The sequence below is a fragment of the Pelodiscus sinensis genome, chromosome 3 (genome assembly GCF_052426305.1).
Source record: "Pelodiscus sinensis isolate ZL-2025 chromosome 3, ASM5242630v1, whole genome shotgun sequence".
Taxonomy (NCBI): Eukaryota; Metazoa; Chordata; order Testudines; family Trionychidae; genus Pelodiscus; species Pelodiscus sinensis.
The window spans coordinates 75,322,734-75,466,912 of record NC_143054.1 but is presented as its reverse complement, the minus strand read 5'-3'; the positions used below and the strand labels follow the sequence as shown (position 1 = coordinate 75,466,912).

Sequence of the window (144,179 nt, the reverse complement as noted above, 5' to 3'; positions counted from 1 at the left end):
AAAAATACAGCATAAAACAGGAGGGGGGATTAAAAAAATCTAATAACTTCTGTGAATATAGTGGAATTAAGAGCTAAGATTTGTATATGGTATGCAGTGTTGTTGTAGCTTTGTTGATCCCAGAGATATTAGAGAGACAAGGGGAGATAGGGCTATTTCATATTTGAAATGAGTCTTTTGAAAAAGATATTATTTAAAAATATTTCACATAAAAAGTAACTAAGGTAAAATACTTGTCAATAGAGTTCAGTGGGGCCTATATTTTAGCTGAGAGAGAGAGAGAAAATTATTGTTGTTCATTCTCTTGGAAAAATGTGCATGGCCATCTTCTACTTTAGGAAGGACATTGTCCTGCCTAAGCACAGGGATTGAAATAGATGACTTCTTGTGATGTTTTCCAGGCCTAAATTTCTGTGAGTCTGTGTTTTACACCCAAATGCTTTCAGAACCCTTAAATATGTCCATTAATTAATGAAAATTCTATTATCTTTGTTTATATAGCACTGATAGGTTTGGCAGCATCATTTCTGGTAATGCTGCTACCTTACAGCTATTGATGCAGTCCTGGCATCTAGACAATCTCCTGTAATACTTCACCTCCAATACCATGTAAAGATGCTCATTTTTTCTTCCCCTTGTTCTGCCAACCCCCAGATGTGTTAAGCTTTTTCATGTGCTACAGGTCCTCTTTATTTGGTGGGGGTGTATTTGCTATGTACAGAAGACTATGGATTAAGAGTTTGGGGGCTTGACTGAAGATTTTGCTTTCGAAATACAGTAAAACTCCAGTTGTTCGGCATCCACTGGTCCGGCACTCCCAATAGTCCGGCACCAACTGGAACCCGGAAGTGCTCTGACCTGCCAGACAATTGGAGCTACTCGGCCCCCGGCTTCTCCAAGTCCGCCGCTGGTCAGTTTCAGCAGCGGCGGACTTGGGAAAGCCATGGGGCAGAGTACCCCAGCTGCTCTGCCCGAGGCTTCCCCAAGTCCGGCGCTGCTGAAACTGAGCAGCGGCGGACTTGGGGAAACCAGGGGCAGAGCAACTGGGTTGCTGCCAGGTTGGTCCCGCAGCGCCGCCCTCAACTGAGCGGTGTTGCGGGACCAACCCGGCAGCACCCCAGCTGCTCTGACCCTTGCTTTCCGAAGTTCGCCGCTGGTCAGTTTCAGTAGCGGCGGACTTGGGGAAGCCGGGGGCAGAGCAGCTGGAGTGCTGCCCACGCTGCGCAGTTGCCCGCCGACCCCCCGACCCTTCATAGCCCCCCTTCCCGTACTCTGGCATATCCAATAATCCGGTACCCCCTGGGTCTCAAAGGTGCCAGATTATCAGAAGTTTACTGTATTATTTTTGCATCTTTTATTCTGTTAGTAAGCTTTAATTAATGTAACAGTTTCCCTTGCAATGTGATGGGAGGTCTGGAATAAATAAACTGGAATAAACATGCAGGGAGGACATAGGCTTTATAATATATTTGTGAACTAGTCTTTCAGAGTGTAAGACCTGATTTCTGTTTTTATCTGAGGTCAACGAAAAAGTTAGTTTGGTAGATTCATCCTAGTCCTCTACCAAATCAGAAACCTCTGGTAGAGATTAACATGTTTGGCAGTCTAGATCCTGATTTTAGTTCAAAGCCTTTCTTGAGCCTAAAGCCTGTGGGCCCAAAAGAAGATGGCATGTTGACATAGTTTGCATGGAGTAACCTTCATTAGCTGCCATTCCCAACACTTGCATGCACGCTTTTCATACAGTTTGTCACCATTCAACATATTTTAGTTACAGTAATTTTTAAACATTGAATTTGTTATTCTGAATATGGAAAAAAACAGAATGATGGTGGTTCAAGGGAGAAATGGAAAATAGAGTTTCATAGTTTCTTGTTCAAAAACATTTCTATCTGATCAAGTTAATCCTTTACTTTTATGCAATTTAAAGAACATATATATATTCAAGATGAGAGGAAATACATTTGAACAACTGGGTGATTTTTTTCTGTTGCATGCAAATTTCAGTTCTAATGCTATAAGCTTGATAATATAATCTTTTTTCTCTCTAATCTGTATGAGTAATTTCTTAAATGTTGATTTCACACTAATCTGGAAAGTTTTGGTGGGAAAAAAATCAAAGGGTTTCCAAGACCATTAAAATGTGTTTTGTTCTCTGTTCGCAGTAGGAGAAATTTGAGTTTTCTAAGGCTAAAGAGCTTGAAAAGATTCCCCCGGAAGCTGATAAAACTTTGTGTAACCTTTCTTTTACTCCTTTTACTACCTCCATTTCTCATTTAGTGTTCCCTTATTAGCTGTGCACTAGAACTAATCCTGCTATCAGTTGCATTCTATCTTTTGGCATTGTAACAATGGTCCGCACTGTTGCTCTGCATGAAAACAAGGGCCTCCATTTGTAAGAGGTGGGTTTGTACAAAAGTGTGCATTGGGAGAACTGGGCTTGTACTTAAAAAATATTTCACACATTAGGGAGAAATGTTTCACTTTAAGTTTTAGAGCTGTGTATATGTGTGTATTGCCACTTACCCATCGCTCACTTCAGCTGTGTATCTTTCAAAATCATCAGTATTTCCTCTCATGATGAACAAAAGGTACCATCTTTGTTGTGCCAGCTAAGAGTTACCTCTATTCCATTTGAAGCTATTATAGGTAAAACATGTACAGAAATGTGAAAGTCTTTACGTAAACCAGAAAAAAATCTAAATAATGAGAGGGATATGAATGTCTAGAGGCAAGTTAAGAAGTTGTTTCTAACAAAGAACCACTCAAATTTGGGGACAGACTCTACAAGAATGGCCTGCTGAAGTCAGTGGAAGAGCTGTGCATGACCTCTATCAAATGGGACAGAGGTAACTCTTAGCTGGCACAACAAAGATGGTACCTTTTGTTCATCATGAGAGGAAATACTGATGATTTTGAAAGATATACAGCTGAAGTGAGCGATGGGTAAGTGGCAATACACACATATACACAGCTCTAAAACTTAAAGTGAAAAATTTGTAACTGACTTCATTGGGTTCATTATCACGCTCTTAAAGTGGAATCTAGAGCGTTTCCCAAACTGTTGGCCACAGCCCGGTACCGGGCCACAGGGAAAAAATACTGGGCCTCAGTGTGGCTTCCGGGAGGGGAGCAAAGTAGGGTGGGCTGGGAGGAGGGGTGCATGGAGGGGGGGAACCGGCCACTGGGAAGCAGAGTTGAGGGCAGCATGGCTGTCCCGTGGAGCTGGGGGGAGGTGGGTGGTGGAAGCAGGGTTGGGGATAGCGGGGCTGTCCCACGGAGATCTGGGAGGGTGGGTGGTAGAAGCAGGGTTCGGGGTAGCACGGCTGTCCCATGGAGATAGGGGCAGGCGAGCGGCGGAAGCAGGGTTGGGGGCAGCGGGGCTGTCCCATGGAGATCCGAGTGGGTGGGCGGGTGACAGAAGCAGTGTTGGGGGCAGCGGGGCTCTTCTGCGGAGATCAGGGCAGGTGGGTGGGCGGCAGAAGCAGGGTTAGGGCCAGCGGGGCTTTCCGGTGGAGATCAGGGAGGGCAGGAGGTGGAACCAGGGCTGGATGGGGGACGGAGGGGCTGGCCAGGGGAGATCAGGAGGAGGAGGATGGGAGAACCAGCTGCCAGAAGCAGGACTGGATGGGAGCAGCGGGGCTGACTGGGGGATATTGGTGGGAGGCGGGGGGAACCGGCCCCTGGAAGTAGGGCTGAATGGAGGCAGCAGAGCTGGACTGGGGAGGTCGGGAGGAAAAGTGGGGGGGGGAGTGGGACTGACCCGGGCACATGCAGACCCTGCAGACCCTGGCAGATGAGTGAGTCTGGCCGGGGATTCCATTTTGCCCCCCCCCTCCACACACACACATACCCTCCCTCAAGTAGTTGCGAACTGCCTGGCAGGTAGACACACTCAGGCAGCGTGAGCACATCTACCAGCCAGGCAGTTCATAGCTAAGGACTGATACACCTAATTATAATAAAACTTATCTAATTAGAAAATACCAGGCATTTTATATGTCTGATAATTTCTCAATTTGTTTCCTGGACAAAACGCTCACATACTGGACTGTCCGGTACAAAACCGGACACCTTGCACCCTCCCTCCTAGCCAGATACCCTACCCCCAATCTGCTCCTGCTTCCGCCTCCTGGGCTGTGTCTACACTGGCATGAATTTCCGGAACTGCTTAAAACGGAATACTATTCCGTTTTCAGTTTTTCCGGAAAAGGACCATCTACATTGGCAGGCTGCTTTTCCGGAAAAGCCCTTTTTCCGGAAAAGCGTCTGTGGCCAATGTAGACATGCTTTTCCGGAAAAGAGCCATTTTCGCGATCGGGGCTTTTTTCCGGAAAAGACTACTGGGCTGTCTACACTGGCCCTTTTCCGGAACACTGTTCTGGAATAAGGACTTATGCCCGAGCAGGAGCAGAATAGTTTTTCCGGAATAGCGGCTGATTTTGTACAGTAGAGCATTGTTGCTTTTCTGGAAAGTCAAGGGCCAGTTTAGACAGCTCGTAGCTTATTTCGGAAAAGCGGCTGATTTTCCAGAATAAGTGGCCCAGTGTAGACACAGCCCTGGAGTTCCCATGCAGCGTTGGGTCCCCCAAGCCCTGGCCCAAGCTGGGCGGAGGATGCAGTTGGGTGAAACACTGAACATTTATTCAGTTTTCATTTTTTTTATATGCATTTATATTTTTGGGCTGCAAAAAACAGTACTGAAAAAAATGGGTTCCAACTAAAGTAAAAAGTTTGGGAAACCCTGGTCTAGCCAGCTTTCTATCCATCTTACAGTCCATTTATCCAATCCATAGTCCCTTAACTTGCTGGCAAGAATATTGTGGGTGATTGTATCAAAAGCTTTGCTAACACTGGCATTGGGGACTTTGGGAGGACCAAAAACACCTTATTTGAATATTCATTATTTGCTTAATGAATACGCAAATATGCAAATTAATGTTACTGGACCTCCAAAAACTCGTAAATGGTCAAAAAGTTTGGGAACCCCTGATCTAGAGTATTTGGCTTGTGAAACATTGGAATTTAATTTCTTTTCAATGCTTTTACTCTCCCAAACATAATGCAAGCTTTTCATAAATGTTTGTTTAGTGCACAATATGTAGATAAGATGTAAGGAAAGTCTTGTTCATCTTAAACTCACTCATTTATCAGAAAGGCAAATTGGATTCAACTTTCATTATATTTCATACTCTGGTCATATATGGTATGAACAATAGAACAAATTTTATTTTATCTCTATTATAATTATAAACAATTTTCATTAGTTCTTTATTTTTACTTTCTCTATGTTTTCATTCCACTTACAGACTAATGGGGGAGCTTTCCTGTAGCTAACTTAATACCTCTAAATTCCCATAAAGTATATTGATAGCTCTGTGCCTGCTGTATACTATGAAATGGATTTGTTCATATTATGTTATTGTTATTCCTTTATTAAATATCTATTAGGTTTTTTCATTAAAGCAATTATAAACTGATTAATTTTCTTACCACTTCTATAAAGAACCAGACATATACATTAGACTAGTAGAATACATAAGAAAATTAAGGAGGGGACATAACATTGTGAAAACACAGAGGAGAAAAGGGAAAGACAGAGACAAAGAGAAATTATTACGAAATGTTAGGGTATGTCTATACTAGGAAATTATTGTGAAATTTATTTTGAAATAATAACTCCCAAAGTAATAATTTTGAAATAGCATGGACATACTACAAGGAAGCCTCAAAATTAGTCCGAGGCAGCCTCCATTAATGTGGACATGTCACCTTGACTTAGAGACCCATGATGTACTGGGGAGTAATTAGTTTGAATTACTCTGGAGAGTAGGTATTTTAAAATAGCGGCACTGGAGCAGCCATGCTACCGCTACTTATTCCCCAAAGGAAAGCAGGAGTTATTATTTTGAAATAATCAACCTATGATTTTGAAATAACACGTTTGGTAGTGTGGACGCTCCGCTTGTTATTTTGAAATAACTCCCTAGTGCAGACCAGGGCTCTTAGAAACATAGATTGAAGAAAAAGAGAAAAAAATGTGTAACGAAAAAAGAATGATAAAAGAAAAACACAAATATATTGCTATTTTTAGACTTTAGAAAGCTAAATCATGACTGTTATGGGAGACGTTAATAAGGAAAAGTTATTTACTTATTCCAACAATATAAGAACTAGGGGTTACCAAATGAAATTAATAGGCAGCAGGTTTAAAATAAGCAAAAGGAAGTTTTTTCTTCCCTCAGCGCACAGTCAACTTGTGGAACTCCTTGCCAGACGATGTTCTGAAGACTAGGACTTTAAAAGGGTTAAAAAAAGAACTAGATAGTTTCATAGAGGTTGGGTCCATCAATGGCTATTAGCCAGGATGGGTAGAAACAGTTTCCTTTGCCTCTATTCGTCTGGAAATGGATGACAAGAGAGGGATCACATGACAGTTACCTGTTGTGTTCACTCCCCAGGTGCATCTGGCATTGGCCACTGTTGGCAAACAGGATACTGGGCTGGATGGACCTTTAAACTGACCCAGTATGGCCATTCTTATGATTTTATGTACATATACGATAAGTTTTAAAATGTCACACATTTGACTTTAGTGGGGGAAAAGTGGCTTTTTAGAAAACAATAGTTTACTTGTTTCTTCCTTGATTTCCTCACTCTCAGTGGAATTATTCTGTGCTACAAATGATTTTGCTTATCAGAGTAGCTACTTCTAGTGACAGAGTTGACTGTTTTTCTGGATGGAGCCCATATAGTAGGATGCAGTGACCAAACTGGAGCTATACACTCATCCCAGTTGGCTGGCTGTGGGAAGATCTACACATAGGGTTCTCTGAGTACATAAATCTAAAGGGTTTGATGTGAACAGAAGGCAAACAGTATGCTATTATTTCAAAAGGGAAAAAAATAAGATAGGCTATCTTAGGCTATTGCAGTGAAAACAATCTGCTGTAAATATTCTTCATTTGTTTTCATCTGGGAAAACAGGCATGAACCCCAGCCACGATAAATGGATACTAATTGTATTGTCAGTAGGAACAGAGGTTCTCATTATTTAGATAAATGCACTTCTGTGTGGTATGTGTAATTCAGAGATGTCATGAACCTAAAATGATGAAAAGGTGGAACCCCTTCAAAACAGTAAAAATAACATCATAAAAGACATACAGCACTTCTACCTAAGGAGTCTACTAATGGCTTCTAGATTAAATGGGAGCAAATTGACTATGCAGAAGCTGGGTTAAAAGTCTAGAAATTCATAAACTTGCAAATGAGGACAGAACTGTGAATTAATGGGGGGAGAATGAACAGCCTATTCTAATTATCACCTCTCTATCCTAATCCTCTCTGGCTGCTTCATTTTAATCACTCTGTATTTTAAAATATATATCTTTTGATAATCTAAGTAATGCTTTTGCCCTCTGATTAGCTCTTCCTGCCCCACCTCTTCTACATGTAATCTGATCATTTCAGCAACTAGGAAGCTATATTTTTTTCATGAATTATCTTGTTCCCCCTTTCATTTCTTTCTCTGTATTGGCTCTTCATTTTTTCCCTTCTCAAGCTAACACTTTTTCTATTTCTTCCATAGCCGGAGGCAAGCCTCATAGTCAAAATGTCACCTTTAATCTGCTTCTTCTGTCTCTTGCTCTTATTTGATTAGTCAACTTGTTTTTATTTTGCAATCTGTACACTGACACAGCACAAATGTGTTTTAGTTTCATCCTCACCACCTTAAAATCTGAACATCGCTGAAATACTGTAGGTACAACGTAGAATCATGAACAAAGTCAAAATGCAATAAAGGAAGACTGTTTCTTCCATACAAATCCATGCATAATAATCCTTTTCCATGTACTGTGTATATCTAGCATCATAACCCATGTCCAAAGCTCAATTGCATTTAAGGATAGAAGTAGAGGCATCTCTGGAAATGTTTTCACAGCCCTTGATCAGCTGATTCAGGCTCAAGGGTTCAGGCTTCCATGCTGTAAAACTGTACTGTGGACGTTTAGACTAGGGCTAGAGCATGAACTCTGGGACTCTGCAAAGAGAGGTGGGGGGGGGGGGGCAGAGCTAGGGTCTACCTCAAGCCCCAACATCTACCTAGGAATTTTAATACCTGCAGTCCAAGCCCAAAAGGCTGACTTGGGCCATTTGTGGTCTTGCCATGCATCTTTTATTTCATTGTTGATGTACCCAATGTTGCAAATTGCTCACATTTAGAAGAAGCCTTTAGTTGCCTTTATTAGCCATCTGCACATAAAAGGGACAAGAAAGGTAACCCTCCAAGTGAGCAAAGGGTTTTTGGAAAAGGATTCTATTAAAAATAGCAGGCACTCAACACTTCAGAGTACATAATCCCTTTCATGGCCATGATATGCTAATATGGATAGAATTATGCATGTAAATCCTCTTACATCAAGATTAGGTGCTACCCTTTAGAGATTAAATTCAATGTTTCCTTGATATGCCATATGCACAGAAAAGTAGTTTCCCTGTACATGGCAAACAGCAAAGCATTCCTGAGTCTGTTTATGTTGCTGTGGAGCATTTTACAGTTTTTCTTAACAATAAAGAGAGAATCACCATTTAGTCTTGTGGTTTGTGAGGAGCACTACATATTTGACTGGTACTGACTGGTATATTTAATGTCATGCTGAGAGATTTATTTTGACCACATGAAAATAGGCTTGTGACTTCATGAAAACTCTTGGATTTTGGGCTTTCCTCATTATTCAGTTTGGGGCTTTTCTTATTATTGATATGTTAGAATGCAACATGACACAGGCATGCCAATCAGGGGGACAAAAGGGGTCAATTGCTCCAAGGTTCAGTGATTCAAAAACATCTGGGACCTCCTGCTGCCACTGCCACTACTGTCGTCAGTGGTAGCTGGAGCCCCGGGCTCTTATATATCCACTGGAGCCCTGTGTGATGCACTCCGCATGGCACGAAGAGGGGGGGGCATGACATTGTAGTGAGGGATAGTTGCCCCAGCCTCCCCACTTCTGGAAGTATAGAGAAGGTCGCCCCTCTCAACTTGCCCAGGGACCTTCTCCATGCTTCCAGAAGCATCTGTATTCTACATCATAATTTTAAAACCTTTTTTAATATGAGTTCAATCAGTATAAAAGTTAGTCCTGACCAGTCCTTAACATAGTGTTGCTAACCCTCCAGGTTTTCCTGGCATCACCAGGAATTAAAGCAAAATGCAGGACAATGTAGCACTTTAAAGACTAACAAGATGGTTTATTAGATGATGAGCTTTTGTGGGCCAGACCCACTTCCTCAGATCAAATAGTGGAAGAAAATAGTCACAACCATATATACCAAAGGATACAATTAAAAAAAATGAACAAATATGAAAAGGACAAATCACATTGCAGAACAGGAGGGAGATGCGGGGGGGGGGGGGGGGGAGGAAGGAAGGTGTCTGTGAATTGATGATATTAGAGGTAGGGAGAGTGGGATGTTTGTGAGTTAATGGTATTAGAGGTGATAATTGGGGAAACTATCTTGGTAATGGGTGAGATAGTTCAAATGTTTGTTGAGTCCTTTTTGGAAAGTGTCGAATTTTAACATGAATGACAGTTCATCATCAGTTAAAATGAGACAGCCATAGTGAAAAGAAAAAGAAGACATGTAGGAGGACTAAATTGATGATGAACATTTCCACAGTTAGCACAGAATAGCAAGAAACTTAAGTTCGCATCTTAGAACTTGCTCAGCTATCACTGTGGAGTTGGTATCGTTTGGTTTCCTTACCTCATGCTTTTTCCTCATCTGCTCAGGGAACCTTTCAAGATCAAGAGAAAGAAAGTCCAGTCATGTGATGGCAAATACTTGGGTCTCTGAACATGCAGTTAGATATAATGGTTTGCATTTAAAACAGTGTTATTATAGAATCTCTCCAAAAGCTTTCTGGAGGTTAGTGGAAATACTAGCTGATGGGACTGGGTTTGTAAGAGCATATATGGGAATAGAGATCTGTCATGACTTTGTGTCTGAAAACCTCTTAACATCTCTGATCAATTTTCCCATGTGTAAACTGGAAGAAATGAGACCTTTTTTCTATCAAAGGCTATCAGATACCTGTGAAATATACAGAATATGGTATGATGATTAACATCCCAATGCAAACACACACACAATACATGTGAAAAGTCTGGTGACTCTCACCCTTTCTTCACCCCATTTAAAAGGCTCAAAATTCCATAAAAGGGACCTAAATTCCCAAAATGCAGCTGGGGATTATTCCTAAATGCAGGGAAAGCAGAAGGCAGCCATAAGGACCTTCCCAAGAGCTCAGTCCCAAGTCCTGGCATAGGGGACAAGTGACAGTGTGCCAGGTATGGGATGACATAGGTATATTAGGAGCCAGGGCCAGAGCCCACAGTGCTGCAACGATTTTGGTCACAGGGTAGTTGGGGAGGCTGTTGTAAATTATAAGTCCTCAACGCTGCATAAAATTTACCAGAGGCCTCTCTAACCCTAGAACAGCCCTCTGTTGAGACGGGGCAAATCTATTTTACAGGTACACTTAGAAGCAAAGGACATATCCCCTATCTCTTTTGTACTGAGTTATATGGAGGCTGCAGTCAAAGCAATAAAAATCTGCCCTTAATAAAGAAATAAAACTGCTTCAGGGTTAAACTTACAGCCAAACTACTGGTTTAAGTGTGCTCCATTGCAAAATTAAATATGTACACTGTCCTTTTCAGTTTGTTGCAAAAAGGCATGCACAACTATCATGCTTCCCTTGACAAAAAAACTGATGTAAATAGCTCTCTGGCACTATTATTCATAAGCGAGCACTGGAGAAAATGTGTGACTTGCTTTTTTACTATCTATCTATCTATCTATCTATCTATCTATCTATCTATCTATCTATCTATCTATCTATCTATCTATCTATCTATCTATCTATCTATCCCTGTAATATCAGCGGTCTAAAGCACAAATCTCCTTTTATTTTTTTCTTGAAATGTAATAGTCTATTACATGAGATTTATGAAATTATAATCACTCAGAAGAAATGTTCATTTAAAAAAAATCCATGCTTCTTTCTTCTGTTGCAGCTGAAGAAAGACTAATGTTTTAAATGAAAAGAAATAATCCATCTATAATGCATTCCTGCACTGAATTTCTATGCTTTTACCATTATTCTTACTCAAGCATGGAGATAATTAGCAATGGGCCAAATTGTTCAAAAATAATTTGAATGTAGATTAAAAAGGGGGATAGTAGCAAAGTAATTTTTTTTATTTGTAATTTGATATGTCAGGTCACTTTAGGAGGTGATGGAATATAAATGCAGCTTTTTTCCTTCCCCCTTCAAGTCAAGAAGTGAAAGTTAATTTAAAGAGAGACTGAAGTGATCTGAATGACTGTTTTCAAAACAATCTCCAGCCTGATGATTCTTCTTGCCTGCTCTCTTTCGTAGCAAGAACAAAATGAAGGGGGAAGACAGCAAATCAGTTTATTTTCTCTGGAATCTAATTACACTTTTTTATTTGACTCAGATATAGAACATTATAGTAATGTCCTATAATATTAATAAATGGTGATAAATTAAGTCCCAGTATCAATAAGTATAATTCTAAGATCAATGGAATCCATTTACACCAAGGAGGTAATTTGCCCCTTGATTTTGTGTAATTATTTTTATTTTGAATAATCCCAAGTGATTTGCAAATAAAACCTTACAGGAATAGCATCGCTTCTACTTAAGTGCAATGACTGGGAAGATGCCAGTGATTCTGATAGTGTAAGAGAGGATTTGAAGACTAACAATATCCAGCTGAAATGGGAAAGGAAATTAAATTACCCAGCCAACTGGGAATTCAGGCAGAACAGGGGAATTAGCAGCCCTACACAAGGAAAAAGAACCACAAGATGTTTAATTATTGTAACTGGTCTGAACACTAGTATTTCATCAAATAGAAAGGTAGCAGCTCCAGAGATAGAGCGGGTAGCCCTAATACCCAAATGATAATGTTGGTTCATTCCTAACAGAGAAGAAAGAGTGACACTGACATACAAATGTATCTTCCGTAGATCTGTTATTAACTGCAACCTGTGGTCACACAATAAAAGTAGATAAGGCAAAGTTCTAATCTGTCCTTAAAATCATTTTTGTCTAATGAAGGGCAATAAGTACTATCATGCATTAATTATATGCTTAATTATAGCATGGAAGTTAAGATTGCTTGAGTGCCTTAGTTGTGTATTTCCCTATATTCATATATTTGAATTTCTTCTAAATTTGACATGAACTGTAGATTTTGTTTGTAATGCTTTTTTTCTTATGATAACTGCAATATAATTTTGTAATATTTTTAAATTTAAATTGTTCATACATACTTAGTCTTAACTCCAATTTATCACAGTTTTATCTGAGAAGAATTAGATAGCTTGATTTCCTTGCATTTTCTGTAATACATTTTTATTTCAGGCATATTTCTTCCTTTTGTTCCAAGCAAGTCTGACTCCTACTTTGGAGATATGGCTTATCCTCACACACAGACAGCCTCCATATTGCTGCCTAGAATTTTGTCAGTGTCAGCTAGTCAGATGCCTAGAGCAGTGTCAGGTTAGGTTATATTTTGTCTAGTTACTGTTAGTGGAAACCAAAGGACTTGAGATATCTATTCTAATAATATAGTCAGTGGGCTCAGAAGTGAAAATCTGTGGCATCAAGAATTAAAGCTAACTTCTAGTATAGTTTCTATTAATTTTGTCTAAGTTTCTCAGGATTTGCACCTGTTTTGAACTTTAAATAGTGTAACAGAAATAACAGTGAACTAATCCCTATCAATATTTTGAAGTAGAGCAAAGGAATTTGTAAACTTTCAATTACCCTGTTTTATGTTACTGACTTGACTCTGAATATCTTTTGATATTATTACACTTGTTTAATTAATAATATGGGTAAATATCTAATACTAATGGTAGCTGTGAGATTTGCCAGATTTGATTTACCTAGTACATGAAGTAAGAGATAGGAATTTACACAGTATATATTGAAATAATGAGTGTTGCCCACAAATTACTTGCTTTAGAAATTTACTTTTACTGAAATTATAACTGATGTAATTAGTTAATATTACAATACACTGAGACATCTTTGATTTTGGTGAACTTAAACTGCTAATTCTCCTCTGCATAAACATGTCAACTTTGATTGAAACCGAGCTGGCCAATTTGTCAGTTGGCTTAAATTGGCATTGTGCTACTGAAATCAATTTATACCACTTGAAGATATGGACAATAACTTTTATTTTTTTATATATATTTTCTTAAATAAGGTCATTATTTGTATCTCCATATTATTTTATTATATTTATTTAAATATTTTTACCTCTCCTGTCTATTTAAAATATTTGAGGTAGCTTACAAATTTTTTTAAACACAATACAAATATATATAAAAATTTTAAATAGGACACCCCAGAGGAACATAAAACCTTCTAAAAAACATATTGAAAAGAGGAACATACAGAGTAAAACATTAATAAAAGTAAAAAAAGTAAAAAAGGTGGCTTTAGCCTGATGCCGAAACAATGTTAGCATTGGTACCATGTGAATATCTCGAGGAAGAGAATTCCACAGCCTGGGAGCAAAAGCTGAGAAGGCCCTGTTCCGCATTGATGTTAATCTTATCACCACAAGTGGGGGAACACGAAGCAGAGCCACTGGGTGCTTGGGAGTGGGAGTAGGAAGAGAACAATTTATACTTATATATTTTTTAAAATATATTTACTGTCAACAGTTTGCTTGTTGCTAAATTTTCCCCTTTCTTGGGTTTGTCAAGGGATACGTTCTATACTGAACCGCCTTCAGTGCAGCCCTGAACAGAATTCTAAGCTAACCTCCTCTCCAACATCTACAATGTGTCTTTCTTGTTCTGCCTTTGGCACTTCTGCAGCTTCAGAGTTTAGCTCTGTGTGTTAGGTATTGTCTTCAGATTATTTGAACTCTTTGACATCACAATTGTTGTTTTTCACTGTATTGATTCAGGCAACTTCAATTAAACATTTTTTCTTCATGCAAGAACACCCTCAAGGAAATCCTGTCAAGGAGTAAATTGTGTCTTTCCAACTGTCACTAATGAGAATATCAGCTTCTCTGGCTTATTGGAAGTGTTGTGTGGTTGTTGTTGGGCTTTTTACAGACATTTTCAGTTTAACCTCTTTTGATTTTGTGTATTTTTACTACAGGGCTTTTGAGATAATCTTTATTGTCAAACATACTAATCTTGCCTATTATTCTTTTTTTATCGTGGTGGAGTTTCAACATTACACTAATTATTACCTTTCAAGAATGGGTAGACAAAAGTCACATTTCTGCATACACTTAAGTATACATATGAAACAACTGAATATATTTAATTTGTGTGCACAAAAGGTATGTTTGCTATGCAGTTGTCACATGTATGCTTGAAATTACAAAAGTACTAAGGGTATGTCTACACAGCAAAGTTACTTCGAAATAACATCTGTTATTTTGAATGAACTTTAATAGCGGCTACACAGGCAAACCGCTATTTCAAAATAAATTCCAAATAGTGGAGCGCTTATTTTGAATTTGGTAAACCTCATTCTATGAGAAATAACGCCAAATTCTAAATAGCTAAATCAAAATAAGTGCTGTGTAGATGCTTATTTCGAAAAAGAGGGCCTCCAGCCCTTCCCAGGGTGCCCTGGTGGCCATTCTGGGCCAAACCAGGAAAACTCTTCTACCCCCCCCCCCAACCCCAGAGCACTTAAAGGGGTAAAGTCTGTTTGGCCACAGGGCCTGTGCCAGCTCCAGGTCTGCCAGCCCAGAGCGTGCAGGTGCTGCCCCTGACCCACTTGCCAGCATGAGCAAGTCAGCAGTGCCAGACATCCCTCCACCACTCACCCAGGAGCAGGGGGACAGCTCCCAGGAGCCTGTCAGGGGCTGGAAAAGGCAGGCGACTTCCTGGTCCAGTGTGGAGATCATGGACCTCATTAAGGTGTGGGGGGAATCTTCCAATGTCCATGATCTCCACACTAGATGCAGGAATGTGGCCATCTACGGATGGATGGCTGACAGCCTGGCCACCAAAGGCCAAATGCGCACCCAGGAGCAGGTGCGCATGAAGATAAAAGAGCTGAGGCAGGCCTATGCCAGGGCCACAGGGGGCATCTCCCAACCAGGGGCAGGCTCAGACCCCCTCCCCTACTTTGTGGCCCTGGACTGCATATTGGGGGGCTGGATGGTCCATGCCTCTCAGGTGGTCATTGACCCTGGGGCAGAGGGCCCTGACTAGGGCACAGAGCAGGAGGAGGAGGAGGAGGATGACAGCCAGGAGTTGCAGGAGCTTGGAAGGAGCATGACACTCCCTCTGGACCCCTGAGGCATACAAGCAGCAATTTCACTGCTGTCTTCTAAGGCTGGGGAGGCCTCGACATGTGAGTACCATCACTGTCCCCTTATGTGGAGTGGGAGCCCAGGGACTGCGTGTGAAATGAGGTTTACAGGAGTGATCAACAAAGTCTTCCCTTGTCGACCAATCCACGTCTTGACTCACACACTGTGCCGATGAATAGCTGAGCCGGCACTGCATGGCAGCCATTTTTATTTTAATGAGGCCGGGGATATTTAAATCCTCACTTCATTGACTATGTCAAATAGCCTATTTTACATACCTCTGTCGGCAGAGGCATATAATCTAGACATACCCTGGGTGTAACAGTTAAGGATACTGGAAGCCAAAGTGTGGTTGATGTTTGCTAACAGGCTGGTGGTGTCAGAGATGTTGGACCAGAGCTGGGGCTATGTATGCCATTTGGCTGTTTGTTATGAGTCCAGTTTTGTAGTTATAGGAGCAAAGCATTATGAGGCACCCCACGTTGCAGGACAGGGCAGATATAGCTTCTTAATGGTTTGGATCACACACTGGAATATTATACCACATAACTCCTTTCTTCAGTTCCCTCCTCTGGGACTTTCTGCCTCAATATGTTTGGCCTGTGATATACAGAAAATCAGTCTAGATCAGGGCTGCTCAACACGTGGCCCATGGCCTGTTTGTGGACGCACTGCAGTTTGAGTTTACACAGGCCTCAACACTCAGCCTATGGGTGGGAGTCAAAACAAAAAGTAGTCAATATAGTTGTCTTCTGTTGATATGCGTTTTAGTAGTTAAGTTCCTGGACTGTCATTGCTCATTAAAAGTGTTGTTGTAGGGGTGGAAATCAGGTAACTATTGCATTTTATTAATATCAGCAGAATTGACTTAAACAGGTCCTGTGTGTTGTATAGTCTTGCCTTAATCTTTGCATTCATGTCCGTCGGTATGAAAGAAGCTATTTGTATACATTTGCATGTATATTCAACCACACTTAAGTTGAGACCTTCGGCATCTGCTGTGAGTATCGTGACCCCTGGGGCTTCCAAAGTTGAGTAGCCTTGGTCTAGATTATCATAATGATGCTTTCTGCCCTCAAAATACAGTAAAGTCCATACTTACTGTCTGTTCCTTTAAAGCACTGCACAATTTCAATTTAACTTGCATTCTGGGTTCTGCATTTTTTTTTACCATGTTCACTCCACAATGCATCCCGTAAGTCCCCTTTATATATTTCTCCAAAACCAACCTTTCTGCCATGCTGCCCCCATGAATGGAAGAGTCTCCCAGTCTTATTTACCTGGCCTTCTCTGTCATCTAATTCAAATGCATACTAAGGGCTCACTTTTTCTCCAATGTCTAAAAACAATAACATTAATCAATTAAATGCTTTTTGCACCCCAAGAAGGAGGAAAATAATAAGTGAAGAATTTAAAAATGACTACAAAGGATTTACCATTGTAAATCTAAATAATAAAGTAAATTTATTGTTTTAACTTTCTTGTATAAGGACCCGTCACACAATCCTTGCCTTGAACAAGAGGAGAAAGTTTTCTGATACAGAAGAAAAACTCATCCCACAATGCTTCTTCAAAGGTTCTCAGTTCTTCTTCACACAGCGTGTAGTCAACCTGTGGAACTCCTTGCCAGAGGAGGCTGTGAACGCTAGGACTATAACAGAGTTTAAAGAGAAGCTAGATAATTTCATGGAGGTTAGGTCCATAAAAGGCTATTAGCCAGGGGATAGAATTGGTGTCTCTGGCCTGTTTGTCAGAGGCTGGAGAGGATGACAGGAGACAAATCGCTTGATCATTGTCTTCAGTCCGCCCTCTATGAGGCACCTGGTGCTGGCCACTGTTGGAAGACAGGATACTGGGCTAGATGGACCTTTGGTCTGACCCAGTATGGCCATTCTTATGTTCTTATGTAGTTCTTCAGACTGCTCATTCAAAATTAAGACTACAATAGAAAATGAATTAAAATATGTCTGGACTGATTCATAGAGTGAAAACTGATTTTCCCTGCAAACTTTTAAAAATTGAGTGCAACTGTCTGCCCTTTTTTTCTTGAACACTCCTTAGAACTCCTCACATCTCAATTTACCACCACTGGACAAATGTCGCATTTCTTCACTAAAGCTGAGAATGTGGGGAACCAAAAAAACAAGGCTTCCAGTAATGGTTATGAATGGTCTGTGCCACCTGTCACATCTTGTTTTCCTTTGTGGTGCCTCCTTAGCATCCTTTCTGTTTATTCTTACCCATTATATCTAAAAATAGATTATAATATCTTTTGTCTTTGTTCCCCACCCACACCTCCAGTCTTTTGTTCATTCTGTGAGGTGACTTTAGCCTAAGTATCAATAATACTGCTAATCAGGTATGGTACATCTAAAACATAAATTTATTCTGGTTCAGATATTAGTGCAGTAGCATACTAATGCAAAGCTATTACACTTTTTATGCCTTGAGGACATAGGATTTCTTTTTTAATCAGGGGCATGCCATGCACCCTGAATCACTTCGGTAAGAAGACTGGGTTATTACTTAAGTGAATAGACACATTGATTCCTAAGACATTAATTCTATAAGAAAAGCAAGTAAAGTATGGTCATTAATAGTTAATGTTTCAGGTTTCCTCTGTTTTCCAGCCTGCTTGTGAACCAAACTTTTATTTTCAAAGAGAGTTTAATTTCCCCAATGTTTATACATATTAGAAAAGAAAAAAAAAGTGCAGCCCTTAAAGCTCCCATGATGAGGAGCCTTTCGGATACAATGAGGTAGACAAGGACTTTATATTTATGCCAGATTCTCTGTGTGTCTATCAGCATGTCACATACAGTCATGGTTTAATCAGTCATACTATCACCCTCACTAAAACTCTAAGTCAATAGTCAGTCCTACACCAACTGTTTTCCTGCAGTGCTATCCTTAGGTGTACAGTGAAACTGCAATTAAGTAAAATGATTTGGCTCAGAGTCCCTGTGAAGATAGGCTAAGAATAAGAGAGGGAATTCCCAGAAACAGAAGCAGATCATTATGTAATTGAAAAGTTTGATTTAATCAGAACTAATAAAAGATTCTCAAAGGGATTATGGTGCAAGAGGTGTTTTTTTTTAAAAACAAACAAACAAACAAACCTTACAGACATTAGAACTTTTTGAATTTTCACATGCTTGCTTTGAACATTCTTACGTGCTGATCATCTTCTTTTTATAACAAGGGAAAGCCTGGAGGAGAAAGAAATCATATAAAGTTAGAAGTAGTCATTAACCATTATAGTATTAAGAGAAAAGAGACTTAAAGGCAATTATGACACCATATAAAAAGATAAACATCAGTGTTAATCTTTAATTTATATTAGTGTTAACTTTATTTCCCCCTTCATGGACCCTTGGAGAACATCTTCACTCGCTGTACTAGATATCAACATTATGGCATTCGATTTAGTGGGTCTAGTATAAAACTGTAAATCAAAAGTTGAAGGCAACTCCAGTAGTTGTGAGGTGTAAGGAAAGCCTACAGGAGTGTTTGATCGTTTCAGCCTGTGTGGATGACACCAAGCTTAGCTTAAGATAAACTGGCACCAGCTACCTATTCTACATAAGCTGTGTACCTTAAGCTGACCTTACAGATCTATTGTAGACCTGGCTTGGTTTTCTTATAACTTCAGTGGAATAATAAAACCTATTTTATAAATCTGCACAATACATAAGCTCGCCAATCAATAAATACACACAGACAGATGTAATACTTGTTGTAGGGAGTTTTTCAAAAACAACCTTAGGAGGAGCTGTCAGAGAGCTATCGTAAGACAATATTTCTGAATGAAAAGGCTCCGTCTCTCTGAAAAACAAACTATTTTAGTTAGATGCCTAAATATTTGAAAACATAGCCATGAGTTTAAAAGTGTAAGATTCAGAGTGGTGTATCTTGTCAGGTTTTAAATCTACAAAACATGTCACCTGCGTCTAGACTGGCATGATTTTGCGGAAATACTTTTAACGGAAAAGTTTTTCCATTAAAAGTATTTCCGCAAAAGAGCATCTAGATTGGCATGGATGCTTTTGCGCAAAAAGTGCTTTTGCGCAAAAGCATCTGTGCCCAGTATAGATGCGCTTTTGTTCAAGAAAGCTCCGATGGCCATTTTAGCCACCGGGCTTTCTTGTGCAAAAAATTAAGGTGCCTGTCTACACTGGCCCTCTTGCGCAAGTATTCTTATCCCTGAGTGGGAGAGTCAAAGTATTTGTGCAAGAAGCACTGAATTCTTACATTAGAACGTCAGTGTTCTTGCACAAATTCAAGCGGCCAGTGTAAACAGCTGGCAAGTTTTTGCGCAAAAGCGGCCACTTTTGTGCAAAATCTTGCCAGTCTAGACACATCCGTCTAGTATAGAATTGCAGCGTAATAAATCTTTCTCTTATTATGTCGAGTTTGCCGAGGTAATAATATCTTTCTGCAGTACAGGAGTACAAACCACATATGTAACATCTATTGTATATCATCAAGTGATCAGTTCAGATTCTTTTTGTTTTTACAAGAAATAAGACACAGGTAAGTTGTTGCCATGTGGGTACTTTCCAAATAATTTCCTCTAAAGCAGATAGAAAGCAGAGGGGACACCAAACATCAGCATTGGTGAAGACTGACATGAAAAGTAGAGGTGCCAGAAAAGACATTCAACCAACATTTAGTACAACTTAAGAATATTTCTAAGAGAGCTGCTTTTGGAAAAAATTAACTGAGGCCAATATTTTTGAAATATGTTTTTGCATGCAGCACCAACTTACTGACATTTTGTATATTTTCAAATCAAATATGTCAAACACTTGAACCTGAAAATGCAAGTAATTCATCCTCAGTATTTAATATTAGAGAACACTTGGATAAAAATGGACATTATCCAACAAACTATGAGAAAGAAATTGATTTTTAGCAGGAGTATTTTTCCCTTATCATCCATTTCTCAGTATCTTGTCTCTACTGTGTCACTCTCCTCTCATTTCTTATGGAAGCAACAGCAGCTTTCACAATGACTTATTAGGGTATATCTAGACTGCAGAGTTTTTCTGGGATACTGGAGGTAAACCGGAAAAGGTCAGCTGCGTCCAAAAAATTTCCGAAAAGCAGACGTGTTTTTTCGGCATTCCTGTAAACCTCGTTCTATGAAGAAGAAGGATTGTTCCGAAAGAGGTTTTTTCCCCAATATTTGGCCCAGTATAGATGGGCCAAATGTCAGAAAAGCCTCTTTCAGAAGAAAAGTGGAAAAATATCTTTTTCTGACTTTTCTTTGTACTCTAGACACAGCCTAACAGATTGACACTGATCTAGAGTTACATCACTTTTGTATATATTTTTTATTTACCTTTTAATTAGCACTGAATGTACTAGTGAATACCATTAATGTATGAGCTTTAATTTGTGCAAATAAGAATGTTTGTTTGATCATTAGAATATAATATGTATGAACATATTTATGGTACAAGTGCTAATTAACCAATCAGCATGCTGAAATGTAAATGTAAAAAGAAGATAGCCCATAAATCTGGCTTATGCTTTTTCCCTCACCAGGAAGAAATTGGACTGTTTTTGAATCTGGGTCCATGAATGTAGCCAAATATTATTTTCTTTCTTGTGCTGAAGAGGCAAGAAAAAATTTCAAATGTCCTAAAAGGTCCCTGTTCTGCTTATCTACTGTCATTTTCTTTCTCTCTCTCTCATTCACCTTACAAGGGATTCGATAACTTCTTTAAGCACTAATCCTGTATATGAAAATTTTGAAAAACTTTAAAAAATGAATAGTCTAGTAGCACCTTAAAGACTAACAAAACATGTAGATGGTATTATGAACTTTTGTGGGCAAAACCCACTTCTTCAGATGGTGTGATTTTAGGGGAACAAATCACACATTTGAACAATGAATTCTGAGTACTCAAAGGACCATCCAGAATGTATAATTGTAAACATTGTTGCACAATTAATAAATAACATGCATAAAATTCATGATCTGTTTACTCTATCTTGTCTTTGCAAAATACATGCAAATTGTCAGTAGTTTATTTCACACTGATTGTACATAGCCATGGGCCTCCAGTATCAACCCCAGATGTTCCAAGGTATTGAACTATAGTAGTAACGCTCTGTTCCATCTCCTGTGACAGATTCCATATTTTACACTACTTAGCAATATAAAAATAATTACATAACTTTGTTTTAATTTTAGACTTAATAAGAAGTAAAAAGCAATGGTCTCAGTGTTGTCATCCTCCACTGAAAGATCAAAAGCCACAACAAGAAGTAATCCTAAGGGAACACAAAGAGAGATCCCAGCTATGGAGAGAGTTTAAATGATTAAAATCTAAACAGAAGCAGATAGCCAGATAAAAAGAAAAACTATAAAGAGACACCAAAACTATGACAGCAGTGATACATAGGAAGACATAGGCAGAGATTAAATGAAAATGAAGGTCTTTTACAGTAAAGGGGATGAGAGCAAAAGTACAAAGAAAAAAGTCAACAAAGAAAAAAAGAATGATCAAAGGAAATGATATTAAGTATACAAGGGTATGTCTACACTACAAAGTTAGTTCGAACTAACGGACGTTAGTTCGAACTAACTTTAATAGGCGCTACACTAGCGCTCCGCTAGTTCGAATTTGAATCGAACTAGCGGAGCGCTTAGTTCGAACTAGGAAAACCTCATTTTACGAGGACTAACGCCTAGTTCGAACTAGCTAGTTCGAACTAAGGGCTGTGTAGCCCTTTAGTTCGAACTAGTGGGAGGCTAGCCCTCCCCAGGTTTCCCTGGTGGCCACTCTGGCCAACACCAGGGAAACTCTATGCCCCCCTCCCGGCCCCGGACCCCTTAAAGGGGCACGGGCTGGCTACGGTGCCCGTGCCAGGTGCAAGCCTGCCAGCACCCAGCTAGCAGACCCTGCACCTGGCACGGCACAGAGCCACCCACCCGATGCCCCCCAGCCCACCCCCTCTTGCCGGGACCAGGCTGGCGGCTCCCGGGAGCTTGCCCTGGACCGCAAGAGGCGGGCACCTTCCTGGGCTAGTGCGGACATCGTGGACCTCGTCCACGATCTCCTCACTAGGCACAGGAAAGTGGCCGTCTAGGGCAGGAGAGCTGCCAGCCTGGCCACCCAGGACCAGGTGTGCATGAAAATCAAGGGGGTCCACTGAGACCCCCGACCCTGAGCCCTGAGCTTACAATGGCCGTACTGGGTCAGACCAAAGGTCCATCTAGCCCAGTAGCCTGTCTGCCAACAGCGGCCAACCCTAGGGACCCTGGAGGGGATGGACCGAAGACAATGACCAAGCCATTTGTCTCGTGCCATCCCTCTCCAGCCTTCCACAAACTTTGGGCAGGGACACCACTCCTACCCTCTGGCTAATAGGACTCCATGGACCCAACCTCCATCACTTTATCTCACTTCCCTTTAAACTCTGTTCTAGTTGTAGCCTTCACAGCCTCCTGCAGCAAGGAGTTCCACAGGTTAACTATTTGCTTTGGGAAGAAGAACAACTTTCTCTTACTAGTTTCAAGCCTGCTACCCATTCCTTTCCTTTGGTGTCCTCTAGTCCTTCTTTATGGGAACTCAGGAAGAACTTTTCTGTATGCACCCTCTCCACCCAACTCCTGCTTTTAGAGCCCTCTATCCTGTCCCCCCTCCGTCTCCTCTTTTCTAAGCTGAGAAGTCCCAGTCTCTGTAGCCTCTCTTCATATGGGACCTGTTCCCAACCCCTGATCATGTTAGTTGCCCTCCCCTCTCCCAGCCTTTCTCTTCCCCTCTCCCACCTCCTTTTCCCAGTCTCCCCCAGTTTTTTTTCAATAAAGACAGAGTCAATGTTGGAAGAAACGTTATCTTTATTTTGTACATCAATAAGAAGGGGGGCTAAGGAAGGGTAAGTGGAAGGAGGTGAGGGAGGAATGGGGTACGAGCCCCCGATGGGGAGGACTGGGCTGGCTCTGCGGGCTTCTGGGGGTGGAAGCTCTCCTGCAGCCCCCCAATTACTCCCTCTCCGCAGATGGCAGCCTGCGGCAAGTGCAGCCGGGCTGATGGCCGAGTGGTGTGATGTGCCCAGTGTGGGCACTCAGGGCACTCCAAGCCAGAACTTCTTTGCAAGCGGGGCACCCCTTAGAACTGTGTGTCCGGGGTGGGGGTCGGGACCCTTTAAGCGCAGCCCTCGGCTAGCCTGAGACAGCATCTCCATGCTCTAAGTCCTCCTTTTATGCCCTGCCGGCACTGCTTCCGGCCATCATTAAGCCCTGTTCAGAGTCCACTCAATGTGGACTTACTAGTTCGAACTAGCAAAACGCTAGTTCGAACTAGTTTTTAGTTCTAGATGCGTTAGTTCGAACTAGCTTAGTTCGAATTAACTAATTCGAACTAAGTTAGTTCGAACTAGCGCTGTAGTGTAGACGTACCCCTAGACATAAAAGAGAAAAGTCACATCTCAAATCCAATCAAAACAGGAACATCAGGTTCAGGAGAATATATTGGATTATATATGCAAGTTATCAAACAAACACAAAACTCCTTTCTCCAACTAGAAAGCATACTGGGAAAATAGTCTATTTTTAATGGAATTTGTAGTGCAAATTACTGTTCCCACAACAGATGTTACTTAGGAGATGATGATAATGTGTATAGTGAATTGCTAGACCACACTTTAGTTTGTTGTGAAATATACTTAATAGACCGAATAAGCATATTTGTCAGGGTTATTGTTATAAGCCAATAAGAAAAAAAAATAATAAAAATGTTCTAGAAGATACCAGATTTGGGGAAACTGTCTAATTTAATGACATTATATTCACCTTATAAAGAAGGTATGCTCCCAAAGTTGCGTGTTTTATCTGGTATTATTTATATGAAGATTTTACAAGTTAAACATATCTTTACATGTGGCTAAAATGCAGCCTGTCAGTTTGTACCATTTCCCTATCTTGTTTTTCTGTCCCTTCCTTATCTTCATTTTGAATAATAACACTCCAGGTATTAAGCCGTAAAGGTGCTTCTCTAGCTTATGTTAAGACATGGAACAAATGTTATGTTGTTTTTGACAAATTTTCTGTGTACTTATGCCAAAGCTTACTTGAGCTATTACAAAGTGTTATGGGATATATAACATAAGGGAACAGGATTATTATAAAGTTATAAACCCAGTTTAGCCTCCATGCTATTGCCCTATCTGTGCTTAATTCTATTTGTGCTTAATGCATACAATCTGTACATAGTGTGGATAATACATATTCATATTACATGCTAGCCATTAAATGTACAACAATTAAATGTACTGTAAGCATTTCAAGAATTAAAAATCTAAACTGTCTTTATATTATGATTTGCTCGACACAGTAATAATTAAATACTAAATTTAGCAAGAAGTAAAAACTCACACAGCTCAGCATCAAGCCACTTTTTTATTAAAAGAAGAGTTAAGTTTATTCATTAACACATTCCGATGAAACTTTCTATATTTATAAACAGCGCATATACTAGAGTATGCATTAGTGAAAGAGAAAGAGAGAGAAAGATCCATCTTGTAGCAGCCCAGAAATTAGGGCATTTACTTTGAATGTTGGAGGCTCAAATTCTTGCTCTATCTAAACTGTAGCACAGAACTGAATCTAAATCTCAGACATCTTAATCACATGCCTTAAACAAAAGACTCTTGGTTATTCGGGAATGGAGCTCTCTGATCAAAAATTCCAACCTGGGGAAAAAAGCGTTATTGAAATGAAAAAGTGTCCATAAAACACTGAAATTTTCATTGAAACAATTTTTTTTACTAGAATACAAATCTGTTGAAAAATGTTGACCATTTTTAAAAAAAGATGTAATAGTGCTGCTATGTAGACTAGTCAAATAATGAAAACTTCTTGTGAATAAATATTTGGAAATAGATCAAAATATTATTTATAAAAAAAATCAATCATCTTGACTATAAAGTTGAGCTCTCCTTTATTATTTGTTAGTCTCTCAAGGGGTCCCAGGACTGAATTGGATTGTATATACTATGTAAGAATTTCAAATGCAATATTACTTCCCACTTCAATCTTATTTTCAAAGATCCTTTCAGACCTTGACTAATGGTTAATACAGTACAAAAAACTGAGAAAGTAATCAGGGATTGTGCTAGGGCACTGTAGGGAAAGCTCTAATTAGCTCCTGCTCCTCCAGCCCCAATCAGGGGAAATGTGTTAGGGCAGGGCAATTATCTTGGACTGGCCTGGAATTTGACCACACCTGCCAATCTAGTTATCAGGAGTTAAAACTCTGGGGTGAGGAAGAATAGGCTCAGAAAAACTAGGAGCCTGCTGCTCCTTTGCCACTGAGACCTGTGCTAGGCCAAACCTCTACATCTGTAAATAGTTGGAACTTAGTGGTGGAAACCAGACACAGGTATTCTACTGGAGACCAGTCTCAACCCCTCTTGGCCTTTCCTGGTCCTGGAATCTATCAATCAATCCAATAATAGCTTTCTGAAGGCATAATAGAGCAGACTCTGGTGAACTTTTTGGGATTAATTGGGAAGACATTCCAAGCATGAGGGGTGCATACAAAGGCACAACACTGTTACATGGAAGAAGTAGATGAATTGACAGAAAAGTCTGGTATGATTGGTGGAACAGAGGCTGTGTCCAGACTCAGGGGTTTTTTCGAAAAAAGTAGCCTTTTTTCGAAAAAACTTCACCTGCGTCTAGACTGCAGCCGCGTTCTTTCGAAATTAAATCGAAAAAATGCGGCTTTTCTTTCGACGGTGGTAAACCTAATTCCACGAGGAAGAACGCCTTCTTTCAAAAGTGCTCTTTTGAAAGAAGGCGTTCTTGAAAGCAAACAGGCTTTTTAGAAAGAGAGCATCCAGACTCACTGGGTGCTTTCTTTGGAAAAAGCGGCTTGCTTTTTCGAAAGTTCCGCATGCAATCTAGATGCTCTCTTTTGAAAGAGGCTCTTTCGAAAGTATCTTTCAAAAGAGGCTCTTTCAAAAGAGGCTTGCAGTCTAGACATAGCCAGAAAGGTATGTTTGGGGGGAGGCAACTAGACAAGATATAACAGTAGATAAGAAGAACAGGACAGAAATATGAAGGAGCTTTAAGGTGAAGACAAGAAATTTGAATTGCTGTTAAACAGGGAATCAGTGCAGGGATTCACAAAAAATAGATCAATGGGTAGGGATGATTGTGATCAGTTGCACTGTGGAGAAAGCCATTGAGGGGAGTGAAAATGGGGTTGTGGTTATCAAAGCAGGAGATGGTAAGGTCTGGATGAGGGTGTCGTGTGGATGGAGTCGAGGCTGGACATTGGCAATACTAAGGAGGAAGCAGCAGTAAGATCTGAACATCGTGTGAATGTGTATGGTGAGAATCAGAGGATGACACTGGGATTATGTATCATGCAGTATGGTTATTGGAGCTGATTTAAGAAGCTGAGGCTTCAGGTGGTTTTTAGTGAAATTACCAAGGCATGGGTAATCAAGTCTCATTGTCATAACAGGAATCAAGCCTTGTGGACAGAGCCACAGATCATCCCTAAAGACAGCATCAGGTACCCAACCAAAGGTCAGAACCAGAAAGTATGTTAAGTCCCATGCCAAAGGTAAGAGTCAGAGACTGTGCTGGAATGAGGCAGGGGAGCAGAGGTCTGGAGGAAGGCAGGAAATGGTAGTAGATGGGTCTGAGATAAGGAGAACAGGAACCAGAAGGGGCAGGGATGGGGTGCTCAGAAGACAGGCGCGGCAGACCCATAGCAGCAGTGAGCTAGAGATTCTTTCAATTGCTCAGACTTCATTTTGGTTTATATATATTCCCTCAGCCAATGGGGGATTCTAGATTTCCCCCCTTTCCCCATAATAGCTTTGGGGGATGGGGACTTCTACAAGCTAGCAGTTGGCAGATTATTTTCTGTAATTGTTCAGCTCAGTTGCTAGGTGGTGGTTGTGGCCTGACCACTATGTGGGAATTGTTAGCCCTAGGGTTGAAGACCACTGGTTACCTCTTGATTGATTTGACACCAAGGAGCTCAGGATTGCAATCGAATTTAGACTGCTAGCTCTAGAACCTCAGTATGTGAAGCTTGCTTCTCAGCCTACTTAACCAAAATCTGTTTTCCATTGCCTTATCCAAAATAACTTCCTAAATTGTTGCTTAGGAAATGGTGGGATCTAATCCTATACCCTGGAAGAAAAAAAGAGGCCAGAAAGGGAAGATTCAGTCACAAGGATAGAGAGATGGTAGAGTATGGTAAGAAAGAGTTAAGTTTGTAGATAGTGAACTTTAGCTGATGTCAGGGCATTCAGAAGCAGATGTCAAAGAAGAGCTAAAATGTTGGATAAGATGGAACGAGGTAAATCAGTATGTAAATTTAATTTTGTGTCATCTGGGCAAACATAGTTAAAACCATCTGAGGAATATTACCTAAGGAGAGGATATGGAGAGAGAAAACATGGTCCAGAGATGTGACTCTGGAACCATCACAAAAGCATGTGAAGGAAGGAGGAGGGGAACACTGAAGGAATAATGAACTATGACAAGAACCAGAGGAAGACAAAGATATGAAACCAAGGGTATGTCTACACTACAGCGCTAGTTCGAACTAACTTAGTTCGAATTAGTTAATTCGAACTAAGCTAGTTCGAACTAACGCATCTAGAACTAAAAACTAGTTCGAACTAGCGTTTTGCTAGTTCGAACTAGCAAGTCCACATTGAGTGGACTCTGAACAGGGCTTAAGGATGGCCGGAAGCAGTGCCGGCAGGGCATAAAAGGAGGACTTAGAGCATGGAGATGCTGTCTCAGGCTAGCCGAGGGCTGCGCTTAAAGGGTCCCGACCCCCACCCCGGACACACAGTTCTAAGGGGTGCCCCGCTTGCAACGAAGTTCTGGCTTGGAGTGCCCTGAGTGCCCACACTGGGCACATCACACCACTCGGCCATCAGCACGGCTGCACTTGCCGCAGGCTGCCATCTGGGGAGAGGGAGTAATTGGGGGGCTGCAGGAGAGCTTCCACCCCCAGAAGCCCGCAGAGCCAGCCCAGTCCTCCCCATCGGGGGCTCGTACCCCATTCCTCCCTCACCTCCTTCCACTTACCCTTCCTTAGCCCCCCTTCTTATTGATGTACAAAATAAAGATAACGTTTCTTCCAACATTGACTCTGTCTTTATTGAAAAAAAACTGGGGGAGACTGGGAAAAGGAGGTGGGAGAGGGGAAGAGAAAGGCTGGGAGAGGGGAGGGCAACTAACATGATCAGGGGTTGGGAACAGGTCCCAGATGAAGAGAGGCTACAGAGACTGGGACTGTTCAGCTTAGAAAAGAGGAGACGGAGGGGGGACAGGATAGAGGTCTCTAAAAGCAGGGGTTGGGTGGAGAGGGTGCATTCAGAAAAGTTCTTCCTGAGTTCCCATAAAGAAGGACTAGAGGACACCAAAGGAAAGGAATGGGTAGCAGGCTTGAAACTAGTAAGAGAAAGTTGTTCTTCTTCCCAAAGCAAATAGTTAACCTGTGGAACTCCTTGCTGCAGGAAGCTGTGAAGGCTAGAACTAGAACAGAGTTTAAAGGGAAGTGAGATCAAGTCATGGAGGTTGGGTCCATGGAGTGGTATTAGCCAGAGGGTAGGAGTGGTGTCCCTGCCCAAAGTTTGTGGAAGGCTGGAGAGGGATGGCACGAGACAAATGGCTTGGTCATTGTCTTCGGTCCATCCCCTCCAGGGTCCCTAGGGTTGGCCGCTGTTGGCAGACAGGCTACTGGGCTAGATGGACCTTTGGTCTGACCCAGTACGGCCATTGTAAGCTCAGGGCTCAGTGTCGGGGGTCTCAGTGGACCCCCTTGATTTTCATGCACACTTGGTCCTGGGTGGCCAGGCTGGCAGCTCTCCTGCCCTAGACGGCCACTTTCCTGTGCCTAGTGCGGAGATCGTGGACGAGGTCCACGATGTCCGCACTAGCCCAGGAAGGTGCCCGCCTCTTGCGGTCCAGGGCAAGCTCCCGGGAGCTGCCAGCCTGGTCCCGGGAAAAGGGGGTGGGCTTGGGGGCATCGGGTGGGTGGCTCTGTGCCGTGCCAGGTGCAGGGTCTGCTAGCTGGGTGCTGGCAGGCTTGCACCTGGCACAGGCACCGTAGCCAGCCCGTGCCCCTTTAAGGGGTCCGGGGCCGGGAGGGGGGCATAGAGTTTCCCTGGTGTTGGCCAGAGTGGCCACCAGGGAAACCTGGGGAGGGCTAGCCTCCCACTAGTTCGAACTAAAGGGCTACACAGCCCTTAGTTCGAACTAGCTAGTTCGAACTAGGCGTTAGTCCTCGTAAAATGAGGTTTACCTAGTTCGAACTAAGCGCTCCGCTAGTTCGATTCAAATTCGAACTAGCGGAGCGCTAGTGTAGCACCTATTAAAGTTAGTTCGAACTAACGTCCGTTAGTTCGAACTAACTTTGTAGTGTAGACATACCCCAAGGGAGCACAATGGCATAAAGTACCTCATTTAGCGTAGAAAAAAACTCCAGGAACATAAAGGTGAAGATTTTGATAGGAAGATATAGAGTCTCTCAGCCAATGGGGGAGGGAGGTGCTAGATTCTCTCCCCTCCCCCCCCCATAGGAATTGTGGGGATGGGGACTTCCACAAGCAAAAAATAAGTCATTTGAGACCTCGGTGAGAACAGTTCACTGAAGTGGGTACAGATTCGAAAGGATCCAGGAAGAGAGATTTAAAACAGTGGATGTAAACTGAACATTCGTATGACTGTCAATTGACTGACAATTAGGAACATTCACACTTATTCGTGAACAAATCTGATTTGTGCTTCATTATGTACATTATGAAAAGAACTTATATAAACACCTCCAATGATATTTTTACACATTTCACTGTAAATTACTGAAATGAATTTTTACTTGCTAATAGCTTATATTAGAAAAATCTTCCTCTTCTTCAAGAGCTGTCAAAACGTTTTGTTAATATGAAATGGAGAAAGCAATATCTTTTCCATACTACTTGTATGGTTATACCTAATAACTCCACTTAATATCATACATGATCATTTATTGTTTCTAGGGAAAAATCAAGCACTCTTGTTATGCATTTGTTTTCAATGTCAATTTCATTAAAAGACAAGTCCATGTGACAAGAATATCATCATAATAAAACATAGAAATAGTTTCACATTGCTTAGATTGTGATAAATAATTTCAGCAAAACTATCAATTTTCCTGGCAAACTGAATATGTTAGCCATACATTCTTTTGAATAAGAGTCCCAGCTATGAAAAACAGACCAGATGCTCAACTGGTGCTAATCAGAGTAGCTCCTCTGTAGTAAATGGAATTTTATAGCTTACACCAGTTGAAGATTTGGATCAAAGAAAGCAAGGAGAAAATATTCTGCTGGTAGGAATGGTTCCTTGTAGGGTATTATTTATTTTAATAACAAATATAAATACTTGTTCTTGTCCAATTTCATTTCTTTTCTTTATGTAAACTTTAAAAACTTGTTAATTTAACCAATAAAATATTCCTCTGAGCTTGGTATATCATTTACTGAAGTAAATATACACGACCTGTGGACTTCACAAAAATATTTTGAAGAAATCAAGAATTCTCTGTCAATAATAAGATTACTTTAGAAAAGAAAGTCTCTAGATTTGAGCACACAGAAGCTCTGTTCTCATGTAGCACAGCCATTATATGTAAGGGCTAGTGTAGATATATTGTTTCATAGTTCAAATGAACTACTCATAGTTATACTGGTTTAAATTTCTGATGGAGAAAAGCTTTGGTGGGTAACTGAAGCCATAAAATTTCTATATGAACTATGTGTGTTGCACAGAGAAAAGACCTAAGGAAATATAACAGGTTCTTAGAGACGTGGAGTTGTTTTGTGTGAATTCTTCACTCCCTACCAGCTCTGGGAACCACTTTGCATGCACAACTTAGAATCAATCATGTAAACTCTATTTTTTTTTAGCTTAATGTTTGGGTTAATTTTGGTGTGAATATGTAGTCTATTTCCCTTTACTTAGCCCCGTGTAGAGAATGTTTTGCTTTCATGTAGCACGTTGTAGGTTCATTATCTAAATAGTTAAACTTTGTCCAAATGTGGAATTTCATGTTTACCAAGAGGCTGCCTTACACCTCTAAATTTGTTAATACAATATCATGTTAAATATCCAAGAGCGAAATACTAAAAGCTAATTGCTTAAAAATATAAGCACTTGTATTTTTAACAACCCAATCCATGAATGAAGTACATGCAATGTCAAGTTATTTTTCATCTAAGTTACACAAAGAAATCTAAAGATGTCTCCCTACTGTATAACAGGGAAACAGTGTGTTTATTAACACCAGTTTCTGTGAGTTTATTGGGACATCTGTCTATAGCACAAGCTGCAAATATGAACCAAGTAAGAGCGAAGAGACTGGGGAAGACAAGCTGGCTCCTGAACAAACAAACGAAAATCAGAGGGAAAAAAAGTGTTTTTTCAACATTATGTAAATAAAGCTGACTGTGTAAGAACCAAGAACTCAAACAGGAATAAGTCTGTATGCTGGGTGTAATCTTTGTTTAATGACAGTTTGTGTTTGAGCTGACTACGTAGCAGCTAGAAACCATGATGTAAAAACAGAAACACTATAACAAATGAGAAACAACATAAAAATAGAATTGTTAATAATAGTGCCTAGTGGTGTCCAGATTATGCTATGTGCCAATCATATGTGTATTCACACAAAAGCACGCACACACACACACACACACACACACATACACACAGAGCCCCTGCTCTGAACAAATTACTATTTAGGAAGACAAGCAGCATATGACTGGTTGAGGAAGAATCCAAAAAAACATAATCAGTTTTTCATATATTACATGATCTTCGTCATTACTGTAGAAAATTCCAAAGAGATGCAGTCTCCTTACAGGATGAGTATTACACATGGGAACTCCACTTATAAGCTATGTCTAGACTGCCCCCTCTTGTGCAAGAGAATATGCAAATGAGGCGAAGTGGTGAATATCAGTGTGCCTCATTTGCATACTTAATGAGCCACCATTTTTGTGTAAGGGGCTTTTGCGCAAGAGCCATTCTGCTACTTTTTTCAGGAAAAATGGCTCTTGTGCATGAGGGGATTTTTTTTTGCAAAAATGGTGGCTCATTAAGTATGCAAATGAGGCGTGGTGATATTCACCACTTTGCCTCATTTGCATATCTCTTGTTCAAGAGGGGGCAATCTAGATGTAGCCATAGTGTGAGAGCAGTCCAGCACAGTAGCTCATAACATTTTTATTAGGAGTGTCTAATAGGAATCATGCACAAGCACTTCCTGTCCTCATACTTCTCTTCCAAGGGTGTAAAGAGAGCAGTGACCATCTTCCACAACTCAGATCTTTTGGAACACCCTATGTGGAACAGCTAGAACACCAGTGACATTATTATATTTACTTGGTAGGACAGTAGTATTTTCATTATTGTAGCTTTAGTGTTCAGAAATGTTACTATTACCTCTTAAAAGAAAAGGGCTGTGTCTAGACTGGCCAATTTTTCTGGAAAATCAGCTGCTTTTCCGGAAAAACTTGCCAGCTGTCTACACTGGCTGCTTGAATTTCCACAAGAACAATGACTTCCTACTGTCTGAAATCAGTGCTTTTTGCGGAAATACTATGCTGCTCCCATTCGGGCAAAAGTCCCTTTTGCGCAAAACTTTTGTGCAAAAGGGCCAGTGTAGACAGCTGAGATTTGTTTTCCACAAAAAAGCCCCAATCGCAAAAATGGCGATCGAGGCTTCTTTACGGAAAAGCATGTCTAGATTGGCATGGACATTTTTCCGCAAAAAGTGCTTTTGCGGAAAAGTGTCCATGCCAATCTAGACACTCTGTTCCGAAAATGCTTTTAACGGAAAAGTTTTCCATTAAAAGCATTTCTGGAAAATCATGGCAGTCTAGACGTAGCCAAGGGGACTTACATTTCAACTTCTGTTTTTTCTATTTTTAATTAGTATATTAGAATTTTAGTTATTAAATGGCAGATCAGAGGTACATAGATTTTACATTATGCTTCTTTTTGTGGCAGTGAGGAAAGACACTACTCCTCTAACATATGCTTACTATGTGTCCTTACTACTGTGGCAGGGTTAGGCTACAGGGCTACTATAGAGGGGGGAAAAGGCATCCCAAAAAGGGTAAAAGACCTGTAAATAGAAGCAGAAGGCTGCAGGACAATTAGATGCAGCTGGGAGGGAGCTGGTTCAGGCAGATTGGTACCAGCTGACTCCACTGTTGGCAGGCTGAAGGCCTTTAAAAAGCCTCAGCAATTGGAAGCTGGGGAGAAGAGTGAGAGGATGGGAGGAAAGACGGGGAGTGAAAGGTTAGAAAGCAATTCATAACAGCATTAGAACAGAAACAGCTGAGGAAGGGAATTCCAGAAAGAGTGGCTGGGCTCCCTACCACAGAGACCTGCTGCAAACCCCAACTCCTGGGGTTGGGAGCAAGAGGCTGGCCCCAGAAGTGGCCTGGGTAAGAGGGACCCTTGCCACGCTGGCCATCTGAAAAAACAAGCTGTCACTCATTTGCAAATCTTCTTAAGTTAATTTAAGAAGTTCACACAGAGAGGCAGTCTACATTAAAGTTTTTCTCATGGGAAAATCCAAGAGGGCATTGGCATGTTCTGAGCAAAGACAAAACTCAGGAATCTCCTCTTTATTCACTCATCCCTTTGGCATCCTAATCACCATGAATATGTCTGTGAACAGAAAAGTAAGCCCTAAAGCTAGGACATAAACACTTTTGAAGCATCTCTAGATTCCCATTATCTAAAAGTGAGAGTCTAAATCTGTTATTCAGCACTAATTTCTAAATCCTGTGCTTGGCAAGAGAATGTCTCCCTTAAAGTAATTGATTAAGTTGAAAACAATGCATTCAGTGCCAGAATCCTCAATGACACATTAACATAGAGGGTACTCACAGCTGTGGGTGCGCTGAGAAGGAGATACTAAAACTGTGGCTCTAGGCTTACCTTCTGTACCCCTTTCCTCCTGCCAGTGTGTTAATTTAGTCTGTCTCAGCATCAGTTTTAGTGGAATCATAGCATCTTTCTTGGCACTAGTAGTTTTGGTGTCTGCAGAGCCTTCACAGTAAAATAATAAACAGATTTCTTCAATTTTGATGTCTTATAAAGGGGCTTCTCTAGATTTTATAATGATTCCAAAACCTGGTTTGCCATTGTTAGAGGCTTCTCCTATTTCTACTCAATTTAAATTTCCTCTGTATGAAGGATCTAGGGAAGTTGTGATGAAGATTGAGAAAACAATATTCTATGCAAAATTTTAAAATCCCCCAGATTTGTTCCATCAATAGAAACATTCTGTCTTCTGACCCTGATTTCTACTTCAGACTCTAACAGGAACTATCTTTCTAAGAAGGAAGCAAATCATGAAAAAAGAGAAAGATACAAAAGCTACAGAATTTAGGGCAAGATTCCCCATAATGCCCGGGATAGACAGGTAAACTTTATTAAAAATTCTCTGGTGTCCCTCAATTTAGATTATGGAATAGAAGAACAAAAGAATTGCAGTAATGAAGAAGAGGTACCAGTCCATCAGGAAAATTAATCTGAACCTCCATACTGATAATCTTCTTTACTTGATAAGATAGTTTCATCCCTTGTTCCTTTGACTACTGATAATTTAAAAACCTTTCAGTAATTATTGAAGAACATAGTGGAAATACATGAAAAGGAATTCATTTATCTAATATGTTACAAACAACAACTCAATGAAGGTTTCTTTCAATAGATGAAGTTATTTTGGGGCAGGGGAAAGATCTTTGGGCTACTCTTGCTTCAGTTTCAAAACTTCAAAATAAGCTGATAGTAGATACAACATCAAGTTCTTTCTAAAAGTTTGAGTATTCTGATATTCATACATATCTCTCTTCTCTGGTCATGATTACTGTAAATAAGGAAAAAAAGGAAAGTTAATTCCCAAAGAAATAGAAATAAAAATTAGAAATGTTTGGAAGAAAAACTGTGGTTTTGAGAGGTGAACGAAAGATATGAGCCCCAGCATCTCCAGGGTTGCTGCACCAGTTAAAGTAAAAACTGCTTAAGCCCCAGAATCCAATTGCTTGAACCCTGGCACCTCTTCCTTTGCAAATTAAGTGGTATTGTGGAGTGATAACAGAATCATTTCAGTCTCTGCTTTTCATTTTCTGGGGAGAAAAAAAAAACAATTCAGTAGACTAAGTAGAAAAGAAACCTTATTGCACAAATGGGATTTAAAATATTTATTGCTGTACTGAAACTTTCAAAAGATTGTGGGAGTGAAGGAATGTAGTGTTTTTATTGCCATTAGGAAAAGACGCCTGGTGACATGAAAGCCATGAGTTCAATCCCTACTGGACTCTTCTGAAAATATTCCAGGTTACTGAATTAAAGTGCTTCCATACCATGAGTAGGTTCCACATATCTTGAAGGATCATAATTACTATAGGTATGCAACCAACTATAAGTATGCTATCATAAAATAAAAATGTATAACTGTGGTTCTATAGATCAGCTGCTCCACATAAAGCTTCATGTCACAACATGAACACAAGAACTAGGTTCACCAAATGAAATTAATAGATAGAAGATTTAAAACAAACAAAAGGAACCAAGTATCAGAGGGGTAGCCGTGTTAGTCTGAATCTGCAAAAGCGACGAGGAGTCCTGTGGCACCTTATAGACTAACTGAAGTGTAGTAGCATAAGCTTTCGTGGGCAAAGACCCACTTCGTCAGATGCATGTAGTGGAAATTTCCAGAGGCAGGAATAAATATGCAGGCCAGGATCAGGCTGGAGATGAGGAGGTGATCCAATCAAGGAGGATGAGGCCCACTTCTAGCAGCTGATCTGGAGGTGTGAATTCCAAGGGAACAGAAGCTGCTTTTGTAGTTAGCAAGCCTAACAAAAGGTTAGCAAACCTCTCCAACGCATCATTAGTGATCTTCAACCCATCCTGGACAATGATCCCTCGCTTTCACAGGCCTTGGGAGGTAGGCCGGTCCTTGCCCACAGACAACCTGCCAACCTAAAGCATATTCTCACCAGCAACTACACACCGCACCATAATAACTCGAACTCAGGAACCAATCCTTGCAACAAACCTCGGTGCCAACTCTGCCCACATATTTACACCAGCAACACCATCACAGGACCTAACCAGATCAGCCATACTGTCACTGGTACATTCTCCTGCACATCCACCAACGTAATATATGCCATCATGTGCCAACAATGCCCCACTGCTATATACATTGGCCAAACAGGACAGTCCCTACGTAAAAGAATCAATGGACACAAATCTGATATTAGGAATGGCAACATACAAAAACCTGTAGGGGAACACTTCAATCTTCCTGGACACACAATTGCAGATCTAAAAGTAGCCATCCTGCAGCAAAAAAACTTCAGGACCAGACTTCAAAGAGAAACTGCTGAGCTACAGTTCATCTTTAAGTTTGACACAATCAACTCTGGATTAAACAAAAACTGTGAATGGCTTGCTAACTACAAAAGCAGCTTCTGTTCCCTTGGAATTCACACCTCCAGATCAGCTGCTAGAAGTGGGCCTCATCCTCCTTGATTGGATCACCTCCTCATCTCCAGCCTGATCCTGGCCTGCATATTTATTCCTGCCTCTGGAAATTTCCAAACAAAAGGAAGTATGTCATCACACAACACACACAACCTATGGAACTCCTTGCCAGAGGATGTTGTGAAGACCAGGACTTTAATGGGTTCAAAAAAGAACTAGATACATTCATTCATGGAGAATAGGTCATAATGGCTATTAGTCAGGATGGATAGGAATGGTGTCCCTACCTTCTGTTTGTCAGAAGCTAGGAAATGGGTGAGGGGGAGGGATCACTTAATGATGTACTGTTATGTTCATTCTCTCTGAGGCACCTGGCTTTGTCCACAGTTGGAAGACAAAATATTGAACTGGATGGACCTTTGATCTAACCTAGTACAGCCATTCTTATGTTCTTATCCCCAGAGAAGCCACAAAAGAGCTAAAAACATGACTGCAGTTGCTGTCATATGAGTGTCCATATCTTTCAAGCATCCTCCAGAGCTGTCTCTGACACTGGCTCAAAAGCTATGTCTACACTACAGAGTTTTTTCAGAAAAACGGCTTTTTCCCGAAAAAACTTCACTTACATCCAAACTACAATCGTGTTCTTTCAAAAAAAAAATTGAGAGAACAGAGGGTTTTTTCTGACATTGGTAAACCTCTTTCTATGAGAAAGAAGCCTTTTTCCGAAAGAGCTCTTCTGGAAAAAGGCATGTGTGGATGATGAAGAGGGAGTTATTTCGAAAGAAGAGTGAAGAGGAAAAAGCACAGGTGCCCTGGTGGCCACTCCGTCCATAGTAATCACAGCTTAAATGCTAGATAGCATCCATTCAGTGTGGATGCTATCTTTCAAAAAAGCAGTTCGCTTTTTTGATGTGCTTTGTCAGTGTGAATGCTCGCTTTCAGAAGAAGTTTTGTCGGAAGATCTCGTCCGGAAAAGCTTCTTCTGAAAGAAGCTTGCAGTCTAGACAAATATTCGACAGTTGACACCTGCTCAATGTCCTTCCTGGACAGCTTAACACTGAGCTGGTTGCATTCTGGAGCAGGATGTCTCACCCATTCAGTTTTTTTCCATTTGCTCTCGACAAACATGAAATTGAAGATTCAAGTTATAGCCTGACTTTTTTTCTTCTCTCTGGCAACAGTAAGCATCTCCTTTCTGATCCGTGGCTGTTTGTACGGCTGTGGCCCCTGCACTTAGCTGACAGCAGTCAGAACCAATGACTTGAAATAATGCTATCCTCCTCAGATGACAGAAAGGGTTAGATTTCAGTTTCTAATGCTTTGTTGTCTTAAACAGAACAGAAACCCCTTTGATAGGTTGGCTATAATACAAGCTTTTGGTTATCTGGACCAATTTTTGCTCATAAACTGGCTTTCTTCAAAGTTTTTGTCAGCAGAGACAGATGATCAGTGTCAAATTCAGCTTTTTCTGAGAACTCACTGTCATGATTATGAGGGTTAGCCAGCAGCCTGGGGATTAAGAGGTTAACTACACCTAGCCAGGTGTAGTGACCAATAGGAATGTAGGTGGGACTTTTCAAACTGGGACAAAGGAATTTGATTTTTTTTTCTTTCTCCCTTTTGTCTCTCTGAGGGAGTTCTCTGCAGCTACAGAAAGGGACAAGCATGTCTCTCTCTCTCTCCAAGACACCATTCTTCATTTTCTGTAAGTAGGGTAAAGTTTAGGTAGTTTCGTTAGGTTTTATTGTTTTAAGGATTGAGTATGGGATCTGAGATCTGGCACTGCTTAAAAGATGTTTTGGCTGTTCTTTGTAACTAAGTTCTAGGCCCATGGAGTTTCTCCATGAATATATTTTGTTACCTCCCTATCTAGTCATTATGTTTGCAACAGGAATATTGTTGTAGTAATAAAAGTTCTTTCTTTTCTTTTTATTAACCTGGCAGTGGTTAATTGTGTGCCTTGATTTTTATCTTAGGGGTGAGATTTCCCAAATGATCTTCCCCCTGATTTCTTTATCAGCATTTGGGTGGTGGCAGCGGAAGTTATTCCCAAGATCTAGGTTTTTAAGATTTTGGGGGAAGTTTTATACCAAAGCCTGGTATATAAGGCTTTGGGGTACACTTGCTGGCCCCCACTTCTGCATTTATCATGCCAGAGTGGGGAAGGAGCCATGACACTCACCACCAATGATTGAGGATAGTACTAGTGAAATGATCTGGCTGTTCTATGTTATCTTGTGAAACTTTGCATGATGGAAAAGTAAGTCAGCAGTCACTGTGTCACTAGGAGGTGAAAATTCCACCAGTTACTATTTATTCCTGTTCTTCTGCCTGATAACAAACCTCAAAGTGTATTTGCCTTTCCTCCTGTGCATTGAAGTTACTCTTGGCCATGATGACTTCTCTTTTTCAAGTTTCATTAGGGATTAGCTGCAGTTGCTGGAAAATATATATTGTCTACTGTGACTCTAGCTTTACTTTTCTTATTCTTGCCAAATGATATTTTGCTAAGGTGTTTTTTTTTTGTGATGTTCTCTTTGACACGACATTTTACTATTAACATTTACATACATAGAGTAAGTGACCAGGGAGGCAGTCATTTTAGAGTTTATTCTGACAAATAGAAAGGACATGGTTGCAGATCTGAAGAGACAATTTGTGGGAGACAATTTGTGTGAAAGTGATCAAGAAATGTTAGATTTCATGATTCTAAGGGAAGAGAGCGATGGGAACAGCAGAGTAAGGATGATGAAAATCAATAAAGGCAACTTTATACCTTTCAGAGAATCTCTAGGTAACATCCCATGAAAATAAAATCAACAAGTTCAGGGAAAACAAGTTTAGTTTCTCAGGGACAATACTAAGGAAGCAACAGCAAAGAAAAGATCGTTTGAACAGTAAGAAGCCAATATGGCTCCTCTAGGACCTGAAAATCAACAAGGAATCACACAAAAATTGGAAACACTGATTGATTGCCAAGAATGGCTACAGAAGTGCAGCAAAAACACATAAGAACAAAAACAAAAAAAGAGAGAGCAGCAGAGCTCCTGGGTCAGAATAGTCAGAGAAAGGATCACTCCACAACACTCTGGCCACTCAGGCTGTATTGTCAATGTTTGTGTGATTCCCTGTGCAAAAGGGAACAAGTTCCCTGAATCCTCCCATTCAACTCTTTGGCTCTGGCCCCCAGCCTCTCCTCGGAGCTGCGCTGTACAGGCTCCTAAACAGCCTGCACTACAAAGGCAAGCCAGTGGGAGCCAGCCCCAAGCTTCCCAGCAGCCTCTTAGAGATCCCTTAACTTGCCTTCTGAAGTCGAGTGGGAGCAGGGTTGAGGGCACCCCAGGGCATGCTGCAGCACACTGCACCCCATGCACTCTGGGGAAGCTCTTCACCCCACCACAGCTTGCCACAGTCAGGCTGGTGACTGTGTTTTCCCTCTAAAACCTATGTTTTATGTCAAATTCCAAAGCAAACAGACAAACAAAAACATCTTCACTATAGAGCACATTTTAAAAACTAAGAATTTCAACGTTTCATTTCACTAGTTTGAAAGCCCTTGGGACAGGTGTCCTGAATATCCTCAGAACAAGTGCACAGGGGAATTTTCCTGCTAATGTGACTTAGCCTGGAGGCAGAGAGCCCAATTTTTTACTCTTTACTCCAGTCTCTTTCCCCATCCAGTCCGAGGTCTGCATCCTCCACACCAAATCTGTGTCAGCTCCACATCACGTATATAGATCCTTGTCTAATCTCATTGTTCACCCTTCCCAGCCAACTGGCTCCCACTCTTGCCTCATCACCCCTTCCTTCCATGAACCCCATTGCCAATATCCTTTCTGTAGCTAGACAGGAACCCCCTTGTAACATCTATTTTTGCTTGCCTGGAGCATACAGGGCACACAGAGCAGAAGGCCCAGGCTGTGTGACCGTGAATGGCTGTAAACAGAGATACGCTAATTGCTGACCAAGAGGCTGCCAAGGAGTGCCCTTGACTCGAACCCATATTGATACGAACACACATCCATCCGCGGGGGGAGGAATCTCTCGCCCAGTAAAAAAATGTCTAGTGCTCACAATTTAGTTATCTCTCTTGCAAGTGTAAATTAACTTGAAACTTGCTTGTAAGAACTGGCGCCACAAAACTGACCAGTAGAATTCGGCATCTTAGATAAGAAAGAGAATACGGGCCCCCAGGGGTATAAAGATAGGTCCAGCAGCGCATTTTCTCTGAGTGTCAATCTACCATCTATCTGCTGGTCGGGTTTGGTGTTTGATCTCCCGAGGTTCCAAGGGGACGCCCACCTCGTATTCGTCTTTCCTAGGAATTGAGAGACCGGCCCTGGCCTGACACGCTGGAGTCGAGAGGCACAGAAAGGGGTAAAAATTGTACCTGGATGTGGTCCTTTGTTTAAGTATATATATACATAGACTTAGAGCTCTTTAAAGATTAAGCTGTCACTTGGTACCATTATTTCTATTTTCTATCTTTATTTTCTTTGTAACCATTTTTAAAATCTGTATTTGTTAGCATTTAAGAAATAGAGCAATAGCCATTGTAACCATATGCTTTTATAAGTCTTTTAATAAACCTGTAACTGTTTAAGCTTTAACCTGACTCCTTCAGTTGCTGTAACAGAACCAAGCACAATTTAAAAGAACTTCAGCCGGTCATAAAGGGACAGACATAAGGAGAGCTTGGGCGTTTGGATCTGTGTCACTCCCAGGTGACAAGATCCGTTGGGGCACCTTTCCAGCCTTTCCCAGGCTGCCCGCTGCGAAGGAACCCCTGTGTTCTAGCAGTTAAAATCTAAAGTGTAATAAGCTCTTTCTATATAACGGGGCGTCTGTTGGCCTGCTGGCCACCCTCTGCGACGGGACCCCGGTCCTAGCAGTAAAGACACGGACGTTAAACCTTTTCTCGGAAGCATACACACACACACTGCCCTGACCGTCGGCTCACACTTTCCCAGCTAGTCTCAGACTCTCGTCTGCTCTGCTAGGAATCCAACTCTCTGCTCAATCTGTCTCAATTTTTCATCTCCCCCCCCCCCAACTGCTTCCAATACCTCCGCTCCCCTCACAGCTATAATTTGCTCTTTTTACTCCAGTGCTCACCAGAATGGTTAATCCAATCTACTCCTCTCCCTTCCTTTCTGGTTTAGCTTTTTGTCAGATTACTTCTTCTGCATTGCCTGAATGCCAACCAGTGTGTTTGTTAGAGAGAAGGTATCACTGTGAGCACAGAAAACAGAGGCTTCCTAGTCTCAGTTCTGGTGCTCAGCCATACACCACTCTACAGTAGCTGGGAGCAGTCATTACAAACAAAATTTGTCTTAATCCCTGTTGCTTTGGGCCTTCTATTGCTCTGCAGGGATGGTGCTCATGTAGTATAGTCAAATGAAGGAGCTATGAAGAGAAGGAATATGTTTAGTTTCGCTGTGGGAATGGCACTTGTGCCATCTGTTCAGCACTAGGAGATTCAAGCATGCTCAGTGAAGTTAGAATCTTCTAAGATTTTTTAAGATAAAACTAAACAAAGTCTCTATTGATATATGTGCATACAGTGATTATTCAAAGTCTCCTAACTTGGCTGAATTTGGGGTAGATTTTCAGAGAGGTATCAAATACCATGTCCCTGACACAAAATCTCTCTCTTTGTCAAATCTCAATCCCTTGCTCCAAAGAAAAGGGTTCTAGAGCTGCTGAAAGGTCACCAGACTATTTTAAAAGGGGAAGAACAGTATATTTTTCTTACCCTCATGTTCTTATGTATAGGGCCTTACCAAATTCATAATCATGAAAAACACATCCTGGACAGTAAAATCTGCTCTCCCAGCATGTAATTGAGTTTTTTGTGTGTTTTTACTCTGCGCTACACAGATTTCACAGGGAGGACCAGCATTGCTCAAATTGGGGTTCTGACACAAAAGGGAGTTGCAGGGGCACTGCAAGGTTATTTTAGGAGGAGTTGCGCTATTGCCTCCCTTATATCTGTGCTGCCTTTTGAGCGGGGAGACTGGAGAGCAGAGGCTGTCAGCCATGCGCCCAGCTCTGAAGGCAATGTCTCACAATCAGCTGCACAGAAGTAAGAGAGACAATACTACACTACACCCTTAGTACTGAAATGCTACTCTCAGAATTGGGGGAGAGGGGAGGCAGAGAGTGACAACTGATGAATGAGGGCCCAGCTCTTCAGGCAGCAGGAACACAGAAGTCAGGGTGGCAATACCATACAGTGCCATCTTTATTTCTGCACTGCTGTTGGAAGCAACTTTGCTTTGAAAGGTGGGCTTCTGGCCAGCAATCACCAATCTCCTAATGCACCCTAATATGCCATTAGCCTTCTTAGTTACAAGGGCACACTGTTGACTCATATCCAGCTTCTCATCCACTGTAATCCCCAGGTCCCTTTTGGCTGAACTGCTGCTTAGCTAGTCGGTCCCTAGCCTGTAAGAGTGCTTGGGATTCTTTCATCACAAGTGCAGGATTCTGCACACGTCCTTGTTGAACTTCATCAGATTTCTTCTGGTCTGATCCTCCAATCTGCCTAGGTCACTCTGGACCCTATCCCTGCCCTCCAATGTATCTACCTCTCCCTCTAACTTTGTGTCATCTGCGAACTTGTTAAGGGTGCAATTCATTCCCTCAGCCAGGTCATTAATAAAGATGTTGAAGAAAACCAGCCTTAGAACCAACCCTTGGTGCACTCCATTTGATAGCGGCTGCTAACCAGTCATTGAGTCGTTGATCACTACCCACTGAGCCCAACCATCTAGCCAGCTTTCTATCCATCTTAGAGTCTATGTATCCAATCCATACTTCCTGAACTTGCTTGCAAAAATTCTGTGAGAGACTGTATCAAAAGCTTTGCTACAGTCAAGGCAGATCACAACCACTGATTTCACCATGTCCATAGCGTCAGTTACCTTGTCGTAGAAAGCAATCAGGTTGGTCAGCCGTGACTTGCCCTTGGTGAATACATATTGACTATTCCTGATCACATTCCCCTCTTCCAAGTGCTTCAGAATGGATTCCTTGAGGATCCCCTCCATGATTTTTCTGAGGACTGAGGTGAGGCTGAGCAGTCTGTAGTTCCCTGGATTGTCCTTCTTCCCTTTTTAAAGATGGGCACTACATTTGCCTTTTTACAGTCATCTGGGACCTCCTCCGATCTCCACAAGTTTTCAAAGATAATGGCCAAAGGCTCTGCAATGATGTTTGTCAACTCCCTCAGTACTCTCGGATGCATTACATCCAGCCCTTAAGATTTGTGTACGTCTAACTTTTCTGAATACTTCTTAATCTATTATTTTTCCACCAACGGCTGCCCACCTCCTTCCCATACTGTGTTGCCTAATACAGTAGTTTAGGAGCTGGCCATGTCATCCGTCACTAGGTTACCTCCTTCATCCAGTAAGGGTCCCACACCTTGCTTGATCACCCTGTTATGGTTAGCACGCCTTCACATCCCTTGCTAACGGCAATTTAAATTGTGCTTTGACCTTCCTGATTAAACCCCTGCATGCTTGAGCAATATATTCATGCTTTTTCCTAATTGTCTGTCCAAGTTTCCACTTCTTGCATGCTTCCATTTTCTATTTAGGCTCGCCAAGGATTTCACCGTAAAGCCAAGCTGGTCACCTAACATATTCTTCTCAGCTTTAGCTCCATGTTCATATTTTTAAAGTCAATCCAAATCCCAACCTCCAAATGAGCCTTGTACTTGTCCCTAAATATCAAGAAATTGGACTCTGATGGAATATAAAGGGGTAGTTCCAGAGAAAGGGCGCTTTATTGAATATCAAATAATAGAAATGTACATTTGGAAGAGATTTAAAGAGGTCATCCAGCTCAGCCTTCTGCACTGAGGAAGTATAAAGTACACCTAGCCCAACCCTGGCAGGTGTTTGTCTAACTGTCCTTAAAAACCTGGGAATTTTTACAACATTCTGGGGATTATAAAACATCCTTTAAAGATTTATTCCAATTATCTTTATACCTAGAAAGCTTTTCATAATAGCTAATCTAAATCTTCCTGGCTGCAGATTTAGTTCATTATGTCTGGTCTTATCTTCATTGGGCATGGAAAACATCAGAGCATTGTCCTCTTTATAACAGTCCTTCACATATTTGGAAAACTGTTATTAGGACCTCTGTTGGTCTTCTTTTCTCAAGACTAAGCATGCCCAGTTATTTAAAACTTTCCTCAGAGGTCAGGTGTGCCAAAACTTTTATCATGTTTGCCACTCTTCCCTGGACACTTTTATCATGTTTGTTCACTCCTTTCGTAGTGTATGGAACCCAGAAGTGGATACAGTTCTCCAGCAGAGACCACACTCATGCTGAGTATCTGGGCTGCATGCATTATCAGGGCAGTACGGGTGAGTCCGCACCAAACTCTATCCATTATACTAAGCCTGGGTGTCCCTGAACATGCAGCCCCCTGGGGAACAGGGGAAGGGCAGTGCAAGGGCTTAGAGAGTGGAATGGAATCAAGATGGCCACCCTGAATAGAGGAGGGTGGTTCCCAGCTCATCACAGCAGGAGGAGGGATGACCTCCAAATTCCTGTGACTGGGAACCACCTCCTTGTCAGTGTTGCTTCCTAGTCTGGGTGAGCTCTGCTGAACAGCAAGGAGGAGCTGAATCAGGAGTTGCAACTGTTGCAAGAGGATCCAGAAAGGCCAGTGCTCTCAGCCAGGCAGTAATGGCACTTCTGGCCTCTGCACAGGCTGCTGGCAGTTCTGCTTCTCTCTTTCAGCTCTGCAGAGACCAGCAGCCAGACAAGCAGAGAATTATCCCAGTGCCAGCTACCTAGAGCCAGCCAAGGCCTCTACAGGATTCCCGACTAAGTAGCTAGGAAACTGAATGAAATCCTTATTTGTTTTTTTCTGAACATTTCAACATTTGCAGCATGGTTACTCATCAGTCTGGCTGATCCTAGATATTCTGTATGCCCAGAAAGATGTCAGGGAGGGAACAGGGAGCTGTGGCACACTGTGAATGGTGCAAGGTGACAAATTGGATGGTCTACTAATGTTTAAGTATGCATTAGTGAATCTTAATCTCTACCTCCTGTAGAACCAGTTTTCTGTCCCAATAAAGTGCCCCCTCCCCATTTTTACACTGTTGTTTTTGGGAATAGAACATAATTTGTTGGAATTTGTATGAATGTATTTTGTTTCTTCTGCACTGGCTCAAACTTGCAGTATTAGTTATTTTTCCTGTCAGGAATTGCAGTTAGTTGTTTTTCCAAGGCAGCCCCCACATCTTTGTGTCCATGCACAAAGTGGATGGAGGAAGAAACATCATAGGAAAGAAGTCAGGACCCAAGCCATGTGGAAGAAAGAAGAAGCCACTCCAATTAGCAAAGAGTAGGCTAGAGCCACACATCGTGGAAGGGTTACAAATGTATTCCTTCAGTCACTTTCACATTGTCTCCTATTCCTTCTTAGCTAATCTAATCTATAGGAGGACAAATTCCTCTTTACTGTCAGTATAACTGTCTTCACTCTGGCTGATGTTCTAGATCCATATATACATTGCCTATTTGCATAGTGTTTGGCCTGTGTGTTGAGTCAAACTGTTCCCACTTCAGGCTAGCTACAAGTTTATGAAATGCTTGGTTAATCTATAATTCATTATTGCTTGAAAAATGAAACAGTATTTATTAGGAAGGCAAAATGTATTAGACAGTGTGTGTTCTGAGATTTGGAAAGAATTAAAAGAAAAATCCTTTCTATTTAATCTATTCAGAAACAGTTTTTGTTCTAATATGTTATTAAAATTCCCTTTTCTGTCTTAGAATGTAAGCCACTAGGGGTATGTACAGCACAACTACAGTATAAATGGATACTAATAAATTATGTGCTTTCCAAATTCAGTTCTGAGGGTAAAAATAACAGACCGCCTACTGTAATGTCCTTACTGTTGCAACAGAAGCATATGAATTTATGCAGCTACTTAAGAAATCTAAATCAGGGCAGTCTATCTCTCTTCCTCTGCTAATCAAAAGAAGCTTATATCATTTCAAACAAAGGCTTGAAAAAAAAAAGGTAACGGTCTTGTCTCCATCGCTAAAGGAATCCAATCTTGTAGGAACAATAACATTTCAATATAATGAAATGCCTGCTACACTAAATGAAGAATTATCCATGACCTAAAATGGGGTGTAGATGAAATGTCCCTTCATGTACCGTTGTTACTGATCTATGTCTCCCTCTTATTCTATAATATCTGATCTTTTCTCTGTGAGATAGGGTGCATTTATACTGCACCCTTAGCTTGAAATGAGCTACACAATTTGAGCTATGCAAATTGCATAGCTTATTTCGAGTTAATTTTAAAATAGCTTATTTTGCAATTTGGTACTGTCTACACAGCACCAAAATTTGAAATAAACTGCTATTACAAAACATCCCTTAATCCTTGCAGAATGAGTTTTACTGGGATGTTGAAATAGCATACCCATTATTTTGAAAGGTATTTTGAAATAACAAGTGCACTGTTAAGATGCAGAATAGGTATTTTGGGATACTGGAAGTATCTTGAAATAGCACCACAGTGTAGCTGTGCCCATACACAAAACCAGGATCTTAGGCTAACTTAATCCAATTTACAAGAGTACAATATTATGACTGGTTTGATTTGATGTCACTGTATTTGTTTATATTTAAAAGGGTTTGCATCACCGAAAGATGCTTGTATCCACAATTACAGTGAGTTATATGTCTGCTGAGGATCTTAAACTGTGACTGCAACACATGAGGTGGATTGCCAATCTTTGGCTGGAGTGGGAATGGGGTTTGGAAAATGTGGTCTGAAAAAAGGGATCACTAATAAATTTCTGAATGATTGTGCATGTGCAGAAGTCAGCATTGCATGCGCAGCTCTGGTCTCTATATATTTTTACACTATGGTCATTACTATACTATCATGTGCCGAAAGTCTTCGTCTGCTATGTACATTGGACAAACATCTCAGACACTTCGCCAAAGGATTAATGCCCACAAAACAGATATCAGACAAGATCACAAAGAGAAAACAGTTTCTTGCCACTTTAACCAGAAAGGACACGCTCTAAATGACTTAGCCACCTGCATTCTGCTACAAAGACCTTTTACATCTGCACTTGAAAGGGAATCCTCTGAACTGTCATTCATGTTAAAATTCGACACTTGCCAACAAGGACTTAACAAGAATTTGAACTATCTCACCCATTACCAAGACAGTTTCCCTAATTATCACCTCTAATACCATTAACTCACAAACATCCCACTCTCCCTACCTTTAATATCAGCAATTCACAGACACTTACCTTCCTTCCTCCCCCTCCCCCCCCCCGCATTCCCCTTCTGTTCTGCAATGTGATTTGTCCTTTTCATATTTGTTCATTTTTTTAATTGTATCCTTTGGTATATATGGTTGTGACTACTTTCTTCCACTATTTGATCTGAGGAAGTGGGTCTGGCCCACGAAAGCTCATCATCTAATAAACCATCTTGTTAGTCTTTAAAGTGCTACATTGTCCTGCATTTTGCTTCTACTATACTATCTGGTTTTCACCCTACCAATCTTCTGCCAGCTCTGGTAAAAGGGCAGGATTCCTCCTGATGCAGAAGCAGCACAGATGTGATGTAAGTGGGCCTCTGCTACTTTCCCCCTCACAGTCTACTCTACCCTACATGTCAGCCTGGACAGACAAAAACTATGTAGTTAAAAATTACCAAAATACCCCTTCATCTTTCTTTTGGACTGTACCTTCTATACTGAACATCTTGGAATACGCAGCATTGAATTTATCCCTCAAAATAAAATTTCTCTCTAAAAAAGTGCAGATGGCTTTTCTGCCTCTGGGATCCTCCTTTTCATGAGTCCGTGTAACCGAATTAGAGCAGTGGAGATGGGTCAATAAGGCCTTCCTAGTTACTTTATAGAAGACACAAGTGGTATGGATGGGTACTCTAATGAGGTAATTGGATGAGCTTTTCTTTTGCCTATTCTGCAGAGAATGGTGTTTCTTACAGATTATAATGAGGACATCTTGTATGCCTGTTGGGATGAGAAGTGCAATTTGTCCCCGAGTTATCCAAAACAATGGCTGATTAAGCATACTTGGGCAGAGGTGCATGTGTGACATTGCTACAGGCAAGCAGAGACTTTTGTACAATTACCATAAGATAACTAGTGATGTTAAGAGCTTTTCCTACCAAAAGAACAGGTTTGTACTGTAACTCTTGTCTCTAGTTATGTTGCTGTCTGAAGGTTGTTACTGCTATTGGATGATAATAATAAAAATGCATGTGAAAGGTTGGTATTTGTTAGCTGTAGTCTCTTTGGATTATGCTAGAAATGCTGTGCTGTTTCACTGTATCTTATCGCCTGTAAGCATAAGACAATAAATTATGTAGAGGACATTTCCTATAATGGCAGAGAATAGCCAGCATATTTATGTTTGAGACAGAGCACTGCTTTCAGCAGGTATAGAATCCCCTATTTTTGTATCCTAAATGGACTTTCCTCAAGTAGTAGTGCCACTGTGGAACAGAAAGCAATCAATAGCTTTTCCTTATGCTTGAGTTACACAGTTACTCAAAAAAATAAAGGACTGTGTGTAGCAGCTACTGCCACATATTGTGTATCTACTGTTTTTTCACAAAGTAGATTCTAAAGTTAGAAGGGACTATTTTCATCTACTCTTACTACCACTATACCACAGCCCATAGAACTTCATTGAAATGCTTTCAAGATATAATGTTACAAAAAAAAATCAAATGTAATTAAATGTCTGTGGTGCATTCTCCATCACTAACAACTCTTGGTAAATTGTTCCAGTGGTTGGTTATTCTTACCAATAAAAAAGGTGCTTTAATTCTAATCTGAATTTCTATAACTTCAGCTTCTAGCTAGTAGATCCAGCTATACCTTTCCTTGTTAGATTGAGAGTCCATTATGTGTGGAATACAGGACTATGTAGCACTTTAAACTAGTAGATAATGTGTCTGATAGTGATTGAATCCTTTGAGTCTATCTATTTATCTTAAAACAAGATTAAGGGATTACTTGATCATAGTCTATATATAACCCACACATAATGATAGAAATGTAGCCGTGTTAGTCTGGTGTAGCTGAAGCAAAATACAGGACTATGTAGCACTTAAAAGACTAACAAGATGGTTTATTAGATGATGAGCTTTCGTGGGCCAGACCCACTTCCTCAGATCAAATAGTGTGCCTATTTTCTTCCACTATTTGATCTGAGGAAGTGGGTCTGGCCCACGAAAGTTCATCATCTAATAAACCATCTTGTTAGTCTTTTAAGTGCTACATAGTCCTGTATTTTGCTACAGCTACTTTTCTATCATTATGTGTGGGTTATATATAGACTATGATCAAGTAATCCCTTAATCTTGTTTTAAGATAAATAGATAGACTCAAAGGATTCAATCACTATAAGACACATTATCTACTAGTTCAATCATTATTGTGGATCGTCTCTGAACCCGCTCCAATTTTTCCAATATTCTTCTTGAATTATGGGCATGAGAACTGGACATAGTATTCCAGCTCTTGTTCAGCTAATTATCCACCATAACCTCAATATCTTTTTATTTCAGAGACACTACTTCCCAGAATAGAATCTTCCATTCTGTAAATATAGCCCACAATATTGTTTTGATGTATACTTGTATAGTTAGTGGTGTTAAATAATGTATAGATTGTTTGCACTCAGTTTAGCAAATATCTAGATTTCTCTGAATCACTGACCTCTCCACTTCATTATTTACCAATCCTCCAACTTCTGAATCATATGCAAACAGTGATAATTTTGTTTTCTTCCAGATCACTGCTAAAAATGTTACAGAGCTTAGTGCCAGAGCTTCCTGGCCTCACTGGAAACACACAAGGTTGGTGATTATTCTTTGTTTGCATTTTCAGATTTATTAGTTAGTCAGTATTTAATCCATTTAATTAGTATTGTATCACACATTAATTTTACATGGTTCTATTTTTATTATAAAAATGGCTTGTGGTATCAAGTCAAATGCCTTAGAGAAACCTTAGTATAGGACATCAATACTATTACCTTTATCAACCAAATTTGTAATCTTATAAAAAAAAGTCACGCTAATTTCACAGTATCTATTTTCCATAAAAGTTTATTGATTTATATTAAATACTTTATCCTTCTCTAATTCTTTATTGAGTCCTATACCAGCAGCTCCATTATCTTACCAGGGATCAATGTCAGGCTGACAGGCCTATCTATGAAACAAAATACAGGACTATGTAGCACTTTAAAAACTAACAAGATGGTTTATTAGATGATGAGCTCTCTATATCATCCTATTTGTCCTTTTTTACAAATATATATGCACATTAACTTTTTTTTCCCCACTGCTCCAAGACTTACTGAAAATCAACATTAACAGGCCAATAAGCTCCTTTAGCCCACTCTCTTTAAACTCTTGAATGCAAGTTATCTAGAACTGCTGATTTTAAAATGTCTAACATTAGTAACTTCTACTTAATGTTCTCCAGAGATACTAACAGAATGGGAATAGTGTTATCAACATATGATAAAAATATATTGCCTGTTTCACTCCGAATACATAACAAATATTTATTAAATATTTATGCCTAATTACTGATAATCAGGCCCACTAACAGAGGAGGGGGTGGGCAAAGAAAGCAATTGCCCCAGAGCCTGGATAGTCAAAGAGGCCCAGAGGTCCTGGACCTCTTTGAATTGCCATGGGAGTATTGGAGTGCCAATCCGTCTGGCTCTGAGGGCTGTGTGTGTGGTGGGGAGGGCATTGTGATCTGGGAAGCACTAAGGGCTGACTGTCCTTTTTGATGGCACAGAGCGAGGCACCCCTCTCCTCCACTACCATGCACCCCGGAGCCTGTGGTGGCTATCTGCTCTCTGCTGCTAATTCTACCACTTCCAATGTAATGAAAGTGGCAATGGATCAGTACTATTGTCAGGATTCTTTTTATTGCTACTATTTTTTTTTTAAAGAAAGCCCTCCTTCTTATTGTTCTAAATTCCCTTTTGTTTGTTTCTGCTCCTTCCCCCCCCCCTCCCCCACACATCTGTCTTTGCTTCCCATAGAACCCAGGTCAGTTTTTAAATAGTATAATATTCTTCCTCAGTTTTAGGATTATGGTTTTTAGATATCTAATCTTGTGTTTGTAAATTATTCTCAGCTGATTATTCTTTTAAGATTATTTTTTTAAATTGGTTCTATTGACACACCAAGCATATATAGTTACTCTGCTTGCGCATTATAAATGTGATCAAGTCATGATCACTTGTACCTAAATTTAACAAAGACTCTTTGAAAACAGCCATGAAGTAAGACTGAGGGGAAAAAATTGTCCTTGGCACTTACAAACTTGCAAACTCCACTTCTCTTATGATGAAAAGATGTTTATATTCACTAAGCTGTTGTATGCATCTATAGAGCAGAAACACAGTAACATGAGAGATAAGTACTAAATGTTTTGATACTAAAAATCTATTTTAAGTACTTCTACAACCCTCTCCATGGGTGTCATACAATATTTAATGTATTTACCGTCATATTAGTAAGGACATGAACCTAGGTCTTTTATGTTTATAGTACAAAACAGACTATCCTTCTATTCTGGCCAACAAGACAGGTGAAACAGTCTCTGTGCATTAGTGGTTGTGTATACTTTACAGTAAAACTGGGATAAATCTGTTGAAACAAGAGGATTTCTTTCAGATATACTGGGGTTCCACATTTCCTGTGAGATGTGCACATTTCCACATCTGGACCTGTTCTTGTTGCATCTGCTTCATAAAGAAATAGAATGACATAATGATCAAAATCCCCTGCACTGCTTATAAACAGATGCCAGGAGCTATGCTATTTGATTCACAGTTGTCACTTGAAAACATACATCTTATGTATGATGTCATACAAATGATGTCACAGCTCTTGTTTGTCACAAATTCCTTTGAAGGCCCATGCCACTCACTGGTGGTAAAGAACAGTCACATCTTAGCCTATATTATATAGGGTTAGAAAAACACACACAAGCAAGTGTTGAGTCAAACTTGCAGAAGATGTATGATACCAGAAGGTACTTCACTTGATGGAGTACTGAGAAGCTTTTCATTGTTGTCTGATGATACAGAACTTATGTTTCAGCACTCGTCCCAGCTAAGTCACCTTTGGATTTGTCTTCCTCCAGTCAGAGGCTGTTAAATAAGTACAGCTCTCTCAAATCCACATGCTGTCTCAAACAGTGCTACTAGGATTCTGTGTAAGGCTGGGTTTTAAGCAGTTCCTGTGTGTGTGGTCTTTGGGGTATATATTTTCTCCTGCCTGCACATAGGAGGTTATGGGCCAGAATCTCTTTTAGAAAGCTAAACAACTGAGGGCAGAGGGATTGTGATATCATGGAATCAGTTGTGCCTGTTTGATTATTGGTCCTGCCTTCAGACAAATTCCCACTTTTTAAAATCCCTTATGGCTATCTTAACAAAAATAAAAACAACACTTTACGAGCAGATTTTAGCATTGCACACTTCTCTTAAGATGCAGTTTGGAATTTCTGAAATTTAAGCTTTGATATTTGCAAACCTGGAATACCTCAACAGTAAGGTACATGATTTGTGATATGTGTTTTTAGTCTTGGGCTTCATGATAGGCCCAGTAAAAAAGTATCCTTTGATTGATAGTAAAGGGTGTACACTCATCAGTGCTGTGGTAAAAAAGGGCAAATGGCTTGCTATAGTTCAAATTGGGATCCTTATCAAATAAAAGTCTGACTTAGTGCTATAAAGTAGGCCGTAAGATATAGGCTAATGAAAAATTTATTAAAGGAATCAAAAGAAGATGAAATGATGTGTTTATTATTTTCCCTTACTATTCACTCCCTTAAGGTAATGATTATTTATAGAATATGAAAGTTTCAAACTAGCAATAAAAATAACTTATTATCTAAGTAAGCCATAAGCATAAATGATAAGCAAATATAGTTTTTAATCACTTCAGTGTCTTTATATTAGAAATAATTTATGATTCCTGAAATAAAGTTATCCTAAGAAGGAAAAGATATTGAACCTGACTATGCCTAACTTGTCTCCTCAAGGCATTTTTACTTAAAAGTGCTTCTACTGAATGCACTTAAACATACAACTTTAATAAACGGAAACGCAACACTTATTTAAAATGCAGTTACTAAGGATAAATAGCCACCAGACTTACAGAAAATTATACATTCAGGGTCAAATACAAATGTGATATAGAACCATATAATTTATATGCAATGGGATTAGTAAAATCATAAGCAGAAATTAACAGTAAGGAGCAAAATTCACATACACCCCTCAACCAACAACACACACAATTCCTTTTATACCTTCTTCATTGCTTTTTCCTATCTGCTAATTTCTGCCACTCTGTCGCTTCAAGGATTCCAGAGATATCCTGGAAAAACTCTTCCACATCCAGGGATGCATTTGTTCTTCTGTTTTTTTAGTGGAAGAGCAAACATACTCTTTTGGTAACCCCTGTATTCCTCATTCCACATGGAATAAGGGGGCTTCCAAAAGAAGGGTTTTTTCTGACAATTGGTCCAGTCTAGACAGGCCAAATGTTGGAAAAACCTCTTCCTACAGAAGAATTGGGGGGGGGGGGGGAGTGGCAGTTTAGAGTGTATAAGGGCTGGGGATAGCAAGGGATGGAGAGGAGGAGAATAGAGAGGGCAGGGCTTCAAGGAAGGGGTGGGATCTTGGGGGACGGGTGGGGTGGTAGATCTTTGCTTGTTCTGAGATTTAAAAAGTGATCTTGGGTGTAAAAAGGTTGGAAACCACTGGGGTAGAGCAAGGTGCCAGATCTCTCCTGCTCCTGCCATTCATGTGGTGAATAGGAAGGAGAGGAGCAATCCCTACTGTCACTGCACCAGCCCCATAATCCCCCAGACTGCATTACTCAAGGGAGGGGGCAACGGGTGAGTAAGGATTGAGCAGGAATTGGAGGCTAGAGGAAGAGGTGAGGCGTGAGCAGGACCTATAGCAGGGAGGTTGCCCTGGGGCAGGGGGGTATCCTTAGGACCCACATCCACCTAAAGCTGGCCCTGCTTGTACTATTAGCTACCTATCAAAAAGTGCTTTGGATAAAAGTGCTATATAAAAAATAAACATTTTTGGTTTACAAATAAAATCACACAACACACATTTTAATATCAGTAGTTTTACTTTTATAATGTTATCAATTTGTCTGTTTTTATGAGTAAAGTTGGGTGCAATGTTTTTCAGCTTTAGCCATATATCAGGGTCAGCCATCATCTTGCTTCTGTATTTGGACTTGAGGGCAGTAAGTGAGGATAATCCTGTCTTGCAGAGGAACATAATAACAAACGGCATCAGAAAAGGCACTGCTTTGAATTAAGGTGCATCTTTTAAATTCTGACCATAATATTTCATCACAAGAAAGCTTCAACAAGCATTTTTGTGTTTTATTGGATTAACCAGAGGGTTTCAATTACTAAAAATTACATATCCAGTTGTTTGGTTCAACTTCTGCTATAAAGTAATCTGCCAACTCTTGCTTAAAAACAACAAGATGTTCTCCAATATCACTCTTTATTGTCTTATCAAGAGACATTTCATTTTCAGACAGATGTTTGGAATGCACTGATATCATCCTTTTTTACATGATGAGCAAACTAGTCAACTTTATTGATCATTGTATTGATTTTGTCTCAGGGTATGTCTACACTACCCTGCTAGTTCGAACTAGCGGGGGTAATGTAGTCATCCACAGTTGCAAATGAAGCCCGGGATTTGAATTTCCCGGGCTTCATTTGCATGAAGCCGGCCGGCGCCATTTTTAAATGCCGGCTAGTTCGAACCCCGTGCCGCGCGGCTACACGTGGCACGGAGTAGCTAGTTCGGATTAGGCTTCCTAATCTGAACTAGTTGTACTCCTCGTTCCACCCCACGAAGCCTAATCCGAACTAGCTACACTGTGCCACGTGTAGCCACGCGGCACGGGGTTCGAACTAGCCGGCATTTAAAAATGGCGCCGGCCGGCTTCATGCAAATGAAGCCCAGGAAATTCAAATCCCGGGCTTCATTTGCAACTGTGGATGACTACATTACCCCCGCTAGTTCGAACTAGCGGGGTAGTGTAGACATACCCTCACACATCCAATATAGTCACTCCCTGCAGCCCAATATTAACTCATTTAGGCATGTGAATACAGCAGAGAGGTTCTTATGTTCCTAAGTAAGCCAAACATTAGAGATGGGATGAACCTTCTAAACAACTTGTGAATTGGAATGGATGGTCTGTTAGAGAGAACTTTACTTCTGAACATAGCTCGAACAGAAGAGTAAGTTGTTTGCCTCTTGACAACCACCATATATCTGTATGAAGAAGTTTTACATGATCACTAATATTTCATTGCACAGTATACTAAAAGTTTGAGAATTCTTAGGTCTAGCTTTTCTGAAATTAAGTTTTCACATCTTTTCATTTCCAAAACACTTTTCATTTCCATGCCATTTTCTTGGCATCTAGCACCTCTCAATACAGTGCACCCATGGGGGATTAGGTCCCACTTAGTGGACAAGAGCCATTACCTCACTGTGTCTTCCTGTCATTACTCTTGTACTGTCAATACATATTCCCACTCAGTGTTGCCAATCAATTCTAAGCCCCTTCACAAACTCATCTAGTACCTGGAAAAGTTGTTTAGAGGTTGTTCTTCTTGGCATTGAATGACAAAACAAAATATCTTCCAGTTTTCTCCCTTCCAAGATGTATGCAAAGAACTTCTCAATATCAGCATTATTATTTGTCTCAATCAATTGCACTGCAAAATACCTACTGTTGTTCCCACATTTCACAAGAATGTGATTAGCAGTATGTGGTGTTTAATTGCTGCTTGTAATTATTAGAACTGGGAGCACTGGCTGTTGGGAATCTGGAAGCACAGGAAACAGGAAAGAGGGGGGAGGAGATGGGCCAGGCCTGGGTGAGAGCTACAGAGGGGAGCAGCAGCAGCAGCTTTGTAAAGAGGTTTCACCTTTGGCAAATAAAGGCCTGTTGAAGTTTGTTACTACCTTGCTTGCATGGTACAATACAGTAGCTGCCATATCTTGAGCTCTCACAATATTGGAGTATTGTGTTCAGTTCTGGGCACCGCATTTCAAGAAAGATGTGGAAACATTGGAGAGGGTCCAGAGAAGAGCAACGAGAATGATTAAAGGTCTAGAGAACATGACCTATGAGGGAAGACTGAAGGAACTGGGTTTGTTTAGTTTAGAAAAGAGAAGATTGGAGGGGAGGGGGGCACATGATAGCAGTTTTCAGATATCTAAAAGGGTGTCATAGGGAGGAGGGAGAAAACTTGTTCATCTTGGCCTCTGAGGATAGAACAAGAAGCAATGGGCTTAAACTGCAGCAAGGGAGGTTTAGATTGGACATTAGGAAAAAGTTCCTAACTGTCAGGGTAGTCAAACACTGGAATAAATTGCCCAGGGAGGTTGTGGAATCTCCATCTGTGGAGATATCTAAGAGTAGGTTAGATAAATGTCTATCAGGGATGGTCTAGACAGTATTTGGTCCTGCCATGAGGGCAGGGAACTGGACTCGATGACCTCTCGAGGTCCCTTCCAGTCCTAGCATTCTATGATTCTCTGGGACACAATGACATTTGAAAGAGGCACATGATCTAACAGCTTTGCCATCTTTTCTCCACACACTATAAACACAAGTCCTTTAGATTCAGGTGCTATAAGTTCTTCACTAACCGTGTCAGGCTTTCCCAATTTGGCAATCAAAAACTTGTATGAAATGACACTTTCAAGGCCTTTACATTTACTGTTGCCTGAGCAAACATAGTTACTTTCCCCTTTTCAACTCATTCAAGTTGAAAGTGGAATGATTTATTTCCAAATGACTCTGGAGGTTTGCAGGCTTCAGGGTTTTGTTAGCCTGCACTATGTAGCATAACACACACTGTGGCTTTAGTTCATCTTATTCACCTGTCCATATGAAGCCCAAATTAATATAGCTTGGGTGGCATTGTCTTACTGGTTTTTGGCAGTTCAGTGTATTTTTATTACTGGTGCTTGTACTGGTTCCTGGTAAACGGGGGCCTGCACTCAAAATTTCCATTGCAGGAATGTGTTTGTTTGGTGAACTCTTACGTTTGAATCTGAACTTTTTCACTGATCTCACCATCATTGGTTTGATTATTTATTGTTTTTTTTTAATTTTTTAAATATCCTGCTTTAAACCACAAATTAATTTCTGGGGTTTGACCATTCTCCTACTTGCTGGAGAGATAACTGTTACATTTTTGAATTGTGTCTACTGGAAACCACACAACACATCTGAAAAATGAAACCATGTAGGAAGTAGAGCAGCATACTAATTTAAAGAAACATAAATTTTATTTCTTGATTAAATGTGAACTAAAATAAAACAGCACCAGAGGCCCAATTAAATAACCTACTCTGTCAGTCACAGATCGGGGCTAGTAAGGAAGAGTGTGTCTCTTTCACACAACTGGGCTAGTAGACTGGGGCAGCAGATGGGATGCTGGGTGTGGGCAAGGCAAAGAACATTTGGTACATGGGGCCATTAACCAGGACCCTGGCACACAGGGCCAACAGCAAAGTGCTCAGCACATGGGGCAACATCTGCGACCCCAGTTGTGGGAGGCAGAAGAGTTCCTGGCATGTAGGGCTGGCAGCTGGGAAACTGGCATCCCCACATCCCTAGTACCCCTGCCTATGGTGGGGTTTCCCTCCCCTACCATGGAATGTACCATGCTGGGAGGGAGGTCTCTCCCTCTCTCCCCCACCACTGCAGCCGGAACTGAGGCTGGGAAGGAGGAGGGTCTCACCCCTGCTCTTGTAGCTCTTGAGCTGGGGCTAGAAAGCAAAACAAACTTTCCCCAGCTTCTGCAGCCAAGCACCTGGGGGAAATCTCTGCCCCTGTAGCCTTCCACATCCCAAAATTGCCCCACCCCATCTTTTCACCCTGATGCCCACTCATCTACTTTCTATTTTCCTCACCTTACCCCACTGCCCTCTCCCACCGATCCCTTGGTCTCCCCAAGGACACCACCTCACATGCCTCTTCTCCAGGGTCCAGAATCCATGGTACTAATTAGTAGCATCATAACAGCACAGCACCAATGGGGAACAATCCACGGACCACATGACTGGAGCTCGCTGACCACAGTTTGAAAACCTCTGTTCTAGGTCATTCCTCATTTACCATTAGGCTACTAGAAATAAGAACTCAATAATGCCAGGGAGTTTTGTTTTTTTAATTGTTCTACGGTGTATCAAAAGCCAGTGAAAGATACTCTTTAATAAAGGTCTCTTCTCTTTTTTGAGATGGCAAATGGAAGATTCTAATCTTTCAGACAAACCAAAAACTGTCAGTAGTCTCTGAAAATGTATAAGGTCAGTTTTAATACCTACTATCAGAGTCTGTAGAAAAGGAGGTACAATGTCAGACGCTCTCAGCAGGTAGCATGTCCTTAAGGAAAATAACTGATTTATTCAGAATTGAAATGTAAAATTGCTGCCTTACAGTGCTTACAGGGAAAAGATATTAAAATATGCCCTACCAAGTTTTATCTTTTGACACTGATGAAAGGTAGCTTCATGGTCATAACTTCTCATTGCTGAATTTTAACATCTAATGACTTGTTCCCCACCAGCTGAGTAGATAATTGAGGCCTGGAAAGGTGAGGAGTAGGTGGCCCAAGTTCACTGACCCTTTTTCCCAGTCCTCTACTGCACCAGCTGTGTGAACACACTCCTGTTAACATTCTTTTAAAATCAGTGAAATGTTAAAATATATCTGATCACGGGTAGTAGAGGTTTTTTACTTGAACACTCTTGAAAATTTTGGAACATTAGCTCTTCTTATAATAGAGTGGTGATGAACTGTCGATTCTACACTTCTTTTGCTTTTTGAAAGGGTTAATGCAGATTGAGATCAATTAACCCAACATGCCACATCTGAGGGGAATTAAGCAATCCCCTGACTGAATGCAGGAGCCCAGATGAGGAGAAATGAGCTGGGGTAATGGTACAAAGGCAGGAAACGGGCAGCAGTTGGGGGAATGGAGAATATCTGCAGTCATTCCATGGGAGAAGGGAGGTGGGTTTATGCTAACTCACCCAGGGGAAGAGGGAAGCAGAAAAGGACTCAGAAAAAAAAGAATATGTTCTAGAATGGGACCAGGCTTTTATGCTGACTAGAGGGTCCCTGAGCTGGAAGCTGGAGTAGTCGGGGGGCTTGGACTCCCCTGCTTGCCATGGAGGGGAGTCACTCTGCAAAGATGTGAATGAAAAGACTGCCTAGGACAGCTGAAGGAAGACTTTGGTACCAGAAGAGGAAAATGTGTGTGACCTGGTCAGAGGACTGAATCTTGAAGAGGCAGCAGCTCCTCATGGAGCAAGAAAAAAGTTTTTGACCAGGTGAGGGCAATAAGCATTGCATGGTCCAGATGCAGTTCACCAGGATTAGCCTCTGGCAGGTGGCCGGATGCTTTACTTACCTGTGTGTCCAAAGGTACTTTAGCCATGCAGCTTAAATATAGTTTTAAGCCAATTAATGTGCATCAGTGTACTCTTCCAGCCACCCTTTCTGAAAGGACCTTTACCTTTACCTTACCACTGGTAAAGGTTTACCAGACAGACTATTGTGTCTAAAGCTGATTCCAAAGTAAGAATAGTTTCTTATAATGTTGTTGTTAAGTTTTAAAATTAGTGTTGTAAAATAAGTAAAAGGGTATGATGATTGTTTATTTTATTTTAATTGTAACTTGATGTCCTTGTTTCAATGTGCATATTGCAATATTTGTCACAAAGAGGCTTCTCCGTAACAAAGAAATTAACCCTGTTTTGTGTGAATGAGGATCGTGTGTTAAGATATACATGTGAAGACCACCACCACATATTCTAGAGAAGAACCAGGGGCAGTTGTAAAGGTTCCGAAGACTGCTGTATATGCCCATCGACATGCAAGCAGTGGGCAGATTGATGGCTCTGAAGGGAGGAAAACACCTATCAATTGAGATAAGATATATTCATGATTGAAGCCATCTTAGCATGATAGAAAAAAGAAGATAAGCAGCAAGAGAAACAACTGAACATAACAATCATCAGTCAGAAAAACAGCATGATGATGCAAAACGTACTGATTTCAATGAAGGAAAACTACTATAAAAAAGGAACAGCTTTGCCACAAGTTTTTTTGGGACATCCTGCCAAGACTAGAGCATTGGTCTGGACTGAGAACCCCCGCTCCTCCTCCCATGACCAATCTGGTTGGCCACAGGCCATGGACTGGTAAATATATCATTGATTGGTGGGACTCGTGTGTGTCTCATGTGTGTATGTGCCTGTCTGTCTATGTAAGCATATGCTCATTGCTTTGCCATTATAGTTTCAATAAATGCAGTGTATTGCATTTTCTCCATAAATATCCCATGTGCTTCTTATAAGCATATCAGTATTAACACTTACAGCTCCCAGAGTGGATCACTGTTTCCAGCTAATAGGAGCTGCAAGAAACAGTGTCCTCATCTGTACAGCTTTCCACAGCTGCCATTTGCTGGGAACAGCAATCTTCAGCCAACGGGAGCTGTGAGTGTCTGTACCTATGGACATGCGGATAGATAAAGTGTCTGGCCCAGCCTGGCCCACCCCTGACCTAGACCCAGAGAGAGAGAGACAAAAAATGGCATGCAACCATGGAAAAGGACACTGATCTTATGAGCTACTCCCTAAGGCAACCAGAAGGAGGCACAATTCTAGTGATGAGTGTAGTGTTCCATCACATAGTATAGATTCAGATTATATGTGAACTTTGTATGAGAGATTATGAGAATAGAAGAATACTCCTCTGCTTCTTGAGTCCCCACAAATAAATATAAATGGAAATTTCAACTCATTACATTCTGAATTCAGGTGTTTTTCGTTGCTAGCATCTGCAAGAGCACCAAGAAGCCTTAGGGATAACATGTTGCACACCCCTATAGGGTGAGGCTGTACTTCAGAGAGCTCCAGAGGGAAGCTCTGGAGGGGCTATTGTACCAATTCTCATACCTAAAGGTGTAATGTGATCCATAATATGCCACAGGACAGGGTGATTTTAACCACAGACTTTTTAATGCAGCAGCTATAAGCTTGTGAGCAAATTAACATTTATTATCAATGCTCCTTGAAATAAATAGAGCAATCATCATTTGCACCCACTAATGCTCTAGCCACAGTTTCCTGACAGAGCAACACCATCCCTGCTGCAACTGTACTGAAAATCTTTATCCATTCTGCCTATTCCCAATAATCAAAGAAATGGAGAACTTCATGAAGAACAATGGTTTCTAAATAGTTCTTGGCAGACCTGCACTTTCCTTAAAGGCACTTAAACATTTTCCCATATTTGTTGCTTTTGTTTCTCTTCATTATAGACTCTAGTATAATAAATACATACCGTAACATTTTGGCCTTATACACTAAGGTGCAGATTGTTAAGGTATTAGATCCTTCTGTACTATCAGTTAAAATACCTAATCTACATCTCTCTGTCAACAGAGAGGTCTAGTCTAGACACAGCCAAAGGGTATGTCTACACTACCCCGCTAGTTCGAACTAGGAGGGTAATGTAGGCATACCGCACTTGCAAATGAAGCCTGGGATTTGAATTTCGCGGGCTTCATTTGCATAAAGCGGGTGCCGCCATTTTTAAATCCCGGCTAGTTCGAACCCCGTGCCACGCGGCTACACGCGGCACGGAGTAGCTAGTTCGGATTAGGCTTCCTAATCCAAACTAGCTGTACTCCTCATTCCACGAAGAGTACAGCTAGTTCGGATTAGGAAGACTAATCCGAACTAGCTACTCCATGCTGTGTGTAGCCTCGCGGCACGGGGTTCGAACTAGCCGGGATTTAAAAATGGCGGCGCCCGCCTTATGCAAATGAAGCCCGCAAAATTCAAATTCCGGGCTTCATTTGCAAGTGCGGTATGCCTACATTACCCTCCTAGTTCGAATTAGGAGGGTAGTGTAGACATACCCTAACTGATTTACAAAATTAAATCTCACTTTCAAAAGGGATTTAGAACCAAAATTCCATTGATGATCATTGAGATATGATCACTGAGATTAAATATAAGTGCCTAAATCCCATTTGAAAATTAATTCAACTCAAGCACAGTAAAGCCTAAGTAACAATCTGGGATTAATTATGTTAACCTTAATTTCTGTAAGTACTACAGATTCATCATACTTCCGCAAAAATGTTCCTTCTTAGATATCTGTTTTTGTTATTCATTTTGTAATTTACACAATTTTTCCAGATGAATTGAGCACTTATGAGAGCCATCACTGCATAGTTTCAGACCCCAGAAAAGGAGGAGGCAACAGTGCAAACTTTTTCAAACTGACCTACTGTTAATGTCAACCTTGACCAGAAAGGACCTCCTAGAAGAGCATTCAAACTATATGACCATTTGGTCTCTTAGATTGCTGATGAAGGTGCTGTTGCTGAGAGCATTCCATGTGAATACTGAACCCACTAACAAATTTTATATTGGACACAGGACATTCTTCAGCCAACTGACTTGAAGTCACTTGATATTTGAACCAATGACCTAGAAGATACAATTGTGGATTAATGTTATTTTCCTTCTGGCTACACTTTAAAATGATACAGTCATTGATCATATCTTGTGTATTTTTGCTAGATAGTCATTCTGCATGCATCTGATTTCTAAGCTGCTGCTTTAAAATTCACTGTGCAGCTGACAATCTCTACAGCTTGAGACCTTTTAATCAGAATTGCAACACAGACAATAATATGTAAATCAGAATATCATTTGCCATTAGGCTTTAATCATGTAACCAATCAGCTGATATAGCTCGTCTTTCTTTTAACCCTGCTTCTATGTTCAATGCTGTTAACCTTATGCTCCAGCTATTTGTGAGCATAGTGTATCCAGCAGATATGCATCCCTGATTGCTTTCTTTATTAGTCTCAGTGGGTATGGCTTGCTTGGTTTTCCCAATTTCAAATAGTCTCTTAATCAGAGGTATGGGTTTTTTGGTTTTTTTTGGCAAAGGGACAGCTGGGGCCCTGGCCACATCTTTCTACATTAGTATTCTCCTACAAGGAGGGGCTAGGGAAATGGGTAGCATAGAGCTCCTATGCTAGCTCTGTGCTATTTGGGATCAGAACAAGGAGAATTTCAAGGCAGTTAGGTGCCTAAATATCTTCATGAATCTGGCAGTGTCCCAGTTTTAGGCACCAGTGGCATCTCCTAAAGTCCTTTTCAACTGTGGCATAACCCTGCAGAGGCTTAGCTTCACTGGACACTGATTTCCTTTGTAAAAGCTCCTTTTGTGCCAAAGTTTCTTTCTTTGGGCCTGCTCATTATAGCCTCATTCTAGACGTCTAGATGCCTATCTCTCACTGGAGGTTGTGTGATTCATGAACCAGAGGAAGACAAGCTAAGGAGTTCCTATGTCACCTATTGGTACTTATCTGGTAGGGTTACCCAGAACCCATCACACAGACCAGTTTCCATTCAAAACCTGGCAGGAAGAGATAACAGTCACCACTTTGGCTGTAATCGTTTTGGATACTTAATTTAAATAGTAACTGATTTGGGACACTAAGTCACCCACCTTCTGGGACTATATATTCATATTTATATCTCACTCACTGTCCCAATGATGAGAGCCCTGAAAATCTGTAGCTATATACTTTATATCCATGGGTATCCGCAGCCACAGCTGTGACTATCCTTGGCTCCATCCATTTTTGTGGATATAGATGTGGACACAAACTTTGTATCCACACAGGGCTCTAATGATGACTCTAAGGGTATGTCTAGAATACATTCCTCTGCCGACATAGTCAATGAAGTGGGGATTTAAATGTCCCCCACTTCATTAGAATAAAAATGGCCACCACGTTGTGCCGGATCAGCTGTTTGTCGGCACAAACCGGCAGTCAAGACGGGGATCGGTTGACAAGGAAAGCCTTTGTCGATCGATCCCTTATGCCTCATGAAACTTGGGCTGACAAACAGCTGAACCAGCACAACGTGGTGGCCATTTTTATTCTTATGAAGCAGGGGATATTTAAATCCCTGCTTCACTGACTATGTCGATATGTCTAATTTACATTCCTCTGTTGGCAGAGGCATGTAGTCTAGACATACCTTAAGTATTTGAACACAGTGAAACAGCTTCTAAAGGAGAGCTTATATCCCTATGAAAACATTCTATGGCTTAGTGCCTTTTCCTGAGAGGGGTGAAAGCCATGTTCAAATTCTTCTGTACCAACAGGAAAAGGGAGGAATGAAATACACATTTCCCACATCCCAAGTGAGTGCTGTACTCACTGGGATAAATATTGTAAGGTGGCCATTTCTACCTCATCTGGCCATTTTTTGTGGTGCAAAGCAGCCACCTAGTTCATAAGAATCAGCTTAGGCACTTGTGTCCAGGAGAGGGGTTCCTGGGTGGTGGCTCTATAGCAGAGATTGGTACCTAAATGCAGCTTGGACTCAGGTACCTATCTCCATGAGGCATAGGACACAGCTATCTGGCAGGCATCTCCCGTCACCTCAATTTATTTTTTAGTATGTTATCTTTGTGGACCCTATTCTGAAGTGCCTATTTTCCCCCATTCATTGTGCAGGGAGCTGAGGCACATAATTCAGGTTTTATGGGTTATATTATCCCTGTGGGTTTTTTTTCCTTTAAAGGCACCAAAAGAAAGCTTACGCCCTTTGGTGTATCTCAGCCTTAGTTAAAATGACTTTCTGGCTATGCTGTGCTGCCGTATCAACTGACTGAACATCAGCTTTATAACAGTTATCCCAACTCTGGAAGACTGAATTTCCAAAGTCTCATATTGAACTTCGCCACACAATTGCCATTAAAAGTAATTGGAATTTAGTAAAATCCCCTGTTTAGATTTAAAACCTTTGTCTATGATCTCTTAATAATATAAGTTAATGTATTATCTGACATAGGTAAAATTCTACACACTGCAGTGATGAGCACTTACTGTAAAATCTTATGGTAACAATGTACACTTGTTTAGAAAAGTTTCTAGATGACTTTCAATGGTGCAATTGAGATATTATCTCTTGCTGAGCAGGTAAATCTCTAGTTTAGATGCTGTGTGTACAATAGTTGAATACACCTCTTTAAAATTGTCAATATGTTTCAGGTAAGAGAGAAAGAATAGCATTTTAGATATCAACTTTTAAAAAAATCTAAACCAAAATTTCAACACATTATATGTAGCCATAGCCAGTATCCAAAATAAAAGTCTTCCCCAATCTAAAGTCAATTGTGTTGCTAAACAGGAAATAAGAAAAGATGTACAGGAACAGTTTGTACTTTGTACTATCAAACAGTCCCATCACAAGATCATGCTGTTAGCTGCAGACTGCCTGAAGTGCCCTCCAGCATAACACAAAAAGACAAGAAGAATAGAAAATATAACTTGGTCCAGTATTGAACTTAATGGGAAGTCTGCCTCTTTCGTGCTTAGAGGAAAAAATGAAGCTGAAAGGAGCAGACACACAAAATAAGTATTTAAGAAGAACGGTGACTAGAAAAGGTCCTGCAGTGCTAAAGAAACTTAATCCAACTTCTTAATGTCTCTAGAGGACATTGTTCTGAATAAGCAACTGTGAGGGGAAGGAGGGAAAAGAACCTCAGATGTGATATCAGGGTGATATCATGCTAGGAGTCTACTACAGGCCACCTAGCCAGGTGGAAGAGGTGGATGAGGCCTTTTTTAAACAATTAACAAAACTATCCAAAGCCCAAGATTTGGTGGTGATGGGGGACTTCAACTATCCAGACATATGTTGGGAAACTAACACAGCGAGGCACAGGCTATCCAATAAGTTTCTGGACTGCATTGGAGACAACTTTCTGTTTCAGAAGGTTGAAAAAGCTACCAGAGGAGAAGCTGTTCTGGATTTGGTTTTAACAAATAGGGAGGAACTAGTTGAGAACTTGAAAGTGGAAGACAGTATAGGGGACAGTGATCACGAAATAATAGAGTTCATGATCTTAAGGAAAGGTAGAAGGGAGACCAGCACAATTGAGGTAATGGATTTCAGGAAGGCAGATTTTGATAAGCTCAGAGAACTTGTAGGTAAGGTCCCATGGGAAGCAAGACTGAAGGGAAAAACAACTGAGGAGAGTTGGAAGTATTTCAAAGGGACGTTGTTAAGGGCCCAAAAGCAAACAATTCCGCTGTGTAGGAAAGATAGAAAATATGGCAAAAGACCAGCTTGGCTTAACAAGGAGATCTTGCACGATCTCAAAATAAAAAAGGAGTCATATAAAAAATGGAAACTAGGACAACTAACACAGGAGGAATATAGGCAAGCAACACGGGAATGCAGGGGCAAGATTAGAAAGGCAAAGGCACAAAATGAGATCAATCTAGCTACAGGTATAAAGGGAAACAAGAAGACCTTTTATAAATACATTAAAAGCAAGAGGAAGACCAAGGACAGGGTAGGCCCACTGCTTAGTGAGGAGGGAGAAGCAGTAACAGGGAACTTGGAAATGGCGGAGATGCTCAATGACTTCTTTGTTTCGGTCTTCACCGAGAAGTCTGGAGGTGTGCCTAACGTAGTGAATACAACCAGAGAGAGGGTAAGTTTAGAAGATAGGATACACAAAGAACAAGTTAAAAATCACGTAGGAAAGTTAGATGTCAGCAAGTCACCAGGTCCTGATGAAATGCATCCCAGGATACTCAAGGAGCTGATAGAGGAGGTATCTGAGCCTTTAGCTATGATCTTTGAAAAATCATGGCAGACAGGGGAGATTCCAGAAGACTGGAAAAGGGCAAATATTGTGCCCATCTATAAAAAGGGGAATAAGAACAACCCAGGAAACTACAGACCGGTCAGTTTAACGTCTGTCCCAGGGAAGATAATGGAGCAGGTAATTAAGGAAATCATATGCAAACACTTGGAAGGTAATAAAGTGATAGGGAATAGCCAGCATGGGTTTGTGAAGAACAAGTCATGCCAAACTAATCTGATAGCTTCCTTTGATAGGATAACGAGCCTTGTGGATAAGGGAGAAGCGGTGGATGTCATATACCTAGACTTTAGTAAGGCATTTGATACGGTCTCGCATGATATTCTTATTGATAAACTAGGCAAATATAACTTAGATAGGGCCACGATAAGGTGGGTGCATAATTGGCTGGATAACCGTAGTCAGAGAATTGTTGTTAATGGTTCTAAATCCTGCTGGAAAGGGATAACAAGTGGAGTTCCTCAAGGGTCTGTTTTGGGACCCATACTGTTCAATATCTTCATCAATGATGTAGATATTGGGATAGAGAGTACGCTTATTAAGTTTGCAGATGATACCAAACTGGGTGGGGTTGCAACTTCTTTGGAGGATAGGGACATAATTCAAAATGACCTTAGCAAGTTAGAGAAATGGTCAGAGGTAAACAGGATGAGGTTTAATAAAGAGAAATGCAAAGTGCTCCACTTAGGAAGGAACAATCAGTTCCATACATACAAGATGGGAAGCGACTGTCTAGGAAGGAGCATGGCGGAAAGGGATCTAGGGGTCATAGTGGACCACAAGTTGAATATGAGCCAACAGTGTGATGCTGTTGCAAAAAAAGCAAATATGATTCTAGGTTGTATCAACAGGTGTGTTGTAAGCAAAACTCGTGAAGTCATTCTGCCGCTCTACTCTGCACTAGTTAGGCCTCAGCTGGAGTACTGTGTCCAGTTCTGGGCGCCACATTTCAAGAAAGATGTGGAGAAATTGGAAAGGGTACAGAGAAGAGTGACAAGAATGATTAAAGGTTTAGAGAACATGACCTATGAAGCCAGGCTTCATGAACTGGGCTTGTTTAGTTTGGAAAAAAGAAGATTAAGGGGGGACATGATAGCGGTTTTCAAATATCTAAAAGGGTGTCACAAGGAGGAAGGAGAAAATTTGTTCCTCTTGGTTTTTGAGGACAGGACAAGGAGTAATGGGCTTAAAGTGCAGCAGGGGAGGTTTAGATTGGACATTAGGAAAAAAATCCTAACTGTCAGGGTGGTCAAATATTGGAATAAATTGCCAAGGGAGGTGGTGGAATCTCCCTCTCTGGAGATATTTAAGAACAGGTTAGATAGACATCTGTCAGGGATGGTGTAGACGGAGCTTGATCCTGCCTTGAGGGCGGGGGGCTGGACTCGATGACCTCTCGAGGTCCCTTCCAGTCCTATTATTCTATGATTCTATGATTCTATGTCAAGAGACTGACAATATGTTCCCCAAAACGGATGTTTTCTTTTGGATAAGAGTGTCCCATCCATGTCATCAGAATTTTTTTTAGATGCTGAATTGCAAAGTACATGCGCCACTTACTTGCAATTCATAATGTAAAATGTGATACCCACCCTCCTGGGATTAAACAGAGAGAAAAGCATGAGGGGCTACAAGGGGAGTAGACAGGCTAGCTGAGCCCCTGGGCAAGGTGGGGAAGGCAGCTCTGCACTCCTGAAAGGGGCAGGGCCTTGATGGCCAGCCCTCAGTGCCACCCAGACCATGGTGTCACCCTCTCCAGCCCTCAATACTGCCAGGAGTGTTTGGCGCAGTGCTCTACCGGCAATGTGAAAGGTCCAGCTCTGGGCACAGTAGCAGCAGCAGCCAGGAGCTCTGAGCCCTTTTAAATCTCCAGTCCCTTTGGAAGCTGCTCTCTTTGCCCCCACATAAGCAGGCCTAGTGGCTACAAATTGAGGTAGAGAACCAAGGCTTTGTAGCAGGGAAATGAAATAACTCATAATCTCTGTGGATAAGCTTGGGAGAGCTCTTGAGGGAGGAATTACACAGACTCTTCAATGGGTTACATAAACTCTGTGTGAGTTTGTCTTCAGTTTTGAAAAGTGTGCATATGAACATGGAGCCTAGTTTGAGACCCTTTTGATAATTCAGCACTAATTCGCTGCAAAAAAAATGCATTTATAAAATATCTCTCTCTCTTTCTCTCTCTCTCTCTTCTTTACAATGTAGATGAAGGGGATAAAATATCTTCAGGAGGCCTGATCCAGTATTTGACATTGTTCTGATGGATGCAAGGCCAGCTTCTAGGTGCTGTCAGAAAAGCAACATGCAATTCAGACATAAAACCCAATCTTCAGTCTCTTTGGTTTTCCTGGGTTTTCTATTCTGCATGGAATGTTGTAAAAACTACACAAGTCTGTTTCTATTATAACAGACAAGCATTTCTTTACTCATCGTAAACAATTCGTTGCCTTGATTTAAAAGTCCTAATAAGTTAACCTTCTCTGATAATCGCAAACATAAAAATGGTGCTTGAGTCTTTTTTCATTGGCTACTTGCACTGTTTTGCAAGCCCAACTAAGTTCCTGCTGTACCTGTGCATTCTTGGATGTGTGTATATAAGCAAGTATTTTTAAACATGGTTAAATATATAACTGCTAGTCCATGTGTCCACGCAAGCACTTTACTTCCACATGTACATCCAGCATTAAGTATGAAAAGGGATTTCAATTTTTTCCATGCCTAAAGCCATGATTTGATACATCATGAATTGTGGAATAGGTGGTTGATTGACATGCACATACTTCTGTGTGATAACCATGGTAATTGCTTCTGTGGAAATGTAATGCAAGGAAATTATTTAGGCTGAGATTTTCAATGATACTAGAATATGGAAGCGCAATCTCCATTAAAATTGCTGCAGATTAAGCATTCAAATATATTACTCATCTTTGAAAATCTTGGGATATCCCAGATTCTTTTGATGCAATTTTGCAGCTGAAAACGAGGAGGAGGAGGAGCAGCCAATACCATGCAGTTTATTCGTTTCCTTCAAACTATTGCAGCTGCTTTACAGATCTCAGTTTAAGAACGTTTGGTAATGCAAATTGAGAGACATGCACATGGAGTATTCTGAATTTTAGCCCTGAAAGTTATATTGGATTATAAAAAAATAAAATTCTGGATAATTTCTTCATTGATGAAAACTAAATGATTTATATTTTAAAAATGTTATTTAACATTTTGAATGGAAAATATTTGCACTCCATGGAATTAACCATTTCCAGGAACTAGGGACATCTAGGGTACATCTAGACTGCAAACTTCTTTCAAAAGAAGCTTTTTCGAAAGAGCTCATCCACACCTCAAAACCGGATAGAAAAAGCAGATTGCAAAAAAAGCAAACTGCCTTTTCAAAAGAGAGTGTCCAGACTGCACGGATGCTCTCTCGAAAGAAAGCCCTGATTGCTATTCACAGAATGGCCACCAGGGCACCTCTGCTTTTTTCGATTTCCTCTTCTTTCAAAAAATGACTCTGTTCTGCATCCACACATGCCTTTTTTTGAAAGAACTTTGTCAAAAAAAGGCTTTCTTCCTCATAATTCGAGGTTTACCAATGTCAGAAAAACTCCTGCGTTCTTTCAATTTAATTTTGAATGAATGTGCTTGCAGTGTGGACATAAGTGAATTTTTTTTTTAAGGGCAGGGTTTTTTTGAAAAAACAATGTAGTCTAGACGTATCCATAGGCAGAATCTTTTTGTGTTTACGAATCAGTGGGAAAAACTGGGAAATTTGTATGCTACATTTAGGCTCTAATATGCCATTTAGACTTCTCATGTGGTGGAGGTAAATGTAGTTTTGTTTATAACTTGCTTACTTTATGTGTGATTTGGGAATTGTATATTCAATTAGATAATCTGCATGTGCTGGAAACGTGCTTCTCTGTCCTTGAATGCTTCACTCTGGATTCAATGATAGCTTTGCTGTGAGTGTTGTAGAGGTTGGTGAAATATTCCTTATAGTGTCAAACCTTGATAGCACTCTCAATGAGCCTTCACATTTAATTAATTTAGTTCTTTTGGAATGTTAAGTTTGAAAATTGCTTTGTGTACCCACATTATGTAATACCATTACACAAACTAGTTAAAAATAAAACTAGAAATTAGGGAAAGATCAGTTGTGGCTAACTGCAATGTTCAGCCCAATCTTCAGATACCTATGCATAGAAAACTTTGTCTGCAAATTCAATGGAATCTTAATTCTGGCCTTTGTAATGATGCCAAATTTCAATCTTCACATCTTTGTTCTTTTGTTATGAGTGATCATGACACTTTTTACCCTGCATATTAATATATGCTACTGTAAAATGTCTCTTCTGAATCACTCTCTTTGAATTCATACTTGCATGATTTTGTTGTTGTTGAATCACTGAGCATATGCATTTTTGGATGAACCCGCATAAAGCATGTATGGCTAAATACATATCTACATATAAACTTTCAACTAGAACAGGATGAAAATGTTTAATTGTAACATTTTTAGAGCTACAAGAAGCTCAGATTAGAGCAATGCATATTTTGTGTTGATGAATGCTGCTGACATTTTGACAACATCATAGTCATCCTTCAGTCTTTCCTTCAATGTTTTGTTGAACAATATATTTAAGAAGCTTGCAAACAGTGGCAGTGTCTAGACTACAGGGTTTTTTCGAAAAAAAGTGGCCTTTTTTCGAAAAAACTATACCTCCGTCTAGACTACGATGCATTCTGTCGACAGCAAATTGAAAGAACACAGCAGTTTTGTCGACAGCGGTAAACCTTGTTTTATGAGGAAGAATGCCTTTTTCAACAGAGATCTGTGGACGCAGGGAGCCAGTCCTTTAAAAAAAAAGCTTCCAGGAAGAAGCCCTGGTGGACAATCCAGCCTTTACATGTTGAGCACTTCTATGATTCCTGTCTGCAGCCTCTTAAAGGCACAGACACCAAGACAGGCATTGCTGTTAGGAAGCCAGCCTGCACACCTGTGCCAGCCATGCTAGCCATGTCCCAGCCTTATGGCCCCGCTGGCCCTTCACAGAACAGTGAGGAGAACCCACCCAGGGGCACCAAAAGGTGGGCACCAGCCTGGTCTGCCCCAGAAATAAAAGACCTCCTGGAGCTCTGGTCCCAAGAAGAGGCCCTGCAGTTGTGCCGCAGGAATGTAGACATATACAATCGCATGGCCCAGGGACTGGTTACCCCACCACATCATGGACCAACCCCTGAGGGAGGATGACCAGGCAAGAGAGGCAGGAGAGCTGCACCCAGAGGAGGAGGACGAGGAGGAAGAGGAGGCAGCAGGGACCAGACACTAGAGGCCTCCCAGGCTTCCATGGACAACGGGAAGGGATCATCAGGTGAGTGCTTTGAGGGGTCGCCACACATGTGTGGGTTGGCAGTGTGGGGGGTCATCTAGTCCCATTGCCACTGTGGGGCCCCTGTGATGCTTTCAGTCCTCTGCCCAACTCACACGTGGAGTCACGTATAACTCCCCTGAGTATCCTATCCAAAGGAGAGCCCCTGACAGTCACGGCATGCCCTCAGGGACAGCGGGGTTCCACACAGACATTGATTGTCTCCTCTTCTTTTCCTCTACAGCGAGATCCTCTACCCAACAGAGGAGCACCACACCCACTCCACCACCATCCCGGACCCGTGGCACTCGCAGGCACTGGCATGTCTACACAGACCTGCTGAAGGAGCATGTAGTGGCCCTGCAGGACCTCAACAGGACCCTTCAGCAGAGGACAGAGGCAGAGACCGAGTAGTGCAACAGACTTCTGGATGAGCTGGTCCAGCAGGGCACTTCCATCTGTGCCACTATGCAGGAGGTCCTAGCCTTTCCTGACCCTGCCATGGGCACCACTCCTCCTGCACGCCAGGCCCCTGCTCCCCCAGCCACTCCAGCCTCCCTTCTCCCCCAACCACTCCAGTCCCCCCAGTCCCTCCTGCTCCTGAGCCCTCGTAGGCCCAACAGCTGTACCCCCACTCCTGCGCAGGCTAGGACTGACTCTTGCTCCACCCGAGCCCAAAGCCGTGGCGGTGCCAGGACACAGGAAGGTGACAGGACCCTGTGATCAGGGAAGCAGCGGCCTACTTGAGCCTCCCGATGTTCAGTGCCCCTTTCCCCCTCCCGGTGTTCAGCCCCCTACCACCGCAGTGAAAGGACAATTCAGTTATGGAACAAATTATTTATTTTTGAGTGACAGATTTAATTTGTTTATAAACAGTTGAACAGTACCAAGAGAAAGGGTCAACATTTTCTGTATTGCTACTGATTCTAATAAAAAAAAAATTCTGTTTCTGTTTCAAAACCAGGTGTGTGTGTATTTATGGGAAGAGAGTGAGGGTTGTGGAGGGATAGCTAGGGGTGAGCCAGGCCAACCACCCCATGGGGGAGGCCCTGGGGAGAGTCAGTGGGCTTCTTCTGACAATCTCTCCCTCAGGGCCTCATGGATTCAGACACCAGCCTGGTGAGCCTGGTGGATGGCAGCCCTCCAGGGCTGCTCAATTGGCCTGTCCTCACCATCAGCACCTGTCCCCCACCCCGGGAGAAAGGCCTCACCTTTCCTGTCCACCAGGTCATGGAGGGCGCAACATGCAGCCACCACCTCCAGGATATCACGTTTGCCCATCTCCAGGCGTGTGAGAAGGCAACGGAACCTCCCTTTCAAACAGCTAAAGGCGCATTCCACCTGGATGCGAGCCTGGCCAAGATGCATAATGAAAAGCTCCTTGCTTGCATCCAGGTGGCTAGTGTAAGGCTTCATGAGCCACGGCATCAGGGGGTAGGCTGCGTCGGCCACTATGCATACTGGCATCTGCACGTCCCTGAGTGTGAGGTGCCGCTGGGGGAAAAAAGTTCCTGCCTGCAACCTGTGGTACAGGTAGGAGTTGCAGAATATGCGGGCATCATATGCCCGCCCCGACCACAAATGTCCCTAAAATGTCCCCAGTGGTCGACCAGAGTCTGCAGCACCATCGAATAGTAGCCTTTACGGTTTATACATTGGGCTGCTCGATGGGGCGGTGTGCGGATTGGGATGTATGTCCCATCGAGGGCTCCTCTGCAGTTTGGGAAGCCAAGGGCAGCAAACCCAATAATGATGTTGTCCAGGTCTCTGAGACGGACGAGCCTCTTCAGCAGCTCCACATTGATGGCCTTCACCACCTGCAGCATGAGACAAATAGACAGACAGAAACCAGGGAGTTAGACAGGTTACCTAAGTGCTTGGGAGGAGAACCCTCCCCCCTCCCAACACACTCCTCCTCTTGTCAGGACACCCCTCTCCCCTGCATCGGTTCAGGGGTGGCAGAGAAGCAGCCTCTGAGTGCCACTCCATCCCCCACTCCCTCTTGCCCTTGCCTGGCAGTCCCCTTTTTTCAACTCCCCAACTCAGCAGGGCCTGTCCCCCGAAAGTGACTTACCTCCATCAAAACAGCCCTGATGGTAGACCTTCCCACGCCAAACTGGTGTCCCACCTGCTTCTGCAGGGGGATGATGGGCTTCAGGCGGGTGTCCTGGTGTTCCAGGGCAGGGGCAAGCCAGGCACACAGCTCTAGTAATGTGGCCTTCCACATCCGGAAGTTGCGGAGCCAGTGGTTCTCATCCCAGAGCTGCATGATGAGCCGGTCCCACCAGTCTGAACTCATCTCGTGCCTCCAAATCTGCCTGTCCCCAAAAAAGTTTGGGATCAAGGACAGAGCTCCTGCATCCATGAGGAGGGTCTTCTCGGTGCAGTCCGGGTCCCTATGGGGCAGGAGATTCGTGACAGAGTCATGAAGATGCAGCAGAAGCTGCAGTATGGCAGCATGGGTCCATCGCCTGCCCAGCGGCAGCTCAGACTCTATGAACAAAAACAATGAAAAGTAGGAAAAAAAAACCCTGCAAATAAACTGCTGTGGTGTCCGAGGAAGCAGGGCAACCAGTGCAAGCACTGCAGTAGCTTTGCTTTCCTTCTACGAGGTAGGCAAGCCAGAAGCAGGAGCAGAGCAATGGCTGTCCAGGGGGATCACTTTAAGCACGCGTCTCTGCAAAGGGCATGCAGCAGCACCTGGAAATAAAGGCTGCCCCCATGCCCTGCAGAAGCACTTCCGAGTGCCTTTTTTTCCCCGAAAGAGCGACTGGCAGTCTGGATGCTCTTTTTTGAAAAAGCAGATCAATTTTTCGATCCGCATAGTGCAGTCTAGACGCTATTTTTCGACAGAGGCATGCAGTCCAGATGTAGCCAGTGGGTACACAATCCTTACATTTGGAGAAGCCACTGCATTTATGTGGCTAGGTGTAATAGGCTTCATGCATATGTTTTGTCAGAACATTAACAATAGTGATACATGTCAAAGTTACAATTGAATAGTGTGGGACTAAGAGGCTTTAATACATTAGATCTTAATATTTAGGATCACATCTATTAGATCAACAATTACAGTGATAAATGACTTTTAAAACACCAGGACAACTGAACACGTGTTGTCTTAATAAAAAAATGGAGAAATATCATCTTGTGTATGTGGATTTTTCATAGTATAAGTATTTCTGGACTTGGTATAGCAACTGAACTACATGGAGGAGGGCACTCTATTAATGTTGGCAATGATAAAATAAGAATGTTATAGAAATAATCATAATGAGTCAGGCAAATGATCCATCCAGGGGTCTCAAACTCCTGGCCTATGGGCCATTCCCAGCTGAAGCATTTATGCAGTCCATACCAGGAGTCCTGGTGGGTGGGTGGGTGGGGTTCTTCTCATCCCCATTCTTCAAGTTCCAATCTTCCCACCACTCCTCCCCTCTCTTTCCCATTGATGCTCTTTCCCCTGAGTATGCAGCTTAATGGATTACCAAAGGAACTTGGCATGGGGCAGAAGTAGCAGTCAGGAAGTGGGGAGGAATGATTCCTGCAACAGTGAGAGCCACAGTGAAGCAGAGTGCTGCCCCAGGAAGTATGGTGGGGAGTTGACTGCTGCTGCCACCCACACCAAACCCTTTCCCCAATAATCCCCAAAGTCACATCCTTGGTGACAATGTGTCATGGGAGGACTGGGAAGGGCAGGTAGGAGCGGAGCTTGTGTAATGAAAAAGCCCTGCCGTCCCACTGTGATTCCAGAGCCAACCTGTGCAATTGCTCTGACCAGGAATGGTCCACAATCTAGGAGTTTCAGAACCTTAAGTCCCTTACCCTACTTCTGACAGGGATCCATAGCAGCTGTGACAGAAAATGAAACCTTACAGTCAGCAGTTACAAGATTTTATACGAGGAGAGGCTGAGAGAGTTAGGTCTATTTAGTCTGCAGAAGTGTAGAGTGAGGGGGGATTTGATAGCAGCCTTCAACTTCCTGAAGGGAGGTTCCAAAGAGGCTGGAGAAAGGCTGTTCTCAGTAGTGACAGATGGCAGAACAAGGAACAATGGTCTCAAGTTGCGGTGTGAGAGGTCCAGGTTGGATATTAGGAAAAACTATTTCACTAGGAGAGTGGTGAAGCACTGGAATGGGTTACCTAGGAAAGTAGTGGAGTCTCCATCCCTAGAGATTTTTAAATCTCAGCTTGACAAAGCCCTGGATGGGTTGATTTAGTTGGGATTGGTCCTGCCTAGGGAAGGGAGGTGGACTTGATGACCTTCTGAGGTCTCTTCCAGCTCTGTGGTTCTACGATGCTATGATTTTCTACTCACAGTTTACTTCAAACTGCCAATAACTGGAATTTGTTTTGAGTTTAATAAATTGAAGGTTATGTACCTTCCAAAGCTTTTGTGTTTTTTTAATATTGTCTAATATAACACTGAAAGTTCTTATAATCTAGATCTGTTTCTGAATCCCCTTAAAGCTCTTGACCTGAATGATTGATGGTGATCCGTGATGATGATTTTCGTATGCTCTAATGAAATGAGATGAAGCACATTTATTGATAGATGAAATTGCTGTACTTCTTTTTCTTTCTCTTTCTCTCTCTGCTTTAAATATTTGACAAAAACCTCCAAAAAACTCCTTGAAGTTTGAGGTCTTGTCTAAGGTGGTGGTGAAAATTGTTTTTAACCATAGCCAGCCAATGTAGAACTCAAACTTTTGAATGTCTGTTAGTGTAAATGTTGTCTACTTTTTTAAGGTGAGAACTAGATGGAATGTCAGGACTCTATTTTCCATTGTCCTATCTCTCTAAGGTGTAGACCTCTACTGAGGAGGATTAAGGGTCACACCTGTAGTATTCTGAGTGTGCTTGCAGCAAACTGAGATTCTCCCAGGAGGTGTTCAACTTGTTGGTATTTTCAAACCATGCTTGTTTAGATTCTGTCAATCTCTCTTTCTATATATCATGTTAGCTAACGTACCTTTTTAATACAAAGCTTTTCCCATTATATCCAGGACCTTGTAGCATATGCAGCCTGATTATACTCCTTTCCTGCAGTAATAAAAACAAGAGAGTTTTCTGTTGCTACAAACGCTTGACCGGTGCTGGTCTAAGGCTTCAGGCAGTCCAGGGTTCACTAAGCACAATAACTAGGAAAACACTGTATTTTCCCTAGATCCTGCTCAAGACTTCAGAGAAGCAGCTAGTAGAATATTTCCCTGAGCTGCATGCAGGGAAGATGGAGATGCAGAAGTTTAAACCTCTAACTTCAAAATAGAATATGTTGGGAAATATTTTGATTTTTCAAATAGCAAAAATATGTATGTTCATTAACTCTACTAAAGAGTTTAGCACTACAAAAATAAGGGGGAACTGGAAAACAACTTGATGTAGTCAGTCTATATAACCCTATATAACTGTGATCCCCTACTTAGGGCAAACAGATATAGTAACGTTCAAAACTTCAGAGGGGTAGCCGAGTTAATCTAACTGGAAAAACTTAAAAAGAATGAATAGTCTTGCAGCACCTTAAAGACTAACAAAACATATAGATGGTATCATGAGCTTTTGTGAGCACAACCCATTTCATCAGACTAGAGATTGTAATGTGACACAGATGTCTTATGAAGCAAATTGCTCTTGTCTTTTGTCTTTAGGGATTGTTTACAAAATTCCTTGCTGCCAAATGATTTCAAAGCTCTGAGTTCTGTACCCTGAGCTTCTAGATTAAAAATAAAAGGACTTAATTTTCAGATGCCATGTCTGAAAATGTAAGCTTGAATCATTAAGTTGCTTTTGGTGTAGTACTGTTTACCCTTTTGCCAAATTTGGGGCTTTGTGAAAACTCACTTTTCAGCTGCCAAAGAAACTAGTGACAGATTCAAGCTATTTTCTTGTTTAAAAAGATTAAAAGATGGACTCAAATTTTGACCAGATATATAACACATCATCAATCCCACTAAGCTCCAATAAAGATAACTTTGTCCAGTACCTTTTGTTAGGAAGCAGTTCCCTTTCTGGTTTTTGGTCTCTGTTCTACCTAACCATTTCTGTGTCCTGAGAAAACATAAATCTCACAGGGTATGTCTACACTACAGCGTTATTTCGAAATATCTTACAGACATTTAGACAGAAACTGCATTTCGAAATAGAGATTTTCTATTTCAAAATAGTGTGTCCACACTGATTGGACACTGAATCACATTTAAGACGGGCCAGAACTGGTTCTGGCAGGGCATCAGGTCAAGAGTTACCTTGTGTGGCTGCTGCCTGAGGCTATCTGAGACCTGTGCTTAAAGGGACCCAGCCGGACAGCCGGTTCTACGGTTTCTCTGCTTGCTTGCCTACCTTGCTGAGGGACAGCAAAGCATTTTTTTCTCTGCGTGCTCTGGTTGTCTTCACTCAGGACACCACAGCACTCTGCAGCATGGAGCCGGAGCTGCCCCTGGGCACTCTGGTGCTTCTCCTGAATGTGTTGCTGCAAGACTGGCAGCACGTTCAGGAGGCAGTAACAGTCTCCCTGGTGTGCCCCACTGGGGGCTCGTGCCTCATTCCTCCCTCAAGTCCTCCACTTACCCCTCCCTAACCCTCCTTCCTGCTGTACAATAAAAGACACCTGTTTATTACAACAAAGCATCTTTATTGAACAAAACTGGGGTGGGGGTGGGGGGAATGAAACTGAGGTGAGACTGGGGAAAGAAGGTGGGAGGGGGAGGAGGGAGCTGGCAAGGGAAGAGAGAGGGAGGAGAAACTCAGGGCTCTGGTTTGGGGATGTCGCCAGCCCAATTGTCTCCCAGCACCGTGGGTGCGGAGGCCTCTGCATCTCTGGGGGTATGGGGAAGGTGAGAAAGAAAAAAAAACAGGATGGGGAGGGGGAGAAGGAATAGGAGTAGGAGTAGGAGCGGTAGCTGGGGAGGCAGCAGGGGCTGGAACAGCAGGAGGCAGCAAGCTCTGCCCCAGGGTCGATGACCACCTTGGGTGTACGGACTGTCCTACCCCCCATGATGTGGTCCATGACAAAATAGGGGCAGGGGTCTGGGTTAGTCTGTAGACGGTTGTGTTCTTCCATTTAGTGCAGAGATCATGGACATTGGAGGCATCCCCCCAAACCTGAATTAGGTCCCTGATCTCCACACTCGACCAGGCAGGCGCCTGCCTTTTCCAACCCCTGGCAGGCTCCTGGGAGCTGGCAGACTGGTCCTGGAGGGCTGGCTGGCACTGGCTGCCTAGCTCATGCTGGGGCCACTGGGTCAGGTGCAGTGACTGCTGGGTCTGGGCTGGCAGGCTTAGAGCTGGCACAGGCACTGTTGCCAGAGTCTACCCCTTTAAGGGCTCCAGGGATGGGGGGAGGGAGAGGAGTTTTCTTGGTTGTGCCCGGAGTGTCCCCCAGGGCACCCTGGGAAGAGCTGGAGGCCCCTATTTAGAAATAAATGTCTACACAACACTTATTTAGAACCAGCAATTTCAAAATTGGTGCTATTCCTTATGGAAGGAGGATTACTAATTTCAAAATAAGCCCTCTGTTATTTTGATTTAATTTTGAAATAGCAGTTTGGCTGTGTAGATGCTGGTAAAGTTATTTAGAAATAATGGCTGTTATTTCAAAATAACTTTGCTGTGTAGATACCCATGAATACATGGGCAGTTTTCATGTTAAAAGAATTAACTTTCTTTTTTGCTGACTCCTTTGCTTAACTGGCCTCATGTGTTGTTACTATAGCCACCCTCTGGAATAATCTGATCAATACTTTCTCCTTTTATATAGTTCCATATAGAGTACTCATTATTATCAAGCATTTCATTGAAACCTTTGCCATCAGAATACAATGACATCTCATCCAAGAACTAGGAATATTTCCTATGCGATAACAGCTGGCTGCGTGAAAACCTGAAAGACCAGAATAATAAATCTTTCAAATATAACATCCCTGATTATGAAAGATGAAATTCAAATAGTTTAGGCCTGATTCACCTCTTTGCTTACACTGGAATAAACCTGGATTAACTCCCCTGAAAGCAAGGGAATTCTATGTAAAAACCTGGCATAAGTGAGATTAGCATCAGTTCCTCAAGATTCAGATGATTGAAATTTCACTCTCATATTTTCCTCTGCTTTGGGGGTTCTGTCCAGGGTTCTGAAGGCTTTATCTATGTAAATAGGATCATATCTGATGCTAAGACTGATCACTTTGAGAATCCATGATAAAGATAATATATAATCCAGGGTTGCTAGAGTCCTCTGACACCCCCCCTCAGGACTCAAGTTATATATCTATGTTGATTTTATACATTTTCAATATGCCAGGCTGCCCTTAATTAACTTTTGTAAGCAAACACTGTTCAGCAGTTCATTTCTTCACCATTCAAGTGCATTTCCCTTATACTTATTAGAAAGGGTCCCTCACCCTTCATTTATATTCCAGTTTATTGCATCTTGAGGAAATTGTCCTCCAGAATTTGATCTGATTTTCTACAATAGAGCTTCAAACACTTTTTTCCCCACCCGTATGTTACTGTGATAAGAGAATGTAGGTCACTAAAGCACATACTTCAACATCCTTTTTCAGCACAGGCCTGCAGCCTGAATAAATCTTGTTTCTCTAATTTGTAAATGTCTTTCTGGCAGCTTGTTTTATCAGAGGTTTCCCAAGCACTTCCTTGTTCCACCAGCTTGACCCACAAAGCAGATTCCCTGATTTTTTGGTGTATAATATAAGGCCCCAATTCTGCAATTAATTCTGTGGGTAAAGCTAACTGAAGAGACCTACTGATCAAATTTCCAGATGAGCAAAGGCTCAAAGAATTAGGTATGTTTAGTTGGGAAAAGAGTTTTGTCTTCAAATACTTGAAAGGCTGTCATAAAAAAGATGGGGAAAATAGCTCATTTGGCCATAGAGAGTGGCAATGAGATCAAACTAAACAGAGCAGATTTAGATTAAATCGCAAGAAAACTTCCTATCTGTTAGGATAATGGAATAGAATTCCTAAGGAGGTTGTGGGAGCTCCTTCACTGGTGGTTTTAACTGGAGGTTAGATAGTTTGTTAGAACAAATCTTACTCACAAAAGCTCATGATTCTATATACTTAGATTAGTCTTGAAGGTGCCACAGAACTATTAGTTGTTTTTAAAGTTACAGACTAATGTGGCTACCACTCTGAGATGGCATAAAAGGTGTAAGATTTAGTGAACCTTTGGTCCCTTCTTCCTTTATGATTCTACAAAGTTTAAAGTTATCTGTGCAGAATTCATGATGGGACTAGGCCTTATGACAGGGCTATAGTTTTTCAATTGTATGATCTTACATGCAAACAGTCCCTACCTTTTGTATTGCACTAGTATTTACCATAGGGCTGTGTCTACACTGGCGCGATCTTGCACCAAAGCAGCCGCTCTTGCGCAAAAACTTGCTGCCTATCTACACTGGCCGTGTGTTCTTGCGCAAGTAAACTGACATTCTACTGTATAAAATCAGGGCTTCTTTGCAAGAACTATGATGCTCCTGCTCAGGAATAAGCCCTCTTGCGTAACTGTTCTTGCACAAGAGGCCAGTGTAGACAGGCAATATACATTTCGGCTACGTCTACACATCTACACTGGCATGCTTTTAAAAGCATTTTCGGAAAAGCGCATCTAGATTGGCATGACGCTTTTCCGCAAAAGCACTTTTTTCAGAAAAGCGTCCGTGGCCAATCTAGACACGCTTTTCCGCAAAAAAGCCCCGATCACCATTTTCGCGATCGGGGCTTTTTTGAGGAAAACAAATCTCAGCTGTCTACACTGGCCCTTTTGCACAAAAGTTTTTTCGGAAAAAGACTTTTGCCCGAACGGGAGCAGCATAGTATTTCCGCAAAAGCACTGATAATAGTACATGAGATTGTCAGTGCTTTTGCGGAAATTCAGTGTAGACAGCTGGCAAGTTTTTCCGCAAAGCAGATGATTTTGCGGAAAAACTTGCCAGTCTAGACACAGCCTTCTTGTGCAAGAAAGCCCTGATGGTTAAAATGGCCATCAGAGTTTCTTGCGCAAGGGAGTGTCTACACTGGCATGGATGCTCTTACACAAAAGCACATCTCTTGCACAAAAGCACATGCTAGTGTAGACGCTCTCTTCTGGAAGAGTTTTGGCACAAGAACTCTTCTGCAAAAGAGTTCTTGTACAAGAAGCTGCCAGTGAGATGTAGCCTAGATGTTTAGTGTTTGCTGTTAATTCATTTTGAATCTAAATAAGACATAGAAATAATCTGTAAATAATGACAGTGCATCTGAAAATATGAAAAATAAGAGTCCATTAATACTGCATTTAGATAGCCACTGACATGCTGTAATCATAAATAATTTCTTGTGAGTTGTATGACACTCTTTTTCAGCTCACTTTAAATTGAACTGAGTAGAAACAATGGTAAACCATCATTCTTAAAAATGATATTTGATACTTGAATTAATAGGACTGTTTGAATGGGAGATCGCATCTGAGATACAGTCTTTGACCAGAAAAAGCACACAGAGAAGCAATAACAAGACACAGAAGGAAGGTCAGTGGTTAGCCTTTTGAGAAAGGTTTCTTTTTCTCCCTTGCTTTTATTGTGACAATGTGATTTTTATTCCTGTTTAAAATGCAGCAGTAGAAGACAAGTGGCAATATTTGTAATGTTAGAGACATATAATTTGTAGAGGGAAAAAAAAACATTGTTTTTTAAAATAGCCTTCATAAACCTACAAAATATATATTAACTTTCTGTTATTCCAGAAAGCACTTCTAGCTAGGCACTAACTCCTTGATTTATAAAAGATGAGATATTTATGGTTTATTCTGTGATAATTAAAGCAGATGTAATATAAAATGTACCCAAATGGCTTCAAACATTATCACCCTTTTTTGAAGCCAAAGAGCACTTTAAAAATAAATCCGACTTATCTTGACTTTTTTCAAATGTCTTTCAAATGAAGTGGTCAGGTTCATCTATATTAAATGTTTTCAACAATATTTTTCTATCTGAAACTAGAGGCAAAAAATTGAAAAGAACAGAAGCCGTGATGAAACAAGGCTCTGAAGACTCAGAAGCTGGAAGGAATTAATGTCAGATAATCATAAAAGTATACATGATTTGATTGTAGCAGAATTTTTTTGCATTTCTCCCAAAAGGATCACAATGAAATATAAGAGGAAAAAAAAAACATAAATGGGGCTTCAGATTTCACTGAAGGGTAAATCGGTGGGACTACTTCTGACTACTTTAGAAACTTCATCAGAAACAAGATTACAAAGCCAGAACTATGATTTTAACCAATTCTTATTGATTTAGCTTCCACTATTTTCCTTCCCTGATTACTGACTCTGCTGTTTTAAATTATGGTTTTCCTCATTTTTTTTTCTATATTTTTAATCTTAACATTATTTGTATGATAGTTGTGCCTAGCAACTCCATCGGATATCATGGTCCCTTGTGTTAGGCAGTGTACAAATGCAGAGCATAACAGACTCCTTTCCCCAATGCGTTTACAGACTAATTAAAGGCACATTAAGTGTGGGAGGAGAAACAGAGAGAGAAAGGTTAAGGGACTTGCCTAATGTCTCACAACAGAGTTGAAAGAGGCTCCCAGAGTCCCAGTCCAGTGCACTGTACCCTAATGCATCTCTTAGGACCTATAAGAAATTTCAGACTGCATTTGTAATAGCTTATGACTTGTCTTCACTGTAGCACAGGGGTGAGCAAAAGGGCCTCTAAGGGCCAGATCTGCCCCACTAAGTGGGTGGATCCACCCTGTGGAGGTCCTGACACCCTCTTGCCCCCAGGTCTGGGGGCGGGGAATGGGCAAAGTCTCCTCCCGCGCCAGAGAGATGGGCACCCAGAGAGAACTGGGGGAGGGGGGAAGGAGGGCAAAGGCAGTCCCCCACCCTCAGAACAATTATGGTCTGGGGGTGGTGAACTCAGAAGTATCCTGGCCGCACCCCTTCTACTTGAGGCACCGGCCCTTCGGCTGTGGGCCCGGTGCCACTTCAAAAATTTCTGAAGTGGCCCCCAGCAAAAAATTATTAGTCACCCCTGCAGTAGCAGGTTTTAACTGCACTGTCCTCTGTGGGAGCTGGGAAAAAGATTTTTTAAATTACAGAGTATGACATTGTTTTATGATTATTTAAATTTCATATTCTAATTTGTACTCCCAATTCAAATAAATTGTAATTTGATCTAAAGGTCTGTTAACTTTGTCTGATATTTTGGTATCTGTCCATCTTTATTAACAAACACTGTCCTACCTCCCTCCTCTCTCCCCCTCCTCTCCCTGATTGTCCTTGTGTATTTTCTGAGATGGTTTTCTAGGACAGTTTTAACAAACATATGTACCTTTTTTAAGATTGTATGACATAGATAAACTAAAAATAATATTATTTTTACTTGTGTGTCCAATATTTTTCTCTATGGCTGAAAAGCGTTAAACTCACACATTTTGTATTTATTCTTTATTTTATTCTTCTTCATTTTCATTGTCAGTTTTACTTATCCTCAACAAAAATCATTCCATAAAAGAACCTATTTTGTGCTCCATCAGATTTTATGACTTCTCTACCCTTCCACTGCCACTTAATCTCAACAAGCATTCCTAGTGCATATCTTTTAGAAAAAAGCCTATGTTCATATTTTTAAAAATTGCTGTTACATTGCTTAATTGCATGTTTTGCAAGATCATCTCCATGAAAAGCCCATTTTCTTTACAATACAAGCTTTAAAAGTTTTATGGAAGTTGAATCTAGACAAATGAAGACTGAAAATAAGATGTGAATTTTTGACAGTGAGGGTAATTTAAATATTGGAACAATTTACTAAGAGTTCCAGTGTATTCTCTTTCATTGCATTTTGTAAAAATCAAGACTGGATGTCTTCTAAAGGATCTACTTTAGGAATTATTTTGGGTGAATTTCTAATCTTAGTCAAACTTATCTTCTGTACCAGTAGTTCAGAAATTTGGAGTGTCATAGAGGCACAATGAAACCTGTACCTAGAATATGACCATAAAGCTGACATTGGTTGTTCCTGTGACAGAGTCAGGCTGGAGGACTACAGCTGGTAGAGAGAAAGGCAGCAACAGCCCTGAGCAATTAGGGGCAAAGGAGATAGGGCTGCTGCAAATTAAGCAGAGCCAGCTGATCTCACCTGAGGCTGCCATTGAACCTGTTAAAAAGGATGCCCTCCTAGCAGGAAGGGGGGAGGAGAGTGAGAGAGAATGTAGAGAAAAAAAAAATCATGCCATGCAGCAGTGCCAGAGATAGCTAAGTGGTGGAGGGTGAGGTGCCCCAGACCAGGGTTGTTAGGCCCTCCTTTGGCTGGCAGCCTGAGATCCCAGCGGGACAGGACTGTTTTCACAGCCCAGGCTGACCCTGGGGCATTGGCCCAAAACCTTTGTGGCTGAGAGACTGGAGCTGGAATCCTGCCAAGGGCAAATAGTGCAGGACTGAGGCTGTTTGAGGTAGGCCTGAGCAGGGTGTCAGGACTCAGGAGTGGGGCCACCCTTCCACACTATGCAGAGTACAGAAATAAAGATGATCTATAAGAACCCATAAAATGGGAAACCAGTGTGGATTCCTGTGAGCTGGTAAGCCTGGCTTGGATTACTGCCTGTCATATATCTGTCTCCTGCTGATTTTGTCTTTAGTTAAACCAATCTGACTTAATCAGCTGATTTGTTTGCATATTTGAAGTCTGATCTGAACCCATTGGCTTTAGGCAAGCTTTAACATGTGGAAAATGTTCACTAGTCTCTAGCCCCTGGTCTAGGGGATAAATTTGAATTATCATACACAACTTCAGTTACATTAATTGCGTAGCTTAACTTGAAGTATCTTAACTCAAATTTAAGCGCTATTCACCATGCAGGAAGTTGAAGGGAGCACACTCTGCCTTTGACTTCCCTTATTCTTCGTAGGAGCAGGACTACTGGCATTGATGGGAGTGCCCTTGCAGTTCAAATTAGCATGTTTTCACTAGACCCACTAATTTGAACCCTGGAAGATCGACTCAGCTGTGACATAGATATGGCCTCAGATGAGATCACCAAATCCATCCTAACAGCGATGAAAAAATATAAATTCTAATGATTGGAATCTTCCCTCCCAAAAATGTATTTGTGGAAGGAATGAAAAAATATTAAGTAGATGACATTTAATACTTTCTATTGCACAGCTCTTTCTTCTGTTTGTATTATTATCTTCCTTGGGTTTTTGTGTGAGAAAATGGCTGCTTTTTTTCATTTCACTGGGTGTGAAATCTAGCCAGTTTGACAAATAAAATAAAACAGAATTTTTTCATAAGGAGTTTTTAAACTTCACATTAAAGAATTCTTAACAACAACAAAAAAAGACAAAGCTCACAAATGATCAGACATTTATCTAGAATTGTTGTGTCAAGACCTGAATCTGTGAGCAAAACCCTGCCTTATTGAAGCCAGTGGGAGTTTTGCCCTTGACTTTAATGGAGTCTGTATCAGGGCAGCAGCAGGGTGGAGAGTCCCAGCCTTGAAAGCCCTAGAGAGAGGAGCATTGACCTTCCCTGGTCCAGCAGTCCACAGAGGTCCAACCTATAGTAAATTTCATTTTTTAATTCTTACATCTATTTGAAAAATACATGTATTAATTGAAGTATTTCTTTGTCTCTCCAAAATAAATGTATTAATATTTCTTAAAATAAATTAAATTAAGTTGCAATTTTCAAGCAACCACAAATCTAAGTTCAAGTGAAACAGAGCAATATATGGAGGCAGAGAAACAGATTTAACTTTCAAGCTATTCTTAGTGATACATGGCACTTGCTGATACATAGGGCACCCTAAGTTTTGGGTGCCCCTCTGCAGCCAAGTGTGCTGTATAGGTACCTAAGTATGTCCCTGACCACTGATGCTTCTTCTCAGGCCTACTCTCTCTCTCTTCCCAATTGCTCTCTTGAGCAGCAGCAGCAGGTCTGCCTACTCCCTGCCCTGCACACTTTGCTTCTCTTGACCAGCAGGTCACTAGCTGAGGGCTCCCTATGGCCAGACTGTAGGCAGAAAAAAATTCTGAGCCTCTGAGGCTCCACCTTGGCCCCTCGCAAGCCCTGAGTCCTGCAGACTCATAGATTCATAAAGACATAGAACACTAGAATGGGAACGGACCTTGAGAGGTCATCAAGTCCAGTCCCTTGCCCTCACTGCAGGACCAAGCACCATCTAGACCATCCCTGATAGATTTTTATCTAACCTGTTCTTCAATATCTCCAGAGATGGAGATTCCACAACCTCCCTAGGCATTTTATTCTAGTGTTTAACCACCATGTCCAACCTAAACTTCCCTTGCTGCAGTTTAAGTCCATTGCTTCTTGTTCTATCCACAGAGGCCAAGGAGAAATTTTTTTCTCCCTCCTCCTTGTAACACCCTTTTAGATACTTGAAAACCGTTATCATGTCCCCTCTAATCTTCTCTTTTCTAAACTAAACAAGTCCAGTTCTTTCAGTCTTCCCTCACAGGTCATGTTTTTTAGACCTTTAATAAATTGTGTTGCTCTTCTCTGGACCTTCTCCAATTTTTCCACATCTTTCTTGAATTGTGAATGCCATGCTGTAGTTGGAGAATGGGGGAGGCAAAGAGAAGCCCCAAGCTCAATGGGCAGCCTCTGAAATGTTAGATCTCTCTGGCTTAGAAAGTTAGAAACAAAGAATCAAAGCAGGTTTAGCATTCAGAGCAGAATTCTGCTAAGACACTGTCCAGTTCATATAGGTTAGATTTAATGGACCCTTTTTAATCCACTCCTTGTTAGACAGTCCCAGGTAACAGCCTATCACTGGGGAGGGGACTGGGAGAGTGGTGATTTGGGGCGGATTGGGGAAAGGAACAAATTACCTGGAGTGGTTATATAGAGCCCCATAAATCTAAAGCAGTATTTATCAAAGTGGGCCTGTGCTGTTTTGTTTATCTAAAAGGTATGTAGCCGTTTCCAGCCTAGGGGTGCAGCAGCCCACTTTGGAAAATAATGATCCAAAGGATGGCCCTGGGAAAATATATACATTAGTCATCTTGTAGGAATGTTAAAACTGCCTTTGGAAAAAACTCAATGATCAATAAACTACCCACAGCTTGTCAAAATCCATGACAGATATTTTGGTTTAGACTCCACTTTGTTGACTCTCAGATTCTAGGCTCCAGATAGAGCCCAAATATCTACACTGAAATTGTATAGGCCTAAGCTGTCTGGCTATGTCTACACTAAATAGGTTTTGTGCAAAAGTGCCCGGTTTTGTGCAAAAACCTGCTGAGCATCCACATCACAAGCGCGATTTTGCACAAGAAAATTTACAGTGAATCAACAGAACGGAGGGGTTTTTGCAGTGTAGGTATTCCTCTTTTTATGAGAAATAACTCCTTTTTTGCTCAAGAGCTCTTGCTCAGAAAGGTGGGTGCGGACTGGAAACGGGGTTTTTTTGTGCAAAAACAGCCTATCAGAAGAAGCACGGGTACCCTTGTGACCATTCTGTGAATGGCAATCAGAGCTTTCTTGTGATAGTCTCGCTTTTCCAATGTGTTTTTGCAGTGTGGACGCACTCTTGTTCAAGAAGTTTTTTGGGACAGCCACAGCTGTTTTACTGCACGATAGACATACCCTTATTCCATGGGAAAGCTTTATGCCACCTTTCTGTCACCAGTGTTCCTATGAATATCTAGACTAGAGGAATCCTTCTCTTCTCAAGTTTGTGGTAGAGGAGGGAAAAATGGGAAACTCACTCTCTTTTCATCCTTCAGCACAAGCAGATTTAAAGCAATGTAGCATTTGTCACAGCAGTGGGATATTGATATGACTGGCACTTCATGTAGTGCTGTGTAGCATTAGTCATGGGCGTAGTTTATCACTATTAAGTCTGCTATTGCCATGTATGCTGTCTTTGGATTCAAGTTCAGCTCTGTCTAAACTGTTCTTTTCCTTTGGGAAGAAAAATTGCTGGTCTTAGTTGACATTTTTCTTCCCTCCTCATCTTTCACTGGGCTGTTGATTTTTCTTTCTTCCTTTGTTGTAATCCACAACTTAGTTTGGAAAATTTCCCAGACATAGCAGCAAAAACATTTTACAGAATCTTATATATTATGGATAGAAGAGACTTCTTACTGTAGCTCTAGTTGCTCCAAACTGTTGTTCTGAACCTTCTTTGTGTGGGATTTGTGTGCAGTAATTAAACCAAATGTATTTGACAGTAGGTTGCTGGCCTTTGAGCCCTGCTTCTGAAAAGGGAGGCACTTTCTTTTGCCCCAGCTGGATAAACAAATATTTCAGTCTGAATTTTATTAGTATGTTCATGAATTCCCTGAAAACAGTCTCATGGTGTAAGTGAAATAGTAGCTGTAAGGGTGTGTCTACACTGCAACTAGATGCCTATGTCAGCATACTCTGGCTCGCAGGGCTTTGACTGTGGGGTTGTATAACTTCAGTCTAGATGTTCCAGATTGGGCTGCAGTCCAAACACCTGGGCCCTCCTACCTGACATGGTCACAGATCTTGTTCCAGTCAAAGTCCAGATATCTACAATGTAATTAAACAGCTCCCAGTCTGCATCGGCTGTCACAGGTCACTCACTGGGTTTTAATTGCAGTGTAAACATATCCTAAGTCCTTTAACTTTCAGGGGGTAGCTAAGTTAGTCTGTACAGGATAAATTTAAAAAACAACAAATGGTCTGGTAGCACTTTATAGACTAACAAAACATGTAGATGGTATCATGAGCACAGCCCACGAAAACTCATGATACCATCTACATGTTTTGTTAATCTATAAAGTGCCACCAGACCATTTGTTGCTTTTTAAGTTTATCCCAAATCCTTGATTAGATAAGCCCTTTCCCTGTGAACAAGCAAGCCAACCACGTTCTGTTTCTGGTCAGTATTCACGGAAGAAAGCTCTGCCTGACTGAATTCTGCAAGTATAGTTTCTGATATTATATACAGTAATCCTTTTTTTTTCATATTTACCAGGAATTCAGTGTTGCAAACATTTTCTTGAAGACCAAGAACCTGCGTTCTCACATCTCCTAAAACAAGAATAAGGGGACACATAACTAAATTAAATGATGTAAAGTTCAAAACATATATAAGGAATTTGTTGTGTGTAATTAGACTGTGAAGCACCTTGATCAAGCCATAGTTGTGGCCAAGAATTAAGCAAGATTCAAAGCAAAATTGGACATTACTATAATAACTATCCAGAAATAAAATCACGTTGCTTCTTTTTTTCCCAAGTGGCTAGTCAATATTTGAGTCTCTGTGGGTGTTCTAGCTAGAGTAGAAACTGATGGTAGCCAAGTTTTTCTCAGCTGCAGTCTTGTATGTTTACAAGGAACCAAGAACAAAAAGTAGCAGGCTCCTGATTTGCCAGTCCTCCAATCTTTAAGCCAACACCAGACCCACATGTGCTTTCTTTATTTTTTCCCCCCAAGGGTCACTCTGCTTGCAAGCTCTACTGCTTGATTTTTTCTTGCTTCTCACCCCTCCTCCCAATCTTATTTCTGTTCCCTCTCTTGTGCACACACCCCTAGTTACAATACCCAGTTAAATTGTGGGTTTGTCTACACTGCACCATTATTTCAAGATAGCTAGCATTATTTCAAAATAATAATATGAGCATCTACAAATAATTTCAAAATAACTGATGGTTTATTCCAAAATCTGTAAACCTCGTTCCACAAGGAATAATGCCTATTCCAAAACAGCTATTTTGAAATAAGGTGTGTGTAGATGCTCCACTGCTGCTATTTCAAAATAACTCCTCACGAGGACCATTCTAAGTTATTCCTTCCCAGTGCCTGCAGGGGCTCTAAATAGAGATAGCATGTCTACATTAGGGAAGCCTGCCTCAAACTAATTTGAGGCTTCCCTGCAGTGTAGACGTGCTATTTCAAAATAAGCTATTTCAGAGTAACTATTCCGGAATAGCTTATTTCAAAATAGCTGTGCAATATAGACCTACCCTGTATATGCCCATGGTGCTAGATTCAGTGCAGACTATATTCAGCTTTGTTGTAGGGGTGGTGCCTAACCATCTCTTACCATTATCTGAAATTCTTATTCACGAATTAGCTTGAACTAAGTTTTAACTCAGCCCATAATAAAGTTTCATCAATCTTATTACAATAGATATTGACAATGAAATTATATTAAACCTCATTTTAATGATTTTTTTATTAAGTGTTAGTAAACATTAATTTCAATATACACACAACAGAAAAAAATTCCATTGATAGAAATATCCAGATAGGCAAAAAAAAGTGCTTCTGGAGAATTAGTTACAATTAATTTCATTAAATCAAACTCTGCATCACATCAAACCATACAATGTTTTAAAGATTAAACATTTTTTTGCAACTTGTCTGCCATGACAATAGCTTCTTTATGCCAGACAGATGAGTTGAAAAAAAAATTGACCCTCCTATTATATTACCCTCATTTCCCATAACTGTCACCATTTAAATTGGTAAAAGTAAAGCTTAAAAATGACCAATTATCCATTAAGATTGATTTAAAACAAATCAAATTCTGCCACATCTAACTAAATAAGGGCTTACAATTAGAAGTTTCTGGGAAATGGATTGTGTCACAGCTGTTTTCTGCAGGATTTCCTGAAGCTCATGCTGACTATAGTCAGAGTTAAGATACTGGGCTGCATGGACCATTGGATTGTTTGGTGGTTTGTTTAACATTACTATATTTCCGCTGCTGATTTATTCAAGGGTCTTTTGTTCAGGGGTAGGACTATTCCTCCCCAGTCCCTCTTATTTCTGTGCAGACACCAATCTCTCTTTTGGATTTTATTTTTAATTTTGCTGCTTCTGTCACTAGTAAAAACTCTATTGGAAATATATGTTCTGTTAACAGAGGAGTGAAACTCACTATATTACATAAAGTGCCAAATGCACACTGAAATTAGATTTAAAAAGTCAAATCTTTTTATGGTCAATATAGGAATTGCTTTAAAGAGTGGGTACAAAACTTTCATAAGGAAATACAGTACATCCTTGCAAATCACATTTCTTCTTTAAGAAATTTTGTAATGTTACCTTATGTAAAACAAACTATACTCAGCAGGTTTCAAGAAGCTTTGTAACATATCAGTCTTTTGAGTACATGGAAGAAATACAGCAGGGCACTCTGGTGCTTCTCTTGGATGTGTTGCTGCGAGCCTGGCTGTACTTTCTGCAGGCTGCCATCTGGGAGGTCCATCAGGGGGCTGTCAGTATCCAGGAGGCCCTGTGGGAGAGCTTCCACCCTGAGGAGCACTAAGAGCCTCCCTGGTCTGCCCCACTGGGGGCTTGTGCCTCATTCCTCCCTCATGTCCTTCCACTTACTCCTCCCTAACCCCCCTTCCTGATGTAAAATAAAATACATGTATTTTCATGAACACAAATTCTCTTTATTTAACAAAACTGCGGGGGGATGAATGAAACTCTGGTGAGACTGGGGAAAGGAGGCAGGAGAGGGGAGGGGAAAACCTGAGAGGAGGGAGCTGGAAGGGGGAAGCAAGAGAAATAAGAGGGAAGGGGGGCTCAGGGTTGGGGATCTCACTGGACCAACTTGATTTTCATGCAAACCTGCTCCTGGGTTCGCATGTGGCCTTCGGTGGCCAGGTCGCGTTCCTCCGTCTAGTGTGGAGATCATGGACATTGGGGGCATCCCCCCCAAACCTGAATAAGGTCTGTTTTCTCCGCCCTGGACCAGGAAGGCACCCTGGAAGGCTTATGGGAGCTGGCAGACTGCTCCTGGGGAGCGGTGGAGGGCTGGCTGCCAGTGGCTTGCTGGCTCATGTTTTGGGGCCACAGGGTCAGGGACAGTGACTGCTGGCTCTGGGCTGGCAGGCTTGAAGCTGGCAAAGGCACTGTGGCCAGAGTCTACCCCTTTAAGGGCTCTGGGGAGGAAGGGAGAGAGAGAAGTGTTCTTGGTTGAAGCCGGAGTGGCCCCCAGGGCACACTGGGAAGGCTGGAGGCCCCCTATTTTGAAATAAGTGTCTACACAGTACTTATTTCGAAATAGCTATTTCAAATTTGGTGCTATTCCTTATAGAATGAGGTTTACCAAATTCGAAATAAATGCTCCGCTATTTTGAATTTATTTCGAAATAGCGGTTTGGCTGTGTAGATGCTAGGAAAGTTATTTTGAAATAAGGCTGTGATTTCAAAATAACTTTGCTGTAAAAACATACCCAAACATATTAATAAGAGTGTCATAAGCAAGACATAATAAGTAATCGTTCCAGTCTTCTTTATGGTGCTTGGGCCTCAATAGGAGTATTGTGTCCAGTTTTGGGCACTACAGCTCAGGAAATAGCTGAACAAGTTGGCAAAAGTCCAGAGAAAAACAACAAAAATGTTTAAAGGTCTGGAAAACATGATGTATGAAGAAAGATTGAAAGAATTGGGTTTGTTTAGTCTGGAGAAGGGAAGATAAGAAGGACATAAGCAGTTTCCAGTACGTAAGTGGTGGTTACAAAGAAAAGATCGAACATTTTTTTCTTCTAAACCTCTGAGAATAGGACAAGCAGCAATGGGATTAAATTGCAGGAATGGAAGTTTAGATTAGACGTTAGGAAAAACTTAATTGTCAAAATTGTTAAAGCACTGAAATAAATTGACTTGGGAAAATGTGGAATCTCAGTCATTGGAGATTTAAGAGCAGTTTTGGCACACACCAGGGGCTATCCAGATAATACCTAGTCCTGCCATGAGTTCTGGGGACTGAACTAGAAGACTTCATAAGGTCAGGTCCAGTAATCCAATTCTATGAGGAAAAAGAGTTTACACTATCCTTATCTGACAGATATGCAATAAACAGAATCAGCATCAAAGTTTGTAATACCATGAAGCTGATGGAGGGGTGTAATGCAAGATACAGGAATGCAAATTAGAGACTGGCATGGGGGCAACAAAGAATTACTACTCAACAAGAAGCTAAATTAATGTCTTGTTTAGTTGGAATTCTTTAGTCCGATGCTTACTGAATTGCAGAATGGACATGATTTATGTGGAACTGGCAGAAATGGACTAATCTTGTCAAACCTTCTAAAGTCTTTAGAGTTTGTCTTGACATTTTAAGTCAATATGTATGATAACATGTTGGAGAAATGTCTTATCTTATGCACAAAATGTAGACATATTTCACAAACTATCCTATAAAGGTTTAGATTTTTTTTAAAGGTAGAACACTTCTCTATCATCTTATCTCCCTTTATCCTTTTGTTGTTGTTGGCTGTTTCTTTTCAGCACTACACATTTATGGGCTCCTGTTTGTATTCAGCCTTTAAATATCTTTCTGAAAGAAATTGTAACACTGCCCTCAATTAGATGGGTGTACTTCCCACTGAGCAGAATACATGGGCAGAATCAGGCTCTTAGTGGGGTTTTTTTGTCTCCCACATTTATTAACTGTGTTCAGTTTTCTTATTTCAGAGCTTTCATTTTACTTCATCATTGTCCATTGTTTTTTTTCCCTTTGCCTTGTGTATTAATTCGAATTAGTGCTGTAGTGTAGACAAACCCAAAGAGACGCAAGTTTCAGGAAGGGGAATATAAGAATATCTTGGGGCAAATTTAAATGACACTATATTTCTGTGTGTGTGGTAGCAGGGGAGCGAGGTGAGGGATCCACAAGCAACCAAAGAATTCTGTAAGCAAAATTGAGGCTTTGATTTGTGGGAGGAAAAAAATGGTGTCCAGTGATCTCTAAAGATAAGAAGAAGAAAATTGGAAAAGAGAGAGGGGGAATGGTAGGAAAAAGGGAAAATAGAGGAAAAGTCTACATCCACATTATAGTTAAAGTATTTTAACCAAGTACTCAGTATGGACAGTTCATGGACGAGGCAAATGGAGCTAATTTTAATTAGCGCATCTAGACTTAAAAACTAGTTCGAATTAGCATTTTGCTAATTCAAACTAGCATATCCACACTGAGTAGACCCTGAAGCAAGGTTTAGGATGGCTGGAAGCAGTGCCGGCAGGGCATCAGATTAGGACTTAGAGTGTGGAGCTGCTGTCTCAGGCTAACCGAAGGCTGTGCTTAAAGGGACCCGACCCCTACCCCAGACAGACAGTTCTCAGGGGTTCCCCGCTTGCAAAGCAGTCCTGGCTTGGAGTGCCCTGAGTGCCCACACATGGCACATCACAGCACTCGGCTATCAGCCCGGCTGCACTTGCCGCAGGCTGCCATCTGGGGGGGGGTGTGTCAATCAAGGGGCTTCTGGAGAGATTCCACCCTGAGGAGCCCGCAAAGCCAGCCCAGTAGTCCCCATCAGGGGCTCATACCCCATTCCTCCCTCACCTCCTTCCACTTACCCCTACCTAGCCCCCCTTCCTGATGTACAAAATAAAGAACACGTGTTCAAAAACTCACCTAGAATTATTCTCTCCTCTTGCGATTCACATTGTGGCTTTGCTACACCAATTCTTGAGTCCATCTGCAGATTGCTTCTGTATGTCATACTGTGCAGCACCTGTGGGCCAATTGGAGGAAATCAGCAATGTGCTTCAGAAGAGGCAGACAGAAGGGACTGCTGGCTTCATGCACGTGCAGAAAGGTGACTCTGTTAATGATAACTCCCATACAGAAAACAAAGAGTTGCCTTGGGAGGTAACAAGAAACAGCAGCCTCCAAATACATAAAGCTAGAGCTCAGAACTTGCTTCCCAAGGATTTTGTTGTAGGTTAGGGACGTGCCGGTAGAGATAAGCAAACAAGTCAGAGTGATTATTCTGAATATAACCTTTCAGATAATTCTTCCCCTCCCCCCCCCCCGTTTACTACACAGATCTTGACTTGCCTGAATTTATTTGTTAGGTCAAATTTCCTAAATAATTTTATTTTAAGTTTACTCTCCTTACAATCTATTCATGCTCATGTTTGTTACTCACCATTCAAAATTAGAATTGTGCCTGTTTTCGTTGTGATCAGTCACATGCAACATTTATTTCTGTTTCCAGATATAAGGCTTGAAGAAGCCATGGGGCATGGAATATGTCATGGAGTGGCAACAGTTAAATAGGATTAGAGAGTTTCAGATTAGTAAGGATGAAGGAATTTAAAACTCTCTGGTGCAGGGGTTCTCTGGTCCAGCAATAGCCAGGGTCCTCCGGACCAGAGAGTGTCAGATCAGAGAGGTTTAAGGTCTGAAGGATTAAGAACTGAAGGATTAAGAACAATGGCATGTGGCACTTATCTACTTTCCTTTTTTTGGAAAGTGAAATTGATTACTTTTTGCCAACACAGTATACGCTACTGGACATAACTACTATACTATACATCAAATAAGCTTTAGTATATAAAAAAGTTGACATTGAAATGCAATACATGTGCAAGCACACTACATAAATTTCAAAAACAATGTTTCCTAATTACCCCAGAGTCCAAAGTGGACTGTTTTCTTAATTTACTTTGTCACTTTATTTTGTATTTTGTCTATCATATATGCAAATGACACAACGCACACAATTTCACCTCTAATACAGAAGCGGGTGAAAGAAAGAAAACAATTAATTGATCTTTAGGCAGAAATGTATTCCCCACAGCAGCAGGCATTAATTTGCGTTTATAAGGGGAAATAAAAAACAAAATGCATCTGAGCTTCTAACAGTGAGGAGTTGCAAATGCAGATGGGAGTAGTAAAAGATAATTGCATCCTCTAGACTACAGTAATAAAAACTGTGTAATAGATGGGAAACCTGAATACACATTTTAGCATTAAAGGTGAGCTATAAATAAATATAATGGATTGAAAAAAGGTCTAGCGAAAAATCTACTAAGTTTTGGTGAGGCTATTTAATTAAAATATGATCTGTAACACTATGTATGATCATATCAAAGTATAGATGGTGCTATATGTTGAAACCACGTGACTGTGCCATTTTGGTTTTAAGAATAAATATTTTTAATTAAAGGTAATAGGTCTCTCCAACTTTTACCTTTGTGCATTCTTCAAATTAGGAAAATATAAATTTCTTCCTTGAGCGCTGGTCCCAGTGTGTTGTCCATATATAACTACACATCTGCTCCATGCACCTGAGGCTGGTAAATTTTGCAAATACAGGCCAGTGGTACTAGTGTGCCATCAATTTCCTTTTCCTCCCATTCTTACCATCACATGGCCCGATGGCTGGAGTTAGAGAACCATAAAATCATAGGATATAAAGGGACCTTAGATAGGAAGAAGCCTAAGAGCTGCAGACCCATCCCAGGATTATGATAAGAACTTGGGATTGTTACCCTGAAAGTGGGAGGCAGCATGTGTGGCTCAGCAAGAGGGCTGAGTTGCTGAAGACCAATTGAGAGAACCAGCTGTCTCTTGAGAGAGACAAGCAGCACCTTGATATAAGAGCACTAAAGAAAACCAGGCTCACAGCTAACTGAGAAAAAATACACCACCTACAAATACACTCCCTATGAAAGAAGTAGGCATTATTGTGTGTTTGCAGGCATTATTGCCCAGAGAAAGGACAAGCACAAGAGATGGTGCTGACTCTGTTACAAAGATACTTTGATATTTTACCTCCAAATTCTTTAAAGGTTTTGACAATCTATTTTGCACATTTACTCAGCCGCAACTTCATATAAATGTCTGTTTTAATTTCTTGTTTTTTTCTTGTATGTCAATCAATATCTTTTAAGTTAATGCTTAGGGGTATGTGCAAATTAACAGAGCAAAATCAAAGCTCTGTTCAAAAGAACCCTGAACTTACTGATCACTGCTTAATGTGGGGCTAGGAAAGAGTTTATAAACACTTTTAACTCCTTGGGCCTTTGAGATCAATATCTATATCACAGGGAGTAGTGGCCTCCAGATGGGAGACCTAGCTTCTAGCCACAGGGCTCTTGTACACTATGGAGTTTAGTTGTGTAGCTCTTTACCTTTTCAAACTATTTTCCAGGTTTTTAGTTTAGTTTAATCAATAAAATCATGCTTCATCTGTGTAGCATTTATTTATTACCTTAAGCAAACAATGTGACCTCATTCTCAGGGAGAATTTTGGTGGAGGGAAAGGCATTTCTATGTCATTTTTATGAACACCGGGAGCTGTAAAGTAATGAGTCATAATTAGGCATGAATTAAAGCAGCTTTAGGGATTCTCAAATGTTTGCTATTGTGTAATTCCCCCAAGAAGTTATATTGGGTGCACTCCAAAAACATCCCTCATATGCCCTTACACTGAGAATTGGGCAGGACTGAATAGAGCCAGCTGTGCTAGAGCTATGTCAGCCAAGAATGCCCATTGAGCTTGAGAATCCCCAACTGACTTGTTAAAGGCAGTTTTGTGTCTCCAGAACATTTCTAAATAACATTATGAGTGATCAGGATCTGGCCACAGTACACTACTTATGGAGTAAGATACTCCCCAATGTGAGCAAAGCTGGCAGAACTGGGTCCCTGGTTATAGAAACTTCACTCTGAGCATTGATCATCTCATCTTTATTAAGAACAGCTGACTTTTACGAAGGCATCAGGTTGCCATGTGAAGCATCTAAACATGGCATCTCTGCAGTTGCAAGACAAAAGCTTCATGTCAGGGCAGAGGATTTTCCATCTCTAAAAGTAGTTGTACTAAAAATATGCTGCCAACATTTGGAGTTAAAACAGCTCCAACAAAGGATCTCACTCTATATATTTGTTCACATGTGGGATTTAGATGTAGCTTGTGAGAATAGCAGGGTGGGGTCATCATTTCTGGTGTGTACTCTGTAAGGGCTGTGTCCACACTAGGATATTATTTTGAAATAACTAAATTAGACTTAACAACTCCCAATTTCACAAAATCAAAATAGCCTGTCCCCATTAGGGGGAAGCCTCAAAATTAGTCCAAAGCAGGCTCTGTTAATGTGGATGGGCTACCTCAACTTAGAGCCCCAGGAATCACTGCGGAGTGACTAGTTCAAATTACTTTGGTAAGCAGTTATTTCAAAATAGCAGCTTCAGAGTGTGCACAGTAATGCTATTTCAAAATAACTGTTTCAAAATTAGCATTATTCTCTGAACAAAGCAGCAAAGAGCACTTCAATGCCAGGCTGAGCAGGTGCCACATGGTCATCAAATGTGCATTTGGTCATTTAAAGGAGAGGTTCAGGAATCTTCTCACGTACCTGGACCTTGTGGTGGCAGCTTCCTATGTGCTCCACAACCTTTGTGAAAGCAAGGGGGAGACTTTTCTGCCAGGGTCAGGGCAGAGGCCAAACATCTGTCTAGGGAATTGGAGCAGCTGGACACCAGTGCCATTCAGAGAGCACATGAAGGGGCTATGCTCATCAGAGAGGCCTTGAGGGAGAGTTTTGTGCAAGGCCAGTTGTATGACTCTCCCCAGTACCTCTTCACAAGGGGCTGCTGCATTCCCTATGTGTGTCTTTCATCCTCTACCCCACCTCTTCCCTGCTCTCCCTTCCCACCTACTCCTCATCCTCCACTATGCCACTCTCCTGGAATCTGATGCTGGGAGTGTCCTGGCTAGACTCCGATGATGATGATGGTGGGGGATGTGACCAGCTACCCTCCGAGGATGGAGGTAAGAGACCATTTTCAGGTTCTCTGCACAGGCACTACTGTGGAGAGTGCTTTGGCAGGAACCTCTCAGGGAAGAGATCAGAAAGAGACCCCCATCTACTGGAAGGCATGGGATGTGTAGTCCTAGGTATGGGGATTCCCCGACCACTACCTGCAAGAGAAGAAGACAGGAGGTGGTGGTCAGGGATTCCTTCCTAAGAGGGACGGAGTCATCCATCTGTTGACCAGACTTGGAATCTTGAGAAGTGTGCTGCTTACCAGGAGCTAGAATCAGGATGGAAGTGAGAGTCTTCCAAAACTGATCAAACCTTCAGATTGCTACCCCTTCCTGCTTCTCCATGTAGGAACTAACGATAAGGCCAAGAATGACCTTGAGCAGGTCACTGCAGATTAGGTAGTGCTGGGAAGAAAGATCAAGGAATTTGAAATGCAAGTGGTGTTCTCATCCATTCTCCCTGTTAAAGGAATCATCAAATTGTGGCCTGAGCGGTCAGAGCTCTAGCTACAAGAAGCCTCCAAAGGCCAATTATTTTTAATTAGCAGCAGCAAAGTGTCCACACTAATACTATTTTGAAATAGCTAATTTGGAATTATCATTATTTCCCAAGAAAAGCAGGAGTACAGATTTCAAAATAAGTGACCCATTATTTCAAAATAACAGGCTTGGTAGTGTGGACGCTCCGCTTAGAAATTTGACCTTGGGGGGTTATTTTGAAATAATGCCATAGTGTAGAACAGGGCTAACAGGCCTTAGGAGCCTCTTAAAACTGCAATTTTTTCACGTGTACACATTAGTTGAGATGTGCTCGGCTGGTCTTAAAGAAACACTTTTTAAAATAGTAAGTTTTTTCTCCCATCTTCAAAGTAATGGTTATATTTGTATGTGTTATATTTATATTGTATGTAATTTTCTTAAGTATCCATCAATTTAAAATGGCTACAGAAATAGTCATATTGCTCAATACACAGGGGAAAATGTGTTTTGCTTCACATGTTATTGCTTTTCTTCACTATATAGGTGTCACAGGGGTCAAGAAAACTAATTAGCTTGAGGTTATATCAGGTTTTCACATGATAACTTTACTTTAATCTCCTGCAAATGCTCAATATGCAGTCAGATTATTCAATGAAAAGAGTAAAAATGGGTTGCCTTCAAAGTCTAGTAGTCTAGGTTTTTTAAATAATTGGTATGATAATAATGTTAATAGTCACTCTATTGTCCTTGTATCACTGTTTATATCACCAAACTGTTTGAAGATTAATGCAAAAACATATAATTTAAAATGGTTAAAGACTCTCATTTATCAAGGGCAATTTCATGTGGATGGACCAGGAGCTGAAGTTGAGAATAGAAGCTTAAGCATTCCATTAGAGATCTATTATCAGAGTTTGTAAATTGTTATATGGTTCTTCTCATTTTGAAGTATTAAGACTATTAAATACCTTCAAGAAAGGTGAAAGGCTCAGTCAGATTTGAGGGACCTAGAGAGGCAATTTCTATAATGTAATATTTCCATGATTTTGAGAGAAAGGCAAGAAATATTCGACACTATCATTTGTTAACTTCATTTTTTAAATAATTGTGTGCTGCCTTTACACTATATTAGGAATTGACTCAACTCCCTAAACAGATTGAGAGTAGCCTAAATGAGATTTTATTATCGTCATGTTTCTGCTGTCCTTGCAGTATATTTAGGGCAAAATTGTATACTCAAGTAAACCACCACATTAGCACCAAATCTTGCACTCAACTTTCTCAGTGTATAGCTCTGACTGAGGAATTGATTTCCAAGTTATGCATATTCTTCTTTAAAAAAAATAAATCACGTAAGAGAGATGTATTTCAGTTGTGTAATCAGTGCTTTAGTGGTCCTTAAGGCAGTATTTCTCAAATTGTCTCTCTGCTTTGTTTATCTCTCCGTGCAGCTCCCATTGGTTCCGGTTCAGCATTTCCAATGAAGGGGAGCCACGGAAGGTGGCGGCCTGGGCCACTCTGCTTCCTGCAGCTCCCTTGGCTGAAAACGAGGATGTGGACTCTTCAGATAAACAAAGTGGAGGATCTCGTTAGCAGTTTTTCCAAAGCAGGCTCACAGCCCCTTTTGAGAAACACTATCTTAAGGTTTCTATGGGAGTTGCATAGCCCTCTGTCCTTGGTCTCTTTCTCTTCCTTTTCTCTATACCTTCTCTATGGTGGGAAGAGAAAGGGGAAAGACTAGAGGTGGAAAGAGGCATAGTGAGGATGTGTCCTTGGGGGAAGAGATGGAGTGGGGTTGAATCACCCTGGGAAAAGCTGAAAGTCACTGCCTGTGCTCCTAGTCATTTTAATTGTATTCTTTTATGGGATTTTAAGATAGCTCTAGCTCTCTTCATCTTATTTCAATGTGTGAGTTCAGAGCATCATTTTGAGTTATATCAAGACCAACATTTTATGGGTCAATGGTTATTTTCTTTTCAACCTGCAAGGGCTATATTAGAACATTAAAATATTAAAAATGATTGGTAAAAATTGAAGTTTAAAGAGAAAAAAAGTTGCTGTGGCTTCAGGAGTTTAATATAACTCAATCCACCAATGTGGATATCAACAGGCAAAATACACATATTCATTAGAGAGACATGGATATGTCGTGCCCTTATTAAGTACTAATTTTCTCTTTAATTATTAAGAAGAATTATTTAATAATCCATAAGTAGGATTTTAATTATGTCTTAATTTTCTCTGACGTTATTCCAAAATGACAACGAGTGTGTTTACACTGCAAGCCATTATTTCAAAATAATGGTGAGCTGGAGGATTTCCTATTCTGAATCCAGTAACCGTCATTTTATGAGGAGTGGGGGAAGTGGAAGGGAGATTGTTCTTCCCTCGACTTCCCGCTGTGTAGACCGCGCCAATTAAGCTATTTTGACTTAAGCCACACAATTGACATAGCTGAAGTTGTGTAGCTTAATTCGTCTCTTGCCCTGCTGTGTAGACGTACCTGGCTGCTTGAGTTGCCATCACTTCAATTTTTCTCACAGAAAAGTAAAATTGTTCAGCAGACTTAAATGTTCCTATAAAAAAATTTTATTTTATTGTTGAAAAAGGCATTTTTCCTTAACAAAATTGTTCTGGCTGACAATTCTTATCTAATTGTAACCATGAGTCCCTTCCCCTGTACTCTGCTGATATCCCTGTATTCCCAAACTATGTTTTGTTTCTGCCTTAGTCCTCCCCTCACCCCCCGAAGTCCTGAATGCCCTGAGAGCAGGATACCTAAAAAAATTCTCCCATTCTAGTATCTCATCTTCACTGACAACTTCCCTCTTTTGGAACCATGAAATTGCTGATTGCAAAGGCAAGCTTCATTTTTTCTTGAGACGGTATTCTTGGAACTCTCATTCTGCATTCCAGGGACGTTTGCTTTTGTTTGTAAAGACAAAGTCAAAAAGGAGCTATTTGAACTGGGCAGTGGAGAGATTTGAGATGGTCATATCAGTGGGAGTGAATTCCCCAGATCAGGACACAAGCAAATTGCACATCAACTTTAAAAAACAAGCAAAAAATCCCTGTCACCCCTCCCTCTCATCTCACTGCTACACAGCAATTTTCTCTATTCATTTGACCAGAAACTAATAGAGAAACTCTATGTGATAGCTGCTAGTTACTTTGTATTATTTAGTCTTTGGAAGGGCATGGAACAAAACCTGATATGACTAGAATATCAACAAGAACAGCTGTGAGCTGGCATCCTGCTCCCTGGAATGAGACCCAGAGTCAAAGGTTAAGACTCCCTGGTGCTGTAGTTTCCAAATGACTTGTTCACCTCTCTTCATTGCTATGCAGGTGCTTGAATGAGGAGGGGGGGAGGGGAAGGGGCAGGGGAAGGGAAGGCTAGGCCATCCTGGGAAGATGACTTCTCGAACTCCACATGCAGAGTCATTAACACAGTGTAAATTAGGTTGGCATTTGATGGCTACTCTATATCTCAGCAGAAATTGGATTGTCAGTTTGTCTCATGTGAAGACAGCTCTTCATGTTGATCTAACAGAAGGACAAGGACTCCAACAGTCTGGAATGGTCTAGAAACCGGTTGCCTCAAGACTTCTGGTGCAAAGGACTCAGAGCACTGTCAGTGAGGCCAGTGCCTCAGAAGCAGATAGAGATCTTTTGAGGAGTGGGCATGGACTTTGGCAGAATATAACCTGGAAAGCATTTTACTTCAATGCAACAGTGGTTGAATTAAGCAAAACACAAATCAAAAATATTTCATGGGTAACTTCTTTTTGCTACTGAATTCAGTACAATTAGCAAGTCAAGTTACTTTACTTTGGAAGGAGCAGAGTGCTTCAAAGTTAGCTGATTTATCTTCAATCAAATCCGGTAACTGTTTGACATAAGATCTTCTTCACTTTTGTGCATATGAGATCAAAGGGGTTTATGCAAAAAAGGCTGCTTGAATTGAAAGTATCTTAATTTGATACCAATCTGTCACACAACTCTCAACAAAACTAGATTAAATGATTTCCTGGAGCAATTGGGGGCAGAGGTGCCTTTTTTCCACGGGCTATCTTTTCTCCTATATACATACTGAAAACATGGCTGTTGAAAGATGATTTTTATCACTTAGATTCATTTAGACTAATGAAATAAAGAAGCATATTATTGAGTAAAAGTAAATGATTAAACAATAAGAGAGGGAATGGGTAAGTGACTAGTAAATAGCAGCTTAATGGACTGAAGGATGTTTTCCAACAGGGTATTTTTAACTATGGTACTTCACACCTTGGTTATTTATTATTAAGTTATTTTAAAACTGTTTTACTGTACATTAGAATGCAGATGAAAATGCTTCTTATTTCAGAGGGAAAACAAAAATTCATGAGGTTAAACATGAAAGAGCTCTTTTTGCAATTTATCCTAGAGTAATTATTGTGTCTGTTCTCCCATTGACAGAATGAATACATTATTCCTTTAACATTAATGGAGTTAGATGCACACATTAAGGAAGAAAAGGTCCTGTCAGTTACCATCATAGCATGTTTCACATGGTATAAGTCTATTTTGTTCAGTGAAGGGTAAAAATAAGTGAGCAGGCCATTATTTGATACTTCTTTTTTAAATTTAAAGCATTATATTTTAAAAATACTCATATTTAAACCCTAAGAGTTCCTATAAAAAGAGCTCTTAATACTGGGACTGATTAAACTTGGAAAAATATTATAGTGGTTCCCCAGCAGCATTTAGAAATGGATTCATTCTTATTATGTAAGTTCAAATAACAAAAGCCAGGTAGCATTCTTGAAAACTGTTATCTATGGATAATGTCTTAATGTAGTAGTCTGACTGGAATTTGAGTGCTGAAGATGAATTTTTATAGGACTTTTTGGTTTTATCCCCCAGTTTTGGTTTCAACCTGTTACATGCAAAAGTCACCTAAGCCTTCCCACAATGTTGTACCAAATAAAAGCAAGCAGGATCTTATGAGGGGGATAAGGCAAAAAGCCACATTTATTGTAAAGATAATAATAAAAAAATAAAGAAAAGATAGAAGCAAACAACGTTGTTTAACTACTTATTTCTATTACTACTTAACCCTTATACACTTGTGTATATATATATATATATATATATATATATATATAACCATTCATTCATACATCCATTCATTCAAGTTCTGTGTATAGTTACCAGCCTGGAAGTTGCTTGTGACAGGATACTGGCCAGGTACTCTGTACACAAGTGATGGTAGTGGGGAGCGAAGTCCTGATCAGATGCGCATCTGAAGCTCCTGGTAGGCTGGCAGCAGAACCTTGGACTCTGATTCCATAGTTTTTTAGTCCAGTTCTTATAGGAATTTTTTCCTATGCCAGTCTATGGAAATTGCTGTATCATGCTGATGTCTCCAGGGTGGCTGCCAGGTGCTCATCAGTGATCTCATCAGGTGGACCTCCAGTTTCTCCACTTGACACCTTTTGGTTGCACTGGCACCTGACGCCTTCTTCAGCCCTTTGTTGCTGTATTCTCAGGCTGGCACCTCTTAGAACCATTCATTCATCATCCAAGCACTCTCTCATACATTCATACAGTATTTTGTATAATAATAAAAGTTGTAGTTACAGAAAGTTTCTGGGTGGTATTGCTTAAAACATTCTCTGAGTGCTGAATAAAGTTAACAATGCCCTTAGACAATTACAGGGCTTGGCTCCCATAGCAGAGTTAGTGGCTTGACAATGCATTGTTACAATGTATCTCTGCAATGTTAATTTCAAGCAGCCCCTTGCACAAGCTTGAGCATGCCCTGGAGCACAGAGGGAGGTGGGGGGCTGTTTCTGGCTACATAGGATTATATTCTTAACAGTTCTAAGTTACATGACCTAATACATTATATTCTAAAGGGACAATAATAATAATAAATCTAAACATTTAACAATCTTAACAAATAATAATAATAAGAAGAAGAAGAAGAAGAAGAAGAAGAAGAATTAATAATAAATTTAAACACTAAGTTGTGGGGAACAAATTATGGGGAGTCACTTCCATTTGGAGGAATTATTTTCAATACATTAATATGTTATCCCTACAACAAAACTACTTATAATTTGTTTAACAATTAAAACAATATTTCTACATTAATCTAGGGGGAAAGGAAGGCAATCAACAACAGCCACCCAGAAACATAAATTAAAACGGACCTCCATTTGGCCTTCTCTATTAATCTAACTTTCCTATTAAGGACACATCACTCTAACAATGAACCACAAAAGGAACTAATTCTGCCAAGATAGTTTGTATATGGACAACGGCTGCTCTTGTGAGTCACTTTGGAAATTGCCACAATGACTTTACAAGCCAACAAGACTTTACAAGTCTGTTCCATCATAGCTACAAACCGAATAAAGGACTTCACAATTATTTGTATATATGTGATCTTTTACCATTAACTCTTTTCTTCCTTTATTTTATCAAAAAAACATTTAGTTTTAGTCACTGAAAGATTGTGTAATTATTGGGTAAAATCTGACTTACATAGTGACATAAGTGGCTGATTTCTTTTCTTCCTCATAACTTCTAAGTCTGTATATATTGCCTCTCAGAAGTGCCTGGAGTGGTGTACACTTTTCACAGATTTCTGGGCAAGTATTCAAGCTGGTTCAATTTAGTAATACTAAGAGGAATCTTTAACTCCTGAACATGACCTTTCTTGCAGTTGGCAAAAGATTTATATTTGTGTATGTTTGTGTGTGTATACCTCGTGCAGCTATACAACATGCCTGAAGTATGAGCAGTTCCCATTTATATTGCTTGACTCACAAATGATAATCTGAAATAAGCATGCAAAATATTGAAGCAAGGTAAGATTTGCAGCACATGAATATCTATAATTAAACTTGTCATTGTTTCATGCACGTATAGTACACCAGGGAGCGTTACTTGTTCACATGATGACAACTGAGTGGTAGATTTTTGCATTTTGATCCTAGTTTGATGAAAGGTATAGAAAATTCCATATAGCCACAAGGATTCCTCTGTTGGTTACATCTTTCAGGCATCTCAAGGACATTGCATTCTTTCCAAAATTGATTCCAATTTATGCTTACATAAATGGTTCAAGAAATTCTGGCTTATTTCCAACTGCTACATAAGGCTAGCTTTAGATTTCATTCTAAAAATGCCTATTAGTTACCCAAAGCATGTCCATAGCCTTTTCCCCCATGTCCCTAGACTATAAAGTTGGAGCTGCACTATATTTCAAACCCTTATGGTGCCAATGGGAGCCACCAATACTTGGATGCAAGTATTGAAGATGCTTCAGCAGCCAGGCCTCATAGGTGTTACCCTTAGTGGGTCCCAATATGGCCAAGGGAAAAGGCATTTTACTAGGACAGACAGCAAAGCAAAAGATTGTAGATATGATAGGTACAAAGGGTACAATAATGGTAAATATTTGGGTCCCTGGGGCAATCTAATTAAGAGCCAGGGTTTTTCAAACCTAGTACTTGGGGTGCACTTTCCAGTCCTATCTCAATTACAGAAAAAATGAGTTTGTGTTTTTCCAAACCAGCCTCAGTAAGGGTGTTTACACTACCCTCCTATTTCGAAATAGGAGGGTAATGTAGGCATACCGCAATTGCAAATGAAGCCCGGGATTTGAATTTCCCGGGCTTCATTTGCATAAGCGGGGCGCCGCCATTTTTAAATCCCCGCTGGTTCGAACCCCGTGCCGCGCGGCTACACGCGGCACGAACTAGGTAGTTCGAACTAGGCTTCCTAGTTCGAACTACCGTTACTCCTCGTGGAATGAGGAGTAACGGTAGTTCGAACTAGGAAGCCTAGTTCGAACTACCTAGTTCGTGCCGCGTGTAGCCGCGCGGCACAGGGTTCGAACCAGCGGGGATTTAAAAATGGCGGCGCCCCGCTTATGCAAATGAAGCCCGGGAAATTCAAATCCCGGGTTTCATTTGCAATTGCGGTATGCCTACATTACCCCGCTAGTTCGAACTAGCGGGGTAGTGTAGACATACCCTAAGTGACTTTTACTGGGGGCCCTGTGCACTGTCTTCCTGCCCGAAAGTCCCACAAAGACCTACACGTAGCAGTTATGTCCAGTCCTCATCCACATATGGCTCTTCATCTGTTCCTGACTTTAGCCCTCTTTTGGCCACATAGTCTCTGCTTCAACTTCCCTGCAGCTTGTCACATGGACCATTCCTTCTCCCTGGCTGACAGAAAAAAGAGTGCAGTAGGGGAAAGTTCAATGGGGTTTGCAGTGTTCTACATTGCAAATCCATCACAATTACTTAGGATACCATGATGCTGTGCTGTGGGTTCCAGGGACAACCAGAAGTTGCACTGGAGTACTGGTGTGCTCTGTGATATAGTTCCTTTAGTGATGCATGAATGCCTACACCAATGCCCAGGTTTGCAAAGGAATATGGGTTTTACTAGAGATTTAAAAAATGTGTGATCCTGGAAGGGCGTACTCTCTTCCTGCCGGGAAGTGGCTTTAGAGCCACACTATAAACATTAAAAGGAAATTCCATTGGGTAATTCCTGTGAGACTTCCTTAGACATTGTCGGTCTTCCAGAGGCTATACTAGAAGGGTCCCCTGTGCAGAAAGCAGGCAGACCTATAAATGTTCCATAATACACAATGGCAGAATACTGGAAGGTGAGATCTAATGTGTAGGAGCTTCTTCCTGCCACACCATTGCCTAACATAGCAATTCATGGTGTGTATCAGAATTGAATTTGATTCGTGATATTCTATCCTCCAAGACATACTGGTGTTTCCCCCTCCCCCCCCCTTTACTATTAATAGCAATGCGGAGTAAAATCATTCTTCAGAAATGTCTTGTGAATTACTCAACATACAGGTTCAGTTGCATACTTTCCTTCGTCGCATCAAATGTATACATCAGGCCCTTTGTTCTCTTTGGTTCTAAATCTGGGAATTTGGCCATTGGGAATGATTTGTGTGAGAGGCTGTGTATGCTTTCCATTCCTATTGTCTTTAAACTCAGCATCAATCTCAATCTATTACCACAGTGTATTCAGCATTTCCTCAGTAATTTATTGTAGGTTTAATTAGCATTAAACTCCCATACTGTAGTGGGTCTCCTGTGAGTGATACATGTTCATTCTGAAAAACAAATACAGAGGTTTTTGTTATTTAAAAACATCAAATTCTATAACAATTGGCAACAAATTATTGCGTTCCAATTTTTGGATCTTTCCACTAATAATATATTTCAAATAGTTCTCCTATGATTCTGGCTCTTTCATACAGCAGAAAGTTCAGTGGCTAAAACTGGCAACAATCTATCTCTCACTTGAGATTATTGCTAACCATAATTGCTTTTTGATTTTGGATCTCACAATAATACTAACCATAACTGACCCTAAGAATCATTCAGATCATCTTGAACATTTTCTGTTAACCTATCTGACACTAGCTCAAATCTTTTATTCCCATGAGCACAATCAATTGCTTGCAATAGAGGCTCTCAATCCCTCTTTGTTAATTAAATGTGAGGTCTATTCTCATCCCTTCTTAAATCACATAGTTATCTCCTCTCTGTATGTTGCCTTTGGGTTAGCAGTGTTTGAGGGTTTCTATGTGTGTATGAGTGCAGTATTTTTTTTCATACAAAAAGAACATTATAAAATAATGTTATCATCAGAAGGGTAAATCAGATAATTATTTCAGAATGTTTTCTTGTTGTTCCACTTAATTGCTTGTTGATGGAGACTATTAATACCTCTGTCCATGAGGGGAACATGCTGATCTATTCAATGATTCTCTAAAGATGCATATCCCTCCACAAATGTAGAAGTTCAATTAGACCCTACTATTATTGCCTTTTATAATTTGTATTTTATTAGTATCTAGTGGCCCCAGTCAGGATTCTGAACCCACTGTGTTGGCTGCTGTGCAAATGCCCAAGAGAAAACAACCCCTGCCTGTAAAACTTGCAATCAGAATAAACATGGCAGAAAAATGGTAGTAGTCAACAAATAAATGATGGAAGCTCATTGAAGGAGACTAGACAGGAGCATGGCAGCTATGAACGGTCTACTGAGACTGACTCTTCTCAAGGCAGCTAGAACTCTATTGGCCATCCTCTTACAAACAAAGATGATGGGCCCTACCCCTAAGTTCTGGAAGGTGTAAGTGTCATTTTCTTTTCTTATCATTAGAGATAGATGCCTTTATTAACTTACATTTAAAAAATACCCACTTATATTTGGGCATGCAATACGATTAGCACCGAGAAATGGTTCCTGTTAAAAGTGTAGCTGGGCACACAATTTGCCTGTGGCGTGCTCACAATTGTAGTTTGTACAAAGACTTCATGCTGGTCATGTTATGGTAGCTGCCACAAAATCAGCTACCAATCTTTGATTCCAAGGATTATAGAAATGTTGTTTGTCATCCTTAATTTAAAATGCTACTTTGGAACCTTAAATGGAGTCCTCCAAAAGTCTTTGGAACAGAACAAATATGCTTAATTGATATATTCATTCTTTTTTGGGTGAACAGGAAAAGACTAGACAGGTGTGTGTGTATACACACACCTACACACATTAGATATTAGATGGGTAGATGATCAGCTTTAGCTTTGGAGGTTTGGTAAGTGTTTAACCACAAGTAGGTAAATTCAGCTGTTTTTAACATCCTGTACAAATGTAAAACTACCTTTTAAATGTGCCTGAATATCTTAATGCACTCATCATTCAATATACATTTACTTACGTGAGAATATGAAAATGAGACGTTATTTAAAATGGAAATCTCATTCATGATTATCTATCTCTCTTCTGCAAACCCATAGAGACCTGCACTCCTGCTGGTACAGTATCACACACGCTCACAGATTTCACACAACCACTCAAAGTCTCTTATACTAATTGAAAAAAATCCTGGTTTTGTTCATTGATGTACTGCAAAATTGTATTGGAGGTTTTCTGTGATCATAAGTTTATACATTTGATCATTTTAAATAAGAGTTCAGGGAATAGAGAGCAAGCAGGCTAATTTGTGCTGTTTGGAAAGAATCTGAACAGCAGAAAAAAAGTGTTTCTAATTCTACCTTTTTGATTAAGTGGAGAAAAGGAACTTTAAATATATCTGCTCAGTCTTCTGTATCATTTTGATTATGGAGACGTCTCTGTGCATATTATGATCTAACAAAGTTATTCCCCCTATAATGGTAACCTGAGGGTGCTTCCTGCTCACAAGATAATAGCCGTAACCTGGAATGAATAACCACTGAGGCTGAAGGCAAAGGAGTTTATTAGCCAAGGATATGGTTGTTACCAAGCTTACAGAAGGGACCCTCAAGTTATTACCTTACTGTTTAAAAAAAAATGTTAAGTAAAAAGAGAGGCACTAAAAGAAAAATGTTCACATTGCTGAAAGGTAAATTATTATACAAAAAGATGAAACGTTACTGCAGCATAGTAGTTCCTCTTGCAGTTCCTGAAATCATCCACATTTTCACTTCTATTTTCCCTTCTTCCTTTTCTTGTATTTCCACTCTCCACTGCCCTCTCATCCTGAAAGGGATAATGGAAGAGTGGCCTTCTGATGAAGACAGAAACCTGGAACTCAATTGCTCTGATTTCAATTCACATCCTTCCCTCTGATTTTCTGTGTGATCTTGGACATGTTACTTAATTTTACTCAGTGATGGGAACAGACTTCGCCAGGCCCAGTAAAGGGCCCAACCTTGGGCTCTCAGTAGTGGCAGGGCATTAGGAAGAAGAGATAAGGCTAAGGACTAGCCTTCCCTATGCAGGCCTTCAGGCATGTGCCTCTGGGACTTCAGAGTTGATTTAAAAGGCTGGGGTTCTGGCAGCTGTTGTGATTCTCCAAATGTGAACACAAACATAGAACAGTTACTATGTGAACAAGAACCTTAATAAACTGTAAGGACTTGTGATGCATGGTTGAAGGAACAGATGCAAATAAGTCAATGTGCTTAACTCTTTAAATTCCCCCTTTACTGTCACTTTTGCTTGGAGTGAAGGAAAGGTTTGTCATCTTCTTTTTAGAAATATTGAATATTCTGATTCCTCAAACAGCATTGAAAAGATGAGGTTGGGGTTTGGTAATCAGCAAAGAGCTTGAAAACTCTCAACTAGTCATAGTAGAGTTATTTAAATATTTGGCACACAGTTAACAAGAAGTAACCATGCAGAGACTAGGAGAATTCTTGCACTCATAAGGTACATCTACATTGCATGCTTATTTTGAAATAAGCTATTTCAAAAGAAATTCTCTGGAATATTTCAAAATAGCCTATCTATACTACAGGGAAGCCTCAAAATTAGTCTGAGGCAGGCTTCCCTAATGTGGACGTGCTATCTCGATTTAGAGCCCCACGAGGCAGTGGGGAGTAATTAGTGTAAATGGCCCAGGGGAGGATCAATTTCAAAATAGCAGCAATGGAGCATCCACACTACTCCTTTGCTGAAATGGCTATTTCAGAAAAGGTGTTATTCCTTATGGAATGAGGTTTACAGAAGTCGGAAAAAGGAATCCATTATTTTGAATTTATTTTGAAAAAATAGAATTGCTGTGTAGACGCTTGCATTGTTATTTCAGAATAACGACCATTATTCTGAAATAACGTTACTGTGTAGACACACCCATAGTAGCCATCAGCCAAACAAGGTATCAGGATGTACATCCCATATAGTTATTAAGAAACAGACACATGTAAATTGGACACAGAGGGTATGTCTAGACTTTACAACAGAGGCATGTAAAATAGGCTACCCGACGTAGTCAATGAAGCGGGGGTTTAAATATCCCCAGCTTTATTAAAATAAAAATGGCCGCTGTGCTATGCCGGCTCAGCTGATTGTTGGCACAGCGCGGCAGTCAAGACGCGGATTGGTCAACAGAGGAAGTCTTTGTCAACTGCTCCCTTATGCCTTGTGAAATGAGGTTTACAGGAGCTGTGACAAAGGCTTCCCCTGTCGACCGATCTGCATCTTGACTGCCACGCTGTGCCGGCAATCAGCTGAGCCGGCACAGCACGGAGGCCATTTTTATTTTAATGAACATATTTAAATCCCCGGTTGTCAGGGTTTGGGGTGCGATCACCCCCTCTCGGGCAGAGAGGCGGGGTCTGCGGACCCCTTTGTCCTCCTTTTGTTCCTTGGTGTCCCCGGATCCCTGATATGGGGCCCGGACCCTTGGGTGCGATCACCCCCTCCAAGATGGAAGGGGGGGTCAGCGAACCCTGGCAATGATTACCCGCTCTGCGGGGTGCGGCATACGCCCCCAGTTTAAGTCCTCCCCAGCACGGGGTTTTAGTTTGTGCTCATCCTTTAAGTGTGGCAATTGGGGGCTGGACGCTCCCCTTGAGGAGGGAGGGGGACCCAGTCCCACCCTCTCTCCGGGTCCCAGCCCAGGGCCCTGTGCGCCAGGGCCGCTAGCGCCCCGGCACGGTGGATGGGGGGGGGATTCACTCCCCCCTAAGCTCGTCCACCCACGGTCGCCAAAAGCGCCCTGCCCCGGGCTCCTTCCTCCCTCTCGCCGTGTCCTGCGGACCGTCCCCGACGCCCCTGAGCCTACCATGACTCGGCGGCCCGCGGCGTCCGGTGTCCGAGTGGAGTCTCAGGGGTGGGTTCTCCGGTCCTGGTGCGCTCCTGGCTGTCCCGTTCCCTCCTGGCTCGGCGCGGCGGGGTCTGCCCGCCGTCCGAAGAGGGGCTGACCGCTCGCCAGGGGCAGTGGCTGTCCCGGAGGCCCTGGGACCAGCGCCGGGCTGGTAGCCGGGCTGAGCGGCGCTCGCGCTCCGTCCTGCAGTGGGGGCTGCTACTCCGCCGCCGCGAGGAGCCTGCACCCCATCTCTTTGGCGGCGGGCCTTTTTGAACTGGCCCGCCGCGCCGGACGCCGCCCGGGGCCCTGCCTCTTCCGGGCACGTCCCGGCGTGCGGCCCTGTCAGGCAGCTGCACTCCTCTGCCCCGCCCCCACTGTAAAGGCCCTCAGGTGTCGGGACGTATGCCCGCTGCCGGCGCAGGCACGGGGGGAGCGCCCCAGCCCGTCGTCCCCTACCACTGGCGTTGGGAGGGTACCGGGGGGTCCGGGCCTGGCCGTCAGCCCCCTGCCAGCGAGGGCTCTGGTCGCCCCGCCCCCGGGTCAGTGACAGCCCGTCACACTCCCCCCCTTATCGCGGGGTCTCCCCCGTCCCCGGCGGGCTCGAACACTCGCGAAAAAAAGTCGGCGTTTTGGTGTTTTTTCCTCGCTCGGTATTCCATGTCAAATTGGTAAGGCTGTAATGCCATATACCAACGAGTTAGGCGCAGATTCGAGTTTTTCATGGAATTCAACCACACTAGTGGGGCATGATACGTAATCAGTTTAAATTTATTGCCCCATAGGTAATACCTTAGGGTCTCGATGGCCCACTTCACCGCCAAAGCCTCTTTCTCGATCTTGGCATAGTTCCTTTCTCGTGGTAGGAGTTTTCGGCTCAAGTACAGGATCGGATGTTCCTCCCCGTCATAGTCCTGGGCCAGTACCGCCCCTAGTCCGTATTCAGAGGCATCTGTATAAAAAAAGAATAGTCTCTCAAAGTCACGCTGCCTCAACACTGGGGCTTGGACCAACCTGTGTTTTAGCTCGTGGAAGGCTTGGTTGGCTTGTGCCGTCCACTGTACCCTGTTGGGGTGTATGTCCTTGGTCAGCTCCGTCAGGGGGCTGCGATCGTGGCGAAGTCCGGCACAAATCGGCGGTAATATCCTGCTAATCCCCAAAACCCCCGTACCTGTCTGTTCGTTGACGGTAGCGGGTAGTTCCGAAGGGCTTCCACCTTCCCCAACAATGGTTTTAGTTGCCCTCCTCCCACGGTGTAGCCGAGGTACGACACCTCTCGTTGGGCAAAGTGGCACTTTTTGGGGTTCGCCGTGAGGCCTGCCTCTTGTAGCGCTCGCATCACGGTTTCCAGATGTTGGAGATGTTCCGGCCATGTCACGCTGTACACGGCGATGTCATCGATGTAAGCTGCCGCATACCCCTTCATGGGCCCCAGTACCTGGTCCATGACCCGCTGGAAGGTCGCTGCTGCCCCGTGGAGCCTGAACGGCATCCGTCGAAACTGGAACAAACTGAATGGGGTTGCAAACACGGTCTTCTTCTTATCCTGGGGATCCAGAGGGATCTGCCAGTAGCCTTTCGATAGATCTAGGGTGGAGATATACTTGGCCCTCCCCAGGCATTCCAGTAGCTCCTCCACCCATGGCATGGGGTAAGCATCAAATTGCGAAATACCGTTAACCTTTCGGAAGTCAATACAAAACCGTATGCTCCCATCTCGCTTGGAGACCAGGACTATGGGGCTACGCCATTCGCTCCGCGATTCCTCTACTACCCCCCATTGTCTCATAGGGTATGTCTACACTACAGAGTTAGTTCGAACTAACTTAGTTTGAATTAGTTAATTCGAACTAAGCTAATTCGAACTAACGCGTCTAGAACTAAAAACTAGTTCGAATTAGCGTTTTGCTAATTCGAACTAGCATGTCCACATTGAGTGGACCCTGAACAGGGCTTAAGGATGGCCGGAAGCAGTGCCGGCAGGGCATCAGAGGAGGACTTAGAGCATGGAGATGCTGTCTCAGGCTAGCCGAGGGCTGTGCTTAAAGGGACCCGACCCCCACCCCGGACAGACAGTTCTCAGGGGTGCCCCGCTTGCAAAGCAGTCCTGGCTTGGAGTGCCCAGAGTGCCCACACTGGGCACATCACACCACTCGGCCATCAGACCGGCTGCACTTGCCGCAGGCTGCCATCTGGGGAGAGGGGGCAATTGGGGGGCTGCAGGAGAGCTTCCACCCCCAAAAGCCCGCAGAACCAGCCCAGTCCTCCCCATCGGGGGCTCCTGCCCCATTCCTCCCTCACCTCCTTCCACTTACCCTTCCCTAGCCCCCCTTCCTGATGTACAAAATAAAGATAACGTTTCTTCCAACATTGACTCTGTTTTTATTGAACAAAACTGGGGGAGACTGGGAAAAGGAGGTGGGAGAGGGGAAGAGAAAGGCTGGGAGAGGGGAGGGCAACTAACATGATCAGGGGTTGGGAACAGGTCCCAGATGCAGAGAGGCTACAGAGACTGGGACTGTTCAGCTTAGGCAAGAGGAGATGGAGGGGGGACAGGATAGAGGTCTCTAAAAGCAGGGGTTGGGTGGAGAGGGTGCATACAGAAAAGTTCTTCATGAGTTCCCATAAAGAAGGACTAGAGGACACCAAAGGAAAGGAATTAGTAGCAGGCTTGAAACTAGTAACTAGTTTTTCTTCCCAAAGCAAAGAGTTAACCTGTGGAACTCCTTGCTGCAGGAGGCGGTGAAGGCTACAACTAGAACAGAGTTTAAAGGGAAGTGAGATTAAGTCATGGAGGTTGGGTCCATGGAGTAGTCTTAGCCAGGGGGTAGGAGTGGTGTCCCTGCCCAAAGTTTGTGGAAGGCTGGAGAGGGATGGCACGAGACAAATGACTTGGTCACTGTCTCCGGTCCATCCCCTCCAGGGTCCCTAGGGTTGGCCGCTGTTGGCAGACAGGCTACTGGGCTAGATGGACCTTTGGTCTGACTCAGGACAGCCATTGTAAGCTCAAGGCTCAGGGTCGGGGGTCTCAGTGGACCCCCTTGATTTTCATGCACTCCTGCTCCAGGGTGGCCAGGCTGGCAGCTCTCCTGCCCTAGACGGCCACTATCCTGTGCCTAGTGCAGAGATCGTGGACGAGGTCCACGATGTCCGCACTAGCCCAGGAAGGTGCCCACCTCTTGCGGTCCCGGGCAAGCTCCTAGGAGCCGCCAGCCTGGTCCCGGGAAGAGGAGGTGGGCTGGGGGACATCGGGTGGGTGGCTCTGTGCTGTGCCAGGTGCAGGGTCTGCTGGCTGGGTGCTGGCAGGCTTGCACCTGGCACGGGCACCGTAGCCAGCCCGTGCCCCTTTAAGGGGTCCGGGGCCGGGAGGGGGGGCATAGAGTTTCCCTGGTGTTGGCCAGAGTGGCCACCAGGGAAACCTGGGGAGGGCTAGCCTCCCACTAGTTCGAATTAAGGGGCTACACACCCCTTAATTCGAACTAGTAAGTTCGATCTAGGCTTAATCCTCGTAAAATGAGGTTTTCCTAGTTCGAACTAAGCGCTCCGCTAGTTCGATTTAAATTCGAACTAGCGGAGCGCTAGTGTAGCGCCTATGAATGTTAGTTCGAACTAACATTGTAGTGTAGACATACGTCTAGTCTGTACCTCCTGCCGGACGGTGTCCCATACCTTTCTGGGGAGGGGCCTATGTGCTTCGCGTACTACCTGCCCTGGCCCGGTGTTGATACGGTGTACCCCTACCTTTGCCGTCCCCGGGGTCGCCGTCAGGACGTGGCGGAACCGGCGCAGGAGTTCTTCTATCTGCGTCCGTTGGCTCGTCGACAGCTCTGGCCCTATGGACGGTGCGTCTCCTCCTGTCTGGTCTGTTGGGGAGGGGCCGAGATCCTCGTTGTGGGCCACGGGCACCACCAGGAGCCCTTCTCGGGCCACCCACTTTTTGAGGTTTACATGGTAGACCTGTGTGGCCCTCCGTCTCCCGGCCAGCCGTACCTCATAGTTCACGTCCCCCACCTTCCGAACTACTTCGTAGGGGCCCTGCCACTCCGCAAGGAGTTTAGACTTCCAGGTGGGAAGGAGCAACAACACCCGGTCGCAGGGTTCGAATTGGCGGGTTACAGCCGTGTGGTTATAATAATGGAGGTTCCATTTCGCATAGGCGCTGAGCCGCTGTAGCCTCTCTCGGAGCTGCAAAATATACTGTACAGTGCCCTGGCACCGGGCCGTCTGCCCCTCCCAGTCCTCCCTCAGGATGTCCAGCATCCCCCTGGGCTGCCGCCCATACAACAGCTCGAATGGGGAAAACTCCGTGGAGGCTTGGGGCACCTCGCGGACAGCAAACATGAGGGCGGGCAACATCTGGTCCCAATCCCTCGAGCTGTCCTGCACTACCCTCCGGAGCATCTCCTTTAAGGTGCGATTGAATCGCTCCACCAATCCGTCAGTCTGGGGGTGGTACACTGACGTCCGCAGTGTTTTAATCCGGAGTAGTGTACACAGCTCTTTTATCAACTGTGAAGTCACGTTTGTCCCCTGGTCTGTCAGAATAGCCTGAGGGAACCCTACCCTCGCAAAGATTTTAAGCAGCTCAGTTGCTAACGTCGGGGCCTTGACGTTGCGGAGTGGGACGGCCTCCGGGTACCGGGTGGCATAGTTGACCACCACGAGGATGAACCGATGTCCCTCCCTGGAGGGTTCCAGAGGCCCCACCAAGTCCAGGGCCACCCTCTCAAAGGGGGTATCCACTACCAGGAGGGGCACCAGGGGGGCCACCGGGACGCCGCCCGTAGCGACCTTCTGGCAGTTGGGGCACGAGGCGCAGAAGTCCCGAACTGCCCGGTAAACCCCAGGCCAATAGAATCGGCGGAGGACCCGTGCCAGCGTCTTTTCCCGGCCCAGGTGTCCCGCCCAGGGGTTCGTGTGCGCCAGGTCTAAGACCTCCCTCCGCCGGGCCTGGGGGACTACCAGCTGTTTTTGCTCCCCCTCCCACTCCCCGCCTGCCATCAGGCGGTACAGGCGGTCTTGAATTACCTGGAAGCAGGGGCCCTGCCGGCATTCATCGGTCTCGTTTGGGTCACTGACTCGCTCCCAGGTGTACCGTAGGGTCTCATCCGCCCGCTGCTCCTCCAGGAAGTCCGGGTCGTTGCTCCCGCTGCCCCTCGAGGGTGCCGCTTCGCTAGGGGCTCAGGGGTGTACGTACGTCTTCCTCGTGGGGGCCCGCCCGATCGATGGGTCTATCCCCTTCTGTAGGAGTCCTGGGAAGTCCGGCCAATCCCTCCCTATCACCACGGGGAGTGGCAGGTTCGGGACCTTCCCCACTCGCCAGACCCTGGCCACCTGCCCATCTTCCAAGTGGACCCAGACTGTGGGATAGATTCGCACAACACCGTGCACGCACTTCATCTGGGTGGTCTCGCCGGTGGGTGGGGCCTCCCGGACCAGATCTTCTCGTACCAGGGTGAGTGGGGATCCGGAGTCCACCAGGGCCGGTAGGGGTTTCAGTCCCAGCCAAATGGTCACTGCCGGTCGTGTCCGTCCTGTCTGCGGTTCCACCGGGGTTGGCGAGGACAGGGTACAATCCATCATGGGGCAGTCGCGTTTCAAGTTCCCCTCCTGTCCGCATTGGAAGCAGGCGGTCCGGCTTCCTGCCCTCCGGTTGTCGCTCCCCTGTTCTTCGCGGCCTCTTCTGACCTCCCCGGGAACCTCTCCCGGCTTGGTGGGCCAGGTAGGTGCCAGGCGCCGCCCTCCCCCAGCGGGCGGTTTAGGGGGCTCTCTCGGTGGCGTCGGCCCTGCCCCGCGAGCCCGCGGGGCTTCCCTTGCCGAGGGGCCGGGCATGGATTCGCGGCGCGCTCCTACCTCCCTGCCCTTGGCGTCGAGATGATCCTCCATCAGGGCGATGGCCTCTGCTAGGGTCCCCGGCTGGTGCCTGCGGACCCACTTCTGGGCGCTCGGGGGGAGGAGATGTATGTACTGCTCCAGGGTCACCATTTCCATGACTTCGGCACCCAACCGCTGTTCAGGCTCCAGCCACCGCCAAGCCCACTCGTGCAGGCGCTGCACGAATACTCGGGGCCGTTCCCCTGGTTTAAATCGTTCGTTGCGTAACCGTTGGCGATATGTGTCATTGTTAATCCCTAGCTGGTCTAGGATTGCTTCCTTCACCCGGTTGTACTGCAATGCCTCCCGGGCTGCCAGACTCTGATAGGCCATCTGGGCAGGCCCGGACAAGTAAGGGGCCAACAGGGTCGCCCAATGGGCTTCCGGCCACCTAGCGGCCATAGCCACCCTTTCAAAAGTCATCAAGTATGCCTCCGGGTCATCCCCGGGCCCCATCTTGGTCAGGCGGAGGGGCAACGACCCCAGATCGCGGTTGCTGTCTTCGCTCTGCCATGCTGGTCTACCCGCTGAAATGGGCGGGTGGGTCCCGTGCATCCACTTCTCGTGCTGGGCCGACAGTTCTTGAACTAGCAGCCGTTTGCTGATCCTGGAACTGGCTCGCCAGCTGCTGCATCATTTGGGACTGTTGTTGTTGCTGTTGTCGTTGGGTTTCCCTTACCCAATCAAGTAGCTGTTGGGAATCCATCGTGGTGTGCCTTTCCGGCTGCTCCCTAGGCGCAGAGCACACCCTACCGTAAATGCCTGTCACCCAGTGGGGCCAGTTCCCACATTCTCCACCATGTGTGAAGGTTTGGGGTGCGATCACCCCCTCTCGGCCAGAGAGGAGGGGTCTGCGGACCCCTTTGTCCTCCTTTTGTTCCTTGGTGTCCCCGGATCCCCGATATGGGGCCCGGACCCTTGGGTGCGATCACCCCCTCCCAGATGGAAGGGAGGGTCAGCGAACCCCGGCAATGATTACCCGCACTGTGGGTTTTAGTTTGCGCTCGTCCTTTAAGTGTGGCCGTTGGGGGCTGGACGCTCCCCTTGTGGAGGGAGGGGGACCCGGTCCCACCCTCTCTGGGTCCCAGCCCGGGGCCCTGTGCGCCAGGGCCGCTAGCGCCCCGGCATGGTGGATGGGGGGGGGGGGATTCACTCCCCCCTAAGCTCGTCCACCCACAGTCGCCAAAAGCGCCCTGCCCCGGGCTCCTTCCTCCCTCTCGCCGTGTCCTGCGGACCGTCCCCGACGCCCCTGAGCCTACCCTGACTCGGCGTCCCGCGGCGTCTGGTGTCCAGGTGGAGTCTCAGGGGTGGGTTCTCCGGTCCTGGCGCGCTCCTGGCTGTCTTGTTCCCTCCTGGCTCGGCGCGGCGGGGTCCGTCCACCGTCTGAAGAGGGGCAGACCGCTCGCCAGGAGCAGTGGCTGCCCCGGAGGCCCTGGGACCAGCGCTGGGCCGGTAGCTGGGCTGAGCGGCGCTGTGGCCAGACAGCCTGCCTCCATATCATCCATCTTATTTGCCTCTCTGAAGCACAGGGCAGAGAAGGAGCAATAATATCAGCATAGTCTATGCTGGCTCATCTGATCCTGAGAAGCTGAAACACAGATATGTGGATAGAGAAGCAGCTAAGTCAATAAGCTGGCCTCGAGGCTGCGGCTGGCATCTATGTTGATTCGAACACACACAGTCCCAGGAAGAGGAATTTCCCACTGAGAAAACAATGTCCTGTACTTCAAAATTTAATCACCTCAAATCTCTCTTACAAGTGTAAATTAAGTTCACAACTCCCTTGTAAGAACTGGTCTCACAGCAGACAGACCAGCATCAATTGGCAATTAAGATAAGAAAGAGAAATACGTGACCCCATGATTATAAAAGATGGGCCCAGCACACACTCACTTTGAGTGTCATTCTACCCTCTACCTGCTGGTCGGGTTAGGTGTTTGACCTCCCGAGGTTCTATGGGGACGCCCACCTCGTATTTTCGTCTTTCCTAGGAATTGAGGGACCGGCCCTGGCCTGACATGCTGGAGTCGAGAGGCACAGAAGGGGGTAAAAATGGTACCTGGATGTGGTCCTCTGTCTTAAGTGTACACATAGAAAGAGTAAGCTGTTACTTGGTACCATTATTTCTATTTTTCTATCTTTATCTTCTTTGTAACCATTTTTAAGCCTCAATAAACCTGTAACTGTTTAAGCTTTAACCTGACTCCTTCAGTTGCTGTAACAGAACCAAGCACAATTTAAAAGAACTTCAGCCGGTCTAAAGGGACAGTTATAGGAAGAGCTTGGGCGTTTGGATCTGTGTCACTCCCAGGTGACAGGACCCACTGGGGCATCTTTCAGTCTTTCCTCAAGGCTGCCCGCTGCGAAGGAATTATGAAATTCTAGCAGCTGAAATCTAAGATGTAATAAGCTCTTCCTATATAACGGGGCGTCTGTTGGCCTGCTGGCCACCCTCTGCGATGGGACCCCGGTCCTAGCAGTAAAGGCACGGACGTTAAACCTTTTCTCGGAAACATACACACACACACTGCCCTGACCGTCGGCTGACAGAATTGGCGTAGTCGGCAGGATTGTGCTACTGGTTCACATACAGCAACATGAAGCCTGTCATGATAGACATGGATTTTAGTGGTATAGAGAAAGGGTTTGCCCAGGAAGGTTGGGGCAACCCAAAATGGGATAGAGAAATGTTAGGAAAGGATTGGGGAAATCCTGAGGAGTTGTGGGTGCAGTTCTGTAAGTATAGAACTGCCTGCAAGCTAAAGAATGGGACAAAGCCTGAGTCTGTGGAAAGGAGCCACTTTCCATTTAGCAAGGAAAACAGGATCAGGCCCAGACAAGCAGGCAGAAAAGGAAAACAGGATCAGGCCCAGACAAGCAGGCAGAAAAGGAAAACAGGATCAGGCCCAGACAAGCAGGCAGGTAACAGATAAGATTGAAAGCCTTGTGGTAGAACTGAGAAAAAGGCTGTAAGTACTGGAAATCTAAATCCTTAAACATACTTACAAGAGTAATATCTGAAACAAAGCCAGTTTTATTTTAGAGATAAGAAAGTGTTTTAAGGAAAGAAGAGAATCAGAGAATTTAAACTCTGCAGAGAATGGAGAGCAAATGCAGTTGTGCAAATGCTAAAATGGTGTAGATAGAAAACTGTGGTTTCTTTACAGTCATTCTGAAGGAAAAATGGGCCCTTTTTCCAAAGGAATGTGTGTAAATAATCCAGGCAAATTTGATTCAAATCTGAACATTTGATTAGAGAGACTGCTAAAAGAACTCTAAAGGGAGTTCTATTGGAACTGAACTACCCCATTGAATAAAAAAGGGAATGTAATTGTTGTACAGCTATGTAGAAATAGTGTAAGAAAGGTTCAGAGAGAATGTATGTGTATCTGTGTGTAGATATATATATATATAGTGTAAATAATATGAAGTTTTCAAGGTCCAGTAATCTTGTTTGTTTGTAGGTTTAAAACAGATTGGTTTGGTAAGACCATTTTAGTCCAAGTTGTTTAATGAAGGTACAGGAAAACTGTAAGCATAAAGAAAGAGTTACACTATATGCAAAGTTTAATGTGGCTAAGTAGTGTTGTAAACAAAGATTGCACATTTTCCTGTAAACTATAAAATGAGCAAAAAACTGCAAACAAACTAAAATGCTGTGAAAGCTCCAAGAGCCACAACAGGTTGTGATTTCCTTTGTGATGTAAATGCCCTAGCTGGCAACACAAAGAAGCTTTGCAGGTAATAGCTAAGTTTGATTAGCAAACTAGCTGAGATCAGAAAGTTCAAATTGTAGCCCTCCAGAAAGAAAGAAAAGGAGGTACTGGTATTGCTATTTTAGTCCCAATAAGAGGTTGGGTATACTAGGAAAAGTTTAAATGTAAGCAGTCTTTTAAGAAGGCAGAGAGAAGACTGAGACAATTGGCATTTGTAAAGATGTTACCCCTTTTTGAACAAAATCTTGCAAAGGTTCGGGCATAGCCCTTGGTCTGATCAAGTGTCAATTGCTGTCCATACAATTTCAGACCTACAAGACAAATTGACTAACTTACTTGTGTATATGTAAACCCTCAACTTCAAAGGAGAGGGAAACAGCTGCAACTTTTGTCTTCTGTGGAAAACCTGTAAAGAGGTGTTTTTCAAAATTGGCTGATACCTCTGCTGCAGACTTAGAGAGGTAGAAAAGCATGTCCCTCAGTACCCAGACAAAGCTAGATTCCCTTAAGGATGGGTGCTGAGAGTTAAAGCAACTCAGATTTATTTTTTGTTTTTCCTCCCTCAGGAATTATGTTTAAGAAAAGGACCAGGAGGTATGAGGTTTAGTGAACAAGCTCACCCTCCTTACCAAATTAATAGTAGACAAACCTGTCTCATTGGGAAAAGTCATTTAGCAGGAATAAGGAAAGTAGAGCAGACATTGGAAAGTTACTAGGAATGAGAAACATTTCCTTTGAAAGGACAAAGCAAGTGATTTGAGGGAATGTGAAGATAAAAGGTGGACTCCATGGGAGAATGGAAGGAATTAAGTGATGGTTGTAATATGTAAAGGGAAATCTTGTTTTAAAAATGACACCTTGTTTCTTTGCAGCCTCTTCCTTAAGCACTGTGCAAACGATCTATGCAAAGAAACAATCAAATGTAAACATTTTGTCTATGAACACTTTTTTTAAATCTGCAAAGGAAAATTAAGGATTCTACTGAAACTTAATTGGTTAACTGCATAAAGAATGAACTCTATATATTGTAACACTATTTTGTGGATTTCAAATTGACTAGTTTTATTTTGTTTTGGATAATGTCCTCTTGCTTAAAATTGCAAACAGACAAGGCACAAATTGGTTAGTGCTTGTGTTAGGCACTCAAAGGACATTTAACTTTCTAGAAACCAAATTATTAGTTTAGAAACTCAAGCTTTGAAACTTAACTGTCTCTTTCAAGGCTGAGTTGATAACACTTTTGGCTTGCTTTTAAATTCAACATTATATGTGAATACAGGCTGCCTGGCTATTTCAAAGGAAAGTGGACAGGGAAGGCTGTTGCTGTCTCAGCAGACATATCCACTGCACCCCTGACCACAAACATAGAAGGAACAGCTCAACTTGCAGAGCTGGCAGCAATCAATTAGCTTGTGAGGCAGGGGCCAGTACCATCTACACTAACTCCTACGCTGTATGGGCTGGAGCCACCCAGTGGATAACTAATTGGAAGAATAATAACTGGGAAATAGGAAAGCCTGTTTGGAAATTGGAATATTGGAAATGGATATACCAGCATGCAACCCCACATGCCTTAAGCATAAGTCATGTGTCCAAAAGAATAATACTCTAGCTGCACAATTAAATAACCTAGCAGATGCAGCAATACAAATTTTTGCTGCCCAGGTGGATTGGGAACGCCTGTACATTTGGCTACATGAAACCTTGGGACACACAGAAAGCGATGAGCTGGTGCGGCAGGCACATGCCAGGGGGTGGCCTATCACCCACAAACAAGCCAAAGATCTGGTACAAGCTTGCACCCTATGTGCTGAACTCAGGAAACATATAACAGAAGGACAATGGTTTGCCAAACTAAAAGATGGAAAAGCACTATGGGCAACCTGGCAAGTAGATTATATTGGTACACTACCCACCAGTAAGCAAGGGTGGAAGTATGTTTTAACTGGAGTGGAAATTGTTTCAGGAATTGGTTTTACTTACTCAACCCCAGTGGCAACAGGGTTGTTTACAGTCATGGGACTAAACGGCTTAATAGCCCTGTCCCAACACCCCAGTTTGGGAACACAAACCCATTTACCGCACTCCTACAAGGGAAAAGGAGTCTGTACCACTGCAGATGCTGGGCTAACACCAATAACCATTACTGAGGCTTGGATTGTATCCAAGACCGGCGAACCTTATGTTTTATCACAGGAAACTGAGGCAATATCCCTGAACAGCGCTCCAGTGGGATGGATCCCTCCCAATGCTGGTGTAGATCCGGGAAACCACCATGAACTTTTTGTATATATATATATACACACCGCTTGCTGTTATAGCGCTTGCAACTACTGTTGTTAGTTACAGACTATTGAAATGAGACATGGCAATCCAACTCGCCATGGTCTTCTTTCTCATCCCAACTGCTACTGCTGTACCAGAACACCTTACTTGACTCCTCTACTGGACTGGGAATCGAGTTTGTCCCTCTCAACCCAAATGACTGGTGAAACAAGAGTGACATCTTCAGATGGGGACCGGTATGGTTCGATGACAGCGACTACCGCAGTCCTCAAAATAACTTTGGGGGGAGGCAAGGGAAGTGGCAATGAACGGAATGGGATAAGACATGCTGTAACTAAGAATGTAAATAACTCATGGCTAAATTGGTTAGCCCAACAGCTAGAACTTTCCTTAACTCCTTTCCTACACTCTATTATGACCACAGTTTTAATTGTTTTGATTGTTGTACTCCTTTTCTGTATAACCTATGTATTGTGCAATGCCTAGTTAATGTAGCTATCTCTTGTGTGCACATTCAATACACATAACCAGGAAAGATCCCTAGATCCTAAACCCTCTAATCAGGCCATTGGGTACTTTTAAATTCCTCCAAGGTGGGCAAGAGGCACTGGCAAGCCACCATCTTGCATTCCTGGGATGTGGTGTGTCGTATCAGGGGGTGGAATGTGGCCAGACAGCCTGCCTCCATATCATCCATCTTATTTGCCTCTCTGAAGCACAGGGCAGAGAAGGAGCAATAATATCAGCATAGTCTATGCTGGCTCATCTGATCCTGAGAAGCTGAAACACAGATATGTGGATAGAGAAGCAGCTAAGTCAATAAGCTGGCCTCGAGGCTGCGGCTGGCATCTATGTTGATTCGAACACACACAGTCCCAGGAAGAGGAATTTCCCACTGAGAAAACAATGTCCTGTACTTCAAAATTTAATCACCTCAAATCTCTCTTACAAGTGTAAATTAAGTTCACAACTCCCTTGTAAGAACTGGTCTCACAGCAGACAGACCAGCATCAATTGGCAATTAAGATAAGAAAGAGAAATACGTGACCCCATGATTATAAAAGATGGGCCCAGCACACACTCACTTTGAGTGTCATTCTACCCTCTACCTGCTGGTCGGGTTAGGTGTTTGACCTCCCGAGGTTCTATGGGGACGCCCACCTCGTATTTTCGTCTTTCCTAGGAATTGAGGGACCGGCCCTGGCCTGACATGCTGGAGTCGAGAGGCACAGAAGGGGGTAAAAATGGTACCTGGATGTGGTCCTCTGTCTTAAGTGTACACATAGAAAGAGTAAGCTGTTACTTGGTACCATTATTTCTATTTTTCTATCTTTATCTTCTTTGTAACCATTTTTAAGCCTCAATAAACCTGTAACTGTTTAAGCTTTAACCTGACTCCTTCAGTTGCTGTAACAGAACCAAGCACAATTTAAAAGAACTTCAGCCGGTCTAAAGGGACAGTTATAGGAAGAGCTTGGGCGTTTGGATCTGTGTCACTCCCAGGTGACAGGACCCACTGGGGCATCTTTCAGTCTTTCCTCAAGGCTGCCCGCTGCGAAGGAATTATGAAATTCTAGCAGCTGAAATCTAAGATGTAATAAGCTCTTCCTATATAACGGGGCGTCTGTTGGCCTGCTGGCCACCCTCTGCGATGGGACCCCGGTCCTAGCAGTAAAGGCACGGACGTTAAACCTTTTCTCGGAAACATACACACACACACTGCCCTGACCGTCGGCTGACAGGCGCTCGCGCTCCGTCCTGCAGTGGGGGCTGCTACTTTGCCGCCGTGAGGAGCCTGCGCCCCACCTCTTTGGCAGCGAGCCTTTTTGAACTGGCCCGCCGCGCCGGACGCCGCCCGGGGCCCCGCCTCTTCCGGGCGCGTCCCGGCGTGCGGCTCTGTTAGGCAGCCGTGCTCCTCTGCCCCGCCCCCACTGTGCGGGCCCTCGGGTGTCGGGCCGTATGCCCGCTGCCGGCGCAGGCGCGGGGGGAACGCCCCAGCCTGCCGTCCCCAACGGCTGGCGTTGGGGAGGTACCGGGGGGTCTGGGCCTGGCCGTCAGCCCCCTGCCGGCGAGGGCTCCGCTCTCCCCGCCCCCGGGTCAGTGACAGCCCGTCACACCGCTTCACTGACTATGTCGGGTAGCCTATTTTACCTTTGTCTGCAGAGGCATGTAGACTAGACATACCCAGACAGAAGAAAATCCATAACTAGGAGGAAACATTTCATTATGTATAATAGACTGCTTAGCCTCCTTTTCAGTTTAATTGGGTGTGACAATTACATATTAACCTTAACGTGAAGTGAGGAAGGCTTTCTATACTTTGCAGACTCCTGATGCACTTATGCCTTCTTTATAATATTTGGTACTTCATTTCGGGATATGTTTTCCTGTCTTCCCCCTCCTCCCCCCCAAAATGGCTGTTTGCGGGCTTTCCCTTCACCTTCTGCTGGCTCTTGTGAAGCAGACAGAAAGCAGAAGAGAAAAATGCAGGCAATGGGATGTTTATTGGGGTTAATTTTAAGCAATCAAACAAGCATGTACATAATGCTGTCACCATAAAGTCTTGTTTCCCTGTGTCCCGTTCTCCCTTCGCCCCTTCTTAAAAGGCACAATTACATCTGAAATGCATGCCCTTAATCCCATCCCTTACAATTTATGGTCATGTTCAGTTTGCAAAGTTGTGAATCTCGGGTCTTCCTCCCACCTCTTTTGTATCCCATGGGAGAGTGGTTATGCTATGTTCAGGGATATGCATTTCTTTCATCTTTGAGTATGATATACCTTCCTCCCAATCCTACCTTGCCCCTCCTGACTGTCACTTGATATCACCTTGATATAGGAGTTGAAGCAGTCTGAAAGAATGCATTCATATTGTATACTCCCACCATTCATAGTAAGACTTTTTACTGTTCTTATTTATTCCCATTTTAGCCTCAAACCCATCTGGATAGACAACATGCACAGTATTTTTATCATTTGTTTATATATATTTATAAGGACCTTTGTTCACATGTATTGGTAAAAATATAAGTGTATCAAGAGTCAAATGGGCAAACAAGATCTAAAATACTCTTTCAGGGGAAAATACAAGCCAAATCCCTACATTATCATTAGCAATGAGCAATGATTACTTCAGTGCTGGTCCACCATTGCATTACAGTCTATGTTTGTATTCTGGTGTACCTGATGATCCAGCTCAGCTACTGCAGCAATGAGATCAGAGTGCTACAATACATGAATTTTCTGAATCTGGCTCAAACACATCAGGTACTGTGACTCTCTAACCCCGAAGGTAACATATTTTTAATAGGCACTTCTGTTGCTTTTTTTGTTCCTGATAACATTCTAATTTCCTATGTCTCTTATGGCATTTTCTCTCTCAGTCACTTCCGATCTAGTCTCTATTCATGTAACTGTGAATAAATACTCCCTTGTTTAAGCAGTTTGGAACTAACTGATATATATACAAAGCCACAAGCCCCTACAGAATATGCATGCACTATTGATTACCATTATATCCCAGAAATATGTTCTGATTTTGAAAAGGAAATATGCCTGCTTATGTAGAGCATACAAGCATACATCTCTGCACATCTTGTCATGCCCTGTCTTTGTGCAAGCAAACATAAACCATTGGGCTTTCTTTGGATTTAGAATCAGTGGATAATCCCTGTGTGCAGTTCTTATCACAAACATTCATGAACTGTTGTAAATGGCTTGGTGGGGAGGGGAAGATTTCATTTCCACACCATTAGTGAAGTGGAAGTGCATGCTAACAGTAGGGGGCTGATACATCTTTCCTTCTATTTTAAAGGCACTAGCAAGAGCAAATCATCTGAAGATGATTGTCTCCGTCTCTTCAGCAATGTGCAGAGTTGACTTTATTTTATCAAAGAGGTTTGCAACTACTGAACTGTCATTTCATGAAATAACAGGAATGTGTGTGTATAAGCAGTATTTTGATTTATAAAGCATTCATCAGATAGACAAGGTGCTGTAGAGTAAATTAAAGATATACATGATATAAAATTTTAGGAAAAAAATCCGAATTATAAATAAACACAAACTGCTCATTCAGGATTTACAAAAGTCATAGGGTATGTCTACACAGCAAAGTTATTTCAAAATAACAGCTGTTATTTCAAAATGACTTTACCAGCATCTACACAGCCAAACTGCTATTTCAAAATTAAATCAAAATAGCGGAGGGCTTATTTCAACATTGGTAAACCTCACTCCATGAGGAATAGCGTCAATTTTGAAATTGCTATTTAGAAATAAACGTTGTGTAGACTCTTATTTCGAAATAGGGGGCCTCCAGCCCTTCACAGGATGCCCTGGTGGCACCACCAAGAAAACTCTTCTTTCTCCTCCGCTCCCCAGAGCCCTTAAAGGGGTAGATTCTGGCAACAGTGCCTGTGCCAGCTCCAAGCCTGCCAGCCCAGAGCCAGCAGTCGCTGCACCTAACCCAGTGGCCCCAGCATGAGCCAGGCAGCCAGTGCCAGCCAGCCCTCCATCACCCCCTAGGATCAGTCTGTCAGCTCCCAGGAGCCTGCCAGAGGTTGGAAAAGGCGAGTGCCTGCCTGGTCCACTGCAGAGATCAGGACCTAATTCAGGTTTGGGGGGATTCCTCCAACGTCCATGATCTCTGCACTAAATGGAGGAACGCAACCATCTACAGGCGGATGGCTGTCAGCCTGGCCACCAAAGGCCACATGTGAACCCAGGAGCAGGTTCGCATGAAAATATAGGAGCTGCGGCAGCCGTATACCAGGGCCACAGGGGACAGCTCCCAACCAGGGGCAGACCCAGACCTCTGCCCCTATTTTGATGGTGTAGACTGCATCCTGGGGGGGGGGGGGGGGGCAGGATAGTCTGTGCCCCCCATGTGGTCATTGACCCTGGGGCAGAGCTTGCTGCCTCTTGCTGCTGCAGCCCCTGCTACCTCCCCAGCTACCACTCCTCCTCTCACTTCTTCCTCCCCACCCTCCCCACACCCCCTGGGACACCGAACACCGAAGCCCCTGCAGCCACGGTGTTGGGAGACAGTTGGGCCGGCAACACCCCCAACCCTGAGTCCTGAACTTCTCCTCCTTCCTCATCTTGCCTCCCCCTGCCAGCTCCCTCCTCCCAGGTTTCCCCCTCCTGTCTCCCACACTCCCACCTCTCCTCTCCCACATTCTTTCCCCACTCTCACCTCAGTTTCATTCCTCCCCACCCCAGGTTTGTTCAATAAAGAGGCTTTGTTGTAATGAACACGTGTCTTTTATTGTACAGCAGGAAGGAAGGTTAGGGAGGGGTAGTGGAAGGACATGAGGGAGGAATGAGGCACAAGCCCCCAGTGGGACACGCCAGAGAGACTGTTACTGCCTGCAGAACGTGCTGCTAGGCTCACAGCAACATGTCCAGGAGAAGCACCAGAGTGCTCATGGGCACTTACGGCTCCATGCTTTAGAGTGCTGTGGTGTCCTGAGTGAGGTAGGCAAGCAACCAGAGTACACAGAGAAAAAATGCTTTGCTGTCCCTCAGTAAGGTAGGCAAGCAAGCAGAGAAACATTAGAACCGGCTGTCCTGGGGGTGTCTGTAAGCACAGGTCTCAGATAGCATCAGGCAGCAGCCACACAAGGTAACTCCTGACCTGATGCCCTGCCAGAACCGGTCATGACCGGCCTTAAATGCGATTCAGTGTCCTATCAGTGTGGACACGCTATTTTGAAATAGCAAAATGCTATTTTGAAATGCATTTTATGTCTAGATGCATTATTTCGACATAAGCTCACATATTCTTAACATTTTGGCTGTGTCTAGACTACATGCCTCTGTCGTCAGAGGCATGTAGATTAGACACATAGGCAAAGTCAAATGAAGCCACGATTTAAATGATCGTGGTTTCATTTAAATTTACATGGCTGCCGCGCTGAGCCGACAAACAGCTAATCAGCTGTTTGTCCGCTCAGCGCGCTAGTCTAGACGCTCCCCTGCCGACATCAAAGCCCTTTGTCGGCAGCCCCGTTATTCCTCGTGGGATGAGGTTTACTGGGGCTGCCGACAAAGGGCTTTGATGTCAGCAGGGGAGCGTCCAGACTAGCGCGCTGAGCAGACAAACAGCTGATTAGCTGTTTGTCGGCTCAGCGTGGCAGCCATGTAAATTTAAATGAAGCCGCGATCATTTAAATCGCGGCTTCATTTGACTTTGCCAAAACAACAAATCTACATGGCTCCATCGACGGAGCCATGTAGTTTAGACGTACCCTTTATGAGCTCTTCAGAAGAAGCCTGTAAAGTCAAAGTTCCTGTGAGCTAATGGCTCATTGGGTGAAACAGACTAAGGCATGTCAATTTTACTGCTAACAGTAAACAAGGTAGTGATGTGGCCAATATCTCATGGAACTGCCTTGGGCTGCCCTAATTCAATAGATCAGACATTCATTTTGCTGCAGGTGAACTGGAAAGGGCCTTTCAGCATGAATTTTAATGGGACTTGAAACCACAACTTTCAACCACATCTTGAACACTTTAACTGGTCAGGAACCACAACTGCTTCTATGAGTTAATGTGCAACCTCCTGACATATCAGGTCAGCAATGTGAGTTCAAATCTCAGCCTCTAGTGTTTTGCTTATAATATTGCAAAATCTAGGGGTGAAATCCTATTCCACTGAAGTCAATGGCAAAAGTTAATGGAGTCAGGATTTCATCCAAATTCTTTTCATAATGAAGGGGTTGGGAGGAGGATTAGGATTTCTTTGTTTTTTAATTGCCTTGTATGTATGAATTGGGTGGTTACAATTCCCTGAAATTTATGCCTGGGTCAATTTGAGTATTGCATGTCAAAATCATTTTCAGGCACAGTTTTAGAAGCCAAGTCAAAGCTTGGGCTTTGTAGGTGAATTCAATTCATTTCATATCCAATCTAAAATTTATCTGCAACACACATTGCAGTTCTTTTCTCTGCGGTGCACATTTTATTCCATATACTTGTATCAAATGGTAAGAATCAGTAGTAGATTATTTTGTGCAGCAAATATAGAATACATATGGTGATGTGAGTCAGGAAGAGAATTTGGTCTGTAAATTATGTGAGGGTAAAATCTTTTTTCAGACAAATCAAACTATCTTAAAATGAATAAAAATTAATTGGCAGAGTAAGTAAAATTGAATTGACAATATTTCAAGAAGTTATTAATGGGGTAATATTGAGAGCCATTTTCTCTCCAAGAAAATTATATTCCCTGAAACTATTTTCTTCTGTCATAACTTTGCGGAGTAAAATTTCTTAAATCATGTAAATTAAGTGCATTGTCATGAATTCAGAGATTGTAGGACAAATGGAAAATCTTATTTATGAAATATATGTGTAGAGGATGAGAATCAGAGGGATGTTCCTAGGTCAATGTTTGATTTTCTGTGATCTCAGAAAGGCTTCCTCACACTTATAGTGAAAATAGTTTGGATCTCATTCCAGCAAGCTTCTTAAGCATATGCCTAATTCTAAGCAATGAATAGTCTCTTTAATTTCACCATGAAACTGAATTAGTTCCTTAAATCTCAGGAGCCAGATATAGAAAATGTGAAAACCTTATGGGAAATTGTTATACATGTTAGAATCCAGAGTCTAATGAGAACTATGACTTATGATTTCAGTCATGCAACGAGAGGAAGGATTATCCTGTAGTTAGGATACCGTGCTTTATTACAGATTTCCTGTGTGATTTAGGACAAGTTACTCTGTGTTTCAGTTTCTCCATCTGTACAAAGGAGACAATAGTATTTTCCCCTAAATGTGTTAGACAATGAGTTTTTCAGATATTATAGTAATGGGAGCACTGTAAGTACCTAAAATAGCTAGATCAGTGGTTCCCAATCTTTAGTCTGTGGTCCACAATGGTACTGCAGGGGATGCAAAGAAAGTTTAAAAGTAAGGATTGGGCAGTGGTGAGCCTAATCTTTTCTTTTCTTTTCTTTTCTTTTCTTTTCTTTTCTTTTCTTTTCTTTTCTTTTCTTTTCTTTTCTTTTCTTTTCTTTTCTTTTCTTTTCTTTTCTTTTTTCTTTTCTTTTCTTTTCTCCCCTGGTAAGGGGATTTCGTTTAATTTTAATCGATTGAAAAGAGGTCTGTATAATCAAAAAGGTTGGGAACCACTGAGTTAGATAGCTCTTGCAAGCAGATATGTGCACATATTAATTCTTTCACTGTATTTTCTGCTAATTAGGCTTCAGCTAAAATAGTGTGTTCCGTTCTTGGCACTACATTTCAGGAAGCTTGTGGACAAATTGGAGAAAGTACTAAGTAGAATAAAAAAAGTTAAAATCTAGAAAATATGACCAGTGAAGGAAAATTTAAAACATTGAGATTGTCTAGTCCAGAGAAGAGAAGACTGAGAGGGGACATTACAATTTTCAAGTACATAACCAAAGCTCCATCTATTGCAGCATCCTGTCCTCCAACAGTGACCCATGACAGGTGCCCCAGAGGGAATGAACAGAACAGGTAATCATCCTGCCACCCTCTCACAGCCTCTGGAAAACAGAGGGAATGGGTACCATTCCTATCCATCCTGGCCAATAGCCATTGATGGACCTAGCCTCAATGAATTTATCTAGTTCTCTTTTTAACCTTGTTAAATTGCTGGTCTTCACAACATCCTCTGGCAAGGAGTTACATAGGTTGATTGTGCATTGTATGAAGAATTATTTCCTTTTGTTTGTTTTAAATCTAGTAACTAATAATTTCATTTGGTCACCCCTAGTTCTTATGTTATGGGAGCAAGTAAATAATTTTAGAAAACTTAGAGATTTTAGTAAACTCAGGCAGATTTTAATAAATTCAGAGAACTGGTTGGTAAGGTCCTATGGGAAGCATGACTAAGAGGAAAAACAACTGAAGAGAGTTGGCAGTTTCTCAAAGGGACATTATTAAGTGACCAAAAGCAAACTGTTCTGCTGCATAGGAAAGATAGAAAGTATGGCAAAAGACTGCGTTGGCTTAACCAGGAGATCTTGAATGATCTAAAAATAAAAAAGGAGTGGAAACTAGGTCACATTACAAAGAAAGAATATAAGCAAACAATACAGGTATGCAGGAGCAAGATTAGAAAGGCAAAGGAATAAAATGAGCTCAGACGAGCTAGAGTCGTAAAGAGGATAACAAGAAGACATTCTATAAATACATTAGAAGCAAGAGGAAGACCAAGAACTGGGTAGGCCCATTGCTCAGTGAGGAAGGAGAAACAAAAATAGGAAACTTGGAAATGGTAGAGGTACTTAATGACCTCTTTGTTTCAGTCTTCACCAAGAAGTCTGATGATGAAGGAGTACCTAACATAGTGAATGCTAGTGAGAAGGGGATAGGTTTAGAAGATAAAATAAAAAAAAGTACAAGTTAAAAATCACTTAGAAAAGTTAGATGTCTGCAGGTCACCAGGTCCTGATAAAATCTATCCTAGAATACTCAAGGAGCTGATAGAGGAGGTTTCTGAACCTTTAGATATCATCTTTGAAAAACCATGGAAGGCAGGAGAAATTACAGAAGACTGGAAGGGGAAAATATGGTGCTCATCTATAAAAAGGGAAATAAGAACTATCCAAGAAACTACAGACCAGTCAGTTTATCTTCTGTGCCTGGAAAGATAATGGAGCAAGTAATTAAGGAATTAATCTGCAAACATCTGGAAGAAAATAAGGTGATAGGTAACAGTCAGCATGGATTTGTAAAGAACAAATCATGTCAAACCAATCTGATAGCTTTCTTTGATAGGATAACATGACTTGTGGATAAGGGACAAGCGGTGGACATGGTATACCAAGACTTTAGTAAGGCATTTGATACGGTCTCACGTAATCTTCTTATCAACAAACTAAGCAAATACAATGTAGATGTCGCTACTATATGATGAGTATATAATTGACAGACTAACCATTCTCAGAGAGTAGTTATTAATGGTTCCCAATCATGCTGGAAGGGCATAACATTCCCTAACACAAGTGGGATTCTGCAAGGGTCTGTTTTGTGACTGATTCTGGCAAAGAGAATATGCTTATTAAGTTTGCAGATGATACCAAGCTTTGAGGGGTTGCAACTGCTTTGGAGCATAGGGTCATAATTCAAAATGATCCGGACTAATTGGAGAAATAGTCTAAGGTAAATAGGATGAAGTTTAATAAGGACAAATGTAAAGTAATCCACTTAGGAAGGAACAGTCAGTTTCACACACACAAAATGGGAAGCGACTGTCTGGGAAGGAGTACTGCAGAAAAAGATCTAAGGGTCATAGTGGACCACGACATAAATATGAGTCAACAGTGTGACATTGTTTCAAAAAAAAGCCAACATGATCCAGGGATGCAATAACAGGAGTGTTGTAAGCAAGACGTGAGAAGTCATTCTTTCACTCTACTCTATGCTGATTAGGCCTCAGTTGGAATATTATGTCCAATTCTGGGCACCACATTTTAAGAAAGCTATGGAGAAATTGGAAAGAGTCCATAGAAGAGCAAAAAGAATGATTAAATGTCTAGAGAACAGGAGCTATGAGGGAAGACTGAAAGTACTGGGCTTGTTTAGTTTGGTTTTCAATAGTCCTATAATTCTATATGGAGATCCATTCATGTCTCAGATGAAGTATTCTCTCAAAATGGATCTCGCAGAAGGATCAGGGCCTATATTTGTAATTGAATAGGTAGTCTTTTTTTTCTTCTGATTCCTATGTTATGAGACACTGGACATTCCTAGTCTGCATATAGCAATACAGTAAATCACTCTTCCTGCTTACGTTTTCTCCTAAAAATGTCCTTAACCTTTAGAGATTTACTAGAAAAGGGCCATATTTATTCACTTATGCATAACATATGTATTCATCATAATTAGAAGTTTTAGTCAACATTACATTTCAAGATCATTTTCATCATTCTCTACTTTTCTTTTCACAACAAAGTGCAAAACAACAGAAAAACACATTGTGGCCATATGTCCATAATTTGGCCATAATGATCCATTTGACTTTAATCTAATGTTCATTGTTTAAAGGATGCATATGGTACCAATCATTTATAATGAAATTGATTTAATTAATATTAAATGAGCTTTTGCATATTTGAATTAAAATAAACAACACTCTGTAAATTACCATCAGGATGATTTAAGCCAAATTAGAGCCCTCTGATTTCTGTGGCACAGGTAATTTTCTATTATTATTAATCAAGAACATGATCTTGCTCTCTACTTTGCTAGTAGCTGCACTAGTAGCTGTTGTTCAATGAATGGTACAATTTCACTGTAAACTGAGGAAGAACCTCACATTCCACTGAAATGTTCAATTACTTTGTGACAAATGTGTCCTGTTGCAAGAAAATAATACTTAGTCATTAATTTTCCCACTAATTAAGCCAAAGGGGTGTCATTTGTTAATTAAAAAGATGCCATGTGCAAAGGTGCCTGCCTCAGTTGTGTTATTCTACTTTCAAGCACACAGGGAATTTCATCAACCATACAGAATGATTTCAGGTTCATTGTTCAAAAACAAAGGGTTATGAAAGAGTACTAAATGGTACTTAAACCATGAATATGAATAATTATGTAGAAATCAAATTAACTGGGTTGATTTGCCTGAAAGGCTTAAGCATCCATTAGCATTTCTAAAAAAAATAAAATTATTTACTACTAAACATTATCTCCTACATTATAATTTGTTTAATACTTGAGGAAAATATCTTCATGGATGTCTCTTTTTCCTCTTCTGATAAATGTCCAGGCTTTTGAAGACTAATCCTGGGATAGTTATATGAAAATCTAGTAATAATTTGGGCAAACGATTAACGTATCCTGCAAGGTAAATATGAAATTGTTTTTAAACCTTTTTCTGCAGCCAGCTACATAGAATCCTCCCTGAGAATAATGGAAACTCTTTGTGTGGAATAACTGCAGAATTAGGCTTCTGAAGTAGGTGATAAGATGAACAGAAAAAAAAAAAGAAATCTTTTGATCCAAAGATGAGCAGTTAAAAAAGCCAGCTCTGAGGTCAACTGTATTTTGTACTTTCTTAATTTCTCCTGAGGCACTCACACACATCCCTTCTATTCTTTTCCCAAGAGCTGAGATGGCTGAGTGAAGCTCTCGTAAGTGAACTGGACAATATGGTGAATTTCTGGAACATGTGGCCCTTAGGGTCATAGAATCCTATGGCTGGAAGACACCTCAGGAAGTCATCAAGTCCAACCACCTGCCAAAAAGCAGGACCAACCCTAACTAAATCATACCAGCTAGGGTTTTGTCAAGCCAGGATTTAAAAACCTCTAGGGATGGAGATTCTACCACCTCTCTAGGTGACCCATTCCAGTACTTCACCATCCTGCTAGTGAAAAAGTTTTTCCTAATATCCAACCTACATCCCCCGCACTGCAACCTGATACTATTGCTCCTCATCTTGCTAACTGTCACTACTGAGAACACCCTCTCTCCATCCTTTTTGGAACCTCCCTTCAGGTAGTTAAAAGCTGTTATCGAATCCCCCCTCACTCTTCTCTTCTGCAGACTAAATAAACCCAAGTCCCTCAGCTTTTTCTCATAGGTCATGTGCTCCAACCACCTAATCATTTTGGTAGCCCTCCACTGGACCTTCTCCAATGTATTCACATCCTTTCTGTAGTGGGGGCCCCCAGAAATGGACGTAATACTCCAGATATGACCTCACCAGTGCAAAATAAAGGAGAATAATAACTTCTCTAGGTCTGCTGAAAATGCCCCTTCTAATGCACCCTAATATGCCATTAGCCTTCTTGATTACAAGGGCACACTATTGACTCATATCCAGCTTCTTATCCACTGTAATCCTTAGGTCCTTTTCTGCCAAACTGCTGCTTAGACAGTAGGTCCCCAGCCTGTAACAGTACTTGGGATTTTTTTGTCCCACGTATAGGACTCTGTATTTGCTCCTGTTGAACCTCATGAGATTTATTTTGTCCCAACCCTCCAATTTGTCTAAGTTACTCTGGACCCTATCCCTACCCTCCAATGCATCTACCTCTCCCCCTAGCTAAGTGCCATCTGCAAACTTTCTGAGGGTGCAATCAATCCCCTCATCCAGGTCATTAATAAAGATGTTGAACAAAACAGGCTCTAGAACTGATCCTTGGGATATTTAAAATGAGAATATCTTGTTCTTCATTCTCCTTGCCCAAACTGAACAAATAAAATAAGACTAGAGGAAGAGATTAAGGAGATTGAGTCAATAACATAGCCCCAGTAATTCTTTGGAAAGTTTTGAATCATTTTGATAGATAAAGCATAAGTAACCTTCAGTAGCAAAGGATCTGGCTGCCCTCTGTGTGATTTAATTTACAACTGCTGTAACTAGTATGTTAAGATCCAAAATATGAGCTTCATTAAATCTGAATCACTGGACACATTCAGTAGAAATTATTTTCAGTGTAACCTTCCAGAAATGATCTTGCTGTAATTTCTAGAAATGAAAGAAACTATAAAATACATATATGCATAATTATTTCACAAGCCCTCAAATGCCGAGACATGTTTTCCAGATATTGTAATTTAATTATTTGAATCACAAATGTTCTAATTTTAAAAACAAGGCAAACTGAATACTTTTTAAACATAGATTATTGTGAAATTCAAGAAGATGTAAACACACTGCCAAAGTGTTTTGCAAAGTATCATAAAGCTCTTTTTTAAGGAACAGAGTTGAAAATATTGAATTTTTAAATGAAGATATTAACTATGGCAAATTTGTATATGTATTTTAATATATTTAGTAGAACCTGTGACATGTTTTAATCAAAACTTTTTACAATGAAAAATGGCTTTTGACCTCAAGAAAAATCTTCACATAACTTTTCTCCTGATCAATTTATTTCCATTTTTTCACACAAACATAGAAATGACAAATGCTTAGCTTTGGACATAGATATGTGACAAATAAATTTAAAAAAAGTTTTAAAAAATACTGACCAAATGTAACTGTCAGCACTATAATAATATATGTGCATTTATATACACAAAAATTTGTGTCAAGCACCATTTAAAAGTATACATATAATCAAAATTATTTTGAAAATATATTGGTTTTAAGTTTTACAAAATTATTAGACATTTTTCTACAATCTCTGAATTTGAAGTCCCTTGTTTGCATCGCCCTATAACTAATCTTTCTAGTATAAAATATCATTTAATCCCAAAAACATATAACAATGAGAAAATCAAAACTTCTCAAAGACTTTTTATTACTACCAATACAAATTTTATGCAGCTTTGGAAAATCATGCCCTAGTCTGTATTATCTACCGTACTTATGTGCTATTGTTTTCCTAAGACCGGATCCTGCAAATTGTGAGTATTGACACAAAGGTTTCATAGACACTAAAGCCCCAAAGTGCATTCTATCCCATTTCTATCATTTCAGTTTTCAAGGTTGTCCAAAGTAATCAACTGGTTTTTGTTAGGAGACTCTAGTTATTTTGACATGCTGACCCCATCAGCACTCATGGTCATTCTCAGCTTCTGAAGGTTCAGTACCATGTCAGAGAGAATAGTAGCACATAGACCAGGTTAGTGACAGGTTACAGGTGATGAGCCAAATGGATAAATTATTTGCAGCAAGGGTTGCTTCAGAAAAGGATATAAGCCACTTCATTGGATTTCAAGTAGTTTGGTAAATTAAGAGAACTACCAGCAAAAGGAAAACAGAAAGCCCCCATTTCACTTTTATGATGACAGAGTTAGATATAGAGGAAGCTAATTCCGCTCACTGGTAATAAGCAGCAGGGCTGTAGGCTAGTAAGGATGGGGCATCCAAATTTACTTTGCATGAACTACAAAATTGGCCATCTTCAACTTCAATATCCAGATGGGTATTTTGCACTTGGCAGTCAACTACTTCCTCACTCCTGGCTACACTCATGGCCTAAACTTTAAACTTATATCAGAATAGCTCTTTTGGTTAGAGGTATTTTTTTTGTTTTGTTTACTGACATATATATGACACCAATTATACTTGTGCAGGAGTGTTTTGCTGTTATAGTATATGCCTCTTGGGAAGGAGGTTGTAAATTATGCAGGCAGAAGCACTTTTGTGCCAGTATATATTATGTCTACAGTTGGAGGGTTTATTGGTATATCTACATTGGTATTCTTATGCCAGCAAACTTTTCCAGTATAGACCATGCCTCAACTTATTATTAAGGAAAATCACTACATGGATGATGTGAACATTGGACAGTTCGGGTATGTCTACACATCAAAGTTATTTCGAAATAACAGCCATTAATTCAAAATAGTGGAGAGTTTATTTTGAAATTGGTAAACCTCATTGCATGAGGTGGAACGAGGTGTACAGATAGATCGGAATGGCTACGTAGTCCGAACTATCTAGCCCGTGCCACGTGTAGCCGCGCGGCACGGGGTTCGCACTAGCCGGCTTTTAAAAATGGCAGAGCCGGCTTTATGCTAATGAAGCCCGGGAAATTCAAATCCCGGGCTTCATTAGCAAGTTCGGTATGCATACATTACCCCCCTAGTTCGAACTAGGGGGGTAGCGTAGACATGCCCTTAGTGCTTCTCAGGGTGGAAGCTCTCCTGCAGGGCCTCCTGGATACTGACAGCCCCCCGATGGATCTCCCAGATGAAAGCCTGCAGAAAATGCATCCAGGCTCGCAGCAATGCATCCAGGAGAAGCACCTGAGTGCTCAGGGGAAGCTCTGGCTCCATGTTGCAGAGTGCTCTGGTGTCCCAAGTGAGGGCAACCAGAGCACACAGAGACAAAATGCTTTTCTGTCCCTCGTTGAGGTAGGCAAGCAAGCAGGGAAACCTGAGAACTGGCTGTCCGGGGGTGGGGAGGTGCCTTTAAGCACAGGCCTCAGATAGTCTCAGGCAGCAGCCACACAAAGTAATTCCTGAGCTGATGCCCTGCCGAAACCAGTTTCAGCAGGCCTTACATGCGATTCAGCATCCACTCAGTGTGGATACACTATTTTGAAATAGTCAAACGCTATTTCAAAATGCATTTTGTGTGTAAATGCATTATTTCAAAATATCTTATTTTGAAATAACCATTTCAAAATGAGATATTTCGAAATAACGCTGTGGTGTAGACGTACCCTTCCTGAATTACATGCTGAATTACAGGCATTGGAATTACAATTCATCTACAAGTTCAGTTCTCACTCTGATGGCCTCCTCAATTGAGATAACAGATGGCTAGGACATTATAAATCTAACATTCAATGTAGGTGCCAACAGCTCTTTGTCTTTGTATATTCCTGCGTTAGTACCCTTCCTCTCTAAGTGCTATCCTATGATTCCTATCTGCTCCTTTTAACTATCCAATCTGTAGGTGCTTATAGATTACCCAGTTCTGTCTATCTGGTTTTCCCTTTGATATTTTCATACTTTCTGCTCCTTGCTTCCCACCCCCTTTCATCTCTTTCCTTCCCCCTGCCCCCCCCCCCCCCCCGCTCCCTTCTCCCCTATTTATTTTGGGTCTGCACATCCTAAACTCAAAACTCCGGTCATCTGAAGAAGTGGGGTGTGCCCACTAAAGCTGATGACACCATCTACATATTTTGCTAGTCTATAAAGTGCTATCAGACCATTTGTTGTTTTTCAAGTTTATGCTTTTTTAAGTCAGAGTTTGAGGTGGGTAAACTGTGAGAGGTAGTGCTAGGTGTGAGGAAATGGCCCCTAGAGAAAAGCTAGACCTTTTGTTCCTTTTTTAGTTATTGATTGATTTTTGTCCTAGTGCAAAGCAACAAGAACCATAAACAGGTGACTGTATGTTGTGTGTGTGGTGGGGGAAAGAGGAGCTGAAGAATTTATTAAACTCCTACAGCAGTCAGAAGTGAGCCCTCTTAAAATCTGTCCTATTTCAGAGCTGCACATTACAATCTGTGTTGTCAAGGTACACTATGTTTAGCATCATATGCTATTTTGGGTTGTTATAGAACTACACATTTTGTAGGAGAATACCTGCTTATCAAAGTTCCAGGCGGTAAGGTATTGGATAGGCTATTGGAGGGGTAGCGTAAATCAATGCTATTAAAGTGTCATCAAAGGGAGATTCAAATGGGACTTTGGAATTTAGTGATCTGGAGATATGTTGCTTAATAGACTTGATGCCTGATTAAACAATAGTCCTTGCAGTGACTATTAGATATAGATTACCTTGGGTGACAAGGAGACCTGTGGCACATTATAGACTAACAGATGTATTGGAGCATAAGCTTTCGTGGGCAAAGACCCACTTTGTCAGATGCATGTAGTGGAAATTTCCAGAGGCAGGTATAAATATGCAGGCCAGAATAAGGCTAGAGATAACCGGGCTAATTCAGTCAGGGAGAGTGAGGCCCAATTCTAGCATCTGAGGTGGAGGTGTGAACACCAGGGGTATGTCTGCACTACCCCCCTAGTTCAAACTAGGGGGGGTAATGTAGTCATACGGAGTTGCAAATGAAGCCCGGGATTTGAATTTCCCGGGCTTCGTTTGCATGAAGCCTGCC

General features: G+C 42.1%; 1 long non-coding RNA gene across 1 annotated transcript; it reads left to right on the top strand.

The window, feature by feature from the left end:
* Nucleotides 1-38,535: 38,535 nt before the first annotated feature.
* Nucleotides 38,536-105,666, top strand: LOC102450621 (uncharacterized). The gene is made up of 4 exons (XR_012902307.2): nucleotides 38,536-38,647; nucleotides 50,784-50,848; nucleotides 83,630-83,716; nucleotides 102,642-105,666. It is a non-coding gene; the product is annotated as an uncharacterized LOC102450621 (long non-coding RNA).
* The last annotated feature ends 38,513 nt before the right edge of the window (nucleotides 105,667-144,179 follow it).